Here is a 144,179-nt window from a genome sequence, read left to right as displayed (position 1 = left end):
TTGCCCCAGGCCCGGTTCCCCCGGGGACCGGTGCTCGGTGGCTTCACATGATATAGGGTCGACCCTACTTCATCACAGGCCGCCGCCGCTGCCAGCCGTGTGATGTCCCTGGGATATCACGCCGCGTGGCACTTTCCAAAGAGGATCGTGTTGATCTCCTGGGAGCCCCCGTGTTTACGGAAGGGCTCTTTGGATCGATCTCCTTGTAGTCGCAGCGTGGCTGCGTCTTGCCCATCCCCAGAGGAAGAAACACTGTCCTACACTCCCCGCCCCTGCTGTAAACCCCAGTATAGGGAGCCAGCAGGTGGGCGTGTGCACGTGAGTGGAATAAACTGAGTGCTGTCAAAGCACTGTGCGGGTTCAAGAGACGCTATTGCCAGCGTGCTGTTGTCAGAAAACACACCTTGCCTGGTATAATAGCTCCGATTAATGCATTTACCGTTTACCATTTACCGTTACCGTTGCAATGGGAAATACAGCGTTAATACGTGGGCGCGCGGCCCTCGTGAGAGTGGCCGCGGTGTGTTCAGGGACCCCCACAGGAGAACGGTGGTTTACATTTCTAAACTCTAGTTCTGGAGTGAGGTGTGTGTGTGGGAAAAATGCATTCAGTAAAGACTATTGCATTCATCCCAGAGTAAGAGTTATTTCTCTCCACAATTCCACTTTTCCCCATAATGTCCGTTTCAAAGAGACGGCATTGTGACGGCGCGCGCGGCCCCCTCCCCCGAGGGCCGGCCACGGTGCGTTCAAAGACCTCAGTAGAGAGGTGAGACGAAGGGAGCAACACACTCTCACTCCCTAAGCGTCCAATAGCGACGTTTGGTCAGTGTCCGTGGCGTCCAATTGTGACGCTCCTAGGCTCCTTCAGCGTCATAAAGGGACGCAAATAGCTTTCAACTGATTGCAATGTATTCCCATCTGCGTCGGGATTTGACGCTCATGGAAGCATGGCATTCGTTTGTGTCGGCTGCCATTAAAGGCAATGTGAGCGTCCATTCCCATTGGATAACGGAGAATTGTACACCCGGAAATAAGTATTCCTCTTACTGTCGATTGATTTTACAGTGATATCTGCACTACTCATCGACTAAAAAACACCAGATTATCCTTGTTAATTACACAACATTGATTGGTTTAAATTGTGTGCAATGCTTTTGTATTTTTCCCCTTCGATTTGGAGAAACAAATATTTTTTCGGAGTAAAGGATGGCAGAAGACACTACACTACACAGAATCCCCAGCTATCGTTTGGACTACACCATGTGCTCTGTTTGACAAACCCCGTTTTTTTTCACCATTCATTCCGATGGCTGGCGTCTGTCACATGATCTTCAAATTTCTCCCTGCAGAAAAAGAAAACATGGCCGAACTTCGTTTTATTCTCGGTGGAAAATGCCTATTTTAAAGTTAGTTTGGCCATTCAAATGCGTTTTGATGTCATTTGATGCGAGAAATATGAGTTGTTATGTCATAGTATGTGTGCAGTGGATGTACATGATCTTTAGTTTGCTAGTTATTATGAAGATTACTTCAGGAAATCGCAACGTTTTCATTGTTACCAAGGTGGTTGCTAGGGACGCTGCTATCGATATTATTTCTGTTATGTTGTGTAACTGTTTAATGGTGTTATCTTTATTGCTACCCCCTTCCCCGTCAATGTATAGTGTTGGTCCACAGCGCAAACATATTAGTTTAACAAAATCCGCATCTAAAGATAGCCTACGTTATTTTCCCCTGTGCAATTCCAGTCTCACATCTCACAGCACATCGTCATTAACAAATACCGGAAACAGACCGAAAACATTTTAATAAAAAAAAAAATAATACTTTATTCCGAGTGTGCTTGCTTTTCTCTTTGAAAGTCATCACATAACGGCATTGTAATACACGGTTCGGCTGCATTACATATTACATATCTGCCGTAGTTCTGTATTTATAGAGCCCTGATGAGAAGACCTCTAGACAAACATGAGGAACTGAAAACGTGACGTGGATCATAAATATATCAGCCATTAAACAACATCTTACATTTATTTTCACACAATACCTCTCCTTGCAGTATCAACACTAATTCGGCTCACTTTTATATTTGATCCAATTGGTAGATGGGCTGTATTTACACCATAAAGGTGCACAGCTGATATAAAGGGACACCTGGTGGTTAAAGCATGTTATTGAATTTAATTTTTTTTTTTTATTAGATATTAATACGATCCCTATAAAGTAAATTCATTACTCGTTATTCTCTACTAATAGTTAATTAAAGACTGTATATAATGACTATTTTGCTATCCCTTTCAAGATTTCAAGATTTTCTAAGGTTTATTGACATATCATAGGCCTACACAACTATGGTGTAGTTATGCACTGAATGAAAAACTTGGGTTGCAGGTTCCTCAATAGTGCATTACAAGACATCTATCAATATTTGTGCATACCTCCAGCAATGTTAACTATGTTGAAGCACTTATTTTAACTGATATTATACATAATGTATTATACTCTTATAAGATGTATGTAGATATTTCATCTCCGGCCTTGTCAGGTATTGAACAATCAATAAATAAAGAACACAGAATTGTTGAATATAAAACACAGAATTTGTGTGATTATACTAAATGATTTTCAAATAAACACAACTGCATATTTAACTGTTACACATGCTGATGTAACGCAAATGTTCCAACTTGGGATCAATAAAGTATATCTTATCTTAAGCTGATCGATGGCTACTGCCATATTTGCAAAATGTGCCTCTGAACCTTGACAAGTGCATGTTTCAGGCTTATCAATTAATGTAATGTAATGTTATCACAGGGGTCACAAACACAAGACCAGCTGTTAAAAAAAGCTCTTCTGACCTTAGCTGGCATGTGGGTATATATATTAATACTGCCCATAATGGGCACAAGCCATTTTCACCCATTTATTAATTATATGTGTTAAATGTGAGTATTTCCTGTCCCCTAAACCTCCAGGGATGTACACAGTTTAATACTGACAACTTCTTATTATGGGAAATACGAAAACGTCTTTTAAAACTACAACTCCCAGTAGAGACGTGCCATAGAGAACATGTTGCGAAACAGAATAGCCAGCATGTGTAGTTCTGGGGACGGGGTGGGTTAGGGGGGACGCGGTGGACCCGTTCAAATCCAGTTTTGGACAGTCTGCCGTGGTTCCATCCCATTTCAAGTGCTGTTCGAGAATCGGCTTAACCCTCGGAGCACACTCTCCAATCACAGAGCTTGAGGACTATCACGGGGTTTGTCAAACAGAGCACATGGTGTAGTCTTAAACGATAGCTGGGGATTCTGGGTAGTGTAGTGTCTTCTGCCATCCTTTACTCAGAACAAATATTTGTTTCTCTGAATCGAAGGGGAAAAATACAAAAGCATTGCACACAATTTAAACCAATCAATGTTGTGTAATTAACAAGGATAATCTGGTGTTTTTTAGTCGATGAGTAGTGCAGATATCACTGTAAAATCAATCGACAGTAAGAGGAATACTTACATCCGGGTGTACAATTCTCCGTTATCCAATGGGAATGGACGCTCACATTACCTTTAAGGGCAGCCGACACAAACGAATGCCGTGCTTCCATGAGCGTCAAATCCCGACGCAGATGGGAATACATTGCAATCAGTTGAAAGCTATTTGCGTCCCTTTATGAAGCTGAAGGAGCCTAGGAGCGTCACAATTGGACGCCACGGACAATGACCAAACGTCGCTATTGGACGCTTAGGGAGTGAGAGTGTGTTGAAGGGAGAGGTGCCGGCATGGAGATCCCGTGCCCGCGGCGCCCTCCACCTCTTCGGCCCACCCCGTGGAACTGGCGTGCCGGCACTCACGGGGACAGGCTTTCCGTCTTTACGGATCTGACTGGCGGGGGGAGAAAATATCTCCGCCCGGGACGAGAGGACGAATCCCGCCTCCTCCCTGTATAATGCACAGATCACTACGTTTTCTAATAAGAATGAGGTTGATCTGTAACCAAATCTAATGGCGCGTTTACACTTTCGCTTTAAGCGTGCCGAGCCGTGCGGGGCCCGTTTTTGGTTGCGTTTCCACTTGGCCTAGTTTTGGCCCGGGGCTACTTTATCACCTTTTTTCTGGCCCGACTAAATCGTGGTTCTAGGGCCAGGAACAACCAGGCTGAGTCAGGCTGAGTATGCTAAACTAGAGAGAGAATCGATGACAAGGGGGCTACAACTACAACAAGATGAACTTATTTGACCGTGATATAATTGTAATACACGTTTCAAAATGATGCCGAGGGTAACAACATACTGATACCGGTTAGTAAAAACCATGAATTAATGCTTTGACAAGTCTGTAGACAGACGGCAGGTGAAAAACCCTTTTTAAAATGCGTGTTTTCTAAATGGAGCTTGGCTAAGCTAACGTTATATATGCTCCGACCGTCCACACTCACAACTAGTGATGGCAGTTTGACACTGAAGCTTCGAACGGAGCTTCAACCCTGGACTTCCTATTCCATAGAAGCAGTGCTTCGAAGCTTGCTTCAAATCACGTGACATGTGACGTCCGAAGCAGCAACTGCTTCAAATCACGTGACATGTGATGTCCGAACCAGCAACTGCATTTCCTGAATGAATCAACTCACTGGTTCGCCGTCCAATCAGGTGATTCAATGCACTGCCTCGTCTCGATTCTGACTGGTTGAAACTGTTTGAATTTGAGCGTCACTTAGTAAGTGACACTTTATAACCGCTCAAAAAAATGCACAATTTGGCAATCTGTGGGATTGTCGTCGTAGTTTGCCTTGTTGTTGTTGATTTGTTAGTATTGCGTTTGGATCATTAGAGAGCCAGCCAGGAAGAGAGGTCGATGTGGGATCACTTCAATCTGATTGCGCATGATAAGGTAGGTCAACTACAGTATTATAGCTATGGTTTATCTCAAATCTATATTAAGTAGCATTAAAGTACAATTATGTATATGATCAATGTAGCCATTAGGCTATAGCTTTATAGACTGAAATTGCATTTGTATTTACAAATGCCTTTCTCTACAGTTCCAGTGCTTGGTGTGTTCAACTGAACTGAAGTATCATGGGAATACTTCCTCCATGATTAGGCACTTCACTGCCAAACATGGAGCTGCTGTGAACCAGGGGAACATACATGGTATGTATTATATTATTATTAACTAGTAACACTAAAACAATATGCTATGACTGTATTCCATGACTCACAAGTCTGCTTCCTTTGAGTGCAATTGCACATAAATCCTTATTTGCTTTTTTGGGTTTTGTTTTTATTCTTTGTCTTTATTTATTTGTCTTAGTGGACCGGAAGCGAGAGCTGGATGGGGCTCTTGTGAATATGGTGGTGAAAGACTCGCAGCCTTTTTCCATCGTGGATGACTGTGGCTTCAAGGAGCTTGTGGCCTTGCTTGATCCTAGATACACTCTTCCATCCAGACGGCTTCTAAAGGAGATGGTGGTCAAGCGCTATGAGGAGGAGAAGACGAAGGCCAAGGCTGTCATGCAGAGGGTAGAGGCTGTGAGCCTGACTGCTGATATGTGGACCTCCATTAATATGGACGCATATCTAGCCGTGACCTGCCATTATGTGGATGACTCTGCGTAGCTGGCCACAGTGCTTTTGGGAGTGCTGCCTTTCCCTGAAGCTCATACAGCGGTTAACATCACTGCTGCAATGAGGTCTCTCATGGAGGAATGGGGCACTGAAGGCAAAGTGGCCTCAATTGTGACGGATGCAGGAGCAAATATGGTTGCCTCTGTCAGAAGTTTAAATCTAAGACATGCACTTTGCTTTGCTCATTCACTAAATTTAGTGGAGAAGAAATCTCTGGATGCAACTCCTGGCCTACAAGACCTACGCACAAGGGCTAGAAAAGTAGTCACGTTCTTTAAAACCAGCACAACAGCAAAAGAGAAGCTCAGAGAAGTTCAGGAGCAGATGAATCGCCCTGTGCTGAAGCTTATTCAGGAAGTGGACACCCGCTGGAACAGCACCTACCTAATGCTACAACGCCTTTTCAAAGAGAGGCAATCAGTGAGACCTCTGTCCTCTGAAGACTATGAATTCAGCAGATGCATGCCTGCAATTGCTCTCCCCCTTTTTCCAGGCAACAGTGGAACTCTCCGAGGAGAAGAGAGTCTCAGGATCCAAGATCATCCCAATGACGAAAATGTTAATGCTATACTTGTACGACACAATTGGAAAAACAAGCCACGACACAGCAAAACTACTGGGACAGAACATGGTGTCAAATATGCAAAACAAGTTTGACACCACCGAAAGCCAAACTGCATTGACCCTGTCAACACTGTTGGATCCTAGATTCAAAACTATTGGATTATACAATCAAGTACAGGCAGTGGCATCAGTTAAATGACTGACAGCATTTTGCACACAACTGAGGAAAAACGCACAACCTGACACACCTACAGAAGAACAGCCCTCCCACTGGCATACTGGGTGGACCATCAAAATGTGTATCCCAATCTGTTCAAACTGGCGAAACAATTTTTATGCATGCCAGCATCATCGGTTCCATCTGAGCGAGTGTTTTCAAAATGCGGGGAAATTGTAAGTAAGAAAAGAAATCGGCTCAATCCAAAAACTGTTGAAAAAATAATGTTCCTGAATAAAAATCTTTGAGTGTTCCCCATCCCACATGAACACCCCCTGCCAAAGTTACACAAGCACACCATAATCTATGCCATATTTTCCCAGAACCCTCTCCTCAATAACACAATACACGCATTCATCCATCTTTATTTGTAAATGATATTCATGATACATACAGTTTATTTATATATTTATATTTATTTATAGTTCTATATATATATATTTATTTATAGTTCTATATATATATATACACATTTATTTATAGTTCTATATATATATATACATATTTATATTTATTTATACCTATTTCCGACACAATTGTCCAAGTGGTTCGACTGCTTCAAATCACGTGACATGTGACGATCGAAACAGCAACTGCTTAATTTCCTGAATGAATCACTTGACTGGTTCACGGTCCATTCACGCGATTCAATGCACTGCCTCGTCTCGATTCTGACAGGTGACAGGTTGAATTGGTGCATGGGACAGTAATTGCCCTAACCTGTTACTCTCAAGAATGCCATCAAAACACCCTAAGGATTATGTGTTACTTCAAAGAGCTAATAATCATATAACAGACCTTAAGAAGGACATCCGACGACTTTCTGACGAGTTGAAAGAAAAAGACTCTGTCGTGTCCAGTCTCATGGAGGTGGCATCGGTGCAGTCTAAACAGCTTGCCTCGTTCAGTTGCAACTATCCATGACACTGTTCTGTGGGATCCTTCCACCTGTCCACGGCCTTCCGACTCCTCGACACCTGGCCATCGGCAGTCGTGGTCTGAGGTGGTGCGCAGGAGCTTATTGAATGGGGAGACTTCACCGCCTCGCCTTCAGAACCGCTTCACGGCCCTGTCTGACGATCCGGTCCATCCAGCTGATGCTCCCGCGGCACTGACCCGTCCAGATGATCCGGTCCATCCAGCTGAAGCTCCCGCGGCACTGACCAGTCCAGATCTGCACCCTGCCGACACTGCAACTTCGGCACCAGCAGCCAACAGTGTTTGTGCTTCTTCCCAGACCACTGTGAAGTCAACTCGGCATCGCTCATCCCGTCCGGCGACCTCTTCACGTCGTAGACTCCTCAAAGAGGCCGTGCTGAGACACTCGGGAAGTTTTCCGGGCCCTGAGCCGGCGGGGAAATCCTCTCCCAGCCTAGCTGTTGCTGTCTCACCACAACACTCTCCTGCTCGGTCTCCACGTCCTCGATCGCCGGCACCACCTTGTCCCCTTTTCGCCCCAACAACATTGATAATCGGGGATTCCATAATTAGAAACATCAGATTCTTCAACGCGGCCACGCGCTGCTTCCCTGGAGCCTCAGTCCCGGATATCCTGGAGAAACTCCCGGGGCTGCTGCACTCACTCCCGTCCTCTGTCAATCGACTAATTGTCCACGTTGGGTCTAATGACACAGCCCGCCAACAGTCGGAGCTGACAAAAAAAGATTTTAAGAAACTTTTTATTCTTTTACGGGGCTGTGAAAAGTCGGTTTTTATCTCAGGTCCGATCCCAACACTCGCCCGTGGAGCAGGGCGGTTCAGTAGGATCCTCAGCCTCCACACTTGGCTCCAATCCGCCTGCAGAGCTCACAATTTAGGTTTTATTGACAATTTTAATCTATTCTGGGACCGACCCGCACTCTTCGGCACTGATGGAATCCAGCCCAGCAGGCTGGGTGGCCGCAGGCTGGGTGGCCGCATGCTAGCGGCTAACATGCAGCACGCTGTTCAGACGTCTCCCTGACTTTTCGCGCTCCATGTTCACACACCCCCCTTTCCAGCGGTGTCATCTCAAGCCCCTGTTTCCCCTACAAATCACACTAGCTCCCCCTTGTGGCTTGGTGGGTCCCCTACAACTATACCCCAACCTGTGCGTATTTCAGCTCCCACTTTAATGCCGAGCGACATCCCGGTCAGAATCACTGACCGGTGGTCACGCCCTTGCTGTAATAACAACTGTCGTGGTGCGAGAGTGATCAGTCCAGTTGTACAAATAGTCAAAGCTCCCTGTGCTGATGGTGATACAGTGGCTTCCTCAGCTAAAAATAGAGAGAATACAATTAATTTGGCCTTACTTAATGTTAGGTCCTTAGCGGGTAAGTCATTTTTAATCAATGATCTTATAATAGAACAGCAAGTAGATTTTATGTTTCTTACTGAAACTTGGCTAGATACAAACAATAGTGCTGCAGTTCTTATTGAAACAGCACCACCTAATTACAGCTTTATGAGTGAGGTCAGAGCTGAGAAGAAAGGTGGTGGAGTGGCTTCCTTGTATAAGGATGTTCTAAATTGCAAGCAAATATCGTTTGGAACATTCACCACTTTCGAATATCTTGCAATAATACTGAAATCTTCATCACGTGTTTTATTAATAACCATATACAGGCCCCCCCGATACTCAGCAAACTTTCTAGATGAGTTCACACAGCTGCTTTCTGTCATATGTATTGATTTTAAGTCATTAATTATTGCTGGAGATTTTAACATTCATGTGGATAACACCAATGATAAAAATGCTAGAGAATTGCTCCATACTGTGGAGAATTTTTAATCTGACTCAGCATGTCTCAGGGCCCACTCATTCTAAAGGCCATACACTGGATTTACTTATGTCCAAAGCTCTCGGTATCTGTAAAGTGTTTGTTTCTGATGTCGCTCTCTCTGACCATTACTGTATCTCCTTTGAGATGTCTGTCACTGATGTGATCCACACTAGGTCAGATGTAACTTTAAGAAGGTATATAAATGAAAATACCTGTACATCATTTATCCAAGCCTTTTTAGTCGCGCCGGCTCTCACACCAAACCCTGTTAGTAATCTGGTGGATACATTTAACGCAAAACTGACGAACATCATTGACGCATTGCCCCCAGTGAAAGTTAAAAAAATCTTTGGAAAAGAGAAAGCACCATGGAGAAATTCACCATCAGTGAAACTTCAAAAAACAGAATGCCGGAAAGCTGAACGCAGATGGCGGAAAACAAAACTCAAGATACATCATGATATTTACAAAGAAGAACTATTCACCTACGGTCTTGAACTGAAGAAAGCTAGACAATCATTTTTCTCTGATCTTATCAACAAAAATATTAATAACTCTCGTTTATTATTTTCCACTATTGATAGGTTAACTAACCTAAATAGCCCCTGAACTAATCTCCACTCAGAAATGCAATGAGTTTGCTTTATTCTTCACAGAAAATATCTTAAAGATCAGGCAAGATATCAATTCCTCAATTCCGAGTCTTGACCCGTTCCCATTGCAAGGACAAATAATTAATTAAGCAAACATGTCAGAATTTGTTCCAGTCAGCCATAAAACACTTGAAGACATTATATTCCATCTAAAAACAACTACATGTAGTCTTGATAGTCTTCCGACAAACTTCTTTAAAAATGTCTATTGCTATATTGCCTCAGATGTACTGCAGATTGTGAACATGTCGCTCCATTCAGGTGACTTCCCTAAGGGCTTGAAAACTGCAGTTATTAAGCCACTGCTAAAAAATAACACCCTCGATACACTGACAATCGGTAATTACAGGCCAATTTCAAATTTACCATTTTTAAGCTAAATAATTGAAAAGGTTGTCTACCTTCAACTTAACAGTTTTTTGACCTCCAATTACATTGTAGACACTTTCCAATCTGGTTTTAGGTCTCGTCATAGCACAGAGATGGTTTTATCAAAGATTTTAAATGACATTCTTTGTAATACCGATTGTGGGAAATCGACAGTTTTAGTTCTATTAGACCTCAGTGCGGCGTTTGACACCGTAGATCACAACATTTTAATAGAAAGACTAGAGAAATGGGTGGGTCTGTCTGGCACTGTCCTAAAATGGTTTACATCCTATGTTGAAAACCGAGAGTATTTTGTTTCAATTGGTAGCTGTACATCGGACAGAACCAAAATGACATGTGGAGTTCCCCAGGGGTCGATCCTCGGGCCCCTTCTAATCAATTTGTACATGCTGCCACTTGCTCAAATAATTAGAAATAACAACATTTCCTATCATAATTACGCGGATGACACCCAAATCTACATATCACTTTCCATAGATGAATACGGTCCTACTGATTTATTGATCACATGTCTAAAACAAATACATGACTGGATGTGCCGTAATTTCTTACAGCTCAACACAAAAGTAATTGTGTAATTCCAATTGTTTTTGGAACCAAAGAAGAAAGAATTAAAGTCTCTGCACACTAATCACTATTACTCGAACCAAAAAGTCAAGCAAGAAACTTAGGTATAATTTTAGACTCTGACCTCAATTTTAACAGCCACATCAGGGCAATCAACAGATCAGCCTACTACCATCTTAAAAATATCTCACGTATTAAAGACCTTATGTCGAAGCAAGACCTTGAAAAACTTGTCCATGCATTTGTTTTTAGCAAGCTTGACTACTGCAACAGCATCTTCACAGGCCTCACAAAAAAATCACTCCGTAAACTCCAACTAATTCAAAATGCTGCTGCCAGAATCTTAACCCGGACAAAGAAAACACTCCAGTGCTGAGATCACTGCATTGGCTTCCAGTTAGTGAGAGAATTGACTTTAAGATTTTAATGCACACATATAAAGCACTAAACGGGCTAGGACCCAAATATATCAAGGACCTCCTTCAGTGGTACGAAGCCAGCAGACCCCTTAGGTCTTCAGGCGCAGGCCAGCTCACTGTTCCATTTGTGAGATCAAAGCGTGGGAAAGCAGCCTTCTGCATCTATGCTCCTAATGCATGGAACAAACTCCCAGAACATCTGAGAATGGCTAGCACTTTAGAAACATTTAAATCAGGTCTAAAAACATTTGTTTTTAATATGGCTTTTCAAATTTAAATGTTCTAATTTTCGAACTGTTAAACATGGTTTTCTTTCTTTTAATTAATTATTTTGTGTGTTTTGTATTTCTTCTCAATGTATTGTGTTTTCTCTGTTTGATCCTGTAAAGCACTTTGAATTGCATTACTGTATGAATTGTGCTATACAAATAAATTGCCTTGCCTTGCCTTGAAACAGTTTCAAATTTGAGCGCTTCCACACTTTATAACCGCTCTAAACAATGCGCAATATGTGGGTTGTTGTCGTAGTTTGCGTTGTTGCTGTTGAGTTGTTGTTGTTGGCATTGCATTTGAATTGGATCATTATAGAGCAAGCCAGGAAGAAAGATAGGTCGTTATGGCTCGTGAAACACTTCGAAATCTGGAGAAGCTGTGAACAAAAAGAAAATGAGTAATATAAAAACACTTCAATGGTCTAAGGCAGGGGTGTCAAACTCAAGGCCCGGGGGCCAAATCCGGCCCGCGACTTTATTTGATGTGGCCCACAAGAGCTTGCAAAGAATATAATATACAATACAATTGTATTGTCATACATACACAGCTACAGTGTAGTTATGACAAAGAAATGCTTAGGTCACAGGCTCCTCCAACAGTGCAACACAATAAAACAGATACAATTGTGCAAGTAAATAAAATAAAATGTAATAGAAATAGTGCAGAATAGTCTATATACAAGTAATTGGCATGTTGATATATATAAGTTGCAAACAGATTCATGTTATGGATGTTCTTTCATTGTTGAATATTTGCTTTCAATGATGTGCCCTAGACTTCTGCTTTCAGACGTAGTTATTTATGAAGTTATTACCAGGACTGGTTATAATCCAATGCAGAGCCAATTATATATATAATACATTATTTAATATATAAAATGGACTTTTATTAATCCCTCGTGGGGAAATTGTTTCTCTGCGTTTGACCCATCCTAGTTTTGAACGGCGCCCGGGGAGCAGTGTGGGGAACAGTGCCTTGCTCAGGGACAACTCGGTAGCACTTGAACTTGTGACCTTCCAGTTGCCAAGCCAAGTCCCTATCGACTTCGCCACCACCGCCCCCATATATTCTATATTTATATATGTATATGTATATCGTCTTAAAGTTGCAACCGGCCCTTTGAGTGCAACCATAATGCTAATGTGGCCCGCGATGAAATAGAGTTTGACACCCCTGGTCTAAGGAATAGATAGCCCAGTGGATAGAGCCGGCGGCCAGGGTGCAGTGATGTCTTCCGAGCAGCTGGTTCAAAGCCCGGAATAGTTACACTTTTAATCATTGCTTTTCAACTTTAATACTTTAGTGACTGATAAAAGGCCCTCTCCACCCAAAAAAATTTCTAGCACTCCCTAGTCTCTTCTCAATAACCCAATACACACAATTATCAATCTTTAATTGCAAATAGAACATGATATTCAGTCTTAGTGTGTGTGTGCATCGAATATTTTTCAAGGCAAAAATACGTTAAACCCACTGCAGGCTTGCACTTCGCCAGGAGAGGTCCAAGTGGTTCGACTCTTCATTCAAAGCTTCATTTTGTCATCACTACTCACAACAACGGCCGATACAGACATAAATAAACCAGCGACTGTATTCGCCATGACACAGGCAGTCTGTGGTTTGTACTTTTGTCTAGTTTCTGAACAGATATGAGGAGCTGTGAGCTCTGAGTGCTAAGAGCTAACGGCTATGGGCTCAGAACAGTCTCATAATACACACATGCACACAGCAGGATTCAAACTTGTATTTCCGGATCCATACTTGTGTTTTTCAATACACACACAAATGTATTCCGTTTCATATACATGTAAATAAAATCCAAATACAGAAAAAAGTTTTACATATGTATTTTTGATCCTCACTTATTAGTTTCCCGTTTAAATCCCCTGAACCTGCAAACACAAACAGCGTTCTGTGCACGGATCGCTGTGCATTCGTGTGTGGGTTTTTTGAGACTCCCCTGACGGTCAGCCGATTCGTACTTGTAATTTTTTCTATCTATAGCCAATCAGATGTCTCCTTCATTCTAAACCAATCACACGAGCGCGCCCCCACGAGGGTAAGATTACTTCATACGCATTTTGCGCAGTCCGGTCAGCTCGTTAAACAGAGGAAGGAGCATCAGGTGATCATACAGAGCAGCGTGTCTCCATCAGACTCAGCAGCTGATCTGATCTCTCTCTCGCGTCCGGTTATACTTCACTCGCGTTTATGTCCATATCGATCAGATCCAGCTCTCCTGATCGGCCTTTATAGAGAGCACCGATCAAACTATTAAGAGTGAATATCGGCCGATAATGACCGGCGGGGCTCCCCCCGTTAACAGGTCTAGCACTGGCTTCGTAGTGCACTGATCGATTAGGCTAAGCCAGTGGTTCTCAAACTTTTTCTGTCATTCCCCACTTTGAACAGGTGGGCCTTTTCAAGCCCCACCTGTTCCTCGCCGCTCCAATAAAATGGTAGGCCAAGCTTAAAATGGTCAAATGTATCGTTCTATAACAGGGGTCTCCAACCTTTTTTAGGATGAGAGCTACTTTCCAAAAAATTAAACCAGTCGTGAGCTACTTTTACTCTTTTTCAGTTTTTTTGCAGTGTATATATTTAGCACATTTTGCTTACCTTTAACCTTTGTGTGCTGTTTGGGTCTGTGGGACCCGTTTGCAGTGAAAAGAACATTTATGATTTTTTTTTAAATGTTGAAGTTAAATGCATCAATCTGGTGCACTTTGAGCACAAAATAAATGTATGGATACATCTCACAACACTCTATGAAAGGGAGCTGGGTCATTTATTTTATAGGGTGCCATTTGGACTTCACAAGTTGGGTGAAATAAATAGTTGATTTACCTACTTTTTTATGTTCTATTCTATAAAGGACATATCTAATTTGCTAAAAAACATGTTGGTCAAGCTCAGGCACCTAAATCTTTATATATATATAGATATATTAACAACACATGACACCCGGGATATGTCCACCCTGTTAAGGACATACACATAACTGCTTAAATGAGTTTTCAGTGCATTCTTACAATTAAAGTGACTTTTTAACAAGAGTTGTATGTCCCTAACTCTAATTAGATATATATTTCATACCCAATTAGTTTTAAGTAGTATATATTGAGAAAAACAAGTGTAGATTATGACAACGTGGCATATTTTTCCACTGTTTTTCATGAGAAAACTTAAATACAATAAGAATTACTAAAAATGTCTAGAATATATAATCAACCTCTCTCATTTCTTTATAAAAGTACAAATATACACTTGATATTTGATATTTTCATTAAACTATGCTAGAAAAATACCAACATAACAGGGTGGACATACGTCTAACAGGGTGGACACCAGTGGAAGTCTGTCAGGGCCTTCAGGACCTTCTCTCCAGGCCCTATAATAAGTGTAATTTTTTAAAGTGTACATTTTTGTAACTCGTTGAGTAATTCTCGCTGAAATCGATGTGGATTAAGCACTCGTTGGCTTTCCCGTAGCTGTCTGTAAGCACTGTATTGCCACCTGATGTTAAAAAGGTGCTTACGGAATTTGAATAGATTCTCTTGAAATTTGCTGACCAGGTTTGATTCAGTGCTCTGGACCTCTTTTTTAAGCGTAATGGTCTTCCTCTCTTCCTCACCTGTCCTTTCAGTAGACCATTGTACAACTTGTACAATTTCCTCTGTGGCTGATTTCAGGGTTGGGTGAGTGGTGAGACGGCACTCTACACAATCACCATAGGCGCAAGCTTTCATTTCTGTGGCACAGACAGTGCGGTCAACCATCTCCTCAATATTCTTGGAGACGACAATCCCATGGCTGTAGAGGGTGTCAGCCATGAACTGGAGGTTTTCATGGGTTTTACACTGGCACGTGGCCCGATCAGCATCAGTAGGGGCCACAACCCAAAATGGCCGACATGCACAAAAAAGACAGTATGACACGTTGTCTGAGTTTTCGGATCCACATTTCTTGAGTGTGTCAGAAAGCAGTCGCTTCTGCATCTTCTTCTTCCTCACTGTCATGGTCTGCTTGCGCCCAGTTGTCATACGACTCACGTCATCACGAAGAAAGAAGGTATGGATAGGCTACTGGCTTTACTTTCTAGACTCCTTGAACTCTTCTTCCTCTGAAAAGTATTAAGGTCTGCATCCCTGTCGAACATCCCCCTCTTCTTGGAGAATCCAAGAGCCCTGAATGCAAATGACTGCAGTCTGTACTTTTTTAATAGCCTACCACATGCCACTTTGGCTATTGTTTGCTTCACCCTTTCTCTTCTTGAGGCTTTGTATGTTTGAGCTATGTTTGAGCTATGTCCGCAACTAGGGCAGACTGAATAAGGCTCTTACGAACATGTGGAGAAACCCTCTGATCATGTAGCATCCTATTCACCAATGCACGTGGGGATGAGGAGCTTTTCTTACACCGTAAAAATCTTTTTTTTTACTTTTCTTTCTTTCTTATCTCTCTATCCAGCTTGGCCTTTAAAAAGGCTAGCTCCTGTTGGAGTCTTCTCCTTCCATTTCTTGCCCTCTTTTCCCCTTGAAGGCGCTGCCTAAACACAAACACACACACAGCGAAAGCAAACATAATAAGTCCTTATAAACAGCTCAAAAAGTGTTAAAAACTGTGTATTGTGTTCCATATGCCGAGTACATTTCCTATAAACTTGCACTAACCTTGAAGGCCCTGGTTCTGGTTCTGACTGACTCTCGGGAGTTGCAGGGGGAGTGCTGAGGGAATCCCTGGCTCTGGAAACGTTGGCCCTCACGGCTTTCTTTGCCTCCCTCCATTTCTTCCTTTTTGCCCTTTTCTCCCTCTCACAGACCTCATTAATACCCATCTTTATGCCTTTCTCTCTGTCCCTCCTCCATTTCTCTCTCTCTTTTTCAAGGTATTGCTGTCTTCTCTCTGGGTCAGCATCACGGCGTGCTCTGTAGTACCGCTGTGATTCAGCTGAACTTATCAGGGGTGCCATTCCTATACAAATGCATGCCATTACTTTAAGTACTATACCTATAATCCTTGTGTACATTATATACTAGATAATATACCCATCAGTGTTTCCCTAGGATTTTTTGCAGCAGTTTGTGTTGTGCCTATAGATCTAATGGTGGTGATCATTTATTATATTATAAAAACATTATTATAATATTATAATAGTAATATAATAATATAACAATAAATAATATTAATATAATATTAACACATGTTGTAATAAGTAAACAATACTTAAATGTCCACCCTGTTAGGATGTTGTCCACCCTGTTAGTTGAATAAGCCTAACAGGGTGGACACTAACAGGGTGGACATTTTGAGCCAAAGTTAGCCTTTACCCTGCCTGTGTTAGCATATTTGCTAGCATGACCTTGGATACTTTATGAGGAATCAATCACTTTTTAAAGAAACTTTTTAAAATAATAGATTTCGATTAATATCCTTCATACTTAGGCCTAACAGGTTGGACATGTTATGTTCAAACACATCAAACAAAATTGACAGAAACATCCAAATCAGTTGTAAGAGCAGTAGAAACCCACACAGCTAACCTCAGTTGAATTTCCCACCTCTGGTGTCATCTAAATTCATAGGTGTGATGTCACTGATAAATATGTATTTTTTTTAAAGGGACAGATACACATCTCAACAGGGTGGACAGCGACCAGCGGGGACGAACATTAAACCTTATTTTTTTACTTTATTTTTTTACAATTTGAATAAAAACATCATTTGATTACATAGATTTTGACTAGTTAAATAAAATAATAATAACATATTTATAAATTAATTTGTTTTTAATAGCTATATTTTAGATCTAAGTTGAATGACCAGCAGTGGGGACATGGAAAAACTCCTCGATATCCCTTTAACCAAAGCTTTTAAAATAAAATAAAAAAACTTAGATGTGCATATCATTGTATTAATAATAAATTAACAATTGAACACACATTAAAAACTAAATGTAATTAGTATTTGTCCAGATTTAGACAAAAAACAACATATTTTGTACTGGGGACACCAAAGGCACCCTATAAAAAAAATGACCCAGCTGTACTTTTCAATAATCCAAACATCTTTAGAATATGATCACAACCAATAACAAATCATTTAAACTGGTTTATTCTTATCTTATGTTACCTAGTTAGCATTCTTTCTTTTTATTTATGCATATTTTACTAATCACTCCCCTTTTAAACTGTTTACTGTCTTATAGTACACATTGGAATGATTTCTTACTTTATTTTGTACAACTAGGCTATATTAAATAGATAAAGGTGTGTTTTCTCTCTCTCTTTTCGCTCTCTCTCTCTCTGTCTCTCGCTCGCTCACAGAGGCTGTGTGCTCCTCCGTGGCGATGATGGCTTGCGTTAAAAGATCATAATAAACATAGGCCTATTTGTAAAGCGGGGGGACACAAACGGGATTTCGAAAAGTGTCACGGTTAAACTCCTTATGAAGTGGTGAGGTGCCGCTCCACATTGCTTTTCTTCCCGACTGCAACGCTGTTGTGTGTGTGTGAGAGCGTTTCACATGTGTGTATGAGAGATGTTTGCATATGTCTGCAAATGACTTTGGTTTCAGTTGTGTGTGTGTGAGCAGCCTCGGACTGGCCATCAGGAGATTCGGGACTTTTCCCGTTGGGCCGCTGCCGTTGGTGGGCCGCTGCCCGCTGGCTCTGGTATAGGTGGGCCGTGGACTTTCACAGCGCCGCTGCGCCGGTACCGCATCCGCCGCCGCAAACACCCGCCATTGCGAGGCTCTGGCGGCTCCGGCAGGTCCGGTGCAGCAGTCCTGTGAAAGTCCACCGCCGTTGCGAGTCTCCGGCTGTAATAATCCACTACCGCCCGCGAGGACCCAGGTTCGATTCCGGCCTAAGGTCCAAAACATTTTTTTTTTTAAATAAAAAAAAAATAATCTCCCGTTCATCGCGTCCATTCGCGACCCACCTATCACATCTCTGCGCCCCACCAGTGGGGCGCGCCCCACACTTTGAGAAACGCTGGGCTAAGCTAACCTGTAGCTGCTCCCTCCACACTCACAACAACTTCATACAGACATAAATAAAGCAGCTGTATTCGCCATACAGGAAACACACATTTAAAACGGTTTTGCCTGCCGTTTTTGTGTACACAAGCATTCATCAATGGTTTGGAAAGTGGCGCTGTACCTTAATAATATAAAGGCTTGTATTTGCGTGCATTTCCTGTTCGGAAAGTGGCGCTGTACTGAGAGTGGAGGGTGTCCTGACATTAGCGCCTGCAGGCAGGCTCCATGGAGCTGTCAGCTCCGGACTGCGCAAAATGCGTACATGAAGCGCTACGTCATGAACGCAAGAAATCTACCCTCGTGGGGGCGCGCTCATGTGATTGGCTTAGAATTGAGGAGACATCTGATTGGCTATAGATAGAAATAATTACAAGTACGAATCGGCTGACCGTCAGGGGAGTCTCAAAAAACCCACACACGAATGCACAGCGATCCGTGCACAGAAAGCTGTTTGTGTTTGCAGGTTCAGGGGATTTAAACGGAAAACAAATATGTGAGGATCAAAAATACACATGTAAAACTTTGTTCTGTATTTGGATTTTATTTACATGCATATGAAACGGAATACATTTGTGTGTGCATTGAAAAACACAAGTGTGGATCCGGAAATACAAGTTTGAATCCTTTTGCGGATCATGAAATACAAGTGTGAATCCTTCTGTGCGCATGTGTGTATTATGAGACTGTACTGAGCCCATAAACGGCTGTGTTGTTTTTCTGGGGCTCTCCGCTCTCATTGAAGATGACGTCACGGCTCCGCCTACACTGCGTTACTATAGTAACTGCCCCAGTTCCTAAACTGTAATGGAAGCGCGGTATTAAAGTGAGTCGGGCCTAATAAGGCCTAACCAAACCGAGCGAGGCCGAGCGAGGCCTGCAGTAGAAACGCGCCATAAGTGTCTTTTGTTTCCACAAAGGCTACACTTAGGCCTACACACAATGTTAACCGTACAAATTCCCCATTCGCTGCCCCAGCTGTAGCTCCTGTAAAGGAGGTGGCTAGTGGGCATGCGCAGAGGGATGAACCGCAGGGAGTGTTATCTAAAGGAGAGCTCTATGCAGGTACAGGGACATTATGGCCGGCGTATTGCTGTCAGAGAACACACTACGCCTAGAGCAAAGACTCCAATGCAGTTTACCCGTAGTGGTAAAGGCTGCATTATGGCGGAGCCCGCACTCACACAAGAGCGCGTGGCGGTGCGTTCAGGGAGCTTAGTAAAACACACTACGCCTATAAAGACTCCGATTAATGCTGTTTACCGTAGTGGTGAGAACAGCATTAGGGTGAAGCGCGCGCTCACACAAGAGCCCGCGGCGGTGCGTTCAGGGTCCTCAGTAAATAATCGGCCCTTTCTGTGTCAACCCTCCATGGGCAAATCTTCCCTTCGCGGGGAGTTTTTGGGGCGTAACGGGTCACCAGAGAGTATCACAGCTTCATAGCTGCGGCCCCACGGCTGAGGGCCTGTCCATTAACACAATGTTCTGGGGAATGGAAACTCAGCTGTGTGCTAACAAGGTGGAGGGACAGGAGGACGCTGAAACGGGGCTATTCACTCCAGTTTTGCAGCGTCCCACTGTACCACATGTCTATACACTCTGTACCACTGTATCACATGGACCACTGTCTTGTGGGTGTCCCAAACCCACCTCTTTTTATGGGCATGCGAGAGGTAAATCTGTCCTCCCAGGAGGAGATGTGTTTCCTCTAAGCAGAGATTCAGGCTCTGGTGCAGAAACAGGCTGTGTCTGTTGTGCACCTTCAGCACAGAGAAAAGGGTCTTTATTCCATGTACTTCCTGGTTCTCAGGAGGACAGGGGAATTCAGACCTATTCTAGATCTCCGCGGCCTGAATCGCCACATTTCCTGCAGGAAATTCCGCATGTTAACTATGAAACAGTTACTGGGGCTTGTGCAGCCAGGCGATTGGTTCACCACCATCGACCTGAAAGACACGTACTTTCATGTAGAAATTGCTCCAGAGCACAGAACGTGTCTGCGTTTTGCCTTCCAGGGGATAGCCTACGAGTCAACAGGCTGCCGTTCGGCTATTCCGTATCCCCATGCACATTCAGCAAATGTGTGGCCACAGCGCTTCAACCGCTGCGCGCCACGGCATGAGAGTTTTCTTGTACTAGACGACCTCATAGTCATGGCTGGGTCCCGGGAACAGGCAATGTTTTGCACAGCACAATTGATCACATACCTAACCAAATTAGGCTTTGCGATCAATTGAAAAAAGAGCACCCCCATACCTCACCAACAGGCGTTGTAGTTGGGAGTGGTGCTCGATGCAGGAGTGGTGCTCGATGCAGGCGTGCTACGCGCCACCCTGTCAGAGAGCAGAAGTGCGTCCCTTCTCCGGGCGGTTCACAGGCTGCGACAGGGGGCGACAGTGACAGCTTTAACTGTCATGCAGACTTTGAGTCTCATGGCGGCTGCTCACATTGTGGTCCCGCTGGGGTTACTGCATATGCGCCGCCTGCAGAGGTGGTTCTTCAGCCTGCGTTTGGATCCCAAGAGGCACAAACGGCAGCTGGTGACCATCCCCCCCTCAGTGGAGGGCAACCTCCGGTTTTGGGGGTCCCCGGATCACCTCCGGAGGGGGTCTCCACTGGGACGGATGACCTCCTACATCACAGTGTTCACGGACGCATCCAGAATAGAATGGGGAGGGACCTGCCTGAAGAGGGCTATAGGTGGGCGCTGGGCTCTAACAGAGTTTCGACACAGCAACCTCCTAGAGCTACGGGCGGTAGTTTTAGTCCTCCAGCATTTCATGCCCCTAATTCAAGGGAGACATGTAATGGTCAGGAGCGACAACAGCACCACAGTGGCTTATATCAACAGGCAGGGCGGAGTCCGCTCCGCCGCCTTGTTGACCACAGCGGAGAGGCTGTGGTTATGGGCATCAGAGGCGGTGTTAGCCCTGAGAGCCCTCCATATCCCGGGACTGGAGAACAGGGGCGGCCCCCTGCCAGGCGAATGGACGCTTCACCCGGAGGTGGTGAAGCAGATCTGGGCCCAGTTCGGGAGAGCGGAAGTGGACCTGTTCGCCATGCCGGCGCAACAACCACTGTGCCCTGTGGTTCTCCATGGCCCTGAGCAACGACCCGCCCTTGGGGGTGGACGTGTTTGCGCACGAGCCATGGCCAAGGAAGCTGCTATACGCCTTTCCACCGCTGCGTCTCATTCTCCCTCTCCTGGGGAGAGTGAGGCGACACGTAAACTCTTCAAAAATCACCAGTGGGCTCACTGCTGATGTATCTACTGTCGTAGAACAAAACGTGATTTATCTCTTAAATTTGTGTCAACCACAGACCTTATTTCGAGCTATTTTCCAAAACCCTATGGAGAAAATACATTGCTTTTTTGACGAAGGAACCGGAAGTGCTAAAAATGCTAACTTACTTCCGGGTTTTAGGACGCGTCACTGCGGTTCTCTATGGAGAGAGAAAGGTTAGGCTTGTTTGAGACACATTGCAGCTCGCCTCGAAAGTAGACGAGAGTAGCCGATCGCAGCCGGGGGAGGTGTCAAAAAGCTCGTCTTAAGTCGGACAGCTCGGACTCGGAGTCGGCTTGACTGGCTGGGTTTGCAATGGCGGAAATTGCGTTGGCGTTTTTCGTTGCAGATGAAGTGGATGCAATAGAAATCCCACATGTATTGTATGGAGAATGACATGATGATCCGCACACATGAAGGTTCATGAGCATGAATTGAACAGACCTGCTGCTGTGTTAATTCTTTAGCTGCCACTTTAAGCTTTATGATGTGTACAAAATGGATGTAATTTGATTTAATCTTGCCATTTTAAATGATGTATTCAATAAATAAGGTTAAACCAAATCATTACATTACAATAGATTTTATTTTAATGATTTGGTTTAACTTTATTCTTATTGCACATATTACAGGTACTGAGACAACAAAATGCAGTTTAGCTGGTGCAACAAGCAGTGAAGTGGAAAGTAATGTACACAATCTACAGAATAACATATAGAATGAATTGAATGATGAATAAACAGTGGGGTATGAATACACTAGATATCAGCCTGTGAGCAGTATGAACAGTGTGTATGAATATGCTAAGATATATAAAGTATGAAAACGGTAAGCAGTATAGTATAAAATATATAGATATTAATTTCATGATGATAAACATTGTGGAACAATGATGAAAAATGGGAATGGATGTGGCGACGTAAAACTGACACAAAACAACAACAAACTTTTGCCAGCCAATTGGAGAGTTTAATCAGCAGCACGTGGTAATAACCACCAATGAGCGCTCAGCTCGAGATACCAGCGAGTCGTTTCCCATCAAGCATTTCGCTTCCGCAGCTCGTGGAGAGCAACTGCGCCAACTCGCCTTGCCTCGATCTCAAGACTGCGGGCGTCTTTGTCCCGCGAGATTTCAAAGTCTCATGTGGGCGAGCCTCCAGAGCAAGTCGGACAAAATGACTAACCATCATGCAACGCACTAGCAAGACGTTGATCGCAACTGCGCAGGTCTGCGCAGGTCTTGCTTGTCTCAAACAAGCCTACTATCTTTTGATCCCGTTTGAATTGTGCCACGATTGACACATATGATGTTTGTCAATTTAAAAGAATATTTTGCAAGTCAAAAAAATTAAAATGTGTCGTAAAACTGTGAAGTTACACATTTTTTTGTGTGAAACCGCTGAGTGAACTACAGGTCTCTTGGTCTCGCACAATACGCGTCACCATCACAAAGACGGCCGTCACGTTAGCAAATTTCACCTGTTTCTTTCAGAATGAGGCGAAAAGTATAAAATGAGGTGAAAATCACTACAAGTCTGGGCATGTTGAGAGCTGTACATACACGAAAGGGGAGTTAGTCGGTTCTGTAAGAGCAGCGGGACCGGTTTACAAGGTTTCGGTGAGTAATATGAGTGCAATGTGTAACGTTAATGTCAGCTAGCTAACATTAGCTAACAAGGTACACTAACGTGTTTTGTTTTAGTCACTAGTTTTCTCCTTAAGAACTTCGTGGTCTCTGTGTATGCTGTGGATAACATTAGTGTTCACAAGAACAAGGTACACTCCCGTGTTTTGTTTTAGTTGCTCTTCAGATTGAAGCGGCCAGTTTTATATCGACTATACAGTATATTCTATACTGTATGTGTGATCTCCTTTTACATCTCGTTGTGTCATTTGAGTTTATTTGCTGTGTGTAGATTCAAGGATTTTGGTGACATGAACATGACCATCGCGGAGGCAGTCCAGTTACCATCCTTCTGTCTCCGTGAGGAGGGTGGGTCATATATCACCCATACTGGCACCAGGTCCAAGGGCAGCTGCACATCACAGACCGGAGTATCTGCTACTTTGTTGTGTGGACCACGAAGGAGGCGATCATCATCCTCATCCCCAAAGACCCTGCATGGCATGGAAATCTCCTCCTCCTGGAACAATTCTACACCCAGCATATGCTCCCTGTGTTGGCCAGTAGAGAGGAGGACATTTAAATAAACATACTCTTAACACCCTCAGACTCTGCGTTGTGTTCCGTATGTGTGATGGGTGTTATGCAGAGGGGAGGAAAACAGGACACAGCAGATTGGGATTGTGGTGGAGACGCTGAGCAGTTATTTCATTGTTGCATGTAATTATTATTATACTGCGTGCTTCTTTGTTATTCCATCTTTTGCTTTAACATGGATCTGTATGTAACTCTATATTTACTTGTTATCTACCACACTTCCTTCTACATCATACACCATCATTATACATGATGGTGTATATAGGATATATATATTTGTATACATTACATATCTGTAAATTGTATAATTTAATTTTTCGTATTTGGGATTGTTGGAAACATCTTTTTGATCTCTGTCTATAAACACAAACTGAGTAAGATTGACAATAAAGTTGACTTTGAAAAATATATATATTCTTTATGAAAATAGTTGACTGTTGGCGAAATGAATCCAAATTAAATGTTGGACTGAACTACAACTACGCCTTTAAATCTCGACAGACTGTTTTTCAGTGGGATGGCAAGTTCCTATCTTTAAACATGTATTAGTTTTTTCTCAGAACAGATTTGATTTTCTGAAGTTAATTTAACTTTGCCGACCATGTAAGGTCATTATTAAAAAGGTACAATCAATTTGTTTAGGGTTGAATAAAATAATGAAAAACATTCATTTGGATAATTTACTGACAGAATAAGAAACTCAATGATGCTCTACTCACCTGTTCCTTTTTATAAAGTGAAACGATAGATTTTTAGTAAACTTAAAAACAACCTTCTCCAAAAGCTATCAAGGAATATACCGAATACTTATTTTAGAACTTTATTACATATTATTTGTATATAGTTTGAATGATCCATAATTGACAGAAGCTTGTGTTTACACTGACCTGTTACTCATATATTAATGTCTTTGTAACTTCAGTAAACCACTACATCACTAATTTCTTTCATTCATCACGGTTCAGTAAACTAAGTGATACATGAACCAGTTTAATCATTATAATAACGTAGGATTGCAACTCTTTGAAACTGTAGGTGGCTCTTAAAAGAGCCGTTGTGTTTGGGTGTGCTGGTCTCAGGTCAGTTTAAGCCCTCTCTCCGCGGATGCGGCGGGCCAGCTGGATGTCCTTGGGCATGATAGTGACCCTCTTTGCTTGGTTCATCTTACTGGGGGCAGCTACATGGATGTCGGTGCAGTCCACAGTCATTGTGCAGTTGAAGGCAGAATGGATGAAGGCAGAATGAATGTATTATTGACTCCGAATGAAGCACAACTTCATGTCATACAATACATTGACTTTATTTGTAATTGTGTAAAAACATATGAGCATAATGATTAGCAAGCAGGACCTGCAGGAACAGAGCACGGTGATGGATGGAGCTGGGAAGAGAGAAGAATAAAGAAAACATATCAACTTCATTTTCGGATATTAAAAATTCAATTTCAAAACAAGTTGCCGCTCCTACAGTTTTCTAGTGTGTAAAGATGATTTCACTTGACCTATGCACAATATCACACTCAATACATGTGTGTCTCTGGGGGGTGCATTGTGCCTTTGATGTATATAAATAATATACCATAACCAAATACTATTACGTACAGTGGAAATCAGGTTGCCAGAGCAGGTCAGTCCAGTGTGCATGTTCCTCAGGGTCTCAGCAGTTACAGGTGAGGGAAAGGAAATAAAAGAGAAAAAGGTCAGTAACAACACTTTAAAGTAACAACACTTTGAATAATTATCCCTTCTAATAATTTTCTCTCAGTAATCACTCAACTACTGTCTTTCCAACAAACAGATTGACTCACCCTTACTGTCATCACAATGAAACACGTCCAGAAGAATCTGTCATGCAAAGCTCCCTGCCTGCCTTCGACTCTCCCTGACTGCTTCCATAGCACCCGGTGGATGGCGCAGTAGGCTACTCTTCAAATGTTTCACGAAATACTTACCATCATGACTACTCTTACTCTTACTTCATGTAATAAAATAATAACTTCATGGTAAGGCTACTAAAAATGACAAGGCTAAGTAATGTAATGCTAACTAACGTGCTCGCTACTCGTCGCTACTAGCTAGGTAGCTAACTTGACTATATGTTCCATGCACAACATGTGTATTACCTGATATGTCTAATCCAGCGACTCCTGGTCCTTTCATCAGACGGCAATCGATAGAACGAGCAAGTGGTTTGATCACTTATGTGATTACAACCTGGTACAAAGCACACATGCATCTTGTAAAAGTGAATTTATTTTTAGAAATCTCTTATTTATTGGAGGGAATAAATCAGTTATGAGATCTTCTTCTTCTTCTTCTTCTTCTTCTTCTTCTTCTTCTTCTTCTTCTTCTTCTTCTTCTTCTTCTTCTTCTTCTTCTTCTTCTTCTTCTTCTTCTTCTTCTTCTTCTTCTTCTTCTTCTTCTTCTTCTTCTTCTTCTTCTTCTTCTTCTTCGCTTTAATTACGAGTCGCAACCACTTGGAGAATTATCCCCTGTGACATCACTTACGCGAGCCAGAATGGGATTTGGGATTTGTAGTCTTTGTAGTCGCGTATTTTCCATAGTCTTATATTTCAACAGTTTTACGACAAAATGTGACTTTTTTGACATGGAATTTAAGATTACTTTAAGATTGACAAACATCATATGTGTAGTTCGTGGCACAATTCAAACGGGATCAAAAGATACGTGTTCTCTCTCCATTGAATTCAATGTACATTTTTCGCTTCCGGGGTCCCATGGGCCGGAAGTAGATGGGCGTGACTTCGCCTCTCTATATAGAGGCTTCTCAATACTCAAATTTCCCCTCCTCGACTCCCCTCCTCGACTCCCCTCCTCGAGACTTAGTCCCGCCCACAGGAGATGCGAGCGGAGGACCGAGGAGGGGAACCGAGGAGAGAGGAGGGGAAGCAGCAGACGTTTAAAGAAATGAGAACTCCTCTCCTCTGAGCGGTCATATTAAAGCGACGTCCGTTCATTATTACGTGGCAACAGCTGCATCAGCTGTCGAGTGTTTTGTCATATTTTATAATCTCTGTTAGATCAGCTGAACATTGTTCCCCCACATATTTACCTTGAATTAATTGAGAGTGCGGTATAATGAGACAATAACAGGCTACAGATGCGGACACACACACACAAATATATTTATATAAATATATGCAATTTAAAGTATGAGAGCACTCTCATAATAACGTAACACAATCAGAGACTGGATATATCCCCCCCCTCTCTCTGGTCGCTGAAATGGGGAATTGAAATTACGGGCCAAAAGTTGTATTTGCAAGTATTAAAAGTAAGCAGAGGACACCAAACCAACTAAGACCTGTCTGTCCGCCGCATCTGCGCACACACTGTACCACACACACACCTACACACTGTACAGGACACACCTACACACTGTACCACACACACACACACACACACACACACACACACACACACACACACACACACACACACACACACACACACACACACACACACACACACACACACACACACACACACACACACACACACACACACACACACACACACACACACACATAGTGCTGCGTACCTGGACTCACATTCAGGTTCAGGTCCGGACTCAAGTCCAGAGGTTCAGGTTCAGGTCCGGACTTATAAGTCCGGACCTGAACCCATGTCTTGTGTCAAGTTGTGTGAGTAACTAAAGTGAACTTATTGTGAGCTAATTATCAATTTAAATTAACAATAATCAACAATAATCAACTCAAATTCAAACTCATCAGGTTTATTGCGCTCCCATCTAACTTGTATCTACATTTCTCTACAAAGTACAAATGTAAAAAAACACTTTTTGCCACTTAGTCTACAAATGACTTATGACAGCAACTACAGTGAACTACTACAAAGTTCAAACATGTATTTCATTTACCAAACTAAAGTAACCAAACAGTCCCTGAGCTGACTGAGCCTAAATCCCTAAAGCTTTGCTGAAAGGTAGAGTAGACTATACGCATTACACTGTTACACACCTACTATACAGTATAGGCTACACTGTAGTGACTGTACAGTCAGAGTGTACTGTACTGTCTTTACTACAACTCTACATGTGTACATTATACAGTACATACTACATACATAGTGATGTACATACTGTTAGAAATTAAAATCAATGTTGATATGGCGTAATTTTGAATTAAATACACTATTTAATTTAAATCAGTTTTATTCTGAAAAAACCGGAAGTTCACTAACTATTAACTTAATACTTTTATTCTGAAAATTATTCACTTCCGGTTAGCATTAGCATGTGGCGAAATGCTACGTTTTCAAACCGTGAATCGAAGGTGAAATGACATGTGATGTTGTACACTGAGCACACTGGGATTAGCACTCATTTGTTAACGCTGAATAACGTTTATCAGGGAATGTTTAAATAACCACAGACACCAGAATATACGTAAGTGCTAGTTTTTTTGCGAGTCCAAGTACCGGTTCCTGACGTTCCGGTTTTAACCGGACTTGAACCGAAACTTTTTACAAGTCCAGTACCGGTTCCGCTGGCCGGTACGCAGCACTACACACACACACACACACACACACACACACACACACACACACACACACACACACACACACTGTACCACACACACCTACAGCTCCTAAAGCATAATCAGGCTACAGCCGTTGTGTATTTTATTATGTGAAGCACTAAATGGTTTTAGAAAAATATCGACTCTTTGTTTGTATATATCTACTAAACTAAAGCAAATAAAGAGAGTAGGTCTGTTATACTGAGTGATATTTATTTTACACACTGCTCTGCTTTCTGCAGGGCCTCACAGCTGTTCTCACTGTAAACATCGCGTTGCGATGAGAGCAGTTTCTAAAATAATATCCAGGGGATGCATGCAGAGCTGTCATTGGCTGAGATAAGTCCGGCCGTGCGTCACGCCTCCACCGTTCCCGGAAATGCATCCGCGGAGGAGCCGTGGAGGAACCATCCGTGTATCCTCGGTTATAGCTCCTCCAGAGAGCCTCCTCGACGCTCGATCCTCGGTCCTCGGTGTGCATTTAGAGAAATGAGACGTCCTTCAAAATGGCGCGTTGAAATTCATTTCCGGGTCACTACCGGAGGACCGAGGAGTCGAGGAGTCGAGGAGGGGAAATTTGAGTATTGAGAAGCCTCTCATGTCTCGTCTGACAGGGGTGTAGTTCTGACGGAGAGCACCAGAACGTCACTCCGGCACTTCCAGAAATTGCAGTACCCATAAGGAGCCGTACACATGCCGCAGTTTTTGCGTGGCTGTGTCTTTAGTTGAAAGCCCAGTGGCGATCTGTTCATCTGTCATACTGATCATACAGTCAATAACTTTGTTGTTATTAGCATCTGGTTAGCTAGCTATGCTAACGAATATAAGAAGCTTTTTCTCCAACCAGTGAGGTAAAGGCATCTTTATATGATCATTATAGTTATAAAAAAATGAGAGAATAAAGTAAACAGGTATAAAATACTATATGACAGTAAAAGAAAGTTGTTATTAATAATCAAGAACACAGTTTGAAAGAGGAGTGATTTGTAAAATATCCATAAAGAAAAATAAATCTGCTTCAACTTTTAAAAAAAAATCTTCCCGGGGGAGCATGCCCCCCCTAGAGGAGGTTAGCTCCCCCCCCCACACTTAAATCATGTCCACATGGATAGGAAACTAAATACTTTTGCACACATCTTGTGTCCATATATTTCTGTTTTGGTGGTCATGCCACAACCGTGCACGTGCATGCATGCGTGCGCGAGTCATGGTAAAATATCTGGATTAAAAGGTTGTTTTTTCTTTGCACAGCATGAAAGAAAGGCGAAATGAATCTGTGATTTTAGTATTTTTAAGCAGAGGTCAATAACTTGTATATGGCCCTCGGAGGATATTGTAAAAATTGAAATGGCCCTTGAGAGGAAAAAGGTTCCCCACCCCTGCTTTAGGTGATAGTAGGCTGATTTAGTAACTGTTTTAATGTGACTGTTGAAACTCAGGTCAGAGTCCATGACTACACCTAGATTTCTGGCTTTATCTGTTGTTTTGAACATTGCATACGTTCTGACTTTGCTCCAAAAACCATTATCTCAGTTTTATCTTTGTTTAATTGGAGAAAGTTCTGACACATCCAGTCATTGATTTGTTCAATGCACTTACTCAGTGTTTGAATTTGAGCATAGTCTCCTGGTGAAATTGTTACGTAGATTTGTGTGTCATATGCATAGCTATGGTAACTTATGTTGTTGTTTTTCATTATCTGAGCCAGTGGTAGCATGTAGATGTAGAAGGAGAATGTGGGGCAGCAGCTGCTGACCAGAAAAGCCGGTCAGGGGCAGTAGGGTGGAATGTTGTTGTTGGACGACAGTGCACGTATATATCGGGGCTCCACCCACTGTACCCATAGAGTCCAGTAGAGGTCGGAGCCTGTGAGAGATATAACGTTGGGTTACGTATTGTAACCCTTGTTGTATTAGCACAGGCGGAGCCCTCTACTCAGGGCACTGTCTGTCCTATTCCGCTCGCTGAAGAGAGGTGTAGGATGATGTCAGGAGGCGAGGCCTCCTTTTATACGGTGTGATGCGCGCGCATTCAGGTAGGCCCGCCCAAGGCCGGCTACGTCTATAGAAGTCTCAGTGGGAGAATGCTCGCAGGGTAAGGTAGTACCCATAGAGTCCAGTAGAGGGCTCCGCCTGTGCTAATATACAAGGGTTACAATACGTATCCCAACGTTTTGTCAACTTCTTTGTAGTTTAGTTAGTGAGGGTTTTTTTGTTTGAGTTTTGGTTTCGAAGGGTAGATGTAGAGATAGGCCTGGTTTTGTTATGCTTGTTTATTTTGTTTGGCACAATCCTTTGACTCCTCCTCCTCCTCACCAACAGAGTGTTCCAGTTATATGTCTGTTCGGTTCTGGGTTTACACAAAATAAACCTTTTGTCAACTGTTACGCTGACTCCCTCATTTGTATTGGTTGTATGTTATTGTCTCCAGGTCCCCTAGACCTTAGTGGGGACGTAACACTCAGTCACAAATCTGACACACTAACATCTCAATCTCTTTGCATTGGCAACTTCCCCTCTCGCTGCTCCTGCTCCCCTCCCACCCACTATAGTATAAGTCATCACTGCTTCAGCGAATAAATCCTGGTCTTATCTGAACAGTCTTGTTGAATTCAAATGTTTACTCTTGATCTCTCTTCAGTCTGCAGCAGAGCTATGTACAACTTACCCAGTGTCGCTATCAGCACTGCAAGGAAAAAGGTGACACACAAAAAGGTGACACACGTGCGCACGCACACACAAAGACTGAAGACAATAACCACAATATATTCCTTTTCTTTTTATTCTTCTCTCTGTTTGGAAATTGCAGGGTCAATATTTTCATTAATCACATTACTTGACATGATGCACCAAAATTTACTCTATCTGTTTACAGGAATACACTGAATAGAACACAAGGTTTCACAATGGATACACGACTGACATTTTGCCCATTGCACTTACAACAGTGAATGACATTTTCCAGATTTTTTGTTTCATTTTTTTTCACTGCATCCCTTTACCCTCATCACCTTGCAGATCATATCCATTTAATCGAAGACCTCCTGATGCCTTTCAAAGGCATTCTGCTCTGCAAATGCTGAGGAGGGTCCTTTTTCTTGTTCTACAAACACAATATGTATAGAAACTATACACAGACTGAATATGTTTCTGAACACACGTTTTGTTCCACTGTTGTAAACAGTCAATACAAGTCAGCCACATACACTATGCTTATGCAATAATAATCATTATTATCATTAGTTTCATCATCATCCTCATTATTGTGGTAATAAATATTCTTTTTATACACAAAAGTTGGCAGCAAATACGGCATGGGGATGCACATGACAGCCGTACTCAGAACTCAAAAGCTGTACAGAAGAATGATTTTGTATTTACAGTAAGAATGTGTGTCAGTCAATCAGACGGCTGCACTAAAGGCTGTTTTGTCTCGTGCACCTAATATCTGCCAGATAGCATTTCCACCTCTTGCTTTGATTTAGATCTTACACTGTTCAGTTGGAGGCACTGTTATGTAACCTCCATATTTCTGCATTTCATTGAGCAACTAATGCTTCCAGTCAGGCTTGTGCTTTCAAAATGACATGCCCTGATTGGTGAGTGACTGGCTGAACATTTTACTCATCAATATTCTCTACGTTGGCCTGTGAAAGTCAAGGTTCGTTAGGCAAACCTTGGTGTAATCATGCCTTACCTTTTTTTAATTCAGGTACACTTCCAAGAATATAAGATCTAATCATGCACCTTTCCAATGGCTTGGCTGCTGAGTGATTTAATCAACAATGAAATATCCATTAGAAGCATTCCATTCACCCCACAGATTATACTGACACCCAATATGTACATTGACAATTATTAATGAGAAGTGCTGGCCATCTGTATCACAGTTTTATAGCAGCACAGACAGTCACTGCAAGCCAAACACTGAGGAGCCCATGTCAGCCAAAACACACAAAAACTGAATGAGGGCTTACAAACAGCCAGACAAAGCCAAGCAAACCCATGCTTCAAAGCAACATGATGGTGGACATTCAAAACCGACAGTCTACACAGTTTACCCTTTGGCAACAAGTCCCCTGTGTGGGGAATGAGGGGTCAAAACATGCCACGAAAATAAAAACAATTCTAGTTCAAAATTCAAATTCATACAGACAAGTTGTTAAGTAAAAACATTTTCATGACCATTTTTTCTTTCTTTTTTTTGACTATTTTTGTTCATACTTTTGTTGTTTTCTTGTGAATAGAGTAATGATAATAAACTGCTTTAGGCAGAATCACTTCCAGGTTCAAAATGAGTCATTGCATAGAACATTTGAATTGATAATTGCTTTCATCCTCTCTATTATCTGTATGCGTGTGCGTGTTTGTGTGTGTGTGTGTGTGTGTGTGTGTGTGTGTGTGTGTGTGTGTGTGTGTGTGTGTGTGTGTGTGTGTGTGTGTGTGTGTGTGTCATTCTGTGTGTCTGCTGTTTGTTTGCAGAAATAGAGGCAGTGGGCCCAGCTAGTTAGTGAGATCACCTTGTTGGTGAATTGGTAACCTCTTTATTAAGCAGGATATTAGCAGGTCTATTTGGTGGAGAACACAATTAACCTTGGCTCTTAAGTGTAACTATGGTGCAAAGTGTGTGATGTGCAAAGTGTCTGTGCATATATGTTTGCAAGAGATAGAGAGAGTGTCTGTGTGAGTGTGTTCGTACCTGCCTGCATGCTCTTATGCGTCTGCACCACATAACATGCACCTGTGGACATGGTACTGTGGTTGTAAACCCTTTGACAAATTGTATTACGGCTATTTATCGACAGAAGTGTTTGATATTTCCCATCACTAATTCAAACAACATTTACACAATTGTGCTATATACCATTTTCTGCATGCTATTGCTTTTAAAATCAACAAGCAAATTATTTGATGCAAGAAAACAGCTTAAAACCAACAAAAAGTGAAAAATATAAAGTTTTACCAAAGAAAAACACAGAACAAAAAATTCACTGGAGAGTGATTCCATAAATACACAAAAAAATTACATAATTAGAACTCTTATTTGTTTTATGTACATACAATAGTATACAGTTGTGTAAAAAGAAATGCATGATGACATGGACATTTTAAAACATATGAGGTATACAAGTAAAAAAATGTACTGAATAAGGCTCTTCCATTCAGTGAATATCAGGCAAATATTAAAAGAAACTAAAAGATGAGACAAATCAATAAAAAAGATAAAGTCCCATCTGGGGCTTTATCCTTTTCATAGTCAGCCCCGGATAATTATAGTTGGCTCTGGTGCTGACTATAAAGATGGCTTTGCGATGGCTAATTAAAAGCCGTGGCCACTCTCTCGTTTGGTCCTCTCATCTGTGTGAATCTCACACTTGTGGGCACACTGGTAGTACTTCCTTCCCTAAAAACCTACAGCTGATGACTAGTGGCATCTCTCAGGTGTTGAAAACGTATTGATATGGACTTCTTTTTTTCTTTTTTCAAATCTTTGTGTGTGCATTCTCATGTCCACATTTACACAATGCATTCTGTAGACATCAAAACAAGAGGAGGAGAAATAAAAACACATTCAAAGAAAGGGTCAAATTCCCTATACTGGAATGTACTGCAGAGATCCGAGAAACCAAGCATTCAAGAATTGTAGTGGAGTCATTAAGTTGGTTGTCATTGCCGTGATACACCTCGTCTACTCCAGGTATGTGGTGTCATTGTTGTGGGTTAAGATCGGTATCTTTGATACGAGGAAAACCTATGAAAATGTGTTTTTTTCACTTTGTTTTGCATGAAGAGGCTGTGAAGAAGTCAATAAAAAAATCATATATCCTTGCCAGATGTGTACTCCTCAGACATGAGTGGTGTTCCATCAACATTCCCGTGGAGGGCGCTGTGGGGCTTCCTTTATTGAACGTTTTTTTAGAGCCATGCACGACCAAATACGCTGAATCTCTCCCATGATATCCAGGTGCCTCAGTTAACGGGCCTTTCACTGTCACAGAAATCCCAGGAGACTTTCTCTAAGAGAAGAGAGGGGGAAGCAGACCACGAGTCCCCCTTCCCCCTCTCTTCTCCATATCCTCATTATTGACTGTTCTCGTCATCCTGAAATAAAAACAGTGAATATGCGAAGGTTAGCAAACATTAATTAATTTCACAATACAACATTCTTCAGACCTGATGGACACACACAATCATGCTGCAAAGTAGACTCAACCAATATAAATCAAAGAAATATAAATATATATATTAAAAAAATCTGCATGTTTTGGACTTGCTCACTACACAGTGTAACACAACTTTCATAGACCACCACAACCTTCTTTAATGTTTAGGTTACAGCTCTGCAGGCCTACTCTTGATTACTTCCTGTGACGTTCCAGCCAATCACAGCCTGGCTGGTATTGGCACTGGCAGTAATCCACAGGGCTGAGCAGGCTGGCCTCCTGCTCAAAGAAGCACTGAGTCGGGTTTATCTCCACACTACCCTACTAAATCCTGAGACTGGCCAAAAACAGATGAATTGATACAGCTACTGTGTGTCGACATAGCGGCTGATTGATAGACCTTCACAAGAATGAGCAAAACCTTCATCACATTGCGTGCTTGGACAGGCACTACATAAAGTGCATGGAAAACTGTTTTATTTTGCTGCTGTAGTTCTGCTTCATTGAGCAGAATTAGTCCGTAAGCTTATTCTACCATCTAAAGAGTGATGCTTACCATGAGTCAGTGAGTGTGTGTGTGTGTGTGTGTGTGTGTGTGTGTGTGTGTGTGTGTGTGTGTGTGTGTGTGTGTGTGTGTGTGTGTGTGTGTGTGTGTGTGTGTGTGTGTGTGTGTGTGTGTGTGTGTGTGTGTGTGTGTGTGTGTGTGTGTGTGTGTGTGTGTGTCATTCTGTGTGTCTGCATGTGTTCTTGTTCCTGTGAGTCTTTGCGTGTGTGACATGAAAGCAAAGCCACAGTTAGCCTTCTCAGGCTAATTAGCCTAGTGTGCTTGGCCCAGATTATTAGGTGTGTGTGGAGTCAGAAGGTAAACCATACTAGTGCCGACCTCTCTTTTTCTTGGCTTTGGCCTCTGACCTCTGTACCAGAAAGTTAAAGTGGACTGTTACTTTAGTAACCTGACCTGACAATAATAGAAAACGCTGAAACAAACAAAAGAAAAAAACAATAACACAACCAAATCCAATCAACCCATAATTCAGCAAGACAAACACAGATACATGAGCACACACACACGAACACACACAGATGAATGTGAACAGCTTTTAGTTACCATTGGTCCAATGAGGCATCAGACGTCTCCTCAATCATCGTTCTTTCAGCCCTCTTCAGCCCTCTGCTCATGTTTTGAAACACCGTGCTGACAAAGCGATCACCCTTATTTAATTCACTTCAATCGTGTGCCCATGTCTGGGGAATTCAGTGCTGACAAGGCATCTTTTGATTCCAGCTCTGTTCAGTCATTTGGGGTAAGGGAAAGGTACAGCGGATCAGTCAGAATATACACTTACAGAATTTAATCAGTCATCACTTTGTTTGAGTCTTCTCATTATGCAATTACACACTATGCTAATCTATGTAAAGATCCAGCTGATTAAACACTTAATCAATAAATCAAAGTGTGACAGTAATCTGTGTTTTTTTCGCAGTTTGGAGTCACTCTGTAATAAATGACTCGAAAACTAATGGGGTAAAACGCAAAATATCAGCAGTGATCAACAGTTTACCAAGTTCCCGCATTACTGCTTTTGTTTTACACAACAAAAGTGTCATAAAAGTGAATAAACACATCATTGCATTTTTAACTAGTTTTGTACAACGACACTTGTTTAGGGAAGCATGTGACACTATATTTATCATAAAAACATAGTTAAAAAGAAAAGGTACAATTTCAGAAGGATACACAGTTAATGAGTTACTCACTGATGCTGGATGTCTCTTTCTCTGTTGCCTCTGTATGGTGAAATGTATGTAATGCAGTTTCATAGGTTTTCAAGTACAAAGTTACCAATCCATCTCATCGTAACTCTGTAACTTGAAAAAAACACAGTTAATTCAAAATAAACAAGTGAATCAATAAACACATTTCCCAAACATCCAAATGTATTGCAAGGAAGCATTTAAAACATGTCTATTGATAATAGGAAGGCTGCTAACTATCTTGAAATCAATCCATGCTGCTAGATTGAAGGTTTAAAAAACTTAAAGAGTTTGAGATGCTGATGCATGTAACAAAAGAAAGTTCAGTTCACTTACCCTCCTCTCCTAAGTTCACCACAATGAAGTGAACTTTTTCCCAAAGCCAGACAAAGCTACAACAATGACAAAGAGGAGGCACATGTCAGAAGACAGTCTGACCCAAACAGTGATATATCAATTAAGGAATTCTGGTATTCTAACTTTTACTCTATTAATGAACTTATTTAAAACAACTGCAAAAACATTAACATTAACATACGCTGGACCCAAAGAAATACATGTACTTCAGTTTCTGAAATATTTATTTATTGATTACTGTACCATCTCCCAGTTTTCCAGCCTGCTCTGCTGCCCCTCCTTGCAGGATTTTAGTAAGAACGTTGTCCCCTTCAGCAGGAGCCGGTCCTGCTGCAGCATTGCCTATGACTACGGGTTTGCTTCCAATTCCAACAGGGGCTTTGGAGCCTACAAACAACAAGGAATAAAGCATCAGATAAGTCGGCATTTGCCTTTGGTCCTTGTTAGGTTTATAGTCATGGTGGATCTTAGACTAACCAATGCCTGTAAGAGGAGGTGTAGCAATTTTGGTAGGCTGAGGTGGTGGGCCTCCTGTTGTAGGTTTAATTCCTGTGGCTGCTGCTGCAGGTGTGGCATCAATCTTTGCCTGTGAACAGAATAGAGACAAATATGGAGTTATGGGCAAAGTTTCATTTGATATTATAGCATATCCCTACATTCTTAAAAAAGTTTTTCAATGCATACAAAGCAAACAAGGTCAACTCACCGCTGTGGTGGCCGGCTGCCCTGCTGCAGACCCTGTTCCTGGCTGTCGTCCCTGCGGTGGGGCTTGGCCGGGTTTGGGCTGCTGCTGTGCCGGTCCAGCCCCTGTGGTTACTGTTGTAGGCTGGCTGCTCTGAGGGGTCTGGCTGTGCTGCAGGGGTTGTTGCTGCTGCTGCTGCTGCTGCTGCTGCTGCTGCTGCTGCTGCTGCTGCTGCTGCTGCTGCTGCTGCTGCTGTTGCTGTTGCTGTTGCTGCTGTTGTTGAGCACTCTGCTGATGCTGCGGCTGGGCCTGCTGGTTTCCTTCGAGAGGTTCGGAGCCTGGATGTCTCCCAGACTGGCCTTGACCACCTGGTCGCTGCTGCCCAGCATGGCCCTGAGAGGGCTGCTGCTGCGGCTGCTGCGGTTGCTGCAGCTGCTGCTGCGGCTGCTGCGGCTGCTGAGGCTGCTGCTGAGGCAGCTGCTGCGGCTGCGGCTGCTGCTGCGGCTGCTGCTGCTGCTGCGGCTGCTGCGGCTGCTGCGGCTGCTGCGGCTGCTGCTGCTGCTGCTGTGTTTTAGGCCCTGCTGCAGAAGGCTCCTGCCTTCTGGAGGATGTGCGGTCTCCTGGGGGTCTTTGACTCCTTCCCCCAGTGCCATGGTGATGGCTGGAGGCTGGGTCACGTGAAAAGTCGCCTGAGTTTCGTGGGCTTCCCTGGGCAGAACGGGAGTCTGGGCCACTCCTTCTTTGTGCAGACGAAGAGCCTCTGCCATCGGGGCGGATGGATGGGTCTTTGGGGTGGGCCCTGGAAGAACGGGACGACCGGGGATCCTCTGAGGAGTGGCGAGAAGAACTGTGTCTGCCGGAACTGCCGCTGTGTTGGCGGTGATCCCGTGGTGTTGTGGAAGAGGGGTGGCGTTGTTGGTTGTACTCATCCTGGGGACAGTATTCCTCTGGAGGTTCATCATAATCATGATAGGTGTGTTTACCACGCCTGCCTGTGGATGAGTGACTTCCACCTCCATGATGTCTTGAGCGATCAGAACGGGCCTCCCGTGGCTTCTCAAACCAATCAGTCTCCTCTTGGCCCAAATGATAGGCTTTTAAAACCAAAACAAACATAATCAGTCAATTGTTTCACAGTTGAGAGGGGTTTTGAGAGAGATTTCATGCAGATGAAGCCATGCAAATATAACTGGGAAAACATGCTCAATATCCCAGAGCCATGCACAGTTTTCAAAGAGAAGGAATAAAAAAAAAAAAAAAAACATGTCAAACTTGACAAAAATGATGTGTGCAAAACAGAAACATAAAACAGGCATTTTTGGCTTAATTCATCAAAGGGAACATTCCGTAAAAAAATTACAAGACAAACAAAGTCACTCTTCTTATAAATCCACACTTGGCATGCAGTTCCTTTTCAGCAAACGTTAAAGGTGGATAGCACAAAAATTCAGCACCAGTTACCTTCACTGTCAGAAACAGCACAGTGCATGTCATCTACGAGGTAAGGGTCATCTGGTTTATAGACATGACTCCTAGGCAGGTCCTTCTTATGATGGTCCTGCACATCTGGAAGGGAATGGCTGGAGCCATACTGGTTCCTCACATCATGGGCTTCAGGGACGTCAGTGCCTCTTCCAATGCCCACAGGCTGACCAACAGGACTAAGTGGACTCTCCTCTTCTGAATTCTGGCTGCGCATGGGAGGCCTTCCGCTTCGGCTGGTTCGCTGAGACCGCTCCATGGCATCCCTCTCGTACGATTTACTTCTGTGGCCAGTGGCATCTCTGGAGGAAATCTTATCCATGCCATATCCAGTAGACCTGGACCTACCAGAGCTGTACATGCGGTCCTCCTCCTCAAGACCCTCACGACTGGTGCCGTAATATTTCTGCTGGTCGTATGCATTCTTCTTCATACCGTAGGTGACATCGTCCTGAGGCTTCTTGGATCTGGACACAACCGTACAGCTGCCTCCTGTTGACGTTGTCATTGTGTAAGAGGCAAGGTCTGATTCCACATCCCTTGCTTCCTCAATAGGGGAGAATTTTGAAATCTTCTGCTCCATTCCCTGCTTCCTGTGCTTACTACGTTTAGAAGATACAACTGCAGGGGCGAGATTCTTGGGTGTGACTTTGTGGCTACTAGAGCTGCTCCGTGATGGGTGTTTATAATCATCATAGTAATTGGAAGAGCCACCACTTACTGTGGTGCTTGGGCGACTGTCCACTGTACTCTGGTACCCTGCTGTTCCTGTAGGCCTACCATAAGCGTCCACAGGCTCATCCTCTGGTCTACCATAGGCACTCCCACGTGCAGGGCCATTCTCACTGCGATACCGCACACCGGCATTATGGCCTAGAGCATCAGTAGGTTGGCCAGTGCCGTCTTTTGTCAACTCACTGATGTCATCGATCATAACATAGTTCCTGGGAATGTTCTGCTCCAGGTTAGAGGTGTAGACTCCATCTGAAGCATAAGCAGAGGTGGGGCTGTCCACAGAGTGTGTCAGCCCAGGCTCCGGGGGGCGGTACTGTCCATATGCATTGCTGTAGACTGAGCCATAGTTAGTATCTGGAGCTGATGTGGCCACTGACACTGATGGGTTGCTGATGACTTCATAGTTGGTCGGAAGTTTTTGCTCAAGGTCAGCCAAAGAGGTTTGCCGAGGTCTTTGATGGACTGTAAGGATATCTGCCTGAGGTTGGTAGGAGAGTATGGGTTGGTAGGAACTATGGCTGGGGTAAGGAAGGCTCTGGTTGGGGTAAGGAAGGCTCTGGCTGGGTATAGGCTGACCGGGAGGGTGGAAGCCCTGGTGACCATGCTGCTGCATGCCAAGGTCTGCCGGGTAGGAGGTCTGAGCATACATGCGATTGGAGTAGGTTCCCTGGTTCTGGTAGCCTGGGCCTGGTGGGGGATGGGGCTGGAACGTTCCTGGCTGAGGTGCAGAGGATGAAGGGTACTGAGGAGGCTGGAAACCTATCTGTTGGTAAGCAGAGCTTGGCTGCTGTATTGATGGTTGACTTTGAGGGTATGGATAAGATGAGGTTGAGGGATACTGGGAGGTTGGATTGAGGTCATTGGTAAACTGGCTCAATGGTGCAGTGCTGGGCCTTGTCAACAGACCATTACCATCAAAGGTTCCTGTTGCAGCTACCATCCTGAGGTTATTGAGCTCACTGTCCGACATGTAGTCCCGCGCATCACCCATACACCTCAAGTAAGCCAGCTCCCTCCTCTCCCTGTCCTTCACCATGGTCTCCTTCCGCTGGTGGATCCCTAGTTCCAAGTAACGTAGCTTGGCGTCAATCTCTTTCTCTTCTTCCTCCAGTTCAGCCTGCTGCTTACGAAGCTTTGATGACTCTTGTTCCACAGCTTTCAGTTCACTCAGCAGGCCAGCCTTGGTGACTCCCTGGGCAGGTCTCGGTAGGACCCTCTGGGGCATGCCAGGGGAGCTGTACATTTGTGCTGGAGTAACAATGGGGAGCGGAGACTCATCTGGAGGGGGGCTGGGGAGAGTCCTCTTTATTTTCCTCATCAGAGAGTTCTGCTGCTGCTGCAGGGAGGCCATCTGCTTGGAGAAGCAGAGACACATCAGCAAACACTGAGCTATAAACAGAATGTGTTTATGTAGATTAGACTAATTACTGTACACTGGGTACTCAGAAAGGGTCTGCACATTTCCTATTCCTTAAGAAGATCTATCCAGCCTTATATTTTGTCAGATCACTCGATTAATTCATCAATCTTAGCTCCTCCAGTAATTCAACTCACATCATTTGATGATAAAAAATGGATTAAAATGTTGTTACAAATAAAGCCAAAGTGACATTGTAATATAATTCCTAATTAACATTTTTAAGTAAAATGTGTTTTGGAAGAGATCAATGTCGTCAAGAAATCATTATTACTATTATTATGATTATGATTATTACATTATATAATAATTTGTGGGATAATTTAAGCATGTTACTTCTGATGAATTTTACATAAAAAGATATTTATGTAGAATTTGTGAATATAAGAATGATTCTTAATCAAAATGAAACAAAAAAATAAATAAAAGCAATGTCAACATAATGGCATGAAACAATAAGGTATAATGAAGCCATTGCATTTGATTCGATGGATTTAATTGTAATGTAATTCGCCAAAAATCCTCTTTTGATCAAATAACAACAGTATCTGGTCTTTTTCACATTGCACAGTGCCCGCGTGTAAGAACAGTCAAACATATAAACTACAATTGAATACACATCTGTGCAAGTCTAATACTTACAAAGTAGTTGTGTTGGGTAGATCCATGGTGATTTATCCACAAGAGTACCGTTTGTGAAAAATAACACTAAAGATTAGACACAGTGAAACTGTGTAAAATGCCTGAAATCTGATTTCTATGTTGGCTTCTCTGACTAGTTTTGGTCTAAGTGCAGAGCAATGTCAATTTACTTTGACCAGCTGCTAACAATCAGGAAGACAGCAAAGCAGCACCAGGATTCCTCCACAATGTATGTCCCCCTGGCAACTCTTAAGGGTTTGCCAGATATAGAAGACATGATGGAAAGAGAGTGTGTGTGTGAGAGAGAGAGGCAGAAAGAGAGCAAGAGGAATAAGACTGAGAGAAAGAGAGTAAAGAGAAAGAGAGGAAGAGAGAGAAAATAGACTAAAATAGTAGAATGAGGGAAAATAAGGGTGGAGATACAGCAGAAAGGGAAGATAGGAAGAGCTTTTCTGCCACGGCCAGCTGCTCTCATGAGAACATTCTGTCACCTTCTTGATGCCAGATCCTGTGTGATCATCTATGTCCACACACATCTCATTTTTAGCAAGCAATACCTTAAACTTTAGTAAACCTTTAGGACTGTAGATAAAGAATACAATTAATTATATTTAAAGAAAAAGAGATGTTTTCGTACCTGACTGTTGGAAACAGCTTGCTGATGATATGGGGAGAACCTGTTCTTGGCAGGGTCCTCTGATGTTGGGCTGAGAGGCTTTGGATCCGACATGGAGCGCTGAACACTCTTTATGGGTCTTGGTAGGCTTTGGTGACGCTGGGGTGATTCAGCAGTAAAGGCCTTCTGCTGTGGTGTAACATGGGCCTTGTTTAGTTTCTCCTGGGAGGCAAATGTTGTCTCCAGCATGCGATGAGGAGACAATGGAGATACAGGGGAGTATAGCACCTGGGGAGATTTAGGGGGCTGGCGAGATGGAGAATCATTTTGTTGATACCCAATTTCCAGTGGGTCTGGTTTCCTCCTCTCGAATTTAGCAACTCCTTGGAGCCTAGGAGACGTAGGGTCAGATGTGTTTGCACCTACTATGTGCAGACTTGTGGAGTACGGACTAATAGTTGTAGGGACACTCAACTGAGGGGCAACCACACCCTGTGACTGAGACTCTGGTTCTGTCTGGCAAGCCAGACTCTCTCCTTTGTGGGTCCTTTCAGGGGCCGCAATGTAATGTAATAGGTCAACCTTTGAGGTCTCTGCCATTGTTATGTGGATTGCAGGCGAATTCCTTCCTAATTGGTCAGGCTCTGTTTGGCATGATGAATCATTTGTGGTCTGACTAGCTATACTTGCAGAAGCCACTTTAGATGATGCTTCTGATTTAGCCTCACCACTAGACTCTGAGTGCTTGGATACACGTGATCGCCTGCGCCTCACTGGCTGCTGGTCCCATTCTCCCTGGTCCTCCTCGTCAGTCTGCACACTGCTGTCTGCAATACGCCTTGTTCTCCTACGTCTGTTCATGAATCGGTCCTCTCCATCTTCATCATCTGTTTGCACACAGCTGTCTGTAATCTTTTTCCCAGAGTCCTCCTCTGAGCCATCTCTCAGCCGAGGCATGGAATTCTGCTTTTTCATTGTCTTGGAATCAGCTTGTTTGTCACTGATTCTCAAAGACATCTCAGAGGCAGAACTGTGAATAGGTCGAGCAGCCACCACAGCTTGGACCACTTGTCCATCCTGCCAAAATTGAACACTCTGTGCATCTTGTTGAATAACCCTACCACTCTGGTCACAAATAATGAAACCTTGAGGGGCCCCTCCTCCAACAACTACCCCTTGTATAGCACCCTTAGCAGTTGATGCTGCTGCGGCCACCACCGCTGATGCGGCGGCTACCTCTGCTGCTGCCACAGCTGCTGCCTCTGCTGCTGCTGCCACAGCTGCTGCCTCTGCTGCTGCTGTCTTTTGTCTTTTCTGCTCCTCCAACTGCTGCTGGAGCTGATGTTGCAGAGATTGAATTTGTTCTAGCTGCATTCTCTGCTGGGCCAGTTGTTCTCTTTGCATGATCAGTTGTGTTTCCCGTTCTGCCTGCTGTTGGTGTAGTACTTGCTGTTTGATTGTCTGCAGTTCTTGAATCTCACGCTGAACAATTTGTTGTTCTTTTTCTCTGTGTCGCTGAAGCTCAACGCGATCCCTTTCAAGCTCCTCGTGAAGGCGTAGCTGCCGTAATTTCTCTAGTTCAACCCGCTCTCGCTCGAGCTGCAGCGCATGCTCTTGTTGTTGGCTCAATCTTTCATTTTCCTTACCTGACTGAGCATCCGTGGGGGCAGAAAGTTTAGAACTCAGTGCCAGGGCAGCGCCATGTGATGTCTCTGGTTGAACCTGTGGCAGTGGTTGAGATTGACTGATGGGTTGTCCTTGAGGTTGAGTTTGAGTCAAAGATAGAGGTTCAGTTTGAGTGGGTAGGTGGGTTTGAGTGGGTAGGTGGTGTAGCTGTATTTGAGCCTGCACTGGCTGGACAGTTGGAAGTTGGACTTGAGCTTGAGAAAGGGACGCAACATTCTGTGAGGTAAAGCGAGTCCGATCTGTCTGTTGATCTGCCATAGACTGCATACTAGATGCTGGTAATTGTTGTGCTCCCAAGTGTGCCACAGCTTGGGTGGGTGGAATGGTTGCAGCTGTTTGTGCAGCGACTGTTGTTAAAGGCTTTCCAAGGTACACAGGAGTTTCCTGTTGTGAGCTGTTTGTATCAGGCACACTTCCTGATGGTGTAGCTGAAGTAGGATACTGATTTGGGGGAGGGTAGGAATACATTCCCTGTGTAGACAGAGGCATTCTGGGAGTCACTTGAGGCAACCTGGTAAGGCTAGCCAATGGTACAGCAGTCACACCGGTTGGGTATGGTCTGCAAACTCCTCTAGGCATAGGACGCATGACAGAAGAAGGCTGGGTAGTAATTGGCAAGGTGGAGGCTATGGGAGTGTTAATGGTGGAATATATCATGCCATCACCTCCTCTCATAGCAGCAGGGTACAAAGCACGTATACTTGCTTGTCTAGCATTTATTAGATTTGTTAATGTTTGGCCATTTGCTGTTGGTCTTCCATCTTGGCCATACAGAAGGTTTGCTCTTATAGAAGCTAAGCTTTGCTGGAGATTTAGCCTAGCTAAAGGTCCACCCCCACCAGCCCCATATGCCAACAATTCAGGGTTATTTCCATACCGGCTTGCATACTGGTCGGCAGAGTTAAGAGCTGCACACATGCGACTGATTTCTCTGGCAGTGGTTGCACTGTACTGGGCCAGATTTGAGTCCGGTGGTCCTGATTGATCACGTGAACTGTAGGCATAGTCGGAATTTATATTTGACATGGAGCCATATCGGCGAAGGGGTAACGAAGGGCCTGAAACATCTCCTTGGTGGCGCAAGTCTGTGTAAGATCCATACTGTGCTCCAATTCCAAGGTATCCACCATCATAACCTTGATTCATGCTGCTAAGATCTACTGCCATACCCCCCTGGACATTAATCTGATAGTGTCCACCTTCAGTCATGGAGGGCAGATTGGTATCAGACATTGAAGGTTGAAGGTTGGGTGGTTGATATGGCTTATGTTCCTCTGTCACTGCTTGTGTGGCGTGAGGCTTTTGTTGTTGTTGTTGTTGTTGTTGTTGTTGTTGTTGTTGTTGTTGTTGTTGTGGTTGTTGTTGTTGGCTGACATTGTATTGCGGTGGGTAGGGAGGGTGGTTTGCTTGGGGGGTTTCATTGGTGGGGGTTTTATCGGAGGATATATTTGTAGGCTTCTGAGTGAATGACCCTGAACATGAACCAGCAAAGGGCAATTTGTAAACAACATCACAACACGCTACCTGGTTTTCTGGTTTAATCTGACCAGTGAGATCCAAAACCTGAGGAGGGGGAGGAGGTTCCTCTCTCTTCACCAGTTGAGTCACTGTGCCCACCTGTGATGTGTTGCTTTCATCAAGTTGCACCATCAAAACATGGGGCTTACCTGTGGACAAGTTCATTATTGTTGGTTTGTTTTTAAGCTCCAAGGCATCTCCACTATAGACTTCATGGGGAGCATTAGAAGCAAGAACCCCAGACAATGACTGTGGAGCCAGCGGGGATACTCTAGGAATGGTACTAGCAGTCACTGCAGGCTGGGCACTGCTTGTCTGGCTTACTATAAGGTCTTTTTTCATCAGCAGTGGCTGGACCTGATTAGCTAAATTGTAACGAGCAAAAGAAGATTGCTGGTGGTGCTGCTGGAGCTGCTGCTCAAGAAGCTGCTGCTGTTGCAGGAGCTTCTGCTGCTGTAACTGCAGTTGTTGCTGTTGTATACCCAGGTTTTCCAGGCATGCATCAATTTTGGGAATGGATGGGTCAGTAATTGGCGGCTTGCTCTGGGTTAAACACACAGCCGATCCAACACCCTGGCCCAAATCCATACGGTTTTGCAAAGGATCTCCATACACAATTTGATGCTTAGGTCGGGACATGAACATAGAACTTGCAACTGTGACGCTAACTGTGGTCGGTGTTGATACAGATATGTGTGGTTGCTCTTGTGCATTCAGGTTCATAATAAGAGGTTGCACTGCTGTGTGTCGACCAGATGGCTGCTCTCCTCCTATAGAGTATCTCCTTGTATCAGAGGCAATGGATGTTAGGTCCATCCCTTTGTCTGTCATTATAATTGGCGCTGGCCTCATTGGGGCTCTCAGATCCACCACGTTAATATTTTGATGAGTTTGACCCTGAGACTCAATTATTGAAGAGCCTTGAATATTTGAGATTTGGCCTAGATATATGTTCTCCATAGATCCACGACTGTGTGCATTTACAGTGCTCATACCAACATTAACCTTTTCAACATTTTGAGCCATCTGTGAAGAATGTTTAGGGGACCTTTTTGATGGATGCATTTGTGGTGATGTTGGGGAACTTGTTGAAGGGGGATGGGAGCTATACAAGGTTTTACAACTAATTTGTGTTGGAGATGACAAAGGGGAAGTGGAAGAATTTACAGTGATTGGCTTGGAAGGACTAGTTGTATTAGAGCCTAGGGTTATCACCATCACTGGTGAATCTTGAGAGGACTGTTGTCGTGCAAGACGAGGGGAATTTGCCCTTTGAGGTGCCTGTGCTCCATGGGTTGCTGCAGCCGATGTACGACCTCCAGGCAAAGATGGCAACTGCCTGCCACTACTAGTAGTGGGTCTTACTGATGGCGTATGTGTTGGGCTTTGTGCTGGAGAAGCACTGGGGGAGACCGGGGGGCTGGGACCTTTGAAAAGGGAGAAGACTTTGGAGGCTAGGGACGATGCTCCAGGGTCAGGTGATGCCTGTGTTGGCCTCTGGGGCCCTGCTCTGTTGCTAGCAGGCCCTGTGCTACCTGCCTGTCGAGCTGTGGCAGTCTGATTGACTTGGGCTTTGGTTGTGGCAACACCAACAACACCTTCAATTTTGGCACTCTGTGTCATCATCCTATTTTGTGTTTCTTTTGAGAGATGCTGTGCTGCATGAATTCCTGGAATTCTTGGATCACTCCCTGTTGTGGAAAAGGACATGGGTGCAGTAACCTGTGTTGGGCTTGACCCGGGGGTTAATACAGTTCCTGCTTCAAGATTATGTTTACTGTCAGGCTGAGAAGGCCCTTTCTGCTGATTAACTGTATTCCCTTGCCTCTGCATTAGCTGTGCTTTCTTCATCATCTCCTCATAGACCTCCTCCGCACTTTTTAATGTTTTATCAGATGGTGAGGTTGCTGATGTTTTCTCTGTAGGCGAGTAAAGTGATGTGAAGGTTGGAAGGTTATATTCATTTCCTGATTTGTAAAGCTTTCCACCAATCATTTCATAGCCCTCTGCCTCTGAGTCCATAGATGGCGAGTATTCAGAACATGATGATCTGTGAAGTTCTTCCATCTCTGCAGCCTGCCTCAGTTCTTCTGTTGGTGATGCATCCTCAATAGGTGAGAGATTACTAGGGGGAGTTTTGGATCTTTCCCTGCGTCTCTGTGCCCGTAGTTCCTCTTTATCCCTCTTGGTTTTTCGAGCAGTACTTCGGATTCTCTGTTGCTCTAGATCTCTCATCTGCTCCTGTTCTCTTAGTAGTTCTTCCTCTTCTCTGAGCTCATCCTCTTCAGATGAGTCCTCGATGGTTGGCAGCAGTGGCCCATGTGACCGATGTCGAGCCTTCCTCTGCTGCTTTGCCTCCTCTAGTCTTGCCCTACGACTAGGACTGCTGTCACTGTCATCCTCCATGGAGGACACAGATGTAGGGGAAGTTCCAGAGGTGTAGCTGGGAGTGGTTGCAGGTAGGGTCGATGAATATTCTCCCTTAGACCGCTCCTCAGGAGAACCTGTCAGACTCTCCATCTCTAGCTCTGGTTCTCGTAGGTCATGCTCTGTACTGAGCTCCATGTCTCGGTTGTAGCTGTTGGTGTTATTTAGCTCAATGGTCTTAAAACGGCGCAGGCCTCCGGCCATTACAACATCTTCTTCTTCATTTGACGCTGATGCCTTGGTGTCATCCTCAAAACTGTTAGATTGTTGAGAGAGTCGTCGTCTTTCTTTGCTTAAATCTCCACTTGCTTTATGTCCCCTTTTTGGCTTTTGGTTCTCATGTTCTTCCATCTCCTCTTCATCTGCACTCATCTCCATAATTTGCCTCCTCATGAACTCCTCATCTGTTAACTCTTTGTGGGACTTCTTCTGTCTTACTGGCAATGGTGAGAGACCACTTTCGCTGCTGTCTTCTACATAATCATGACGAAGCTTACAACTTAGGTCATCCTCTGATTCATCCCTTGCTGCATCATCATCATCATCAGGATTGTAGTCCCGACCGTGTCCTACAGACAGCGAGTGTGGCCTGTTTGATGTTGACTTTGACTCCAGTAGAGGCTTCATGGAGCTCTCTAGCTTTTTGATTTCTGAGGGGATGGAAGAACCACTGAGCTTGATTCCTTCTTCCACGATCTGTCCTGTAATCTCCCCATGAGAGCTATAGATCCCATCTGAGGAGTATCCAGTGTCACTTAGACTCTGTGTACTTGATTTGTTGTAATCCTGAAGAACGAGAGAAGACAAAAAGAAAGGTCAGAACAAAAAAATGATTTACCAACCTTGTATCCCACTTATTCATCAAACTCATAAGAAGTGACATTTTAATGAAACATTTGTAGATAATAAGAAGTTAAATAAATGCACTGGACCAAATACAACTGAAACAGCCTCTTATTTTGACATTAGAGAATAAATAAATTGCAAAGAAAAAACAAATATCAAACCACCAAATATTGGACAACATTAGGCTAAAATCAACCCAAATGTAACTTTGCTTTGTGGTTGTACAAGACAAGGTAATATGAACTTTCATACAGTTTACCACCAAGCAACCTTTTTCCCTATGCTAAACTTTTAGACTTGTTTTTGAGTATAATGTTATTTTGTAGATTTGATAAGTTATTAATCATATTAAACTAATTTGGGTTGAGTTTGCCCTTCAACTATGTACACACAGATGGATCAATTCACTGCAGACAGAGTGAATACAACAGACAGTTAAACATACAAACATCTACAGACAAATGTCTTTCAATGACATGCTTGATTGACTTCTTTGACACATTCTCTGTTTCATTCTTTGAACCATTGAAGAATAACGAACATGCGTAGAATGCTTCGAATATCATCACGAAGCGTCACAGTAAACAACAAGGCTTGCGTTTGACACAAATAAAATAAAAGTGTACAGAACCAGTGTGAGGAATGAGTGAACAGGCTGAAAATGAGGAATTGACTGAGAGCACGGTGATGATGATGATGAAGATGAAGATGATGAGGACGATGACGATGACAATGATGAAAGTTATACTAATAGGAAATGATATAGATAAAGGGCGTAATTTGTGGGCGTCATGATTCAAAAGGTAAATTATTAAGTAGTGATAATAGTAAGAGTTATGACAACTTCTACTTACTAACCTAAGGTTACATAGTAACGGCCCGTCTACACTACAGCGTCGACAGCGTCGAAAGCTCCAATCTGCTCATTCACTTTCAATGGGGTGACGTCACGTAGCCGCGCTTTTTCGCCGAACTGAATTGTGGGTAGCAGAGCGGTCCGTCTCAGGCGTCTCACGGCCCGTCTACACTACAGCGTCGACAGCGTCGAAAGCTCCAATCTGCTCCAATCTGCCCATTCACTTTCAATGGGGTGACGTCACGTAGCCTCGCTTTTTCGCCGAACTGAATTGTGGGTAGCAGAGCGAGGCGTCTCAGGCGACAGAAGTTGAACAATGTTCAACTTCTGTCGCCTGAGACGCCGGAGTAGCCAGCGCCAGCCAATCAAATCCCGTTTCCCAAAATCTGACAGCTGAAGCGCTAGCCAATCAAACCGCGTCTAAGCTGGGAGAGATATCCAGCCGTTCATTTCTATATTTAAAAAAAAGTCGGAGGAGAAACTAACTATCGCCGTAGCGAATCACCCGGTTTTGTATGACCTGATCCTCTTCACCTACCGGGATACAAACCGGAGGAGCCAGGCATGGAGGGAGGTGGCAGAGACAGTGGGTGAAACTGGTAGGTTTTCGCCTGTTTGGGGAGTTTATATATATATATATATTGCTCCCATAAAATCCCCGGGGGTTTTTGCTTTGTATGTCGGGGGCGGGAGATTCATGTGATTGGTTGTTGGCCGTGTTGCTTGAATAAAATCCCCAAGCTCCAGACACGCCCAGCTCCAAGCTATTTTTGGAGCTGTAGTGTGGACGCTCCGTAATGGTGGACCGATGAATCTGATGGTTATAAAGAAAGAGAAGACCGATAAAAAGTAGAAAACAAATGTGTTACCTAAAAAAAACTAAAGAGAGATAATGATATGATGACGGCGATAAACAGTGGTGTGGAATAAATAATGAAATGTTCATGATTTGATGAAGACAAGGATGATCATGAGAAATGGTTACAGTAACTCAAATGGAGCAAAAAATATAAAAATAAAAATGATGAATCGAGAGTAACAAATGAAGGCGAAGAAGTTGCAGGTAGCTCACTTCATGGTGTCTTGACTTCTGAGTATCGTCGACTATCTTCGTGTCTTTTGGTGAAGTGACAGTCTCTGACAAGGCCTTCTTTGGTGGTGCCTTGACGTCTTCTTTTAGAGATTTAGATGTGACTTTAGTCTTCTCCTGGCTCTGCATCTGTTTGCGTGCTTGGTTGTTACCTGTGGGTTTAGACTGAGTAGGTGTTGTTTTTGATGGGGTGGGAGAGGCCTTAGCATGGTTAGGGGTAGTCTTACCGGGGGGGGCCTTGGCACCAGGAGGATGAGAAGGGCCCTTGGTCTGAGCAGAGGGCTGAGCAGACCCCTTTGTCTGAGTCGGCCCTTTAGCCTGGCTTTGGCCCTTCGTCTGGTTAGCAGACTGAACAGGGCCCTTACTCGGAGCATTTGATTGATTAGGACCTTTATTTTGAGGACCCTTACTCTGAGGTGAGGGTTGTGCTGGACCCTTAGTTTGGGAAGGTGGCTGACTTGAACCCTTAGGTTGGGCAGAGCTCTTGGTTTGAGGGGAAGCTTGGCTTGGCCCCTTGATATGAGGGGCAGGCCCAGCTTGTTTCACAGGAGAGACAGGGCCACTTACTTGGGGACCCGGTGGTTTCTGTTGTTGAGGACCTGTGGGCCTAGGCCCCAAAAGTTGATTTGGCCCTTTCTGCTGAGGTGACTGTTGATTGGCTGTAGCAGGTGACCGGGGGGATCCCATGGGCTGTGCAGTAGGAGCTGGAGTATCTCCCAGGCTTCCTGACAGAGCCCTCTGCGTCTGGCAGTTCAAGCACAGCCATTCTTTCTTCTGGAAAAACAAGAACAAAGAAAACAACAATGAACAAAAGTTGTAAGTGAAACAAAAGCAGAACAAATGATGATTATTGAACAATTTCAATTTGAATGTTATCAAATATGTGTCAATATCCATCCTAAAATGATATAGCAGGCTGTATGGAGTCTATCAGTCATGTGTTTTACAGAACTTGATGTTCAGTGTCTCTCAAGTAAAGTAGACGGTGGGGGGGAGGGGGGCTGACTCAGTTCAGTTACCAATGCAATGAAAAAAGGAATGAAGAGAGACATGAAAAGTATAAATTACTTATATATATGATTCTTTAATGGCACAACAAAAAATACTATGATAAAGTGACACAACCCACTAATGGACAACAAACACAAAGTATGCTCATAATTGATGTTTACCTTATTGACTCTTAATGTACTTTCAACACATTATTTGATTATTATTTAATTATGATTAATGGGTACAAAAATGTGCCTGATAGTTTTTTTGTTTAGAAAAAATGAAATCAGAAAGTGATTGCATTATAAACGGTCATGAGTGCCAAGTGCCAAGGACTCAGTATAGCGAGTCTGAACAACTGTTAGCTTTCAACCATTTGAAAGCCTGTCCAAACACGGCCTTTCTCATTTGACAACATTAAGCACTCTCAAACAGGGTACACAGAGGAAGAGTGCTGCGTGAATACAAATTAACACATCTGATATCAGATTGGAGCAGTTCAACTGTCCATAGACATTTTATTGCACATGTTAAAACACATATAAATGCAACACCAGAGAATCATAAAAGCAGCGAGAGATATAAGTCACAATATAAATATCCATAACTCATTCCACCTGAGTCAAGGAATATGTAAATCAGCTGCACATCTCCTTCAAGGCCGTTTGTAAGAGACAAAGACACGATATAAACATAAAGAGATTCAATGTCAGGTCAATGCAGCAGATCGATGGAGCTGCTCCATGGAAAGAAATGGTTACGTTACATGTTATGAAAGCTAAAAGAGGAGGCGGCACCATGTTTGTAACGCGTCCTCTGCTTCTATGATAATCATCTGTGCTCAAGGCCTGAAGAGGAGGCGCTGTTATGCCACAGACTCACTTAACAAAACAAATAACCTAATAAATGCCGCTATTGCCTGTTGCCATCTGCCCAATAAATCATTACTTTCATTGTTGTCATGCTTCAAAAACTGAATAGAGAAGTGAGAACTCAACAACATGCCTAGAAACAGCTAATTAAAGGGGAAACACGTAGGTGTTCAATGACTGTAACAAAGGACATCTTCAGTGCAGTCCAAACAGTCAAGATGCGAGAGAAGGCGGACACAGACCATCACAGGCCACTTCTACTCTTTGTCCTGTTAAACTGCTTTGTGAAAGCAAATGAATCTACAACTAATATTTAACCACTGGTTAAATATTAATTTAATATATATAATTTATAATATAATACTGGTGGTTGGAGACAAAGCTTAAGCCAACATTTTACAGAAGAGGAAAAAAGGAAGTGGAGGAGGGTTGAATAAACAGGAAGAAGAAAGTGGTGGGGAATCATCCTCATGACAGGAAGAACGAAGGTGGTGATGAAGATAAAGTTGTTATTTTTAACTATATGTGACGCTACTTCTTTTTACTGTATTGATTAAATGAATGCCTATCAATCAAATACATGATATTTATGTAAGGCTAGTGCAGAAAGCATGAGAACTTCATTGACCAAGTGTAATGTTTATTTAAAATAGGGCTGCAACTGATTGATTTATCTACCAATGATATTTCTTGTTTAATCTAAAAAGGTTTGCTTTCAAATGTCGGGGGGAAATAACAAATGTCCATCACAAGATACCAAAGTCAAAGGAAATGTCTTTAAATGTCTTGTATGGTCTGAATGACAGCCGAGAATCAAAAGATATCCAGCTAAAAGTCAAAGAAGTCTACGTGTGGAGCAAATATTACATTTGCCAAGCTTGAACGTGGATATTTCTATTTGACAAAAAAAAGAAGCAAATATGTCCAAGTTGATGTCTTTTAATGTCTTATTTTGTCTGAAAAGTCTAAAACTCCACAAAACTAACAGAAGAATGTGCAGAAACTCTCAAAAATAATATGAAAATTGTGATTAATTCAGACTTTCTTCTGTTGGTATTAAGTAAATTAGAGCCTTTATGCAACATGAGTGTTAAATTATGCAACTGCCTCATTTAGAAATGATGCCATTTGAATCATGAATACTGTGAAAATATGCAGGTCAGTAAGGATAGTGCTGCAGCACACTAACGAATAGTGTTGGCATTTTTCAGCATAAAAGGACATAAGAGCCTGCAAATAAGAGCCTGCAAACACGTGGCTCGTTAAAACAACATTTCAAGTAAACACCAGGGACTATCATAACTGTCATCCTTCAACTTTACTTTAATAGTTTAACAAAGTAACCTTTCTAAAATACCATAACTGCCTAAAACAAAAGTAATGAAAAAAAAAGACAGAAACGGTGGCTTCATTTAAAATCGGTTTGTCACATGCTATTTTTACTCATGCTATTTTTCCGTTCAAGATAAAACCTTTCTTAATGTTCCCGAATCCTACATGAATCTACATGAAGCATGGAGGAAGCCATTGGCATGCTAAACAGACAGACTTGCTTTGTTTTCATCTCTCTCAAGTACTACTGAGGAGCTATATATAAACAGGTGCAGTACGCTCAGAACTAGCCATCTGTGCCGGTTTGTTTCACATACTACAACAAAAGAATTTTGTGGAAATGTCAGAAACGAACGTCTGCAATGTCCTCAAAACACCATTAAATCAGCTTTTAGCATTTTGAAGTGTCATGAAGCAGAATCTTATTATATACCTTAATTACATACTATATTATCCTTTTTCCGTCACCAAGAAGCTTTCTTCCTGCCATGTTGGCACTGCCACACTCCCATCTTGGCTCCTGAATCAGCATAACAACACTGCGTGGGTAAACGGGAGAGAGGACAAACTGGAGCTGGGAGTAGCAAATTATTCACGTAGAGTGCTTTAGCTTGTACAGCAGTGAAGCATGTGGGCTGTGCTTCCCACCTCGGCCCACACTGTGTGGAGGAAACCAGGCCCGTATAGCAGACTGAGCCTCTGCGCCTCAGAGACAGGCTTTTATTGCACCCTGAAAACAGAGCAACACTGTGGAAATCCACTTTTACTTTTTAACTGCTATCTGAGTGAGCGCACTTACAGTTCAGTACACAGAGATGAAACTACAGCTGAACAACAACAAGACAGATCATGGAAGTTTTGGCAACAGAGTTTTTGTTTTGTTTAACTTCTTACTTTTCGTCTTTTGTGGGATTTGTTCTGTGAGGGTGTGTCTTCGTGGGAGGCTTTATGTGTGTTAGTGTGTGTGAGGAAGTTGGCTCAGTTTGTTATGGAGATCATCTTGTTAGTGAACTATTAACCTCATTACATGGTTGGAGGTTAACTTGTGCTTAGTTGAGGGTGTATTACACGTTTGCTCTGAACTCTAACTCAGATGCTACTGACAAGACTACACACTGAATGTAATCAATTACATCTGAAGCATAAGGTGTTTGCTCTTATCCACTGCAACGTGCAATGAGTCAATTACAGAAGTGGCTTTCAGCATCTGGTTAACAGATAGTAAGACAAAACACATGGTCAAAAAGAAAGTGTGTGTGTGTGTGTGTGTGTGTGTGTGTGTGTGTGTGTGTGTGTGTGTGTGTGTGTGTGTGTGTGTGTGTGTGTGTGTGTGTGTGTGTGTGTGTGTGTGTGTGTGTGTGTGTGTGTGTGTGTGTGTGTGTGTGTGTGTGTATGTGTGTTTGTTTACAGAAATAGAGGCAGTGGGCCCAGCTAGTTAGTGAGATCACCTTGTTGGTGAATTGGTAACCTCATTAATCAGCAGGACATTAGCAGGTCTATTTGGTGGACTGTGCACTGAACTCAACTTCATTGCTTCCACTTCAGTCCTGTGTACTTTTGTTGTCCTTACTGTACAGCGTTTCCCACATCATTTGATTCTATTTGTAGGGGCACCGCACCACCCCCCTTTTATGAGATCCATTTGTGGCGGATGATATTTTATTGTGGTTGCCCGCCACAAATAAATCAATGTGGGAAATACTGCTGTATATCAATTAGTTATTGCTCCTGTTCATATATTCCATGTCTGAATAATGATATGGTGTCCCTGATCTCAATTCACCTGAAACAAAACAATTAAGAAACATCTATACCATATAAAGCATACAAATACACTGCAAACACAGCCAATACAGAAATGCACTGAAGTTGACTACCAATACATGGCATTGAATAATGAGCCGACAGCTTAATTTGTATTTAAGTTTAAATGTGCTGATCGTATGATTATGATATTGCTGCAGACATCTGCATGCCTGGGTGTGTTTGTCGGTTTTTCAGCGTTCCCAATTTGTCATCTTTGGCTGTTTTCTATATCTGTTACGCTGAATGTGTATTGAAAAAAGTAAAGGATTCTGCATATGTGAGATTTTTAAATAAATGTAATATCAGAACACACATAAAGATAGAGATGCAGTGCAGTTCTGTACTGTCCAGTACTGTAATTCACTAGAACATTTTAAATATACAAATATAGCTGGTGCATTGTGGAGTGGCTCCTTTACTTTACAGTTGTACATCTCTGCATTTTACACCATTTACCAAGAAAACTATTTTAAGCTTGTGATGTCCACAATGTTTGAGATGTAAAGTATACATATTGGGAGGCGTGTGGTGCAGTGGATAGTGCCTTGGTGTTGGGATCAGGGGTCACAGGTTCAAACCCCACTGCAGTCAGCATGTCGTTGTGTCCCTGAGACACTTCACCTCAAATTGCTCCTGTGGGGATTGCCCACAGTATTGAGTATGTAAGTCACTTTGGATAAAAGCGTCTAACAAGCAACATGTAATGTAATATATACCAACTGAAGTAACGCGAATGTGAATTCTGTTTCATTTTTTTAATTGAATTTTGACAAGATACCAAGACTGGAGTGGAGAGAGCAGTTATTGAGTGAAGCTGAATCTGCCATAAGAAGCAAAGGTGGATAGTGTTAACACCGGCAGTGAAGTGATGCTCCATCCAATCATCTCACAGCTGGAATAGCTGCCCTTTCACTGTCAAAATAATGAGAGATTGAACACTGCAGGTTACCACAAGGAAAAGGTCAGAGAGATTGATCCCATTCTCATAGATTGATCCCGCTCTCAGAGAAGCTTGCTGAGACATTACACCCATGATCACTCGTGTGTGTGTGCGTGTGTGTGTGTGGTGTGTGTGTGTGTGTGTGTGTGTGTGTGTGTGTGTGTGTGTGTGTGTGTGTGTGTGTGTGTGTGTGTGTGTGTGTGGTGTGTGTGTGTGTAAAGTGAACTGAAAGTGTGCATGCAAGTATGTGTGGGACTATATTTGCATTTGTCGATGTCTATGCTAATGTGGTTAGGTATTAATTAACTAAATTATATAACAGGGCAAATAGATGAATTATCCAGACTGCTATCCCCTAATGACAAGCAAAGCTATGCACAGGTGTGTGAATTACAACTTAAAGCGCTCAAATGGGGCATCATTTGATTAACGCGTGTACCATCTTGAATTAAAACTAACTATGTTTACCGTCTAACTCAATTTAGAATGATCCAATAAAGGCAACAATGACTTGAATGTGTTGGTGCAAGAAGACCAAGCTCTTATAAGTACCAGACAAACTACAGGCTATTTGGTAAAATGTGTTTTAAAATGTGTTAACAAAACAACTATACAGTACAAAAGTTTGCTTACTTCAGGTAAACGTGCACAACCCCTGCAGGATGGTATCGGAGTTTGTCCACTGTGTCGCTAAATGTGTCATTGCATGCATACTGTCACATACTGTAGTAGTGAAGTGTCTTTTTTTTCTTCCATAGATGTTGTTGGAACTGAAGTGAGAAAATATGACATGTAGGACAGTACATTGTGTTTTGTTGCAGTTAATTCATGTGTGTCCCTTTTTATCTCATTTGTCTTCATTTATATCTTTTGAATGATACTGTAGTAGTGATCATTATATTGCCTAATCCCAGTGGAATAGTGACTCCACCCTCGAGCTGAAATGCAGCCCTGCAGTCTTTCTTTTTATGCTGGGAACTTTTCTACATGAGAAGAGGTGGCTACTGAAAAGCATTTTCCTTATGAAGACATATCTGCTAAAGTAAAAATGACCCCAGTGGAAATGTTGATCTACCCTAAAATAACTAAACTACACGATTCCCTTTCCTCCACAATGGCTAAAATAAAAAGGTCACATTGTTCAACAGCTTAACTCAAAATCCTTTTCATTAATTGTCTTTTTTTACCGGCAAAAATGAAACTAATGGCCCAAGTCCCCAAAATTAACATTTCAAAGAAAAGTACACAGATAACAGACCTACAGAGCCAAACTGCTGGTATGATATGGAGAAGAGCTGTAACACTTTCTACCCATGGAGGGAGCCAGAGAGCACAGCATTTCATCGAGAGATACTGTATGGAGCCTGTGGGAGCACACACACCCACACAACAACATGCTCTCACAGAGTCAGACTCAAGCACACTGATAAATACTGGACGTGCGCTGGGCTGCATAATTAACAACAACCTTTTTAAATGAATCTTATTTCCTGCAATATTGGCAGTGACAGTCACACCCCCTTCCACTTGACTTCTGACACACACACATCCGTTTATTTAGATTTCCTGATCAGCAGAGTGTATGTATGCCCACACATGTGTAGGCAGACATACTGTGTGTAGCCTGCACAACCTCAGTATCCCACCCCTCACTGTCAGTCAACTCACAGCAAGAGACTGTCCCCTGCATGGTGTCTCTGCCAGGGGTGAGACCACAAGCTGGGCAAAGAAATGTCATTAAGTAATGTCATTAAACACAGTCACAAACCTTACCGAGATATAACAGTTTAAACAGAAAAGAAAGAGATAATTTCCTACAGTAATTGTTTTTATGCCACAATGAAGATCACAAATGAAAAACAGAACTGAGTCAATGTCAGAAAGATAGCCAACAACTTCTGCGAGGAGCAAATGGAAGCATGACAGCAACGCAAGGCAACATAAATCCTTTGTCATGCATCATGTGTAATCCTCTCTGCCAAAGTTTGACTTGTAAATGTCAAACGTTGTCAACCCTCCATCGTTCAAAAGTTATCCTAATCGTAGCCTTCGCGTCTTTACCATCAAAACGACTTCCGTCATTATCTAAATGTAAAAACTATTTCACAGTGTACACAAGTGCTGACCACGTCAACCTTCAAAGTAAGAACTGAACAGAGGAAAACCGTGTCAAAACAAAGGCAGAAATCATCATAATAATCCTTCGAGTTCTGTCTCACAGAGATTAATGAGGCGTACAACAGAGGAGGTCATAATTAATCTGTAACAAGTGAAGGTCAGGGGAGCAGAGGGTCAGTGTGAATTATTAACTACACCATGCAGGGGCGCGCTGCCAAGCAGGTGGGAATGGGGTGAGATTAAGGTGAGTGGGGAAATATGTCTCGCACTGTATGGTGCCCAGACCCATACACACACACATTTCATACAAAGAGCAAAAGAGCAGAGAAACACCCGAGTATGGACATCAACAAATGCAGCAGTAGCATTCAAAGGCTACATTTAATCAGATGTAATTCCCTACAAATCACCATACTCACTTTATTCAATCTTGATACAACGTCATAATATTCACATACAAATCAAAGATCAGCAGAGCAGGTTACTCTATTAAAGCCCTATCAGAGCCATTAAAACCTCTGTATCCATTTCTATTATGCACAGTCTGAATGAGCAGTAGTTTGAAACTACCAAGTGCGCAGCGCTAGGCGTGAGCGAGCACATGTCACAGCAGAGTGCCAGGCTGTGCCACACCACGCCGGGCTCTGACAGGTCAGGCAGAGTCAGCAGGTATATAGGTTAATCCCCTGGGACTCCTTCAATGGGGACACGTGGTCAGGCCTGTGGATTAGTGAGGAAATGAAGGATCATCCACTGAGGAAGCAGGACTCAGCTGCAGTCACAGTCACTCATACTATACGGATCCACACTGTGCATTCAGAGGAAATATATAAATATATAGAAAATTGAGAAGCATGTTCAATAGGCCATCCTGCAGGTAGACCATTTCTGAGAAGTCGCTGTTTTAAACTTTTATTCCTATTTAAAAATAAGACAATTATTTAAAAAACAAAAGTAGTTATAGTAGTAAAGCTGTAAAAAAAGACTAAAAAGCTATTTGTACTCAGTTCTACTGAAAATCTAAACATGCTTTATGCTCAAAACTCAGCAAGCAAGCCTCTACACATCCTGCCACTGACTGTGTCCATACACTTTGGACTTACAATCAAACACAGCTAGCTGCTATATATGTCCTCAAGACTAGGAGTATACAGCCAACGGCTGTGTAACACTGTCCTCAGTTAAAGAGGTGCTCTGAGCTTAATTATATTGCAAGCATGCTAACATGCTCACAAAATGCCTTGGCTATCCATTCATTTATAAAATAGGTCTGGACTAAAGCAGTAGATCAATTTGTCGACTGACGGCTGAACATCATTCTGATTTAAAGTGTAATTCTGCTTGCATTGATTAAAAGAGACATATTTAAGTCAAAAATGTGCATGGTTTATTCTTATTCAGTTTATACTATGCCTAACTTTATGTACATAAAGAAGTACATTAACAACATTTTAAAAGTAGAAGACTTATCCAAAACATTGGAAAGCTACATATTAAATGACTTTTTATAGTGTCTTGCTCCAGGAGAACAGCATGTCATTTGCCATTAAGTGTGTGTGTGCATCTCCTGTCCTGAAGGGGCTGCGTAGCATAGGGTGAGGTCATGTTTCTGCGCTTTATTAATCTGACTGTTTGTATTTGTTTTAACGAGGCAACAGGTTTCCTCTTCTGGCCCAGCACTCAGGAAGATGTCAGAGACACTGTCCTGCCTCAGAAGGGGCTCACAATACATACATGAGACACAGTCAAAAGCAGCAAGACATCCCATTGATCCCAACAGATAATTCTGTCTTAAAGCATGTTTATACATATCTTCATTTTAAACCGAAACAGAGTGGTAGATATATTTTCTGCTTTAGAATATCCTGGCAGGTTTACATTTAGAGAACACTTATCAAGCACATTGTTATAGTATTGGTTCTGTAAAGTTATCAAGCCATTTCAATAGCAACAACCTTTATTTTAATGTCTCTTTTAGTTTAAAAATGTCGTAATTAGGAGTGTTTGGGCATTAAGTAAAAGGTTTAATCTTAGAAACGACCTAAAAGGGACCTTAGAAAGTGGCTGCAGCAGCTTTTTAACTAAGCTACTAATATGGCATATAATAACCCTAATCCATCGCCTCCATAATGTCTAAATATAACTAAATATTTAAGAGAGATTGTGGATCCCCCTCTTTCATCCCTGAAATAAGTGAAATCTTTCCTAGAGGACAAGAACAATCCAATATCCCAGTTCACACACTTCAGGACAGCAGTCAGGGGACGACTGCAGCTGTTCTGAAGGCACAGGATGGTTCAGTGTTTTCTCCGTTGTTTTGATTTAGTGAGCCTTTTAACTCAGCTCTGCTCATTTGCCCTGAGAATATTAAATACGTCTTGCTGTGTTTATCCTTCTGCAATATTGAAAAAGCACCCAGAGCTGCAGCACACAGCTCAGATTAGTTTAATGAATGCACCTCTCTCTGTGGTCAAACTGTCTGAGCTGTGCAGTCACTAAGAAGTCATTGATGCAGTTTATGTTCACCTTCCTACACTACCGACCTTATATGTCTCATTCGCTGTTCTACGCCTTTTGATGCTTTATGTCAGCAAGGTAACAAGACAGATGATCGGCATTGTGGCTCGATAAGATTACGCCAGTAATGTATGTAATGTACATACAACAGTATAGTTTTTGTCATGGAGAGGATAGGGGATACCATGGATAATTAGCTCACTGCTTTGGACACACAGGAAGATGTGACTTGCATTTTGCTAAACGCCTCCTAGGCTGAAACAGAATTAAGGCAGTGGCAAAATAACATTCAAACCTCCAAACATAAATCTGTTTTCTAAAATGTTAATCAAGCAGCAAAACAAACCTCATTTTACACTGTGGTTGGCAGCCAAGCCCAAACAAGTCATGTGTCTTATCGCATATGTCTGTCCCCAGGACAAGTTAATCAGGCTGTCTCCTCGGCCTGTTTCATTTTAGATGAGATTCTAATACTCCTGCCAGGCGAATTTACAGCTATCAGCCAAGCAAATACAATTCATGTATCGCACATCTATCTTTTAGACAAGTTACTCAAGCTTTAACATATCACCAGCAGTGAGCACAAGTCAGGTGATTACTTTACTAAAATGAGTCCAGCAAACATATATGTGTGTTTACTCTACACTAGTCTTTCAGACAGGTTGTTCCTTGTTCATGTGACTCGATGTACAAATAACACGTTTAGCAAGTCTGTAGGGCAGAGCGGGCATCAGCATCCTTTGAGTAAGAATGGGACTTGTACATACTGTATATAGTAGTAAATACATACCTCAAATAAAAAGACATAATTCACTTCACAATATGTGTTAATTACAACAGCAGAAATGGCAAATGCAAGCCTTCGAGAACACTTCAAATGAACTGAAACATAATGTGAGAAAGGTTTATGTCAATTGGCTATATCCAGAAAATAAAAATAGCTTAAAGCACCTGAATTAATTGTAATCTATAATCAAAAATATGACTGCATGCAAAGCCAAAGCTCAATTCTGATTGGTGTACAGAAATGGCTAATGTCAATTCTCCAATTCAGTCCCGCCCACTTTCAAAACCACTTAAAAGCACAGTTAAATAAATGAAATATGCATATATTAATCTGTAAAGTAAAAAATTCAACCTATTGTTATTAGATACAGCTTTTTACACTGACTGGTATAAAAAGCGTATGCATGAATAGTCCTGTTTTCAAATATAAAAAAACAATACATTTGAGACCAAACCCCCTATATTTGTGAAGTGAGATGTTTATTGGAAAACGACAGTGACCAAGTGAACCCATTCAGCACTATTATCCTCCCTTGTGTTGTGTGTCATGCCCTCAGCAGTAAACTGTAATGGCAGTGGAGCCACAGTGTCTTTGCTCATGGAGGCAGTGGGAGGACCGTCTCTTTGGCTGAGGGTAATGATCCTCATGCTGCTTTTGCGATTGTTAATACTGCTCTCAGGCCAGACCCCCACAACTGATGTGGTCATCTTCACTGCTGCCCGACAGCTGCAGCACTGAGAAGATTAGAAAGGGGTTAAATGTAATATCTGAGCGATCAGTGAGCTTTATCTCTTTCAATTTGTCTCTCAATCTCCTGCTCTCTTTCATTATAGTTCTCCCTCTGTCTGGCTGTGTTTTTTTTGTTCCCCTGAAATACAACTACACGTCTCTGTTCCATAATCTCACATTTGTGTCGCCAGCCTTTTAGTATTTGCCGACTATAAGCATAGCGCACACTCAACTAACCCCATCCTTCTTTCTTAATGCCAGCATTAGGGAGTAGTATCATGCCTGAGGTGCTGCCGGGAAGAGAGAGCGGTACCGATGAGGCGGGTGAAGTGATGTGTGGAGACAAGAGGGCCCAAAAGCAGGGGTGGGAGGACTGCTCCGGCCCACCTCTGTGGCTCTGACAGTGAGGATAGGCCCGGCACTGCCAGCGGCCCCTGGAGCAGAGCTAAAGCTTGTTAGCATAGCCACCGGGCCTTGAGGATGATGAGTTCTGAAGAGGTGATTAAGCCATTGCTGAGGTCCCTATAGGCTTCAAAGCTCATACACTGAGTAGGCAGGAAAGGAAGGGCATTTGAAGATAGATGCACGGAAAAAGGACTGGAGGGGTTATTCAAGTTCAATATGGTCACTGGGCTCTTACATAGACTTTCATCAAGAGAGCTGATATCTCTGCGGGTAGAGGCACGGCGTGGGCGGGTCGAGGGGGACCTCAGAAAAAGGCAGAATAAGGTACGTGAGATGCAATCCTGCCTGTTATGAGGGGCTGATCCTTTTAGATGTTCCTCTCCTTTCAGTCTCAGGTTTGGATTCAGGAAATATAGTTTGACAGTTCAAAAATCTTATGAAGCACGAGCCGGATAAGACTAGAATGTACAAGCAGTTGTGGGAGCACTGGATCTCTCAGCAGGTCTGTGATGTACAGAACTAAGCAAAGTGTGTACATCTCCAGCTCAGACTGAGCACAGAGCCTGCCGTCAAACACAAAGGTCCCAGAGAGGAGAGTGAGTGGCATTTAAGCCTCAGACCAGCGAGCCATCTGTGCTGGTGCCACATAATCTCAACAGGAAGCTGGCGCCGTTGTACATCACATCATCTTCCTGTCTTCTAATCTAACGCAGCACAGTCACACAAACTGAATGTTGTCAGTGAGCACATTGTGGCGTAAGAATTTGGGATGAACATGCCTCGTGAAATTTCAATTGAACACGGACCGCATATTTAGAAAAACAGGGTTTACGTGAAAAAACCTTTGTTTCACCATTATATTTGTTTCAGCGCTAACATATTAATCAGACAAAGTCAAAATGGTCTCAGTTTAATCATCCAACAAGGCTTACTATGCTCAGATGGCACTCATTCGTGTGGGTGGATCTTTACAATGTGTGTTGGGGTTAAGCATCATACTCGAGGGGATCACTACACTCCCTCAACACGGATTACACACTCAATTATTATCTCCTTCTAAAAGACCCCCCCCCCCCCCCCCCCCCAGAACACACACACATGCAGAAACACACCCATCCCTGTCTCTTTTGGTTTGTGTCTGTATCACCTCTCATAGACACTCTGTCTTATTCTGTGCAGGGTTTTAAAATGCTCACCCTGATGTTGCTGCTAAATCAACAGAGCGTGGACAGAATCAAGAGGGCTGAGTACCCGTGTTGCAATGTCAACTGCAAGCCATTCAACCAGAAGTAATTGCCAATTCAATCAATGTGTCAACAGCAAGCAGTAGACAGGAGGAAGAGAATGCAAACGGAGGGAGAGGAGCACTGAAACATGGACAGAGAAGGAGAGAGCTTGTGTATATCCAACAACCTGACAACAACTGAAACAAGAGAACCGGGTGGTCCCATTAAAGGGGAACATGTCATGCATCAGACACGTCACTTACATCGGTTTTATCTTAAAAAGATAAAGCATTAGATAAAGAGCTGACATACAAACCGACCATTTATTATTTCTTCTGGATTACCGGCAGTTTTACAGCGAGGTGAGTCAGGAACACGCAGTTCACACATTTTAAATAATTTGAAATAACAGGAGGGTGACATGCAATGATGTGTGAGGGTCTCAATATTGTAGATGTGTGTACGTGTGTGTTTGCAGAGCTGGAAAATGTTTAAAGGACCAGATGCTACCATTAGCATTTTAAAATAGGAGTCAGTGGCATAATGGAACATAGGGATGGTTGAAATCTCACCGAGATGTAGTTATGGGTAATCATATTTTCTTAGTTGTTATTTGTATCTAAGTAAAGCACAATAAAATAAGACTGCTTTTCTGTAGTCTTTAATAATTACTTCATCAACATCTATGGTTTAACAGTAAACAAATATAGCATATTTGCATAATACTACCGAAGCTCTACTGTGTCTAATCTGAAGGTTCTAAGTACTGTGTTTCTGTGGGCGTGAAGACATGCATCCTGACATGTACTGTACAGCATGTGAATGACGCATGTGGGCGTGTGACTCTGAAACACAGTGCTATATATGCACTGGCCTTTTACGAGAACACGGCACATACAGGGCAAAGGAATATGGAAGTATTACAAGGTGGAAAGCAGCTGATTGAGGCTGGGTGGGTGTTTGAGACTGTGATGGTGTACCATCATCAGTTTGGGAGCAGCCAGACTGAGCATGGCAGGATTGGATGCATGATGCTGGCAGCCATCTGGCTTTGGATTGGACTCCTGAGGGAGACACAGGCTGGTGCCAACCTTCAGAACACACTTCCAGCCTGTTTGAGAAAGAATGACATGTTCATCTATTCTGAGGGTCCGTGTGGGAGAGGCAACTGTGCTCCTGCAGAGTTGTGGCACATGAACAAATACTACACGTTCTACGTATGTTCACTGTATGCCGGTGGAGTCTTCAAGGTCACTGCATTTGAAAGCAAATTGTAGCCCTGCATTGAAAAGTAGCAATAACATCCCTTCAAGAATTTTATTAATCGGGTATTTGTATAGCTCTCAGAAGCTGTTTGATAGAAGTGTTTCTTCAACTGAGTCACAGTACGCTACATTTCATTAAGACATGTTTGAAAAATCAAAGATTAAACATTTCTAATTTCACATTTTAAGGATACATTTCATGCTATCTGTATTTTCTCATTATCAAAATGGCATTGTGTGCTAACTAAACATCCTGTGTTCTCAGCACAGAAAACTGAGCCAATATAAAGATACTGCAGACGGTGTTGCGCACTGAGAGTCTCTCTTTGCACAGCCTCTGACTGTAATGTCTTTGTCACAGCTGAGTATATCACAGAATAAAACTGTGTGTGCGTGCGCGCGTGCGTGTGTGTGTGTGTGTGTGTGTGTGTGTGTGTGTGTGGGTGGGTGATTATGTAAGCTTGTCACGATAATTACGTTACTGGTGAATGAACACCTTGACCATCCCTGCTGGCCTCATTAAAGCTCATTGTCTTATCACGTTTGTTCACGTCAGAATGTCACACACGTTTAGCCAACACGTTGCCAGAATAAACGGAAGATTTTTCCCAACCATTGAAATGCTGTCTCGCAGCGACAGTGATCCAGGTGAAGTTGAGACAACTACGAGGTGTTTGAACAGCTACCATCCAAAACGTTTGGATTTGCTTTGCCTGTGTATTTGTGTTTTATCATAAACAATGAAAACATTCTGGGAACAGTGATCAGTGATAAGTAGCAGACAGAATGTAAAATAATAACAGTAAATATATGTATGTAAGCTCTGTATCGTTTCTGGTTGACTAGGCCACAGTTTGCAGTGCTTTAATCATTTAGAGGATGAGAGATAGTCTTATTAAGAAGTTTAAAAAAGCCTTTTTAACTGAAGAGGCAAGTGTAAATGTTGGAATAAAACTGCTCTGAGTTTCCAAAGGAGTTCAATTGTTTGACATGACAACCACATTTATATTCTTAAAGGGTAAATTGGCTTTTTGTGAGTTTAAGTACAGTTGTTTTCCTCCCTGGTAAATCATATAAGATTCTAACATCTCAAATACAACCTGCCCCTGATACCAAGCTGCAAACAGACAGATAACTGCAGTAAAACTAACACCTGCACGTACACATTTCTTACATGCATGCAACACACACAGGCATTAATGCACACTCACCTTATGTGACATGTGAAATCAAACACAGCACTCTCCCTGCTCAACAATGCATGAAGTATTTATAATGTTCTCTCTCGTTGAATTATTGATGAACTATGTTTTCGGTTGCTCTACACTTTTTCTACAGTTATATTAGAAATCCAGTTATTTTCTCTAACAGTCCATCAGGGCCTTCGTCCTGTTATACACAAAGCCACTTCTATATCATAATAATAGACATACAGTGATAGATCAGTATGCCCGCCTAACCGTGAAAGCTATTATGTTATCCATGTGAAAATAAAATAGTGAGACTCCTGGGAACTGAAACCCAATGTCAAACACACGTCCACCTGCACTTAGTTTCAAGAGGCATGACATGTTCTGCCTCTAAAGGCTGGATAGTCTGTAATACTATAAGCATTTCAGTGACGAGGAGTGACATGCAGCGTATTGTCTATTAAATTAAGGAGCAGACACTCCAGCGAAAACATATTAAGTCTGTTTGCAACCATACTCTGGGGAGACGACAATGACACAAGGTTGTTTTTAATCTCCTTGAGAAGCGTAATGGGGGAGGAAACAGTCCCAAAACAAGGACATCTTATTTACTCAGTCACACAAGACTTTAAGCACTAATTGATGTGAAATATCGTGCAACGTTACAAACAGTTGGATTCCTCACGCTCATTATCTGTGATTCCTCCTACTTCTCAATCTATCACCTCTTTCCTTTCTCTCCTCTTCCGTTCTGCCACTCTTTCTCACACAGACACTGGCATCCTTGGTCTCATCATAGATTCAAAAGGAGCCGACTTTGTTTAAAAAAAAGATGATACAGCTCAGCCTAATTTACTCTGAATTAATTACTCCCTCATGTGGTGACAGAATATGTATTTTCATGAATATTTCTAGCAACTTTCTGATTTACACAAGCTACAGATCGTTATTTGAAATCCTCCCATAATACTGTTCCACACATACATTACAGGTTACAAGTCATGTTTTACGTGTGATAAAGTAAAGGCAATAACTATGACTATACAGTATAGCAGAACTGTATAATGTTTAAATAATTTAAGCCAATTTATATACATTTTTTTCACCTTTGTTCATGTTTTCGCCTCTTCCTCAGTGAGGCGAAACCTGTTTTTTCTGTTTTACAGTACAGAAAAACCCTGACTTTGCCTACCGCTATTTAAAAAAATACGTAGTCAAATGTGGGCGATGTATTTGTATTACTACCACGTAGTTTAAAAATGTTTTGTTCTTCTTAAAAATAGCGTTAATTGCCATGGCACAAACTGAGCAGCTCATTTGCATTTCATCCACTTTGTCACTTTTCATTAGCTGAGCATTTCCTGAGCTGTCACCAGTGCAGGAGGACTTTGTTTACTGTAAATGCTTCATCTTATAGGAAAAATGACAAGCTTTTGAAAGATGTGGTAATCCAAGTGCAAATCAGTTTCTACCGTGCTGATAACAAGTATTGTCTATGTAGCCGAAGCCTGATAAAGCCTGTTTCTGTTTTCCCTGAATCCCTTCATTGCAACGGTATCACATATGGACGGGCAGACGGACATTTTGCCATGATGACACACAGATGTACAAGGTGAAAACCATACCTGCATCTGGTCAATATGGTATATCCTTTTCATTGTTCTCTACTATTTCAAGTCAATTGTCACAAACCAGTTGTTCAACTTGGCACAGTTTTAACTTTTAAGTCTATCATCTATAAGACCAGACCAGTGACACATGAAGGAATAAAGTACCTAAAGGCTTTCCACCACACATGATGAAAACAGGAAGAAGTGATTACAATTCAGCTTGCAACAGGCAAACAACAAGTTTGAGAAAAAGCAGGGACAGCAAAACAGTAACAGTTTGGAGTGATTAGGAGAAGATGAGGAGAAATAATGTGCCAAACAGGCTGTGTGGAAATCAAGCTGAGAAACCCAGATTCAAAGGACAAAGCCTCACACCATGTCCAAATGGTTCTCACCCACTCTCGAGCGACCAGCCTGCCAGCTCACATGGAATAACAACAAATACGGTTCACAGGTTTGAAAAGAAAGCACCTGGTGCTGGATTGAGGCCGTAGCCATCAGCGCAGAAACACATCTAATAACAGATCCTCTCATAAAAACAAAGCAACATCAGTCTTAAAGTTTTATCAGACTCAGCATCTTAGCAGCCGAGCATGAAAGGGACGCCTGACAAACAAATTATCCCTGTTTCCATAGTGATCTATGAATGGCCTGTGCTAGTGCCTGTGACAACCAGATGCCTGGGAAGACAAGGCTATCCCATAAAAAGCCAGTGCTCTGCAGAAAGCCTGTTATTACTGCTATCATTCAATTGGACTTGATTTGCATAATTAAACTCTGTTATTGCCTGGCTCTGGGAGCTACTGCAAGACTCTGCTCTGCCGCCCTTCCTCATAATAGAGGACCAGGGGCACTTCAGAGAGGAATATACTCTCAGCTGACTACTAGATGTCATTAATCAATACTAATATTATCCATTAAATTGAACTTGATAAGGCTGTGTTTTTGTGGTCCGTTTCATATATTTCTGTGCAGCTCCGGGGTAGAGTGCAAACTGATGATGTGAGTCACAGCCTGGACTTCACTCTGCTACATACAGAGGGCCTGACAGAGCAGAACATAGCAGGTCCTGAGCGAGAAACATAGAGAAGTAGCTCACAGGCTTACATAAAGCAATGTGTGTACATGCTGCATAGTACAGAACCTGCAGCTCGGAAATACAAATATCAACCCTTCTTGTGCAGAAATGTTGTTTTGTACAAATTCTTTGCATGAAATATTTTGAAACAATTGGTCCATCCCTCTGTGTTAAAGAACAAATCTAATGGAATAAAAGAAATACTAAATACTAAGAATCAATAAGAACCATCACAGATATACAGAAGGGCATCTTGAAGAACCTCAGAGACAGAGCAAACTGACAGCACCCGAAGCCAAATACTTGAATCATGACCACAATAATCCTTTTAAATTGCAGCTATTCACTCAAAGACCATGCGACCGCAAAAGGATAACAACACAACCCATTCAACTGTACTATGACACAGCACTTCCACATGAACTGGTCAATAAATCATTTCATACAGCAAATCCCTTGCAATGTCCAGCTGTCACTTTGTTACGAGCAGCTGAAAGCCAAACAAATTGAGAGTCTTACCTCGACGAGGTGTGGAGTTGGATTGAATCCACACAGGTTGCACACTTGCTGGTGGCACTGTGTGCAGGTGTTGTAGTTGGGTTGCTCTGCTGTGTTGCCGATGTTGAGGCCTGTCTTGCAGAGAGGACAAGAAGCTTTAGGTTTAGAGGCTTCCGGGGAAGCGTGCTGTTGTTGCTGCTGAGCAGGGCCTCGAGGCCCTTGGTGTGCGGGCTGGGGTCCTGAGGGTTTACTCGCCGCAGGCCCTGGTTTGGGCGCCGTTTTGGGTGGCGGTTGTTGGGGTTGAGTAGTCTCAGATATGAGAGTGCTGGCTTGGTTAAGAAGAGAAGCACCAAAACCAAACAACTTCCCAAAAGTCTGCTCTGGAGGCGGCGGCTGCCGCGAAGGGGAGCTCCCTGCACTGCGAGTCTGATCCTGGCGGGGGTGCTGGGGATGGTGGGCGGGAGAGTTGTGGGACAGATCAGGCTGAGATGGGGCCTTGGCCATGCCGGGGAGAGCCACTGCCCCTGGAGGGAGTCTCACTTGTTGCTGACCCGGGCCACCAGGACCTGTCTGTCTGGTAGGACCAGAAGCTGGAGGGTGGGCGTGTCCTGGAGGATGGGCCTGAGGATGAGCCTGCGCTGGATGATGGGCCTGCGCTGGATGATGGGCCTGCGCTGGAGGATGGGCCTGCGCTGGAGGATGGGCCTGCGCTGGATGATGGGCCTGCGCTGGAGGGTGGGCCTGTGCTGGAGGGTGGGCCTGCGCTGGATGATGGGCCTGCGCTGGAGGGTGGGCCTGTGCTGGATGATGGGCCTGCGCTGGAGGGTGGGCCTGCGCTGGAGGGTGGGCCTGCGCTGGAGGGTGGGTCTGCACTGGAGGGTGGGCCTGCACTGGAGGGTGGGCCTGCGCTGGAGGGTGGGCCTGCGCTGGATGCTGCGTCTGAGGGGTGGGCTGTGTTTGGGGTGTAGGCTGAGTTGAAGGATCAGGCTTGAGTTCTGGTTTGGCTGCATGAGAAGGAGAGTGTATCTGTTGCTGACTCTTGGAGCGTGGTGTGGTCATGTCCATCCCCAACGCTCTCTGCATCTGACAGTTCAGACACAGCCACTCCTGTACCTGTGAATGACAAAGATGAAAAACAATAACAATTAGTTCAAATCTTAATATTTTAGTCAATAAATGACTTTGGGTTTTAAAGAAACAGTCAAACATATTCGGAAAGATTTTTTTTATTTGCTTTCAAAAAAGTGTTGGATAGAAAAACGTATTACACACTTTACATCTGAAACTCATAAAAGGAATTGTGTTAGCAGTGAGTTACAGGTGTGATAAAAGGCAGATTATGAGAGAGCCAGCTGTTTTCATCCTTTCTTTAGTTTAGTACAAAGCTAACCACCTGCTGATGGCAGCTTTATATTTATTGTGCAAACATTCTAATTCTATCCAAATAAGAATGTTACTCTCTGCAAGAAAGCAAATACTTTTCAAAAAAACAAGCTAAAAACAGTTAAACTGACAGGGCTATTGTAAATGATAAGAATTGTAAATAATGAATTAAAAAATATATATATATACAAAATATATATATACAAAAAATATATATAAAAAAGTTTATCTCATATTCTCCCATTGGCTCAGTTAATGCCCCACTTCCTGTTCACTGTCCAAAGATATTAAAGTAACATGAACTAAAATCTCTAAACTGCCTCTCGGTGTGAATGTGAACACGAGTGTGTTGATCTGTTTATGTGACGGACTGGCCCCCCCACTTCCCCTCATCCAATACAAGCTGGGATGGCCTCCAGCCTGCTCTGCATAGGAAACATTGTGTATAGAAAATGATTGAATGCAGGAATAATTATGAGTGATGTATAATATCTCATTGAGGAAGGATTTAAGCTCCCCGTGCCTTGACATGGAAATGTATGGGTAAACATAATTTACCCATAGAAAATTTTTTTAGGAAATGTACGTGACAGATGGGGTGAACTCTGGACTTCCTCAATAAATCATGGACGCCCTGATTTGGTATCTTCTCTGGCATCTTCTGTGTGTATCTTGCCTTTTTGCTTTCTCTTACATCCCCACTCATTATACACCATGTTCCCTTTCTCATTAAAATCCTCCCCTGTTTCTCCTCGTGTTCCACCTGCTGTTGTCATTTCATTTATGTCTTTACCTCTCCTATCTTTTGCTCCCTATAGGAGTGCAAGAAGGTAAAAGTCAGAAAGAGGGATAGCACATATGCGTGATAATTGGCATCCTGGTGCTTTGACAGCTGCCACACTATTGTAGCTGTCTTGGATTCATGGTCATTACATAATGCCCTAAGCATTATAAATGCACTGAGAGAAAGGTTGTGAACAGGTTGGTGGTCCAGGGCACAATAGGCGTGGTAGGAGGTCCAGCCGTCGGCTTTTTTCCTTATACCTTTGGGGGGAAATTCCCTCTTACTCCAGTGGATACAAAAAGATTTTGGTTCAGCTTCAGCAGGTGCCGAGCCAAGGACTGGAAATGCAGGAAGATCTCTTCACTTCTGCTCGCTGAGGAATCAAATGTCTCTGCAAGCCTGTGGCCACGGGAGACTGAGTCATAAACAAGCTCACAAACAACTCACACTCAAACACACAAGCACACACACACACACACCAATCTATGAGGTGCTATGCATATATGATCCAAACTTTAGAAATGACTTTATACTCATACTCAAACCATTACTTACGTAAACAATAAAACATAAATACTAAAAGGTCCTCTAAATATGTTTGGCTTTAGTATTCTTCATTGTAAACTGATTACAATCTGAAATCTGCCCCTTGTTACATATGCATGCAAGCTAGTGTGGTCGTTTCACAGTTTAGCTACAGTGGTGTGAGTCACTAAACCTAAAGTGTAGTATTCCTTCACAAAATGCCAAACGCTGACTCACTGCTGCGATATGACTTCTGGTTGAGCGAGAAACTCTGCTAAAGCAGTTACTTAACCCAAGCTGATAACACCTAATTCTGCTGTCAGCTGATAATCTGCCACTCCGTGTATCTTCATTAGTCATTAGCGATTATTTGCCATTTGAAATAGAAGAAAAATTGAAATGTGGGAAATCATTTAGAGGGCTGGAACCAGACTCATTTTGTATAAAAACTGGTTTTGCATTAACAGGCCATTACTGGAGAACTATGAAGCATGGAAACGTGTCTACTATCGCCTGATGTCTTGATACCAAAGAGGATTCATTTGTTTTTGTGGGATCTAATTGTTTCATTTATCTATTAGTAAATCATCAGATCCTGTTCATTAAATGATCATATCATCAGGATTTTACAAATCAAATGTTTAAGGCTGGCAGAAATTGTTGTTGTATTTAGTGAAATTAGAATTAGAATACCTCATTTGAATATGTTCATTCAAATAAATAAGAAACCCTATTTGAGATTGGTGGTGTCTCTGCCATCATGCTGCAGGGATTCTCTTGCTTATTCCCAGTGTGTGTGTGTGTGTGTGTGTGTGTGTGTGTGTGTGTGTGTGTGTGTGTGTGTGTGTGTGTGTGTGTGTGTGTGTGTGTGTGTGTGTGTGTGTGTGTGTGTGTGTGTGTGTGTGTGTGTGTGTGTGTGTGTGTGTGTTCTCCTACTGGTGAGCGTGATACATTTTACGCCCCAACAGATGTGTGACTTTACCATAAGAATCGACAAAAACGATTTCCTTTCTTTAAATGATACGACCACGCCAAACAGTTTAATGTCTGTGCTGCTCTCATCCTATATCTTTGCTCAGGCCACATTGGTATAATGAGAGGAACAGGGACATTTTCAATGGCAGTCTCCTTGCAGACAATCCAGAAAGAGACCCCTCCTTAGACGCAGCCTCTAACAGAGGCCAATCATGTACAAGGAACCTGTGGCAGCTTTTTATTCAAAAATGCCCTGTTCACTGCTTAAAAATGTTAGTAACCACTTTGCTTGCCTTTTAATATTTCTCACTCAAGTCATTCAGTCAGTCAGTCAGTCAGTCAGTCAGTCAGTCAGTCAGTCACAGGCTCAGCAGCAGCTCAGCCTCTCGTTAAACCTCATTATAAGGAGTGACAAGGCTATGGTTTTAACTGTCGATCAGGAAAGTTGAGAAGCTGGGAGCAGGTTTCAACCCCGGGGACAATCAGCGTAACGTGGACAGTGAAAACAACCCTTGAGAAACACAACAACATCCAACACTGGACATCTAATCAGTGATTCTCAAGTAGGAACTCCTCTTTCCGTAATAGTAATTGTCCTTGATTTATTTTCCTTCCGAATTACAGTCAGGCTAATCATATAGGCCCATTTAGTGAGAAAACAAACCCGAAAAAAAACAAAAAAAAAGCAACTGCAGGGAAGGCAAGCAGCTATTTATCAATGTCATTGTGTCTCTGCTTGCCTCTGCCTCATCTCTCCATCTCATCCCTCTCTGCATCCCCCTTGTTATGAGGCAATCATGTGGATCTTTATGAAATCTGATCTGTATCAGCAAAAAACAGACGCACTGCACACTCCGTCTCCTGCCCTCCTTCTCGCACAGCTCTCTGTTGCAACCCTCCATCTTGTTCTCCTTCACCAATCATTATTTTCCTTCTTATCTTTATCTCTCGAATCACACCCCTCCCTCTAACGCTCTTCTTCCATCTCCATCTCAAGAATACATTTTTGATGGCTCGCATCCGGCCTTGCTTTCATACATGGATCCAATGCCTGCCTTAGCTTGTTAAATGTGTCTGTGCGCGTGCGTGCGTGCGTGCGTGCGTGCGTGTGTGTGTGTACCATGATACACGACAAAGGTCATAAGCAGGGACCGGAGCCCACTGTTCTGCGAGAACTCGCCGTTTTCCAACAGGATGCTCGAGCAACGTGGCTTCATGAAGAACAACAACATGCTGCCAGAAATAGAACCTTTTAGCAGCAAGGGCCCACCGAGACTTGGATATGGATCAAATAATGAGAGCAAAGCATCCTTGGCAACAAACACAAGCACACATATATTTACATGATGAATTTTATGCTGATTTATGTACCATCTGATACTCTTCATTGTATCAACTTGGACTACCGCCTAAGATTATTTTAAATGAGCGGTGAATTTCGAGGGTATTTTTTAGTGTATATAAGTAAAAAAAAGGTTTCACAATCACAATTTCCTAAAGCCCAACCTGATGTTTTTTTAAATTGTATTTAATTTGTTTAACCCTTAGATGCACGAGTGACTGGACCCTACACTCGTCCATAAGTGGGTCAAAAAGAACCCGTATTAGAATAATATGTGTTTTTATGCCATTTTGTGTGGTGTTCGGGTCAAAGTGACCCGATTTCCATTTTCAATGAATAAAAAAAAATATAAGGATATTTTCGTTCAACCTGAAACTCAATGGCCGGGGCTTATTTATTGTGAAGGACATGTGGAATTGTTTTTATTTTTTTCCACTTATGAAAAATTGCCCACCCGCATTTATGTCCTTCATAAGAGGTTCGGGTCAATCTGACCCGGATACAATACCAGGACAGACAGACAGAGAAAAACACACAGAAACACACACACACACACGCACGCACGCACGCGTGCACGCGTGCACGCACGCACACACACACACACACACACACACACACACACACACACAAACTAAAGACACACACACACAATCATATGCACAGAGAAGCTGTTTGATCCTGTTTTCCCTTGATCTTTACCCTTTGTGTGTACACAAAACTATCCTAGAACATTCTAAACATTTTAGATCTTCCAGAAATCTATAAACATTTTAAATGTTCTCGCACTGTCCCCCTCGCACCTGCACGCTGGAGGAGGGACTAAACAGAGACATAACCTCACATTACAGTGTAGTGCAGAACTACAATTATCTACCAGCAAAATGGCCAAAAGATATTCTGCTCAGAGCCTTGGAGCTAATAATGGATGAGAGTGAGTGGAATGCATTAGAAGAACACGGTGAAGTGGAACAGGAAGACATTTCTGAAGATGAGGATAATGTGGAGGTAAACTCAGAATTTGACAGCAAATTGGAAGATGAACTTGACTCAGAGCCAGCTGCTGGAAGACCCCCACAGCCAGCCGCTGAAGGACCCCCACAGCCAGCCGCAAGAAGACCCCCACAGTCAGCTTCTGAAAGACCCCCTGTGGACCCTCAAAGGACTCAAAGACACAGACTACATGCAGCAACTGCAACAAGTACAGCTATACACACGAAGAAGTTCTGCACATCATGTGTTTCCTAAACGACTTGACATTGACTCACATGATGTTCTGCAGCGTCACTTCATCAATATAGTTTTCGGATATACTGTATTTTATGAATAGTGACTGTTAATTGTTTTTATTTGCTTTGTGTTTATATCTGTTCTATGTAATTTATATGGAAGTTTCATTCCCTCTATTTCACAGCCAAATACTTTTGGATGTGTGGTTCTTGTGTTCCAATTGCTGATAAATTGCTTTATTTCCTTCAGGGCTTTGATTATTATGACAGATTAAAAATAATAAACATTAATGAAAAAAAATTTCATTTACATGTGTCCTAGAAAAGCATGAGCAAAATGTAAACCTAGTTTTTATTACAGTGTATTTTTTTTAACATAAATTAAATTTTTAATCACAAAAAACGATGGACACTTCCATTGTTAAATTTGATCTAGCAAAGAGTATATTAAAAAAACTAATCATATATTTCATTTATATTGTTGGGGAATGAGTTAAAGACAATATATATAAGGAATTGTGCACGTTGAATTTGGTTCTATATTTTTTTTAAACCCTGAAATATGACCCGAACATTACCAAAGGGTGCGAAATGTGAACATAACACAAGGGTTAAGAAAAATCACTTGTATAATATTTAGTATTATATTTTGGTTCACACTAGAAATATTTTATGTTTTTTTTTTTACATTTTGAAAAAATACGTTTTCCCATAGGATTCCATAGAAATGCATGCGGGTAATTTTTTAAGCTTGCCGGCGGGCGTGTCTGAAACTCGACCAACAACCAATCACATGAATCTCCCGCCCCTGACACACAAGCAGCGGTTTGATTGGCTAGAGCTTGTACTGGCCATAGACTGTATATATAAAGGTACTGGCATATGATTCGATTGGCTGACGCTTCTGCCGAGGCTTCAAAAGTTGAACATTGCTCAACTTTTGCAGCAAGCCACGCCAGCAAAGCTCCGCTTCGCTTCCCACAATGCAGTTCGGTGAAAAGTGACGTCACCCCATTCAAAGTGAATAGTGAAGCTTTCAACGCACGCCGCTGTGTGGACGGGCCGTTATGGAAGCTTGGTGTAGTAATACAAAAACTACAATTTCTTAAAATGTAAATAAAAAATTTGAATGGCATGATATCCAAAACATGTTTTTTGAGCTGGAATATGAAATGATAAAAAAAATTGAATTACAAAGATACTTCAAGAAAACCACCTCACCGGGTCAAAAAAGACCCACTTATGCATCTAAGGGTTTTAACAAAAGTTTGGTTTCCAAAAAAAAAAAAGCTTTTGGAAACTGTGTTGGGATTTTAGATGGAGGTGCAGAGTTACCCATGTGTTGCTGCCCAGTTTGTTGACTGGAGTGAGACATCATGCATTCCATCATTCCCTAGGAAATCTGAGTACAGAACACCTCAAGACAAAATCAAACTTTCACCGAACAAGAACGCAGGCAAAAGAGGAAGCTCGGTCTGTAAGATCACAATGCATCATCACCGTGCGCACAGCAGCTGAGCACTGCAGTTTGAGGATGCTTAGAATGCAGCGGTTTATCAATGCCTATAGTCAAATGGGCCGGAAGACATTGATATTCCTTACAATGCCTCTCCTTCCCTCTTCCTGTCAATGTGTCTCTTTCTGATCTACAGGTCAGTGCTACAAATAACTACACAAGCACAATCCCAATAAAACACATCTGATTTTCTCCTAAACATTGTCAAGCAGCGTGAAAAGACAAGTAGAAATGATACATTTTCCATTCATGCTGTTTGTTGTGCTGTCGCAGCATCAGGCACCGCAGGGAGCCACAGTGTTCCTGAGGATGCTGGAAAGTAGTGCAGAGTGGAAGTGTGGAACATTATATCTTGGTATATGGTACAGGAGATGTACACAATGCAATGAACACCTACGCAGTGTAATGCAAATCAATTATTTATTGTTTAATTTACTGCAAAGTAAATGCTGCTACCTAGGGCTGCCTTCTTTTTCACGATTGGTCGACTTATTAGTCATTTGTATTTATTGTGTTAATGCTAAATGTTATATTTTCAAGAAACCTAGGATTTCAAGTGGTGCTTTTGCAGGTTTACTGGTGGAGAAAATCAGTTTTACAGATCTGTCAATTAAATCAACTTATCAGGCATTGTTTATATTCTAATATACATTTTTTTAACCACCATATTTTCACCATGTTGCAGAAAGTAAGCTCTCCATGAGTTTATTCAGTGTTATTGTGTTTAACTAAGTAAACAAAATAAAACATAAAAAGACACAGGTGGACCATCTGAATCCAATCAGACTGAAAGGGGTAATGGTTGCTGTTATTTGCTGCTGAAAAGCAGAGCACAATGGACTATAGCACACCGGGATATTAAATGCAAAGGGTTACAGGAGAATAATCAAACCTGCCTCCTAGATTTACTCTCTGGCAGTTCTCTTTCCAAAATATTTTGGTATATGCAAAATTGAGCTAGATTCCTGACCCAGTTCACACTGTTTGTCCACTGAACGCCCCAGTCTGCCATCACAAAGGGGTGCACTGTGCATAACGCTGTCACAAAAACCCTGACATCTTTCTATATTTTGATTTAATATATTTAACTTACAGTTTGAGTGAGAAGTTCGTCGTCTCACATTTATATTCAATGTTTTAAAGCTAATTGGATTCAAATAAAAATAAATGTAAACACAGTGAGTACTCTAATGTAAATCTAGCATACTTGTAAGGAAAAATAGGAGTCATGTAAGAAGTCCAAATGTTCAGGTTTTCATAATATGTGCATGCTTTCAGAGTAAAAATAATCAAACCTTTTTAACATAAATATATACGTAAAATCCATGTGAATATAGGATCGAATAGGTAATATATATATATTTGAAATACTGGATCATGTGTTTCATCGAGGGATTTATTTGTATTCCTATGTGCCACGGCCTCAGTTTCTAACTAATTACAAATGACGCACACAGGCAGGCTGACTCTTGTTGGTGGGAAACCAAGAATGAAAATACGGCTCACTTTGTCCTCACAAATAATTAAACGGCTAATTTTTCTGCAAAACCTTTGATGAATAGCAGTTGGCCTCAAAAAGAAAAGGATTAAACTTCCATTCAGAATATATATTTTGTTTACAGGCAGATTCAAGGCAGAAGACAGACAGTAACCTCCCCCCAACACATCAGAGACTGCACTGACCCCCCCACTTTCAAAACACTGACCAAGACACACCTCTTCAGACTGGCTTTTAATCTGTGAATTATGCTGTGTTGCTGTTTTAATAACTTTTAAATGTTATTTTATCATGTTCTTATAAATTTTTTAATTCTATTTTATCATGTTTTATCACCACTGTAAAGCGTCTTTGAGCACCTGGAAAAGCGCTTCGAAATGAAATGTATTATTATTATTATTATTATTAACCTCAACCCTAAAGAAACATACCATTTTACCAAAGCCTTCTTCCTCAAGGACCCATGCTTTTTCCCAAATTTGAAACATTTCAACCTTTCTGTGAGAGGAAAATCACCAGATATCCCATCCTGATTGTCTTCATGCATCACATACTGTATATATCAGCCATTCTGTCCTTTGCTAAAATGTAACTTCACACAAGTAAAGCCCATGAAAGTATTGGTGAGCGATCGATACAACAACCTAGGGTCTTCAACTTTGCTAGATCTGAATGTCGTGGAATCTGCGGTGCCAGAAGACGCAGAGTTAGAGGTGGATTAGAAATGTCTGATACTAAACATTGAATACATTTGAGGGGATTAGGAACCAGGCTCTTGCTCCCTTGAGGCGTAATGGATTTATCCTTCAATGATATGACAACATTCTTTTTGTTAATATTTATTTCTATTTTTTTTCATATATTATTTGATAACCCTCTAAAGATATTAGACAACTCATAATTTTGTGTTAATGTGGTCACATAAAGAATATGCATGCAATAAAACTCAAGGAACTCTCACTTTGTAGCAAGCACTAAAGTCTTGAAGAGTTTAAGTTCAACCATAGATCAATAATGTACCTCAGACACTTACAACCTTGACTATCAAGTTGCTTTCAAAAACCCTTTGAAATAATGACGGTTCACTTCTGATGCTATGGACAGCTCGTTCTCCCAGGTTGGTGTTAGCAGCTTGAGAAAATTAACTTTGGGCAACGTTAACATCCAAGTCAGCTAAAGCACCAGCGTCTCTATCGGAGATACTAAGTAGTGTCGTACGTGAAGCCTGCATCCCACAGCTGGGCATTTGCAGGAAGGAGAGGGCTGAAGCGTTGATTAACTGGCTGACAGAATGACTCACAGTAGATTCTAGTCACGGCTAAATACATACTGTACTTTTACAAAAAGAGTGCAAGTGGAAAATTATTTATGGACTACACTCAATTCAATGTATACAACCTTAAAGCTGCACCTTGGGAGCACAACTGTAAACACATAGTTTGGCATCATATCACCTAATTATACCTTAAGTTGTTGTGGCAAACATTTAAAGGTGGAGTAGGTAAGTTTGAGAAACCGGCTCGATATACACTTTTTGTTATATTCCATGGAATGCTCTTAACATCCCGATAGCAATGAATATCAAGTTAAGTGCTTTGACAACAAATCCATTAAAAAACGTCATCTGTGGAAGCAGTAGTACTGTAAAAAGCACGACCAATCATTTTAGCCGGGCCGGCTAAAATAACTGGATGGCCTACCTGCCTGTCAGCCTCGTGCCCTCATTGGTCATGTGCGCGTTCGTGTGTGTTGGAGGAGGGGCTCTGTAAGGAAGTGGCAGATTTGTTCTGGCTGTGTATTTTCAAATCGTAGCGCACTCGAGCTGATTTATCCAAAATTACCTACCCCACCTTTAAGCAAACTGATGCCGAAGAACACGTCGAGTAGACACAGAACAACATTTGCATTATGTCGAATAGCATGTCTGGCCACATGTCAAATGTAGGTCTAACGTGCACTCTACCTCTTTAGCTGCTAAACGCTCCACTATGTTCACCAGCTAGACATTATTAAAGTTGCGGACCATTCAAGCAAAACCAATTAGCTGAAAGACGCTAAAATGCTCTGCACATCTGAGGAGAACGGCTGAGTCGGCTGAGAACTATTACAATATTTAAAAAAAAAGATAAATAAATAAAGCTTGAACAACAACATACGAATTTGTTTTTGGACTGAAGTTTATAATGTTTGAATGTAAAATAGTGTATGTTGGAGTAAAAAAAACAGTGACCACATAACTGATATAAATGTATTTTGATCGGGGAGGCAGATATATAAAAAGAGTATTTTGTGTGGGAGCATTTGCTGAAAACTAGTCTTGTTTAGTGTGTGGGATTTCTGGATAAAAGAAGCAGTTCGAAGGCACTTTTCAAAGAAAACTAATAAGAAGTTCAACTCGTTTTTTAATCCATCTGCAGTGTGCTTTTGCAATGCATATGCCTTCATCATGGAGAAGCAAATCAAACTGCAAAGAGAAACACTTTCTTCTCAAAATTGCCCCAGAATATTTCTTTGATTTATTTTTGTATTGGGGCTGAATCATTTAGTGTTGCAACGCGTGAATACTCTTATAGTTCATTTATGATGATGCCTTTGCTCTTTTATTCTGTATCCCTCTGTTTCTGTCTTCTACGTCATCCGCACCGAACGCACAAGATGACATGTTTGATTGCTTGCACGTTCAGAGCCAACATGTCTAAATAAATCTCGTCAACTCAGGTTTACTGACAGCCCTTTAACATACTGTGGCACAACACCCATTGCTCATTGTTTACATCTCTATAAATTGCATTCCCTTATTCAAGTAGTTTAACACGGCATCAACTTGTATTTCAACATCTGTTGTCATTGCTCACACAATGTTACATGATTCTGTTACATGACAAATCCCGCTGTGAATCGCCTTCTTGCTAAATGTAAAAAAGGGGGAAATTCTTTTTATCGAATTTATACTTTTGATGCAAAGCTGGAGATTCATTTGGGACTTTGTGGTGAATAAGCATAATGTAAAATATCCAAAAATGGAAATCGCCCTCGGTTATGAACATTTTAATCAGCACTGCCATCGTTCTGTCATTTGAAGGGAAATCCTCTTCAGTAACAGATTTTGCTCATTTTATCTCTGTAATCCGGCACAGTTCAATCAGTGTCTGTAAACTATTTGTAATGCAGCTGACAAAGGGAACTGAGCCCTTGTTTTAATCAGGAGACAATCATTCAACTGATTTCAATAGGATACTGTCGTTATTAAAAAATGCAACAGGTGATTTTTCACAAAAAACAAGTGTAATCCTTAAAAATCCTGAAAGTCTGTCTCCACGCAAAACAACATCTGATCCTGCTTAGAACAGACACTTTCACTTCAACTTTCTTAGCTTGCTTCTCTCTTCTTGTCCTCACCATCAGAGTGACTTTAATTATCGTCACCTTGATCAGCAACAATGTGGCCATCATCAGTTTCACTGCTGAGTGATAAGGCTGTGTTTGATCTGCTGCAGTGAGGCAAGAGCCCAATCCATGCTAAGTAGGTTATGGGGGTAAATCTTCAGGTCTCCAGAGGCTGAACGCTTTCCCTCAGAGTCTCTCTCCCTGCCAGCATCTGACAAAAAGGCTGAGCTGAAAAAAAAAAGATAAAATCCACCTCCGCCGTTCCCTGTACTGCCATGCTCCCTTTCACTCCCTGCCACGATCTATCCTCTGCAGTCTGTCTCCGCTTTGGTCCGCGCTATTCTTTCTAGTCCTTACATCTACTGCAACCTTGCAAAGTCTCCACTCTTATACACAGCCTGCATACAAACACACACTTACATACAAATGCATGCATCCACAACACATTTTTTAACATGTGCTCCCTAAATCCTGGTATTAACTCAGTCTACAGTTGCTCTGATAGCCTGGAGGCCAGCTTAACTGACATTGCATCGTGGCTACAATTTGCAACATGACTCACTGGAGTTGATGTGAAACTTTGTGACACAGCCGCACTTGAGTCACAGTAACTGAAGCATAGACTAATTCAAATTAGAGAAGTCATTTATTTTAGGATGAAGGCAAGAGCTACATATTAATGGTGATGACTGTTTAGGTGCATGTGAATGATTGTGAACGATGGGAGGATGTGGTGCGTTTGGCTGCGTTATAAAAAGCTTTGTTTTGGAGAGGCTCTGGGCATGATTTGGACGCTCACTAGTGCCTGACAGGAAGGAAGGATGGATAGAGCTTTGTTTAAGGGTTGTGTGCATTGACTATGAACATCAGCGAGAGAAGAACATAACCCTTGCTTTAAGATGAGGTCCTACAATTCATTACAGCTATTATGAATTGTCCAATATGTTACTGGGCACAACACTGTGTGATAATCATTCATTCTGGGTTTAAAGATCATGAGCTAACCACATCATGAAACACTTCATCAATCAAGGTAAACAATGGCTCGAGTTAAAGGTTCACAGCTCTCAATCAACGTGAGACTAACTTACATCCAGCTCAGTTCCAGTTGGCGCGAGCCAGCCTGCGAGCCAGTCACAGCCGACAATAGTCATCAACGACATTACTCACAAATGTCAATAAGAAAATAATTACCACTGAACAAGTGAAACCAAACTGAAGCACCTGAATCCCCCACAATAAACAACATCCTTTTAAATGTACACTTGCTTTGAGAGACCTTCCTGTTCATATGAAGATGCTTTATAATATATAAGGTAGGCTCTGACGTCATTTTTTCTCATACAGCCTCCCTGAACACCATCCGCTATGCTATGAATGGGCATCCTATCCTACCGTAGGGAGGGAGCACATCAACAATTAAAAACGGCAAGCCTTAAAACAGATCTGTATAATGTGCGGTACAGTCAATATACATGTTTTTTATATACTGTACAAGAGTGTTGCTCCACATTGGGGAAATAAGGTTGGAGTAAATAATCCTGACATAAAAACGCCTGCTCCTATTCTAAAGCAGGATTCGTCTGCCTGATCACAATCACAAGGACTTATAATATCCCGGTTGTCTGTGAACAGGTTTGTAAAATATTTAGATTTTATAACGTTTCATTCAGAAAACCATTTGTTGGTAAATCATCGTCATAGAGCCTCCAGGCAGTCCTTAATACAGTCGGTCCACCGAGCAGTATTAGTCAAATAGCTACTCCTGCTGATTTTATATCTAGATCTGGGCTAGGTTTAATTCATTTAAATGTGCGTAGTCTGTTACCTAAATTAGATTTTGTCCGTATTTGGGCGAGTTCGACTGATGCTGATGTCATTGTCTTATCAGAAACGTGGCTAGATAAATCCATTTTGGCCTCTGACATTTACATAAATGGTTACAGTGTATATCGTACTGACCGGCCTAAAAAAGGTGGTGGCGTTGCCATTTATGTGAAAAATAAGTTTTGTGTAACTAATATGGTTTCCAAATCTGTTAGTAAACAGCTAGAATTTTTAGCCGTGAATATTGAGGTAACAAAGGGTCAACAGCTCATGGTGGTGGGCTGCTACAGGGCCCCTTCGGCTGTCAAGGACTCTTTATCGTCTTTGGCAAAACTGTTATCACAACTTTCCTACAAGGAAATAGTGCTGCTTGGTGATTTTAATTGGGACTGGTTAACTTCTGTGTCAGAGGATTTTAAAAACCTGTGTACCTCATTGAATTTTACCCAGATTATAGACAGTCCTACTCGCCCAAATATTAAGTCCCCAAATAAATCCTCCTTAATTGATCTAATTTTAACAAATGTTCGACATAAATACTCCTCTGTGGGAGTATTTGCTAATGATGTGAGTGACCACTGTGTTGTAGCCACAATTAGGGACACTAAGGTCCAAAAGCTTAAACCACGTATCATCACAAAGAGAGACAAAAAACACTTTGTGGAGCAGGGTTTTTTACATGATCTGTTTGATTTTGATTGGGGTAGAATCAATTTGTGTGCTGATGTAGAAACTGCATGGTCTTATTTTTATCTTGGTTTTATGAAAATTATAGATAGACATGCACCTCTGCGTAAATTTAGAGTGAAGGGACGAAACAATCCCTGGTTTTCTGCTGAGCTGTCCAGTCTACTTCATGAGAGAAATAATGCTTGGGCGAAGGCTAGGAAATCAGGCTCAGAGGTAGAATGGCTACGTTTTAGGCAGCTAAGAAATAGCTTCACATCTCAAATAAAAAGTGCTAAATCAAAGTACTATTTGTCGGTTACCACAGAAAACCTGAATAATCCTAGGAAATTTTGGAAAGCCATAAAATCGATTTCCACTGGTGATATCCCAAATGAGCTACCTCCGTGCCTTACCACAGCATCTGGCACTATATCAGACAGGGCTACTATGCTAAATTGCTTTAATGAGCATTTTGTGTCTTGTGGCTCTCTGTTTGGCTGTGTGGCTCCTGTGAACGCTCCAATCCTTGACTGTGAACAATGTGGTCTGGAAAACCCTTTCAGTTGTACTCCTTTAACTATTGGTATTGTTCATGAAGCATTATCCAAGTTAGATCCTAGGAAACCGGCTGGCCCGGACAACGTAGAACCTTTCTTTTTAAAGATAGCTGCAGATTTTATTGCTCCACCTCTCACTACTCTTTTTAACCTCTCCCTCAGCACGAACACAATTCCAAAAGTATGGAAGTCTGCTTATGTCTTGCCTTTACTGAAAGGAGTGGAGGCAACTATTTTAAATAACTATAGGCCAATCTCTAAATTGTCAGTTCTGGCTAAGGTGCTCGAACGCTTAGTGAGTGAACAAGTAAAGGAGTTTTTATGTATATTTATACATAAAAACTCCTTTACTTGTTCACTCACTAAGCGTATCCTGTCTAAACATCAGTCAGGATTCAGAAAGAAACACAGCACCATCACTGCGACAATGAAAGTGGTAAATGACATTACTACTATTTTAGATAATAAGCAGAGTTGTGCAGCTCTGTTTATTGACCTTTCCAAAGCATTTGACACCGTTGATCATCGCATTTTAAAGCAGAGGCTACTCAGTATTGGCATGTCCAGCCATACAGTGGGGTGGTTTGTGAACTACCTCTCTGAAAGGTCCCAATGTGTTCATTTTGATGGACTGTCTTCTGAGTGGTTAAACATTTCTAATGGTGTACCACAAGGTTCTGTTTTAGGACCACTTTTATTCTCCATATATATTAACAGCGTAGGTGATAATGTGGATGAAGCTACTTTAAATTTTTATGCGGATGATACCGTGATGGACTGTGCAGGTCCCTCCATTAAGGAGGCTGTTGTTAAATTACAAGCTGTTTTTAACACTATTCAGACTCAGTTCTCTGAATTAAAGCTTCTTTTAAATGTGGATAAAACCAAGGTAATGCTCTTTTCAAAAGCTAAAAAGACACCAGAGCCTGTTTTAGATATTGTAACTACGCAAGGAACAACACTTGAAGTTGTTGCCTGTTACAAATACCTTGGTATCTGGCTTGATGATTGTCTCTCTTTTAAACTTCATGTCAATAACCTGCTAAAAAAACTGAGGGTTAGGCTAGGGTTCTTTTTCAGAAACAAGTCCTGTTTCTCGCTTGAGGCCAGGAAAAGGCTAGTCACTGTGACCTTTTTACCTGTGCTGGACTATGGGGATCTGGTCTATATGAATGCACCTGCCCATTGCCTGGTCAAGTTAGATGCTGCGTATCACAGTGCACTGAGATTTGTCACAAATTGTAAAGCGCTTACACATTACTGTACACTGTATACCAAGGCAGGTTTACCATCACTCTCTGTACGGAGGCTCAGTCATTGGTACACTTTTATCTATAAAGCTTTGTTGGGTAAACTCCCATATTATATCTGCTCTCTCATAACACAGAGAGTTGCAAGCAGCTATTGTCTGAGGTCACATGATGTAGTCTTGTTAGATGTGCCAAGAGCAAGGACTGTCTTAGGTAAGACAGCTTTTATGTGCGCAGCTCCACTTGCTTGGAACAATCTTCAGCAAGAATTGAAACTGAGCAATCTCATTCCTCTGCATGTTTTTAAAGCTAGGCCAAATGAAATGCTTGCTGATACAATGGGCACTTGTAAATGTCTATAACTATGTATCCTGTAAATATAATGTATAATGTCCTTTATTGTTTTATGTTTCATGTGGAACCTATATGCTGCAGGTCTCCCTTGAAAAAGAGATCTATGATCTCAATGGGACCAATCTGGTTAAATAAAGGTTTGAAATTAAATGAATACGGTATGGCTGAATTCATTCTGAATCTGTTTGTGCACTCAATTGTACAGCAGCTTTGTTTTAGTGTTTTTGCCATTTGGTGGTATTGTTTTAGATGTTTTTGTTTTCCACATGAATGCACAATGGCAGATGCTGGCTGTGTCTGTAATTCAGGGCAGAGTGATACTGATGACCTGTCCCACATAATATGTATATCATATTTATGTATTAGGTTGTTTGTGGCGAAAGCTACTATGAAACTAGGCAGGGTATGAAATTAGCACCTGCTACCTGCCAAGTACTGGGGGCTGGCTGTGGCAAGATCACACTGTTGAAGATCCTTACATGTAGACATTGTTTTTATAAAGCAAAAGGTTTAAAATACTCAGTGATTAAGCTAACATGATATATTCCATAAGTCTGACACCATTGATGAAGTGTTTACAATCTAAAGAGCTCTACATAGATTTCAGAAGAGGCATACAAAACACTATAACGCTAGCAGAAATGTGCAGTGACCTGACAAGGACAAATACAACTAATAAAAGTAACTTGGGAAAATGTGAAGAATGTCCCTACAATTGTATCATCTTGTGAACGCACTACTTACCTCTGTGAGGTGCGGGTTGGGGTTGAAGCCGCACTGGTTGCACACCATGGAGCAGCACTGAGTGCAGGTGTTGTAGGTCGGCTTGTCGTCCCCGCTGCCCGTCAGGTCGGTGGTTTTGCAGACCGGGCACAGCTTGCTGCTAGGCATAGGTGCAATTTGTGGCACAGAGTAAGGGGATGTGGGCACGCTGCCTCTGTCCGGGGACACACAGGGGGACCGCCCCGTCCTGCTGCTCCCCACATCCACATGCAGACTCTTCCGCGCCACATGACCCTGGCCCTGCTCTCCTTGAGGGGCGGCATGCTGATGAGTGTCGTGGGAGGCCAACCGGTCCCCTGTCCCATGACCACTCTGGACTCCTGCTTTAGGGCCTGGGTCTGACGGGGGTGGTCTGGAAGGAATGATAAGGAGAGTGACAATGGATTCAATCCTCAAATCAATACACAAATCCTCATTCTGTGGCAGACACTGCCTAGTCCTAGTTTATAGGGCGCAAATGTCCAAGGTTTCATGTTTTAGCTTCTACCTGATATCACCCCTACCTAGGACACATGTTAAGTGCCCTCACTTACAAAAGTGAAGGAGGCTTTCTTACCCTTTCAAAACACCTTACAGTAGGATGCAGCTCCAGAGCCTCTGATAGCTCTGTTTGTCATTACTAAGGGAGACATCTGCAGAGCGCCACATGGTTGCTTTAGCCTCACTCTTGGCGAGACATGCAGTTTGCTCAGATGGAAAGAAGCTGCCCCGCCCACACTTAGTCCGTGGCTCCGAGACATAATGTCCTGCCTTCATTTGGAGATAATGCATTTCTCGGTTAGTGGCTCTGAGAAGAAATGTTATAATGCATGACGTGACTCCTGACTTTATGGTCACTTTACTGGGGGGTACTTTTCCCATTTTTTTGCTAGTGTTATTTTTGTCATTGTTTTATTTTTATATCACATAACACTTTTATTTATAACAATGTGGAATTTATTTACCCAACTTTCAGGATTTTAGCTGAAAAGCTGAATAGAAGGAGATTTAACAAGTGGAAACACAAATATGTGTCCTTTACGAGTTCACACATTGCAAAACCCTTTAGACAATTCTCTCCAAACAGCACAACAGTTCATCCGACATCCTAAACGCAATTAAAACACTTCATGCACAATGTAGGTTACACTCCTGTGAGAGGTGGGAGCAAGTCATTGTTTTACAAATGACGAGTAAATCTAAAGTCTTTGCACTCATGTCCGAACTTGCATACTGAAATTTGTTTTTTTGACCACCACTTACAGAATGTTTGAGTCTACACCTCTGACTTTGTCCCAGAACGCTGAGAACACTTTGTCACAACTATAATTGTCCATGTTTTTCATACCAGTGATCTCAAAGTACATTCAACAACGAGCAGTACTTCTACTTGACGAGTATATTTTGGAAGCCTTCAGCTGTGGGATGCACATGGTCCACATGCCATTACAACATGTTATAGTTGTTCATAGGGTGATATCAGACTACTCAAAACCTTGGCCAACTGTGAGGCATATGTTGAATATTTTATATAGCCTCTATCAGTTTATTTGAAGTGCTCTTTGGCTTGCTTTCAGCAACATGTTTACGGTGGAACAAATGAGTGCATCAGAAACAGCACTGTAAACTTTTGGTTTTCTTGCTCATTTTAGCCCTCGGGCATCAGTACCAATAATGAAATAGGAATGGAGGATTTCCACTGTCATAACAACTCAGACCTTTTGTCATGCTCGTCATCCTCCAGACAGTCTCAACAGCAGCCCTGCATTTACAGTGAAAAGATTGTTGGAAATAAATGGAGGAGTAAAGGAATTATATTAGAGTTTGTTAGCAATTATGAGTCACAGCCGATAGAGGCTGCACAACTCCGACATTATTCCACTCTCCACAGAGTCCCGTGTTCACAGTCGTGAGCCCATCAGGAAAACCTGCACTCTTCATACCATCACTGGACTGTTCAACACAGGCGCAACTGGGTTTTATACACTGACACTGTGCTGACCGGCGCTTTCCTGCTGTGAGAGGATACTGTTAAAGCTACTGACCTCTGATCAACGTGTGGCATTGTTTCTAGAGAAATAGTTTCCTGGATAGAAGTGGATAGCAAAGGGTTTCTACGTTGGCAAAGTCTTGTAATGGGAGCTCCAGGTGTAAGTGACAATTAAAGGTCAACATTTTGAGAAATGATGCATAAAGTGTATAAACTCTTGTTGTGTTAATAGGCACACACTGGACATCATAATTTGAACATATGTTTTGGCATTGTCAGACTGGACAGGTGGGACCAAGCAGGTACGGAAAAGTCAATAAACATTTCTCATTGGGATAGTTTGGAGAGTGGTTCCAAATACAGTAAAAGCTTTAGAGTCACATCTCACAGATGGATATACTAAAAATGTGAATTTATGAGTAGCAGATTTTATAAAGCTGAAAGAGAAGGTAACTATTTCCTATTTGGCAAGATACCCAACATTTTACAGGCCAGCATCTGAGCCTCTCCTGTTCCTGACATAAAAACGTTGATCAAAAAGTAATTGTAAAATCCATTTCAATTTGAACAAGGAAAGATTAAACCAAAGTTATGTTCATTAAAATCTCAGCAGACATGTGGGCCCATTACTCTAGTATCCTCCGGCAGCACTGCACCAATACCAGGTTGTTACTGACAATAGCAACTCTGAGGGCGTAAATCAAAGTACTGGCTGGTACAAGGTGCCGAAGGGGTTAACTTAACTATCAACAACTGGTTACTTAAAAAAACGATTTGTACAGATCCCTTATTCTTTAAAAAACATTGGCGGAGGCGTGTGGCACAGTGGGTTAGTGCGTTGGTGTTCGGATCAGGGGAGCACAGGTTCAAACCCCACTGCAGTCAGCATGTCGTTGTGTCCCTGGGCAAGACACTTCACCCCAAATTGCTCCTGTGGGGATTGCCCACAGTATTGAATGTATGTAAGTCACTTTGGATAAAAGCGTCTAACAAGTGACATGTAATGTAATGCATGTGACTTGTCAAATATGTCAGGGAAATATAAAAGGAAAATATTAGACAGTACTGACACAGTTTATCAGTATCCCTACAATGGAGATTCTATACGTTTCTTATTGATTTGTATCTCTGGCTTCTGAGTGAAACGTATATCCAGTCATCCATTTAATAATATGGGAAGGTCAAACCACAGATGTAGTGGATGCATAAGAACATGTTTGAATGCATCGTTTGTTTGTGAGGGCCATGTGCGCATTAAAGGCATCACGTAGAGAATACATCCACATGAAATGCTCATCGATTTAGGTGTGAAGAATGTCAGTGACTATAATCTTTTTGGAAGTAAAATGGAAAGAGGTAATGATTAGCCCCTGAGGGAAATACACCTGGCTTTATAATATTCAGTGGGTTGAATTATATTGTTGACATGCTGTGGCTGATGGACACATTACTTGTTAGACAAAGGATTTAATGTTTTACGGTGTTTCGTTATTAGCTCCTGTTACCCGACTGAAAGTAAGAAAGTAAAACATATCTATGTGATTTCTGTCAAACATGATGAAAAAAGCATTATTTTTAAAGAACTGGTTTTTAGTTGATGTTGTTAGCAGCAAACACCTTGTTGGTGCTGCATTCAAACTAAATGGAAAGGAATCAGAAACAAAGCTAATGTGTTTTATTTTCTTCGTATAGCCAAACCTTGGACAGAGGCTATGAAAAATAGACCCAAGTCAATGCTGTTCCAATATTCATTAAACTAATTATTGCATTCTCTGACAGAGGTGAACATGGGTGTTGAAAGCCAATGCACTTCTAATTTGTACTTATTTGCTGCTAATTTATCATTTCAAATTGGACAGGTTTGGCAAACTCTTGAAAAAGTATTGATGAGCAGTCGAACATGGCTGAGGGAGAGACCATGTTGGTCAAATGCAAATGCAGGAGCTGTGCTGAAACTTTGAATCTCCCACCTGCAGTGCGACACATTAAGAAAAGGCTCGTCACTTAAAGCAGGCTACATACAATCACAATAAGGATCCCAAAAGATAGCAGACACGCTGTGTGTTACAGCTATGTTTTGTTTGATGGTGTGTGTCATTTAGATAAGGTTTGTGCCTCTTATTTATTGTACATTAAAGTCAAAGTTTTAATTTCTAAAAAACATTTAAAAAGCTGGTAAACTTTTATAGACATTTTAGAAGAATTACTGCTGTTCTGAAGACATTTTCAGAAACTTTAGAGTCTTCTAACCATCTGGAAAAACATGTATCCCACCCACAGCACCATACAAATATGTCTTCTTTTGTTTCCCGAGTTGCAATTATTATTCCTAATCAGATAGTAGCCAGAATGTCTTTGCTGAATGTGGATATCATGAAACAAAGACAGATTTATATTGGTATGTTGATGTGTCTAACATACACAATAATAGATGAACATTATGGTTGTATTGAGTAAAGACTCATGACATGTACGAAATGTTAGGAAAAGTAGTTGCAAATTGAGTTGAGGATCTTTTTATGGTGCATCAGATAACATATTTTCTTTCCATCCAGATGGTCACAGAGTCTTCGAGGATTCTGGAGACACATTCAGAACAGCGTTGTTAAACAACCATCTGGGTTTCTCAAAGACTGTTGGGTAGGTTTTTATCTCGTGGAATCGTATTCTTAGCTCTGTCTCTAATGTAATGAACAGCACCCACTTGGGTTGGGTGCACCTCTAACTACACAAATCACTGTTTCCATTCGGCCAACATACACAGAGCGGCACAAGGGAGAGGAGCAGAGTTCATACTTAGCCATGGTTTAGTACTGGTATGGACCATCTACGGTCTGAGATGATAACACACACGGTGGAAGTATGTCGCACTGGTTCAGCTTACATCAAATACACACATTCAATAAAAGCAGAACAAGTTGAAGCATTTGTCGTCACTGTGACACAAAACTCCACTGAAATCCCAACATGTAACATGCATTGAAAGAATAATTAAGCTTTAACAGGCGTTTTCCTATTAAATTAAAGTGTCAATCTGTAGACACCTTGACAGTAATGCTACACTGCCAATGACTCATATAGTCATTTCTTTTTCTGTATCCTAGGGCTGTCATAACCTCATAAATAATAAGATCCGGTTCTGCATTATTTGTTGTGATAACCATTTGCTATGTGTTGGCTACCTAGTGCTCAATGCTCTCATTGCTGAAGGTAAATTAATCATGAGGGCATACTGTTCGCTCACTCTGTCTCAGAGCATGACTGTATCATCATTTTCATGGGTTGAATGAACTACAGATTTCTTCAGGTTTGTAATGGACTTTTGATTTATATCGATTTTCATTACTTGATTATTTAAATTGTTTGGAAAGACTGCATGAAGTAGCTTTTAGCACTTTGTAATATAAAGTACATGATGGTGGATGTACCGCGCTTCACTAATTTGGTTGTTAGACAGGAAACAATGAGACAATAATGTACAAGTGGCTCCTTTTTTAGCTTGTTGAAAACATAGGAAATGTTTGGAGCTGCGTTCAACACAATTCATTATTTCTTACAATTCTGAATGTTCGTCAGTTCTGGTCATCAGTTCGGGATGTTGTCAAAGCTATTATGGTTAGATAATAAATAAACATTGTATTGCTTTGTGGAGCAGAAGGCTATGACTTTGACTTTCTTTGCTTGATCGAGTCCCTATGGGCTCAGATAAAGCTCTTTGACTGCCATGAATAAAATATCATATAGAACTGCCTGTATGCAAACCACTTCTGAGTATGGATATATATAGCACATTATGTCCCCATTCATATTAATAGGCACATTCATAAAATGCAGCAACTCATTTTAATTAAGATGAAAGTCTCATATCTACAGTCTCAGCACTGCCGCCGTCTCATTGTTTCTCACTCTCGCAAGTTCTTTGTAGGGAAAGATTCAGACGGTGTGTGGGGGCCCTGATCTTAGGAAACCTATTTCCATCAGCCACATGATTACTGTCTCTCTCTCACTTCCTAACCATCTTAATCAAGAAATCAAGATATGACAGAGAAATTAAACCTGCTTCTCAGTGGATAAACGGAGTGCTTTTTTACATATACAAAGCTAAACATTATTATTGGTTTACAATTTTACAGTAGCTGAACATCCGAACAGCTCCACATTGTATGTTACAATCACTATGTAATTTAATGACATATCAGGCAGGATAGATTTTCCCCAAAAATGGTTTGAATGTTAGCCTTGGATGTAGCGTGAAGAAATGTACCCATGCACCTTGGATGGAAGGTTCAAAATGGTAAGTAGTGAGAGACTGTGTGCAGGTGTGGCAAATCCCAGACGCAGCTGTGTGTCTGACTGTGTATAGGTCTACAGCTGTTGAACTGTAAGGCAATATCAAATCCCCCCCCCACCCCCCCCCACTACACACACAGGCTACTATGTGTGATTAAACTGATGATATGGGCTGGATTTGCGTTGAAGTTATTCTGATTGTCTTGTAATAGGAAAATTGAGGAGTTTTTACATTTAACTGCAAAAATAATGGACATATTGTCACTCAAGTCACTCATAAATGTTAATATGTCTGGGCTCAGTGTCTGGATTCCTCAGAGGGATGCAACGGCACTGTTTTAGCAGAAATCTCCCTCTTTCTGTCCTGTATAGTGGTGAGAAACAATTTCCACTAGCTGCTGCATATTGATTTGATTTCAGTGCTGATGAATGAATGAGGCAGCTATGCGTTACAGTCCTGTAATGACGCTGTCTGATGGTAGCACTGTCACCCTACAACACGTCAGAAAGGTAATTTCCTAGGATGACTCTGTATTTACTGGTTTTCATGTCGAGGCATGTTCAGGAAATGAACATGTGGCGAGTGAGGCATTCAACGTGAGAGATCAAGAGCACTTTGAATCATTTACATTTCTAATGTATCACGTGAAACTATGGGGGGCATATCTTTTCAGATCCATTCCGAAATACTCATATTTAGGCTACTTGATCGCTATGAGGAGAAAAATGTCGCTCATTCAGTAATGATACTTAGCCACTGTTGCCTGAGGACAGACACCGTGAAAACGGGCGTAAAAATCCCTATTGAACGCTATATTTACGAATGATTGATTCTACATCGAAAGCGTTGCATATTAAATTTGACTTCGACCCAAATTAACGTTGAGTAATAGGGTGGTGCAGCTGCCAAAAAGCAGAAACTGGTCTTCAAAGGGGGTTGGTGAATTGTGTTGACAAGGATATAGAAATAAATAATTAAGCACCCATTCACGTCTATCTGAACGCAGTCGGCTGATCCTATAGCCTATGTACACTCCACACCGTACACTGCACAGTAGCCTCACTGATTTCTCTCCACAGTTTGCCGGAGAACAGTCCTAGCTATCGCGGCTACCTGTTAATCCCCGGCCCGGGTGCAGCCCCACTTCCTCCGGCTGGCGCTCCATTGCTCGGCTTGATGAGCTGTCCAGAGTCCGGTGGTGCTGAAATGGAAGCCGGAGCCCCTGCTGCAGGCACGGCGGGGCCGGGCTGTCCCGCCTGTCCCTCCCCTTCCATACTGGCCTCGTTCCCCATCGCCTCGGGATAGGTCTCGACGGAGAGAAACGATGTTGTAGACGGTTCTACAGCTGTGGTGGAAACTCAGATGAAACTCAGCGCTGCTCCCCTTCCGCCATCATCACCTACAATTCAGCATCCCACACGGAGCACGCGCACTGACGGAGAGAGCGAGGGAGCGCGCTGACGCAATGGTGGGAACTTGAGAGGCTCGTACGTGCGCGTTCACGACGCTCAGTTATCTCAAGTCACCACGCAAATACATCTGAGCCGCTCTATGGCACATGACTGGGAGAGACCACTGGGACCTCCCGCGATTTTACCCGGGTCTTTCCCTCATATGGACGCATTTGTTTTGTAACCTAAGCGACAGAAACATCATACATCGTCACTGCGTGTTTTGAAATGGGATAATCCTTTATCTCGTTTGTATATATTTAGCATTTTCAGTAAAGAAAAAGGTCCACAGCATAGCCTACATTATTTGCACACTACTGATCGTTTTTTTTTTAAATCGATAAATGTAATCGATAAGTCAACTGACAGACAATGCATAAACAATTATTTTGATAATCAATTACAAATAATCGTTTGTCATTTAAGCAAAAAGGCCAATAGGCTGAACCATGGCAATGTAATAGGCCTATGGTTTTCTTAATCTTATACGATACCAAACTAAAAATACTACTTAAATGCAAAACATTATTCCAAAAACACTTAGAATACTACAATATTTATATCAAAATACACATGTACATTACAGCCATGGTGCCAAATGACAAGACCTTTTTAGAAAAAGTCAATTTTATTGTGAAAGGCTCTTTAGGTAATGATGGTCACTGAATGACTGCTCTCCCTAGTGTACACCAACTGTCACTACAATACAACATTTTACTCAGGTTTAATAAAGCTATAGTCTAGCTAAACTCCTAGATACATTTAGTAATATCTTTGTACAGGGACATGTTTTACTATTAGGTGGAATCCTACAATACATTCACTCCAAATATACAATTATTTTCAACCATTGCAGTCATATCACTTCAAAAAAAGAAATCTGGATTATAGCAAGATATTTTCGTTGACTTTATTGTAGTATGAACTCGCAAGCACAAAGAACAACTGACCTCAGTGTACAGGTGAGCCAATTAACAGATACATATGTACAAAAACACACAAGTGCACACATTCAACTTCTATTCACTCACTTTGAGTTCCCATTTCTGGTACAAAAATAACAATAGCTTCTTTTTCATTCACAGGACCTCTAGAGATGCTCATACACAGCTAGAAAGCCTCAGTTTAAAGGACATTCCGATGAAAAGAATAAACCTTAATGCATCATGACGTCTTCTTCAGTTTAAAAATTGTCCATGAAACAAGTGATAAAAAATATGCTTTTTATGTTGTATAGTAAATTACCAACAGTGGGGATATTATAACTGAAATGCTAGGGATGGATAACACATGGCCTTTTTCTTTCAAAACATTCAGGACATTATTGGCACCATAAATAAATCTAGTATGGCATAAAGTTTAGGAAATATCGTCTTATTTTTACCAAATTGTAGTTACATGATAAGTTGTGCGGATTTGAGGACTTTGGAGATCATCTTCCAATAACAATGGATAAAAAAAGCATTCAGATGCACCATTGGGAACATGACTTTTATCATATTTACAAGTGTCAAAAGAAGTGGCAACACAAGAAGAAGAACATTTACATTGAGATTAAATGGTAGTACATACCGTATATACATAAATTATAAAATAACTCAACCGCGGTAACATGGTCGATTTGATGAAGAAGATGAGGGTCTGGCTAAAATACACACTAGACGGCCTTTATGAGAGTTTCAGGAGTGCAACATTTTCATTTTCTCTGGGGTGATTGCTCACAGAGAAACTCTCGCTATAGAAGTTATGATTGTTTGTAGTTATTGGCGCTTGGCTTTGTACGGTTCGGGAGCGTTTCCTGCGATCAGCTTCCTCTGTTTGTGCAAGCGGCCAATACTCACTCCCTGCCGTCGACGCACAGAAATGTTTTGCTCCACAAGGCTGGCCAACATGCCTGAAGAAGATACCCAGTCAGAATGAATGAATCAGCCAAGAAATGATAAAAATGCAAACACAACAACAGATTTTAGCATTTAACATTTTGCATACGTATGGTGGTTACAAATGTGACTTATTTGTAGTCGTCTCTATTTTCTATTTGGAAGGGACATCAATGTTTTCCTTTTAAGCAGAACAACATATATACATGTCTTTGTATTTGTAAATGTGTCCCTGTATGTATTTCAGGTGGATAAATGCATTTTAACACTCAGAACCATAAAGTTGCAATAGACGTCTTTTTTCTTTAACTTATTAATATTATGAAGTGCATGTTGATTGGACAATGTGGCAATAGACAGCACCACCATTTGCGTTTAGATTGGTTCACTGTAAGCCTCACTTTCACACTTAAATGATGTCTCTACGGTAACAAAGCCTTGTGGCAAAACAACATGGAAAACAGCTCGTTTACAGTAAAGGTAGTTATTAATCGCACCGCAATTTGCTGAAATTCGCCAGATGACGTTGTACATTCATTAGCATATCGGCACTGTCCCCTGCGCTAACAGTCATTGTTGTGAAGTGGGCGATGCGGCAGGACGGTAATTTTTTCTTCAAGTTTGATGTTCTGTTCAGTTTCATACCTTTGATCCACTGCTTACACTCCACTGAAAACTTACTAGCCATTTAAATGTGCCATTCATAGCATTAACAGGAAGGTTAGACTTCCATTGGACAGTTTTGTACCGTTCGTTTTGTAAATACTGCTAAGGATGCATGCAGTTTCCCGAAAGGGTTGTTTAGGTTTCCAGTGAATTCCTGTGTACATTTTCCCACTATACAAGGATAGTTTTTAGTTTGATCCCAGTTGTTAGCTTGTGTGTTGTAGCCAAGCTGAAGAAAATAAGAACAATGAGACTTACCTTCTTGGGCCAGCATTGAAATAAAGGTGCAGATGAACTCATCGTAATTATGGGTCCTCCTTTGATCATCAATCTGATCAATGAAAACAAAACATTTGAATTAAAAGCCAATTAAAATAACATCTCACCAAATACCGAATATATTGGATTTGTTTCAGGTAATCAAAACCTACTTTGTATTTCTTTCTCTTTTCTACTTCCTCCTTTAGATACACCTCATAATTGGCAATGTCAGCCTCCACACACTTGAGCAGTGCAAGCAACTCCTGCAAGAGACAGAATAAGATCAACTACAATGTTTGTGTGTTAAATACTTCCAGTATACCGCCTTAGAAACAGCTGCCTAATTGGCAGTAGAAGCAAATATGTGAGAGTGTGCCAGGTACATACTACAGTGCATCATAACAGTACAGGACTTACTTTAGGAGAGTACTTATCCCAGGGGCTGGCTGTCTGCGGCTATCTCCGCAGCGTTGAGCTTCTGCCCTTGCTAGGCTTTACATCTGCTCCATCTTTGCTCCCCTCTTCCTTCACCACCACAGACGATCCCCATCTCCTTCCTTGTCTCCTCCTGGAGAGCTCTGCTTTTACTTTGTCTTTTATCTTCTCAGGGGTGCAATGCGCTTGTTCCATCAGAAGCCAGATCTTGGCTGTACAGACAGCAATGCAAGTCAAGTAGCCGGACGTCTTTCTGAATAAGAAAGGTAAGGTATGTTAGACCGATAAAAAGGGATCAATGTATCGATTTCGTGACTAATCGTTATTGATAATAAATCAGTTGATCAAAGCAATACATTTGCTCGATGGTGTGAGGAGAAAGTAGAAGTTTGGCAGGCTTCCAACACTTTTTAGTTGCATTCAGAGTCAGCATTGACGAGACAGTGACATAGTTGAATGCAAAGAAGAATGGCAAGCTATTTCATCATGTTTTTCTCATGTATTCCACAAAAACTGATGAGCCGTTAACATTGATGGGTTTCATCATCGATTCGTAGGCCGGTAGCATCCCAGAATATGAGTTCAGAGGAGGAAATGATCAACGATGTTTAGCTTGCCTAAGATATTCAATGTTTTCATTTGAGAACAGAGTAAATGAATGGCGGTAGAAATAAAAGTGGAGCGTTACAGAAGCTGCTTGACAGTATCTGTGCGAGAGGACAAGGCTGACAGGGAAGCTCATGGCATCTGAATCTCGAGGACAATGTCAAAGAACTATCATACTACCAGCTGCTGCCCGCCATCTCGGCCTCCTCGGACAGGAAGAGGTAATATCCCTCAGGACAATTAGGCGGGAAATAGTGCAGGTGAAAGGAGCTACTGTGTCATTCAAAGTGTCAGCCATGACGAAGAAAGGTGAAGCACAACATCAGTCAGGCCTTTACAGCTGCCGAGCTGAATCTGGCAGAGCAGTCGCGTGCAGCCGAGTCCCTGAAGCTAAAATACAAACATCTTAGGGACATCCCACTGCCGTCCTTTAATAAGGTCAAGCCCGTGCTGCTCATCGGGTCAGATAACACACATCTGATCATCCCCAAACAGGCTGCCCAGTGGCTGTATGCAGGCACTCGGATGGACGACACGGGGACCAGCCAGCTTCCATCAGCAGGTGAGAGCAACGGTCTCCATTCATCCTTCCTCTCCCCTTCAGAGGAGCTGCATCAGAACGTGGGGACACTTTGGCAGCTCGACACACTCCCCTTCAGGAGCATCAATGAAGTGACCCGCTCTGGTGAGGATAGAGCAGCCATTGCACTACTGGAGGACAAGACTGTACGTGTCACAGTTGACGATGTGTCTCGCTACGCCACTCCACCACTGCGTAAGCAAAGTGCCCCCTCTCTGCATGCACCTCCTGCTGCAACAATGGCTCTCCTAAGAGCTACAGAACGTCGTCTGTCTAACAACCCTAAGCTATCCGCAGTCTACAATGAGGAGATCCATAAGCTGGAAAAGGCTGGTTATGCAGTGAAGATTATTTCTGAAGAGGTGAGCAACTCCAAGGAGTCATGGCTTATTCCCCACCATCTTGCACAACACAATGGTAAACACAGAGTCGTCTTCAACTGCTCCTTTATCTACCAACAAGCCTCTCAATGACAATCTACTTGGTGGACCCTTCCTGGGCTCAGCGCTGCTTGGCGTGCTGCTGAGGTTTAGAGAGTATTCTGTGGCCATCAAGTGCTTCATCAAGTGCGTCTCCTCCCTGAAGACCAACCACTGCTCCGCTTCCTGTGGCGAGACGGGGAGACAGATCGGAGTCCAGATGTCTACGAGTGGCGTGTGCTGCCCTTCGGGACCACCATACGCCCTGCAGCGCCACGTGAACGACCACAGCAAAGACAATGAAGAGGTAGTTAAATCTGTGATGCACTCATTCTATGTGGATAACTGTCTCCAGTCTCTGCAGTCCAGGACCAGGCCAGAAACCTCATTGACAAGCTGAGATCAGTCCTTGCCAGCGGAGGCTTCGAAATAAGACAGTGGGCCAGCAACATGCCAGACGTTATCTCACACATCCCTACAGAAGCCAAACCAGCCGAGTGTGAGCTATGGCTAAACGCTAATCAGACCGACCCCCAACAGTCTGCGCTCGGTCTCCTGTGGTGCTGTAGTACCGACACACTGGGATACAAGCACCGTGCTATTCCTTCAGCTTGAGGTACGTGTACCGAGTACTGGCCAGCCAATATGACCCTCTCGGCTACATCATCCCCTTTACCACACGAGCCAAGGTCATAGTTCAAGCCCTCTGGAAGAAGGAAAGTGGATGGGATGCACCACTGCCAGACGAACTTCTCCCTGTGTGGCAAGCCTGGGAAAGAGAGCTGCCAAATCTCCAGAAAATCAGCCTGCCACGGTGCTACACTTCTGATGTTCCCGACATTACCCCCGTCGACCTACACATCTTCTCTGACGCCTCTGAGAGCATACGGCTCCGTCGCCTACCTGAGGTTTGAAGACGACAGAGGTAGAGTGCAGGTGTCATTCGTGATGGCAAGGTCACGTGTAGCCCCGAAGAAACAGCTCTCAATACCCCGCTTAGAGCTGACTGGAGCACAGTTGGCCAAGCTGCTGCATACCGAGCTGACACTGTCAGTACACAACACAACCCTGTGGTCAGAGTCCACTACAGTCCTCCACTGGATTCAGTCTGACTCCCAGCAATACAAAGTGTTTGTAGGGACAAGGATAGCGGAAAGCCAGGAGCTCGTCGGAACCGACAGCTGGAGATACGTCCCCTCTGAAGAGAACCCCGCTGACGACATTACAAGGAGAAAGCATCTACTGGACTTAGCTAAGCCCAATCGCTGGACATCTGGCCCGACTACTTTCCTTCAACTGCCTCCAGCCGACTGGCCAGCTAACCCCGCGGTTAGTTCTGCGCACACAGAGGAGACGCGCAACACCACTTTCTGCGGCAACATTGCAACAGCCGAGCCTGCGGCTCCAGATCTAACACTCTTCAAATCATGGTCTGAACTACTTGAAGTCACCTACCAATCCATGCACGGGGCGGCTGCTCCACGCATGACTAGAAAGCCGACTAGAGACAGAGGTTGTCCTGCTTAAAAGAGCACAGCAAGAATCCTTCCCTGCTGAAACGACCGCACTACAATCTAGTAGTCGCTTGCTGCCACTCTCTCCTGTACACGACCAGGCTGCAGGACTTATGGGAGGCCGTCTCCGGAAGGCAGAGAAATACCTGATAGAGGACACCATACATCCTATAATCCTGGCTCCAGACCACCAAGCTGATTATACAGGACTACGACAAACGTTTGCTGCACGCAGGTCCCGATCGTGTATTCGCAGAGCTAAGGAGAACCTACTGGATACTTCGCGGACGGCAAGCAGTCAAGAAACATCAACATGCCTGCGTTGAGTGTCGCAAGTGGCGGAACAAACCTGTCATTCCTAAGATGGCAGACTTACCCGCTGCACGGCTACGCATAAACAAACCACCATACTGGTCCACTGGTGTCGACTGCTTTGGCCCACACACCATAAAGACAAGCCTACCCCACATTCTAGCAGGGACATTTGTGCCATTACAACTTCATCTAGTGAATTTGGGGCCGGCTGTGCTTTGGGACGCCCCCCAGACAGTCCAGAGATAGTTACCGGGCGCACCCCTCACACTGTAACGTCATTAGTCACGCGCAGCGCGCGACCGGTCATAAACAGAGTCAGACTTTCAGCGAGTGAACGGGTCATTGTGTGTTCCGCGTTGTGCGTGTATGAAACTGTAAGTGTTGTTACTGTGGCATAAGCACCTGTTTGTATCTATATGTTTGCGTTTCGTATGTAAATAACAGTTTACAGACAATAATCGGCGTAGTATATATACTGTATTGTTTACAGTACTTGTTTGCCATAAGTGTGACTGTTGATATAACTATATTTGGTATGTACGATCGCCATATATGTCCAGTCTCGTGCTATTGCGGTGAGCTGTGTATAACTTTATGTCAGCCGCCATTACCGCATGTACAACTTTACCCCCCTGTAAGCCGCCATCATCACGTGTTAAAACACTCGCACTTGTTGCGGTCAAATAGCCCTCTTGCAGGCATTTCTGGTATTGTTTACCATGAAGCTGACTGTTCCAGCATGTATGTGTATGTACTGTTCCTAGCAGGAAATCGTAATGTAACTATTAGGATTAATATAGTCATTCACTAATTCGATCTACTCTGTTTGTCCTAGATAACCACAACATAACAAACGAACATCCCGTAACACCATAACTCCTGTGAATAATTAAAGTTTGGATATCTACACCCCCTGGATTGCTGCAATCTTTCTGACCGAAGATTTAGGCCAGACTTTTATACACCAGCATTCTTTATTCATAATTTCACACAATGCATCCTGGTACATGGAGGCTGTGCATGTACCGGCTGCTCCGCGAGCTGGAGAACTCAGCTTCCTCTGTCAAAACTCACTGAGGAATGAATTGCTTCAATTGACAACATTACCCATTAACTCCGACTGGACATCCACAAAATAAATGGCACATTCTCCCTTTAAGGTCACCCCAAACTGTTCACTTCTATTGTCTTAAATGATTCATATGCTCCGACTGTACCATAAATATCAAGTGATAGACTAAAACGCTGACTTCAGCAGAGGCTGTTGGAGCACCTTTGTAAATAACACGGGCGACAGTAACGACCTGTTGTACTCACCAGATGAAGGGAGAGCGAAGATGACTCCGTCCTCCTGCAGCTGTAGCAGAGCAGCGCTGACAGAGGGACCCAGCTCTCTCACAGCGCGGTTGTGTCTGGAGTCTAGCCTCAGCATCTCATCTTCTCCGAACAGCACACGAGACAGATGGGATGCGACTGGACTTGATGGGCGCGTGGCAGCCTGGGAGCGAGCGGGTGAGCGCAGCGGGGAGTTGAAGGCGCTGCCAATCTCAGAGGCCGTGTCAGTGCTTTCGTTGCTGGGTGTGGGGGACGGCTGTGAAGCAGATGTGATGCAAATGCCCCCTGTGCGCCCTTCTGTGCGGACAGACAGGGGTGTGTTAAGGGCATCCTTCCTTTGGACCTCCTTCTTCAGTTTCTCAGCTAATACAGTGAGGGCAATCTGGCTCTCCATCCCAGTGACTACCCGTACTGGTCGTGATCGCAGACTTGCCTTCCGTCTAAACCTAAAAGAGAGCAGATTTAAAGGGCACCTATTAAGCAAAATCCACTTGTTCATGTCTTTTATACATAAACATGTCATTGTGTCCCCTCTGTGGAAAGAGATTCTGAAAGTGTCAGAGTCTCTCTCTTTCTCTCCTGATCCATTTCTATAAAAACCTGTCTGAAAATGAGCTGATCAGATTTGGGCCACTTTATGATGTCATAACGTTTTTTTGGCTTGTGTAACCATTAGCCAATCAGCAACCAAGGTAACCCCCCCCCCCCGTATCACCTGAATCTCCTCCTAGAGCACCATTGAGTTCTTTTTAACCAAATATCTCTCAGAGGGGCGTGGGGAGGGGCTCCTTATTTTCATCTAAAGTAACAGTCAGAGAATCAGCTCTTTTGAAACAGGGCTGAAACAGAGGGGATTATGGGTAATGCTGCAATGGTCCGTTTGGTATTTGGAGCCAAACACTTCAGAGACATGTTTTGTATATATGTGAGACCTGTGATATATTGAGGGAAAACAGTATAACAGGGGACCTTTAAAACAAAAAGCAGAAACATTTATTCAAAGAAATGTTGCTTCTTTCGGTGGGGTCATAACCACAAACACAGAAAGTAAGTATACCTATATACACATTACAATGCTAACCTGGTTGTGCCTGCAGAACCAGTTACTTCCTCCTCTTCATCCGCATCGTCGTCTTCGTCGTCTGTGTAAGGGGGTTTGGGGGGAACTGCCACTCGAGAGCGACCAACTACAGCAGCAAGATCCTCTTCTTCCTGTTAATTCGAACATTCTCATTAAAGCTCAACATGATTCGAAATGTGAGCTGCAACAACAGAAATGAGGAAGATATGACAATCTGAGCATTTGAGTTCAAAGTATAGCAGTTTGCATGATCTGAAAACGCCCCGTGACTGAAGACCCTCGTGTGTGCACACTGGGACAGGGTTGCACTCTGAATCTCGTTGTATCTTTTGCACAATGACAATAAAAGGCTTTAACTTAACTTGTAACTCTAATGAGCAATGGAGAGTGATTGAGCCTCAGAGCCCCCGGGCGCCGTTCAAAATGGCAGCACACTGCTCCTAACACTAGGATGGGTCAAATGCAGAGAAATAATTTCCCCATGAGGGATTAATAAAAGTTCATCTTAATCTTAGAAAGCTGGATAGGGAGAATCATTCTTTATTTATACAGAAGTGAGAGAAGCAACACATGCAGTGACTGTCCCTAGGTCCGATCTGAGAGACAGAAAGAAATGTGTGACCTCCGGAGCTGCTAGGTGTGGAATAGTAATCTTCTCACATAACAATGTAACACCTGCCTGTTATAGCGAGCGGAGTGTCATATGCTGTGAACATTAAAGCCTCGATACATTCAATTGAGTTGTCTTGACAAGACTAGACTAGAAAGATCACAGGAGTGTGTGGCTCAGTGGATTAGTGCACTGGTCTTCAGATCAAGGGGGTTACTGGTTCAATCCCCATGTCGTTGTGTGCTTGGGAAAGACACTTCACTCCTGTAGGGATTGCCCACTGTATTAAGTGCATGTGTGTCGCTTTGGGTAAAAGCGTCTAACAAGTGACAATGTAATAAAATGCATTTACATCAAATATTTAAATCATATATTTTTCTTTAGAAATTATACAGGGCAATGTGAAATACATATTTCTAAAAAAACTGCTGTTGGTCCAGCACTCAACAAGAGATAAAATATTTAGTAAATTGGGGAAATCAAAAGATAAATAATAAAACTATTCCAAAATCTAATTATTTTCGAAGCAAAACCGAATGAATACTCTGGGGACTCATGATGAACATTTGTCTCCCCTATTTTCCGGATCTTGTGAAGCAGCAATAATGAGAAAGATAATTGGTATTATAACTGATGATGAAAATAATCATTAGTTGCAGCTCTGAACACAACCCTAAGGGCACATCACGACCAAAGCGTCTGAAAAAGATCTTTAGAGGCTTATATTGGTGGAGAAAGTGATCAATACCCGTTACAAACCTGCTCAAAGATTGTTGGTTAACCCGTCAGAGACTTTATGACTCAGCCTATCACAACAACCTAATAAGGCTGTCCAACAACATCATCTCTGACCCAAACCATGTTCTGAACAGCGAATATGAACTGCTACCAACCGGAGATACAGGGTCCCGCCATACAATAGTCAGACTGAAGCATCCTTTGTGCATCAGTCAATCCTCACAGTAAATACAGAGCTCAATCCCAGAGCAAACGCACGCCAAAGGGTCTTTGAGCATGTTTTCTCTCAGTGATTGTGCTGTTATGTTAAAAAAAAATTCATGTATTGTGTCTTGATATTTGTCCATGTTCAATCAATCAATCAATGTTTATTTATACAGCCCAATATCACAAATGTTACATTTGTCTCAGTGGTCTTCACAGTGTGTACAGAATATCAGTATGACAATACGACACCCTCTGTCCTTAGACCCTCTGTCCTTAGACCCTCTGTCCTTAGACCCTCACATCGTACAAGGAAAAACTTCCGGAGAAAACCCACAGTTTAAGGGGAAAATGGGAGAAACCTCCGGGAGAGCAACAGAGGAGGGATCCCTCTCCCAGGACGGACAGACGTGCAATAGATGCCGTGTGTAATCATGTTGAGGTTACACATGGAGCTGCTGTGATGCAAGTCACATTTCAGACTTTATCTGACCATTAAAGTATTATCGTATCGTATACGCTGTTCCCGTCCTCTCACCTGCATTGGAGACTTGGCATAGTTGTGGTTGTCCAGGAAGGCCGGCAGCCGCTGAGCGACGGGGCTGAGACTGGTGACCCCTCCTCCTGAGGGGGCTGCAGGTTTACCCATGACCTTAGCGTTTCCTGAAGGGTTAGCAGCATCTTTAGACCGAGCTCCGGACTCATTAACTGAATCGAAAATTAGGGTAATTGTATTTCAGTTGAATGTTTATAATGAGCCCCTACACCATTTACAAGATGTGTTTTAACAAATACTCGGAGAATAAAGCGGATATAAGTACCCGGATCAGCCCCCTGGGATGTTACTGGCTCTGCATCTGACTCTTTCTTGATCGCAGCGGTGCCATCGTCCTCCTGCTGCTTCTTGTCTTGTGCAAGATCGGGCTGATTGAGCCGGATCATCTGAAGACAACATACAAAATACATTTTAAACATATTCAACAAGGTCAGTCGACATGACAGAGGAGCTAGCCCAAATACCGCCTTTACAGAATATCACTTGGACAAAGACAAAGATTATTAGGAACATTAAATTAGGACTTTAAAACAAGTGTCAAATATGACATGCTACAGCAGAGGTTATAACAATACATCCAAGTTTATTCATTTTGACATTTGAGACTTGCAGCAGTCCCTGACCTTCTGCAGACCCTCCAGAACAGTCTGTCGATTCCTCTTAAGAATTTCAAGTTTGGACTCGTACTTCATCCTGCGGTCAGGCACCACTGCCATCAGGTTGAAGCGAATGTCATGGTACGGCTCACTGAGAAAGAGCAGAGCCGCAGCGTGAGAATGAAGCCCTGGAGGTGTGTGTAGAAGGTGAATAATCACTGCTCGGCTAACGGGCTCTGGACTCACCCGGCAGTGGCCAGTCCAATCCTCTCCATGATGACCCGCCGAGCTTTATCGGTCCATTCCTCCTCCTCTCCCCAGGGCCCTACAATAGAGAGAAATATTATACTAACTTTAGGAAGCAAAATCCCAAACATTAAATGTATTAACACATTTTATAGCAGATTTGTCATAACGCTGTTTTATCCAGTGAGGAATTAGACCTTATTTTTGGATACTGACGTGGTTTAAATGATGATAAAACATGACAAATAAAAATAAGTGAAGTAAATACTTTAAAAAGGAGAAGAAATCAGACAAATTATTCTAGGAAATTCTGTTTAAACCATATGCATTCCTTTTAATACAACATTCAGTGGTTCCACTGCAGCTAAACTGCTTTAAATCAGTGTGAAAAGAACAGGACTTCGGTATTTCTGTCAGTGTTTACTCTCACCGTGATCAATGGGGTAAGCTTTTAGTCCATCGAGCTCAAAGAGGCGGTCTTTGATGGGCACATAGCTAACGAAATGGAAGGCCTCCATGGTCCGCACTGCACTGATCCCATTCTGTTTCTCCGGTAAGTGCCTGGGTTCCGGTCTCCATAGAAACACAGAAAGAGAGCTTAAGAAACTGACACATCTTCCACGGTATGGTAGACCAATCACAGGCCATTTTTCTCTCTCACAGAATCAGCGACAGCTGAACATTTCAAAAGGAACCTCTGACTGAGACCTGACCTACCTGGCATGGCTGTTATGTGCTCTGGCAAGCTCTGGGGCATTTCCAATTGCGTAGCCTTTACTCTGCAACAAGAAATACAAAGTTAAACATGACAGTAGGAGAGGAGGAAGAAGAGGTGGAGAGAGCAAAAGTTGAAAAACGGTCATGCCAGTCAAGACCTTTGAAATTGAGAAAGAAGGAATATTTTAAAGTGATTTAAATTGTTGAGAGATTCAGAAACTAGGTAAATGTATTGAACAAGCTATGTTTGGTCATAGAATTGACTCTGTTCCTATAATACTGTATAGTAAGTTGTCGTTTGTCAACTTACTTTTAGGAATAACAGTAAAATCCAAAACAAATCCGAGAGCTGATTATCAAATGAAAACTCTAAATAGAAAAGCACCACATGAAATGACACTGAACATAACAGATACTGTGTATGAGTGAGCGTGAGAAACATCTTACCTCTGGACTAAAGCCTTTGGTGAAAGCCTTCATGCGACTAATGGTGGTGCCGAGCTCAACGCCACTGCAGTTCAGAAGCACACTCAACAAAGCGTGGGTGGCACATGAATTTGGTATCAGCTAGACAAAAAAAGACAAGAATAAACAAGAGTCAAATTAAGAATATGCATGTAATTAACAATGAGACAGGGCATTTCTACAATCAATTACTTTATAGGTTAGGGTTGCGAATTCCTGGAAGAAGGAAATATCTTATGATGTCTTAGCAGTACTTTGGATGTTTGGATCCCACTGTGCATTCATTACATTTGATTTACTTATTACATGTAATAATATACGTTACATAACAATTGTCTCCACATTTGCTGAAAGAACCACGATCAACCGGCTACAAAAATTGAAGAAAAATCTTCATACGATTTATTAAAATAATACTTGCATTTACTTAATTGGCAGAACTAATACTGAAGATGTTAGGACTTCAAATACAGGCCAGTGGCTCACTAATAAGAAGACTTCATATACCAGGAAAAACAACATTAACTACCAACATGTATGATCTCAGAAACACTTACCTGGTGAGCAAAGAACATATCATTCACAATGTCCTCGTCAATGACAGAGGTCTCATCCACCAAAGTGTTAACTTTCCTCCTGGAACGACGTTCCTCGATCCACTTGAACAAGAAGATGAAGCCATAGACAGGACTGCAAGAAGTAAAAAACGTTTCACATGGTGTTGCTACAGTCAGAAGATAAACTCTTTTAAATCAAGACATGAAACTTGGAATAGCCACATGTCTACATGTCAGATTTTTATATTTGCGTCTCTCTTTCTGTCTGTGGACAGTTTTTGTCAATCATAGCTCTTCACCAAACCTATTTGAATAGAACGGATTGTTAACAGAAAAGATACCTTGGACACTTGCTTTGAAGATCATAGATTTCCTCTACTTGGACACCCTTGACCCCTGGGACACACAAACAACCACACAAAGGGAAACCTTTTAATTGGATTGAATAGCCCCTTGAATGGAACTAGTTCTGGTAAACATGACTATTCACATGAAAGCGACATAAGATATCCGGCTACTGTAAATGAGCTACTCACCAAAATCTTCAACCAGCAAAGTGAAGAGTCCTGAAATAAAAAAAACATTGTATTGTTTATTTTAGAGTAAAAAAAATGTAAAGTATTTTTTTTAATGCATTTTCTTTGACTATCCGTCTTACATAAAACATATAGGTAATCGTGTAGTCTTAGTCTAAGCTAAGGCACTTTCCTCCTTTTTCTGTGTTTAATAGACATTTCTAAAGACACTGGGTAACGAGCCCTAAAATATGAATCTCCATCTGATTGGAACAACCTGCCCAGTTCAATAACTCTAGATCCATTATCGTCTTTATCTTGTTGTGGATTTGTCTTACTTATCTTCAAAACAATATATATATTCATATAATGAATATGGCTTCGTTCATGACAGTGCACGCACATTTACTGTATATATTGAGGCTTTTGTCTGCGTATGTGCAGTTGTTTTATTTTAAGATAAGATAAGATGGACTTTTATTAATCCCCGTGGGGAAATTCAGTAGTTTAACAGCAACAGGGTAAGATTGAAAAACAGGAAAGCACAGATTCACACAGATTAATAAAATTAAGGATAAAATTCAAAATGGTAAATAACTATAAAATAAGAAATGAATTAAAATGAACATACATATTTAGTCATGTGTACATAATATTATATACTGTATTATCTGGAAATTAATGTTAAGGATCCCTTTGTAAACCAAAATGGCTCATCACATCCTTCATATAGCAAGTTAAACATTTCTAATAACAAGTCGAAAATAATTTGGATTGAGTCACATTCAAAAACTTATAAAAGGTCAAGTTTAATATTTTTGCTCATAACGTTAACTTACTCCTCATATTTCTCCTTTGGAAAGTCAATAAAGTGAATCAACATGCACAACACAATACACAAATATCTTTTATTTTACTATGTTTTAAGCTTGTAATGCATTTAAGTTGTTCTCTAATGTTAGTGAAGCTGTTGAAGAAGCTGAAGTGTCTGTCCTCTGGTTTAGTGTTGAAGCTAACGACAGCTAGCTGTGTTTCGAGCTGTCTCACCTGGATCACTCTCCAGCTCCAGCCAGCCTTTGTTCATCTTCCTCTTTGTGCACAGCAGACTATTATTCACGATGTTTTCCAGTCCATGTCCGAGAGAAGGGTAATAACAACCTTAAACGATAATCCGGTATCCATTCACGAGACAACTGTGGGGCTCAAGATAAACACAATAGACAGAATTGGCCGCTTACAATCTACGTCATCAAGAAACGACGGGAGTCACACACAACACAGCCCCCCTGCAACTTCCTGTAGTCAGAACTACAAAACTGATAACATCGGAACATTATTTTTAACAATGAATGGTGTACACAAATATTAAAAGTAGGTTAAACGATGAGATATGTTTTTAGTTATTCATCAAATCACGACTTAGTGTCGGGGATTGGTGTCAGGCCATACATAATAACAAAGAAACACGCTGTTTTATTAGAAAATAGTAAAAAAAAAAAAAAAACATATGAACCAACACAAGAGGTTTACAAAATCAGGTTATTTTGTAAAAAAAAAATGTTTTCAGATGTTCAGAATGTTTTATTTTAAATATACAGTTTGTGCTGTTTTTTAAATTTAATATACGAAAGTATTCTATCAATGTAAAATGTGGCTAAAATAGTGAGACAGTTAGTCAAATATGTTTGCAATGATGGATCATTTAGGAATGTTAAATATTAATAGCACACCGTGTTCTTCGTCGGGCTTTTTAACTCCCGGAACCTTAGTTGGAGCTACCTCTACGGGAACAGTATTGTTGGTTACACTGGAACCAATTGGAAATTAGCAACGTTTATCAGTTGATTTCATTTAAATAGGTTCTGTGGGAATAAATCGGTCTGTGGTTGTCTGCACAGCGAGGTTTCTGGAGGAGCGCAGCGCAGCCGCATGCACGGTAAGTTCCTCAGCGGACCGATGTTTGTGTTCAGCTGGCGCTTCCTACCTAGCCGACAGGGAAAGCCTTGTTGTATTTCAGGCTAGCATTAGCACCGCTACCGTTATCCCTACACAATACGATTGTTATCTTTCTAAGACAGCCCACAAAACAGTCGTTTTTGCAAGGAAAGCTGTTTTTTTCCCCTGCCCAAGTTACAACCAGCCTCCCTGTTTTGCTGCCACTGTTATTGGTGAACAGTTCACTGTTCACCAATAACGTGTTTATTAGCGTTTGAATTAGCCTGTATTGTTATGCAATTAGCTAGCATATTGTTGTGCTCACTGTGTCTGAGTATCATTAATATTTATATGCATTGGGTTGGTTAGCTCCTCACGCCAATCCGCGATAAATGCTTGGAGTAAATGTCAATTCACAATCAACATGATACAATGGATATGCTGCAGAGGTAGCTTCGTGCTAGCTGCATTCATCCTCAGCTCAAAACCCTTTGGGTGAAATCTCTTGTATAGGTCACTTAAACATTGCACGTTATTCATAAGATCACATACGCAATTATTCCTGTATTGTGGATTCAGATGTCTGACATTCAGTGTTTGACATATGCTAATGTCAACATACTATATGAGGACTCTATGAGCCTTATTAAAGTAGCCTTATTTTTAAATACCACACAAAGGATTTACTTTAATACCATGTGAACATTTTTATGATGTATTTTGCTGACGGATATTATGTCTCACCATGTCTATCCATCTATGATATTTAGAGTCTCAATTCCTTATGACCTACTCCTAGAGATAATAATATGTTTTTAACTATGTCTTTATGTATCTTGCTTGATTACAAGTTCAGATGGAACACATTCTGTACATGCATATCATCCGTGTACATATTTATTGCATATGTACTATACTTTGTTTTACTCCATATATACAAATGTGTTATGTTTATTTTTGGCTTTGTTTCATCATGAACTGGCAATAGTAACTGATATTTCACTCTGCCACATTTGTATGACTCTATGGTGCTTTCCTTCCCGTATACAAACAATAAGTAAGCTAGTGTTTACCATAAAGCATACATTGCATATCTGACCATTTCTAAATATTGGGACCTTTTTTGTAGTCTTGTTGCTAAAGAATTATTGTTAATCGATTAGTGGATTGACTGAAATTAGCATTGGCAAATTGAATTGTTGATTGACAATGAAACTACATGAATCCTACGTTATGATGAGATGGTTTTTTTCTTTTTCTTAGGGCACCTAATGAAGGTGTGCAAGTAATATTTTGAGAGCCTAGTAAGACACCATGTCTGAAGAGGCAGTTTCAGAAAGTGACCTGGAGCCCAGCCTTAACAGCGAATTGGAGTATTTGGACAACGAGGAAGAGGAGGACAATGAAGACCTGGAGGACGATGAGGATGACAATGATGGAGACGATGAAGATGATGATGGTGTCGGTGAGTGACCAATAAAACATTTTAAAAGCGGCAATGCTAGTCTATCACACACATGACGTTTAAAGTGTGTATATGTTGTCAAGATATTGTTGTCATAGAAAACCAATCCAACGAGCAGAGAGAAAACTTTTTGGATAAAACGATTTCACCCCTCTTTTCTGCCAAAGAAAAACCCTGTATAAACACACAACCTAATGCATTCACACACAGGAAAGAAAATACACTTGTGCTTGTTAGTCTTTGAAGACATCAACTGAAATACTGTCTATTTTCTGTCTCTAGAACGGCCTGGGAGTGCACAGAGTAGGACGGAAGCCACTCAGGATGGCAGGGATTCCCCTTCAGCTACCTCCGGAGAGCCGTCCCCCGAGCCTTCGTCCCAGCCCGCGTCCCCAACCTCCCCCAGACCCTCCTCCAGACCTGCCTCTAGGTCTCCGCCTCTGACAGGCCCAGAAAACCCAAGCAAGAGCAAGCCAGCTTCTAGCAAAACAAAGAAACATAAATCCTCAAAATCATCCAAATCTTCCAAGTCCTCAAAAGGCTCCAAACTTTCCAAGCTATCGAAGCCCGTACACATGAGGAAGAATATCAGGTACGTTGATCTGTTGGGGTTTTTCCCTCGGGTATATTACATTATGTAGCTATTTATACTGAAAATGTTCCTTATGCTAACAGAAAGATGCTGAATGAGGATCAGTTGGAGGCTGGGACCAAGGCTGCCCAACAGGAGGAGATGGACCGGCGGAAACGTCTGGAGCAGCAGAGAAAGGACTTCCCTACAGCAGCTGTCCCAGAAGCTCAGCTAGGTGACTATCCCTCTTTAGTGAAGCTACACATTCTCAGATTTAAGTTCTGTGTTTTCTATCCTGAAGTTTCCTATTATCTTCTGATCTTTCCAATAGTGGACGCTGCTTCAATTTTAGACGAAGTATCTCACTTGGTCCCTGCTCTGCTCAGCAAGCAGGATGTGATCTGTCTGGACAGCAGTGGTGATGAGGATGACATAAAGGACCCCATGCTGCCTGCACTTGACATTAGAGATGGTAAAATATATGATACTTCTGTCAAACAATGATGTTTATTTTCTCAAAGTAAATCATGACAAAGAGAATTGAGCATGCTCTCACACAGTGTTCACATCTCCTTTGATGATGTAGATATAATCGAGCTTAGTTCTGGCGATGAAGACGCCCTGCAGATAAGCAGCGAGTCGGCCGATGAGGATGCTGATGGCACCTCAGAGGAAAGCAGCGGGGCGCACATCAATGACGTTTTGAATCTGCCTGATGCCCAGGGTCAAGTGCTGGTAAACATCAGTCACCCTGCAGAGGAGAAAGACATTTACCTCGCTCCACAGCTGGCCAAGGCGGTCAAACCTCACCAGGTATGCCCACCATCTCGTCGTTTCTCAAACTCTCAAAGCAATAACGCCCAGTAAGGCAAGGCAAGTTCATTTATATAGCACCTTTGAACACAAGGCCATTCAAAGTGCTTTACAAAAATGAAAGACATTAAGAGCATTACAAAAATAGTGCAGCAGAAACATATTATAAAATGGCATTTAAAAGCAAAGATAATAAAACATGAATAACACAGGTACTTGAATAAAAGTTACAGTGCAGTGTGAGATATGAATACATCAATTAAAAGCAGTGACAAAAAGAAAAGTCTTCAGCCTGGATTTAAAAGTAGTAAGAGTTGCAGCAGACCTGCAGGTTTCTGGGAGTTTGTTCCAGATATTTGGAGCATAATAACTGAACGCTGCTTTACCATGTTTAGTTCTGACTCTGGAGACAGAAAGCTGACCAGTCCCTGAAGACCTGAGGGTTCTGGATGGTTCATAATTTAGCAGGAGGTCAGAAATGTATTTTGGGCCTAAACCATTCAAAGCTTTATAAACCAGCAGCAGTATTTTGAAATCAATTATTTGACAGACAGAAAGCCAGTGTAAAGACTTCAGAACAGGAGTGATGTGATCCACTTTCTTAGTGTTAGTGAGGACTCGAGCAGCGGCGTTCTCAATGAGCTGCATCTTTCTGGATTAGGGGTTTCTAGTAACAGAAACCCCTAATCCAGACGGTTTTCGCTCAAACATGTGTCTTCTCCTTTTTAAGGTTGGGGGAATCCGGTTTCTCTATGACAACCTCATTGAGTCTCTGGAGCGGTATAAAACGAGCAGTGGCTTTGGCTGCATCCTCGCTCACAGCATGGGGTTGGGCAAGACACTGCAGGTCATTTCCTTCACTGACATCCTGCTGAGGAATACTGAGGCTCACACTGTGCTGTGCATTGTTCCTGTGAGTAATCAAAGTGTATACTGTCTTAAGATAAATACTGTTGATCACACATTCACATTTCCTGGACTCACTGTGTTATTATGATTTAAAATAACCTCTAAGCCATCTTTTTTTCCTTGGTAAAAGGTGAACACACTTCAGAACTGGCTGACAGAGTTTAACCTCTGGCTCCCACCACAAGAAGCTCTTTACCCGGACACTGACCCTGCAGTCATCACAGGCCGCACCTTCAGAGTTCACATTCTCAACGATGAGCACAAGTATGTAGCATGCAATGTTCTTTGTAAGGTTAAGCGTTAATTGCCAAACAATGGAGATATTAATCACGCTAACTGTGTTACCTGCAGAACCACGATGGCCCGAGCCAAAGTTGTGGAGGACTGGTCTAGAGAGGGAGGGGTGTTGCTGATGGGTTATGAGATGTACCGCCTGCTATCTATGAAGAAGAGTTTTGTGACGGGTAAGAAGAGGAAATCAAAGAAGCCAGCGGGACCAATCATCATCGACCTAGATGAAGAAGATAGACAGCAGGAACTCATGAAAGGTCAGCAGAAATCATTGGATAAAGGGAAGCAGTGGCCCGAACAAAGTAGTCTGTGTATGCCATTAAAAACCCTGTCTTTCCAGGTATTGAAAGGGCCATAGCGCGGCCTGGCCCAGACGTGGTCATATGTGACGAGGGTCATCGAATTAAAAACTACCATGCCAGCACATCCCAGGCCCTGAAGAACATCCGCTCCCGGCGCAGAGTAGTCCTGACTGGTTACCCATTGCAGAACAACCTCACTGAATACTGGTGCATGGTGGACTTTGTTAGGCCCGACTTTTTGGGAACACGTCAGGAGTTCAGCAACATGTTTGAGCGGCCCATTCTTAACGGGCAGTGCATGGACAGCACACCTCAAGATGTACGCTTGATGCGCTACCGCAGCCACGTGCTGCACAGCCTGCTGGAGGGTTTTGTCCAAAGGTAAGAAATGGAACCTTATTTATACAAAAGTATAGTGGCCTGTTTGATGCTCACCTGTTAATGTTCTATGTGGCGCTTTTCTTGGTTACAGACGAGGTCATGATGTGCTGCGAGACCAGCTCCCCTCCAAGGAGGAGCATGTGATGTTGGTGCGGCTCTCTCCCATTCAGAGGGCGCTGTATAACGAGTTCATGAAACGCTTCCGAGAAGCAGGGAACAGCGGCTGGCTCGGCCTGAACCCCCTCAAAGCCTTCTGTGTGTGCTGCAAGGTGAGACTGTTATCCTTGCTGTTAGGTAGAAACCTCTGCTTGGAAGAGCCAGCCCAATGAGGGATAATGTTCAAAAAAAGTCTTTACACTTAAAATGCTATACCTTGAATTGTCTTCTATATCCATAAATACACTAAATTGCCAATCCAGTTCCTCGTGAACGCCATATCTCAGTGATTCCTTGAGGAAATGTCTTCAAATTCTGCAGAACCACCAATTGAACTCAAGGATGAACTGATTAGATTTTGGTTGTCAAAGGTCAAGGTCACCGTGGCCTTACATTTTGCATAGGAATACATGAGAAAGTATTACATTTTAGACGGACATCGACGTAAACTGTAACTTGCTTGGTTGTCATACAAACACGGTGCTAATGGTTCATCAAGTAAGCCTTCCTCTTTTTCTTGGATTCCTCCAGATCTGGAATCACCCAGACGTCCTCTATGAAGCCCTGCAGAAGGAGAATCAGGCCAACGAGCAGGACCTGGACCTGGACGACATCACTTCGGCGAGTAACGCCCGCTGCAATGCATCCGGTGCTGGCCTCAAAACCAAAGTAGCCGACTCAAGCAACAGCAAAGTCAACAACACCCTGCCACTAGTCAATCACTCTCAGGAAAGAGCCAACCAAGTCATCACATATGAATGGGTATGTCATGGCAGACCATGTAAAGATTAGCTAAATGATTACTGCGGCTAAAAGATTCCTCTTGTTTTGACATCTCTGTTTGAAAGCTCCAGCACATAGAAAACTGTTGCTTTTCGTTGCAGACTGGTCCTGATATGTCTGCAGTGTTGTATTCTTTGTTGGCTTTGCAGAGTTTCATCCCTCCAACCCTGAAATCTCTTTTAATTTAACAGCCTTTTCCCCCCATGTTGTATGTGTCAGGCAAAGGGCATAATGTCAAACTACTGCACAGGACTTCTGGAGAATTCTGCCAAGATGACGCTGCTCTTCCATTTGATTGAGGAGAGCGTACAAAAGAGAGACAAGATCCTAGTCTTCAGGTAAGACCAGCGCACATAGCGTTACACACAGATCCAGCAGTAAGCAGCTTAGAGGAGAGGTTGACTGTCTTTTCATTTCAGCTCCTTAATCAGATTTATTTGTAACTTTCAGAGCTTTATGCTAACTGTAAGAAATACATTTTTGAATCCTCCTACGTCTTATACGATTGTCTGTTATTTTTCTTGTAACAGAAATGTCACAGTTAAACCAAATTGTTAAACGAAAAGTTGTTTTGTAGCCGTATGTTAAAAACATCTGACTGACGGATGAATTGTTATTTCATGACTTTAACTTATTTCATAATACAGTGCCCTTTATTTTCTTACCACCTATGTGTTTTTGCTTTGTACTCTAGTCAAAGTTTGTCCACCCTGACGGTCATTGAGGAGTTCTTAGCAAAGAGACCCATGCCAGCAGGCGTCACCCCCCCTGACACCCAGAGGCAAACCTGGGTTCGCAACCTCAATTACTACAGTGAGTCATCCAATCCCTGCCCTCTCTCCTCTCTCTCTTCCAAACCAGCGACCCTGCAGGAGTGTGGTCATCTCCACTGAAGATTCAAATGCGTCGTTGTCTTTATTAATTTAGTGACACTGGCTGCAATTCCTCAAATTCACCCATTTCACCGTTTTTCTAGGCATACTGTGCTCTGGAAACAAGTTTAGGATTAATATGTTTGCAATTTTACATAACTGTTTGGAATTTGTCTTTTTTTGGATGTACTTTAATTCCCAAGGGATAGTGGTAAATTCCCTTTTTTATGTTTTTGTTTTATTATTTTGCCAAGCTGAATCTGTACCTCTCTAATAGGAATACAATATAAAAGATGATTCAAAGTCTCCCAGCCTTATGTTAAGTTTGCAATGTAAAGAATCCCATGATACACTGCAAGTGAAAGTGTGCTTTAGTGCTGAGAGATGATGTGTGTCTGTCTACAGGGCTGGATGGGAGTACATCTGCCTCAGAAAGAGAGCGCCTTATAAATCAATTCAATGACCCAGAGAACACCGCAGCATGGGTCTTCCTACTTTCTACAAGGTATATGTCCCTGCTTTCTATTTTCTAAAGATTTGTACCTTTCCTTTGTGCACTGGCAGAAATGGTCAACCAATAATTTGGTGTGTTCCTTGCAGGGCGGGATGCTTGGGGGTAAATCTGATCGGGGCCAACCGTGTCGTTGTGTTTGATGCCTCCTGGAACCCGTGTCACGATGCTCAGGCGGTGTGTCGGGTGTACCGCTACGGTCAGAGGAAACCTTGCTTCATTTACCGCCTCGTCTGTGATTTCACCTTGGAGAAAAAGATCTATGACAGACAAGTCTCCAAACAGGGCATGTCCGGTAAGAGAACTTTACATATGTGATTCATTTGTTTGTTAGAAATTGGGATTAATTATCATTTTCACAAATGCACAGGCTCATGCGGAAGGGGAATAAAATAGTAAGCTGAAAACACAGAACAACTATAAATGCCAGCTATAACATGTTGGAGTGCAGTCAATAAGATGGACATTGTTCAAATGGACATAGGAAAGCTTCACTTTTACCTATTGGTATTTTATTTGAAGGCTTCTTTTCACTAGTAACTATTAAACAAATATTGATATTTATTGTGTTATTGTTCCTTGTGCAAGCACTATTAAGACATACTCAAGCAGATCTGATGTGTGCCGTATTTAACATCTACATAAATATGATCAAGTCTTAAGAAGCTGTTTTTCTGCGTTTGTTTAAAGACCGTGTGGTTGACGACCTGAACCCAGTGCTGAACTTCACCCGTAAAGAAGTGGAGTCGCTGCTGCATTTTGTGGAAGAAGAACCTGATCAAAGCCCTCATCACATGGGGGATGAGTTTGAAGCTGTGATGCAAAACGCTTGTCAGCTTTACCCACACCTCATTTCCAAGGTACAGCTGCATGATGGTCTTACCTTTGAGTCCAAACTCTGCAAGAGAGGCCGTTTTTTAGGTTTGGTGTTTAAATCACAGTGTGAGAAAAAGTTTTTAGAGAGTACTTGTCCATAGACAAGTGAGTTTGGCAATTTACTTGTCCGAATACATTTTTCACTTGTCCAGAATGGAAAAAAATTGGGGCCACTGGAATCTTCTTCTTCGTCATCGTATTTTACATTTTCCCACGGTTTTTACGACACCGCTAACGTAAGTGAGCGGTAAGATTTTACTGCATCACACATACGGTTGGATATCGTTTGGATTTTAACGATTCCGGTTCTGCTTTTCGATTCCGGTTATTTTCAGTTCTGGATTCCGGTTCTTTGAGAGGGTAAAAATAACTGGGAGAAAATATATTTATGAAAACATTAAGTCAAATCTGTATTCCTATTTACAAATCACTTCATACTGTTTAATTTCTTACAGTTATTGAATACAATTATATAAAAATAATCTCTGCATTGTTTAGTTGGTTCTAAGTGGTGCATTTTGCTTCCCAACCCGGCCACTGTGCTACACTTCCCGCCCCCGTCTAACTGTACAGAAAGCGGCGAGATGCATTTCCTTAGGAATCGACAAGCAGAACCGAAACTAACATTTCTAAACGAACAATGGCGGACGCGTACAATTTGCGAATGAGTTCTGCCTTTTGTAAACTGAATGTATCAATAATGTGTCAATAAACATTACTTTTCCGCCGGACAAGTCAATTGACAGATCTACTTGTCCGATATTGTAAATAACACGTCCCGGACGGTGGGACGTGTACTTTTTCGCACACTGAATCAAGGTATGAGATAACTGAGCTCAAACTCACTCAAGTATTGTCCTTGCGTGGGACTTGTTTGTATATGTTGACTTTATGCCCAGTGGTCTTGGGCTGCGCAGTACATCAACATTTTATGTAGAATCAGATCTGACAGATGATCGGTAATTGAATTTCCCTATTTCCATGCATCTCCTTAGCAACCTTTTCATCACGAATCTCTGCTGGTGGACCGGAAAGAGTCGAAACTGACCAAAGCAGAGAAGAGAGCCGCCAAGAAGAGCTATGAGGATGAGAAACGAGCGTCGGTGCCCTACTCTCGCCCCTCATACGCCCCTTATTACCCAACGAGTGATCAGACACTCACAAACATACCGGCATTTAACCAACGCGGCTGGTGAGTTTTGGATAATTGTTCATTTACATTTTCCTCCACCAAAATATATGAGCAGTTCCATCCAGCTCAAATCTGAAAATGAGTGTCTGCCATCCTTACTGGCAAAAACACGACCAAAAATAAAACCGCCATTACATTTATATGTTTGAGGTTGTAGCTCTTTGTGAGTTCATCGTCTTTCTCTAATGAATTTCCATTAGACGGGACACAATTGTTTGTGAGCATCTCATGAATTCAGCCCTCATATTTTCAGGCGTGCCATGGTGCGGCCGGATGACAAGCCTGTGGCAAGTGTTAGACCCATCCAGTCAACCCCAATTCCCATGATGCCCCGCCAGGCCGGCATGGGCATGTCCGGCTCCAGCTCTGTGGGCAGCCTGCCTGTCAACTTCTTGCAGAAAGCTGGAGTTTATGTGCAGAGGATTACCACCACAACTGGTATGTATAATCTCAGTTAACGAGTAAATCGTACAACAACTCCCAAATGTTATACCCTTTTAGTATTTAAAGATTAAAAAAACATTAATTATGTGTTGTGACTGTAGACTTTGTGACTAATGTAGGCCATTTTGTCCAAATCTACAGATATTGTAATCCCAGGATCCAACAGCACAACAGACGTTCAAGCTAGAATTTCTGCAGGAGAGAGCATCCATGTGATCAGAGGATCAAAAGGTAGTTGCAACAAAGAATAAATGTTCTCCTTTATAAAAAATATTTTGAGTGATTTACTCCATCTCTTGATATGTTCTAAAACACAGGTACCTACATTAGGACAAATGATGGAAGGATTTTTGCTATTCGATCTGGAAAAATCACTAGGCAAGCTGTTGGGGGCTCTGCTGCCTCAAGAGGTACAAACACATATTTATTATTCTTGGTTCTCACACAATTTAATTTGTCATGAGAAATACTATACAACCAGAGTTGTATACTGTCTTCTGTGGCTCTATACATGGCCTTATACAAATCAATTAAACGGTAGCTGCCTATTTGTTCTTGTTACTATCAGCAGATGGATGTGTTAGTTGTTGAGCTTTTAAATTATGCTAAAAAAAAAAGTCACTTTCCATCATTGTTTGTTTTAACCCCACAAACAGACCATGCAAACGGAGCAAATGTTTAAATCCTAAGTATGACAAATAAGACATTTTAGAGGAAAATAAATAAAAGGAATCACAGTTTATACTTGTTCCCATGATTTGGCTATTACTTTCTATTAACTGTGCAAATAAATATATAATTGGGCAACACCATCTTATTTCCACGACCCTGTAGGACACTGTACATCTATCCTGACATTTCATGGCTGCATTGCTCTCCCCCTCCCCCTCCCCCCCCCACAGACATCCAGGGCTCCCATATCCATGCGCTCAGTAACGGCTGTTTGTCGCCTGCGGATCATCAGCAGGGCTCCCCCAGCGAGGATGGGCGGCCGTCCTCTCCCTTGAGCTCGGAGATCCTCAGAGAGCTCAGCCGCTTCACTTCATCCACAGGAGATGCCAACGCCGGCAGTGGGAATGAGTTGCCGTCAGAAATGTTGGCATTACCAGCGGGTGATGAAGGAAGTTTGCAATACAACCAGAGCGGTGATCTGAGCAGGCAACTCGGTGAGGACCTCTTGAGCTCCGCTTTAGAGATGCGTGGCAGCAAGCGCAGAAGCACTGAGAGCCAGGGCAACACACCGATAGGAGGCAAACGCTCTTCTTCTGCTGCATCACGTTACCCCGGACTGTCCATGGGCTCCAGCGGGCTCAGTTTCCCCCCCGGTGGTCTGAACTCCTCCTCCCTGCTGGGGAACATGGGTCAAATGAGTCACCCTCTTCTAATGGGTGGTAGTGGAGGGTCTTCATTCCTTCAGGCTCCAGGACAAACCCTGGCTGACCTACAGACCATGTTCACCTCTGCAGGCTCGGACCTACTGAGACAGCCGTCCACAGGGAACGGACACCTCCCCACCCCCTCCTCCTCGTCCTCCTCTATGTCTCCCGTTTACTCCTCTGCTTCGGCCACCATCCCTATGTCATCTACATCCTCGACAGCGACTTCCTCCTCCCTGGCTTCAGGTTCTCTGCCTCCCTACCTGATGAATCCCAACATGGCCGACCTGCTCTCGTCAGGCTTCCCCCTCAACTACAGTCAGTCGCTGCTCTCTGAGTCCAGGATGTTCTCCAGCCCTCTCCTTTCAGGGGGATTTCAAACGCCCAACTCCAGCTCTAACACATCCAGTTTCCTCTCCCATTTCAACAACCCAACTTCCAGCCTTTTGGGGGCAGCTCTCACCCAACCGGACATACATCAGAGTACGGAGAACGGCGGCAGTAGTTCTGATGACGATGTTATTGAGGTGACAGGACAGTAGAGACTTAAGAAGCCCTGGAGATGCAGTTTCACACATAAAACAGTTTAATCAATCACGGCTAACACAAAATACATTAGGAGTGGGAATTATTACATGTTTAATAAATTAACTAGATTGACTCTGTTACAGTATCTACCCGATTTGTATGAACTGATGATTGATAGACAGGCGTATTGGCATACTCTGAATATGTAATTACATCATAAAGAAGACAGAAAGGGAAATTCCACAATGATGACTTAACTGGTCATCTAGATTTATGCACAAATAAATACAACTTTTCAGGAACTAAAAAGATCATTGTTAATCCAAAACATTAACAACAACTTTTAATTTGGAAAAGCTTGTGATAAGTTAAATGTGTTTCAAGCCCTTTAAATTAGTTTTACATAATCACCAGTGAAGTGAACTCTAATACCATTCCTAATGGTCTCATGAAACTACACACACACACACACACACACACAGATTCTCACCTGCAAGGAGAACTTGTACCTCAATGACTTTTCGAAGTCAGAGTAACACATCCTTATGCTGAATATCTGGGACTTGTTCAGCTGAAGCATCAGAGCAGTGGGATCAGAACTTTGTCGTTCGGGGACCAGCTGAATCTTTCCGAGGCTTTCTAGCCTCGCCTGCTACACTTTAAAGCGAGGCCTCGTCTTAACTTTATTTTTATTTCCCCTGAGTTCAGAAGAAGTCATGTGATGAAAACAGCTTCATGTCCGATTTCCTCATGATATATTGCTGTGAAACAGTCTAGTACAAACCAAAATTTGACTTACTGTTCCACATGTCAGCAGTACTCAGCTGCTGAACACGTATAATAACACAATCATTTTCTTTCAGCACAGTTTCCTTTCTAGTAAACAATACTAGAAAGTTCAAAAGTACAAATAACTCACAATGGCCACAGAACGTGGGCTTAATGTTTTTAAAAATCCTACTAAGCTTACCTTTAACTCAGAAATCTTAGGCTCTCTGAGAATACTTTACTCTTTAGCAATTTGATAGGCGTTGTAGCATCCTCTGTTGTAAGGATATTATGTGTGATACTATAACTGAATATGTTGATACTTTGTATATAGCAGTCATTATCATTGTTTATATTGCAAGTCAATAATGTGCAGTGTGTAGATTTTGGTTGTCGGGAGAGGTTTTATTATTACAATCATGATGATAAACATGCTCTTCCATTTATGCTGAGGAAACACATTTACGTTCAACGTTATAATTTACCTTTTTTACCCCCTTAAAACTAAAATGAATGTATTTACTGTTAGCCTTTGATAACGCATGGATTCGGACTGTGTGTGTTCTTTCATATTTAGCCTTAAATAACACAAAGGGGTCTTGAGTCTTAGCATTTTTTAGAATCTTAGTGCATTCTTTTACAAATCTGTTAGAGATAGTGAGTATTTAGACCGTTGGTGTCAAACAAAAAAAAGAAAAGTGTTGGTCAGATTCAGGATTGTGATATAGAGAAGTGTGAAAGCCAAAAGGAACACAAAAGGAGTTTAATGTTGCTTACTCGGTCGCCTCTTTTGTTGCAGTTTTTACAGATCAGTTAGCCTTGACTATACATGTAGATTTTACCCCTTTGTTCACCCCCTTGCTAAAAAACAAACGCAACCAAACCGTAGAACACATTGCATTCATGCAGCCTGAGTCAATGTCCATCAAAAGGGGTATCAAGCATTTCACTACGACCACCTCTGACTGGCAGAACCAGGTCCGGTGTTATGGTGGCCTTACCAAAATGACACTGTCATAACGTGGTAACTTTTTACAGAGGTGCGTCTTTTAAAGCGGTGCTGTGTAAGTAGCTTCTGTCAGTCGTGTCAGTCAGTGTAGGTCAGCGGTGCTTTAGGGAGTTTAGGTCTTTGCTGTTCTCTGTAACCTTGTGTTTCTGTGTTTTGAAGACACCTCAAGGTATGTAGATTTAGACAAGTCTTTCTCCTCTGTTGGTCAAATAGGCCAGATGCAGTGGTTGTTAGCATTTTATAGAAACACTGGATAACCTGAGACAACAGATCATTCCCTTTTTTGAAGTATTTTTTTGTAGATTGTCTTTCCTTGCGGGGACCTTTTTCTCCCAGACTACGTACTGTTCACTTTCTGTTACTAATGGCTGCTTCCAGTGGTTGTTCTGGATGTTTACTTTTTTTTCATCAAGGATATATCCAGTTTTTTTTTCCCATGTCTTGGAATCTTGGATTGGTTTGTGTTTGACCTGGCACTTTGAAAAAGTATCATATCTGTTGGTTAACTGTATGAGGTAAATCATACTGACGCCATGTCTTTATGCGCCGTCTTCTCGAAAAACGCTTTGCATTTGAGTCTTTGAAATTATCAGTTTATAAAACATAACCTGTCTGCCATTTCTTGTCAAATATGTGGAATTTCTGTTTAATTAAATATTTCTTCTTTTTAAATGTTTTTTATAACTTCCTATTGGTGTTCACTCACCAGTTTCCGTTTTTTCAACGTCTGAAAGTTATTTATTTATGATGGAAAATACATTCTTTTTTTGTAATCATGTTTTTTAACTTTGTGTTCACCTTGACCCATTGATGACTGATCCAGTAAGAATTTCATAAATGCAGCCTAGAGCGAGCAGAATATGACTGTGTTATCAATGTTATTTTAACAATAAAAACACTCTTCTATTGCATTGCGAATCATTTGAAAATGCTTTTAAATGTACAACATATATTCAGTATGATATATTGTTTTAATTCAAAATGTGACAAAATAAATAGTCAATGGCAGCAAAAAAAGTCAGAAGGCAGGATGAGCAACACCAGTTGTAATAGTTCAACAATAACTCAAGGCCGTTTTCACGATAGCATAAATACTGTTCATGCAATTTGAGCGATGCCAGAAGTTCTGCTGCACAGCGATTCTTTGCAAAATTCGAACGCAAGCATGCTCGCACACTGATTCTTAACAGGTGTAGAGTTTGTGATGTTCACCAGTTTAATTAAGCATGTTAGCATTCTAATATCAGTTATTTTACCTGTTAATAACGTAGAGCTGAGGCTGATTGGAATATCAATCATTTTGGAAGTATTCAGTCAAACTGAAGCTCAACATGTGTACCATTTCATATGAAAACTCAAACAATTAAAGATGACCCAAATCCCAACAAAAGAAATGCAGATGAAATGACCTCAATGGACCTGTGTATAGCATGTAAAAAAACTAAATGATTGCATCAACATTTGGCACTGGTGCTTCATGATATAGCAAACAGGCACGTAGCTGCAGACATTAGTTCCTTTTTGACTTTCATGCAAATCAAGCTGATTCAATGTGCCTGAAAAATGAAATCGTTGAGGCCAACCTTGCTTTAGTATTCAGTGAGTGTTATATTAAATTGTCAATTATGTGTCTTCTTTCAGGACTGCAACCGTTTTTTTGCCGTGTACGCCCTGCTGACTTGGTTCATTATGACGAGGGCATTGAGAGCAGTGCAGAGTGCTGACAGGTACCAGGTGTATTCCCCGACAGACGCAGTGAACCATGCAGAGCTGAGGCCCAGGAGCAGGCTGCCACTGCCCAGCAGGTACGTGACGAGCCCGGATGCTGCATGGTAGCGTTTGAGTTTGGCCAGGGACCAGCCTTTGGCCAGAGAGTGGTAGATGAGAGGCAGTGCTGCCACAGACTGCAGCCCCACCACACACACTGTGAGCAGGCCCAGCAGACCATGCCACGAGGTGAAGTGGGGTTTACCATTCAGGTGTTTGTTGTAAACGATGGCTGCCAGACCCAGGACTGCACAGGTAACACAGAGGCACTGCAGGATCCAGTGAGCACGACCTTTTGTCTTGTGTGGAAACTTTTGGGCGAGGGAGCCGTGGGGGGAGAACAGGAGTATGGCTTCTGTCATGAAGAAGGAAAACTAGTGGGAGAGGGGAAACAAATTAATGGGGCTGCAATAAGCCAAAATGTCATTGTTGATTCAAATGTTGGTCTATAAAATATAACATATCCATTACATTTTCAAATTGCAGGTGTTGAAGCTGGGTTTCTAGAAAATGAATTAGTTAGCAAAGTAGTTGTCTGATATGTTTCAATTACCTACAAAAAATTATTAACTGATTAACAGCTCAAACAAGTGTAATTCAAACGTTTGAATGAACTTATTTCATGTGTTAACAGCTGGAAAGATTTAATAGGAAACTTAAACGTTCAACTTACAGCCAGTGTCATGAAGAAGGGATGCCAAGAAAACAAACCTATAACAAAAAAAACAGATAGTCAAATGAATACCTGGCATGCCAAAAGTAGGCTACTTCTATTATGAATATGTTTGAAAAATAAGAATAAGACTCACTTGTACCCGGTCGAGACAGAACTGCAATGAACACAGTGAAGGAGATGCACATAAAGTGTGTGAGCACTGTGGTAGCTGTTCTGGTATAACCGTAGATTCGAGGCTCAGATTCAGGCTCTTTATTGTAAGCCATGATAAAGACAATTTATGTGAATTTGGGCAGCACCCCTGCTCCCGACTACCCCACAGGTTTACGTCTACAGTGTATGTTTGTCACCTGAAGTGAACTCGCAGCTTCAGAATAACAGAAGCGGAAGAGATGGTGGATCAAAAGTAACCGTTGCCTCTTCAAGTCGTGTTAAAACCAGAAGACGGGACTTTTCGACCTTACCAGATAAGTGTTGCAAAGCGGTAAGATAACTTTACCAATAATAGATGTATGGATAAAGTCCAACACGTTGTTATCATGGATGTATAATAAGAAGTTTGTTATGCATGTCTACCGGCTAGGAAAATATAACTTCCGGTTGTTTAATTTCAGAATAAAGCTCTCTATAAACCACTTCACCTCAAAATACAATCACACGTTTGTTATGGTCATATACATATATACCAATAGTTTTATTATTGATTTGACCGTCCCTCAATCAATTGAACGATTATAATTCAGCTTTGTATTGTAGGTGAAGAAGAGTTTTAGCAGTGGGTCAATGTCTATTTGAATGAAAATAAATAGCTTTCCTAAAGCTTTTATTGTGAAATCGGAATAATCAGAAATACAGTTTGAAGCTCCTCAGCTGACGTGGATGCCTCTCTTCAAAGATTTCCCACACACATTTAGCAAAAACACATTTTTTTCTAGTTTCATCAAACCCGGAGCTGAAGGCACATAGTTGTATTTAAAGTTGTGAACATAAATTGGGTTGTCATGTACATGTCTAAACAAAGTCTGTAAATCAGAGTAGGATGTGATGCCTGGGACTAATGGTCTAAACAGCATGCACCCACTCCACATTACCTAACAGTTCAGTGGACCCTCACTGGTCAACTGTTCACAGGTTATTGTGCTCCAATTACTCTCCGATAAGCTTGTGACTCTGCACTGCCTCCACACTGGGCACACAGAGCAAAAAAACAACAACATGTTTATTCAGGACATCCCTTTCTTTGTTTTCTGTCTGTTTTACACACAGATTATATTATTGGCACAGCACCAACCATAGGGACAGATGTTCTATTCAACATATCAAAAGTCAAAGGATAGATTGTTACTGTGTTTATGTAAGCCTACATTGGGTGTTGCTTTGTTTGTTTCAATGTTTTCCAGTAAAGCCAGACTTGTGGTTTCCTATTATGACCCATACTCATAACTCATGCGCTTTCTCCAGATGGTGGCAGTAAGATGTACCATCAAAATAATAGTTTATAAAAAGATCTACCTCCCATGTGTCAAGTCGATATGAGAATCAGAATTATAATGCATCCAATCTTTATGCCTACTTGACTTCTAAACAGTGAAAGAAGTATTGTAATCATCTTCTTAAGTCACTGAAACTATAGCATTGTCGTTTAGTTAATAAGAAAATGCCAAGTAAATCGTCCATTCAAAATGTCCATTGAATAAAAGTACACAAGTATTAGCACAAACTATCCTTTAGGTTTTTTATCAAAGAAAAAAAACTCATAATGCAAGTTGCCACCATCAATGTAATTGGTCAATTCATTACATTTTTAAGTATATCAATGACTGAACACAATTTATTTTGAAATGCCAGTGATAAACAAGAGTCATTAGACAATTATTGTTTCATTACTGGGTGAAACAAATTATCATTTTAATGTTTGGCCAATAAAATGAAGCCACACATGTATTACTCAAATTAACGTTGTTCCTAATGTTAATCATTATGGTTGAAACATTATTGTTGATAGTGGTTACTGTATTTACATACTTGCTACATGGACTGAAAAATAACTGTGAAGAAAATAAGAGAGTGGTAGTCTAAAGCTCATTGTATTCCAAAATGTCTGGTTTGAAAGAGATAACAAGAGCCCTTCATCATCCTCCCCCATATTTAAGCCTGGAGGCTTTTTCCCCATTGAGTGATTTCCAAATGGTCTATAATTAAACATTAAAGAGTCTATTTTTTCCAAAATGAGATTGACCGTCATTTGAAAAAAAGTGAATCCGTATGTATGTGTCTGGTTGTATTAAAGCACATTACATACTAAATCCCTTTTCGACAAAAGTCTAACATTTCCTGTGATTTTTTTGTGCAATTGATTTGTATGGATCGCATAGGTTTTAACTGCAATTTACCTTCTCACGTATACCATACCAGGTACCTTTTGCATGTTTGTCTTACATTAAGATAAAATGTAGAATAAACGGACCTAAACGCAGAATATACAAAATGTGCCAAAATACTTATTTCATTTATATGTATTTTTAATATAGGTGTACACATTGTAAGACTTTATTAATGGCCAAGAAATAATGTAGGCTACTAATGATTTACATACAGTATTATAAGAGCAACAGTATAACGATATATTTAATATGCTTATCATTTCTATTGTGTAATGTTTTTATTTAATTAGTTATAAAAATACATATATAAATGTACTATAAATGTTAATAACGTCGTTTTTTAAAAATAACTATAAAGAATTGATTAGCACAGTATATATAGGCTTGTTTAAAAAAATAAAATAAGTATTATTTCAAAACCTACAATTGATGGACTACAAGACAAATGTATTATGATATTTATTATGATACATCGCTGTACACATATTGTAGTTAATCAGTGCTGCGTGACGACAGAGGGGTCTCTTCCCGTGGAGCCTCCCCTCAAAATACTTTATTCACATACCGGATTAGACTGTAATCCCACGGTCACATTGTGCATGCGCAAATTGAAGTGCGCGCGAGGGGCGAGCGGACGAGGGACCGTCGGTGTTAGTAGGCTACAAAAGACAAAACTGCAGCCTATCTCAAATCTACTCTACAATGAGTGGCGAGGATGAATTAAACGAGGTAAGGTTATTTTAACTCCTCTTCTGTCAGGAAATCAGAACACTTGCTCGGGTGTGACTGTCAATGTAGTTGTTTGTCCCATTCTCGGAGAGGATTACCGGTTTGACCCGTTATTGAGCTGCACTTTGCAACCATGACAAATGCAGAATTAAAGGAAGAATATAAACTTTAATGATCTAGCCATGTAGGCCAGTTTCAATCTATTGACTAAAGTAGCAGGCTTTGCTCGGATGATCCCGGTTACAATATGTTCTTGTTGCCCTGCGAGGATAATTGCACCGTGTGGTGAGTGACCCACTTGGCAGATAGAGCCCCGGGTTGTTCGTATTCAAATCACAATGCTGCCCTGGGAAACTAATGAAACTGAGTTTCTGATGCACCCAAGAACAGTTTACACGCATTCATCCTACTGACAATCTGGAGGATGTATTCATTTCCTTCCATGCAGGGTTGGGGTCACTTTAAAAGTGTATTTCGGTACAAAGTATCTGTAAAACTAAATGTAATCAGTAACCTAATCTGAGTCAAATATTTTCTGTAATTTACAATAACATAGTGGAGGAGATGTGTAGAAAACAAACATAAATAAAGTTAAGTATTTTACATTACAACAGGCTATATTCCACCACTGTGATATACACATTTAGCATTTAGTTGTTATGCATGAGAGTCTCTGATCATAGACTAAAAAACATGCATGGCTGTAGAAATACATTTACAAATACAAGATAGTTCTCTGGTTTCTGAATTGTTGGATACAATTGTACTGGCCAGGGGTGTTAAGTAACTAAGTACATGTACTCAAGTAATGTACTTAAGTACAATTTTGAAGTACTTGTACTTTACTTCAGTGTTTCCATTTTGTTTGACTTTGTAGGTAAATATTGTACTTTTACTCCACTACATTTATTTAATACCTTTAGTTACTTTGCAGATTTGGATTAATGATAAATCATATGATCAACACTTAAATCAGACTTTAGTTACACCTGGAATTAATTCACAAGCTACCCAGCAGCAAATTAAGTAATGAAAACTAGCTGCACCTTTACCAGCTTTAATAAACACATGAATGCATCAATAATGCTAAACATAATAATCAAAACATATAATATATATACGATTCTGTAATGGACCAATCTGTAAGTACTTTTGGTACTTTAAGTATATTTTGATGGCAATACTTTTGTAACAGTTTGAATGCAGGACCTTTACTTGTAACAGAGTATTCATACACTGTACTTCTATTACATTACATGTTGCTTGTTAGACGCTTTTATCCAAAGCAATTTACATACTCAATACTGTGGGCAATCCCCCAGGAGCAATTTGGGGTGAAGTGTCTTGCCCAGGGACACAACGACATGCTGGGTGCAGTGGGGTTTCAACCTGTGACCCCCTGATCCGAACACCAACTCACATCCCACTGCACCACACACCTTCTACTTTTACTTAAGTACAAGATATGGGTACTTCTCGCACCTCTGGTACTGGCATACTTCAGCATGGACAGACAAACAGTTTGAGTTGCCCTGGGATTGCAGAGGATTATATCAGTAATCTTGTCCCACATTTTATCATAATCATATAAATCCTCGCATCAGATAAATAAGGTTAATCTCTTGTTTTTTTCAATTTTTTGAGCTCATACTGTTATACATCATACATTGATTTTGTATGTATGGTATGTTTTGCCTAAATGGAATCTGATGTATGTGAATCTTACCCATACATTTACTAATTGTATTGTGTATGATTTAAAACTTTTTTGCAGCTTCTCTGGATTTAGAAACCATAATTTCTCTGCACAACACACTGATCTGGACTAAATTGAAAAAACTGAACTGCAGACTGAGCAGAGCTCGACATTCACAACATCCGCATTAAGGATGCACCATACTAATGCTGTCTCCTCCCAGAGCTGGATTAATACCCACAGCTAATGGACTGCAAGTGATTACTTGAAATGTCAGAGTCTGCATCAGGGACAGGATGTCTAAATGTGAGTTGATTGAACTGAAGGACCTCAGTGCAAATGATACCATTGAGCTGGCTGCTCCTGCGGCCCCCCCGGCCCCGCCCTCTGTAAACCCAGGTCAGCCGAGCCATGTGGTCCGTCTGGTCGGAGACAGCGTTAGCATCGAGGCCCCCCGGGGTCAGATGGGACGAGCTGGATTGGGTCATGACTTCCATCCATACAGCCACACCCATCTCACCTGGTGTGACCAGTGTGGAGAATTCATCTGGGGCATCTATAAGCAAAGTTTACGCTGTGCCAGTGAGTACATTCTTCATCTGAATTTGTTTGGTAATATTCTTTATTTTTCGTCTGTGCCATAGACATCTGTTATGTGACTGTGTGAAATGTATCATCAACTAAGCACTGTAGTTTAGTTTAGTTTAGTTTAAGTCAAGCTCACATTCATGGTCCAGTAGTATGTGTTTAAATCCACGGTCGAAAAGAGTCCCCAACAAACTCAGTATTTACTCCTGTTTGTAACGTTTGCTAAAGAATTGGCTTGGGGCTGAGAACAACAAACAGATTGAAACAACTGTGGGACAGATTAACAGATATTTGATTATATAAATAATAAATATAAAGTATAGCACCAACCTTTTCCTTTATGTTTAGTGTACATACATGATGAGAATACTTTTCTGCAACCATAGAGAGATGTAACCAGCCTCTTAATCTTTTTTTGCATGAGATAATGGGAAGTCCTGTATATTAAGCTGGTATCATCATTCTTGCATTTGTGCTTAATAATAGGAATTGTGAACCATCGCTTTCTCTTACTCAAGATGTGTAAAGAACACTAGTATGGAGTTAAAATCTTCAACCTTATTAGAAATGTCTTAAGATGTTCTCGAACCATGGCCCACATCAGCTCAATAACCACATAATATGTAAGTCCTCTCATTCTAACGCATTCAGAGATGTGACATTGTCTTCATCTTCTATATCACCAGGCCTCAGGATGCTCATGTTATTTTTCCATTCATGAGATACTTTCACAGAGTTTTTCCTAATCTTAAGGAAGTTCTGGCAAGCTTCATGTAGGTATAGTTCCTGGGAATGCATTTGTGTGTGTACATAATTTGACGTTGTCCCAGTTCAACAGAGAAATTCAATGCTATAGCAACCTTTAGAAACATTGCAATTTGCATCAAATATCAAACATGAGCATTTTTTATTCTGTACATACGATTATATTGGCATGTTCGAGATTATAGAGTAGTGTGTTTTAGGGCAATGTTTTTACCACAGGGGCAGATTACTGAACACAACAGAGAGCTATTCACAACAAGTGTTGTCCACGAACCAAAGCATAACTCAGACATTTCCTTCTTTCTCTTTTTTCTCAGACTGCAGTTACACTTGTCACCACCGCTGCCGACTATTTATCCAGCTGGACTGCAGCACAGATGGAAGTTTGTTACCAGATGAGGAAGATTTCTCTGTGGACTCCCTCGAAACAGATACGAATGTGGTGAGGATCAGACCTACAATCTTACATTTTCTAAATTTGTATAGAAAGTCTTCATCGGATGGTTTTTGGTGGGTAGGTCAAAGTAGATGGAGTATCCCCATGCCATATGTCCTCTAAGATACTGGTTTTATTGCCTTCACATTGTCATGCATCTGAGTAGGAGAGAGCAGAGGGGAGGGGACAACTTCACAATAAAACAGCTGCCTTTATTTTAGAAACACAGGTTCAAAACGGACCAGCATCAAGTTATCAGATAATTAAAGGATTCATCGACATTTTCATTTTTCAGCCCATCCAAAACATAAAGTACACCATACATTCCAAAGGGACATTCAGCAAAAAACGGACAAAAATGTGACATCATTTTTGAAGCCCTAAATAATGCCCCAAAAAAAACCCCCGAAAACCAGTCAGTATCTGGTGTGAGGGTTAGGGTAATGTTGTGAATCGAGTGGCCCATGGTGGTGGTGGGGTTATGGTATGGGCAGGCGTCTGTTATGGACGACGAACACAGGCAAATCGATTCAAAACATTACCCTAACCTTAACCCTAACCCTCACACCAGATACTGACTGGTTTTCGGACCCCCCCAGACCCCCCCAATAAAGCAAAAATGCACGTTTCAGAGTGGCCTTTTATTATGGCCAGCCTAAGGCACACCTGTGCAATAATCATGCTGTCTAATCAGCATCTTGATATGCCACACCTGTGAGGTGGGATGGATTATCTCGGCAAAGGAGAAGTGCTCACTATCACAGATTTTTTCAGATTTGTGAACAATATTTGAGAGAAATGGTTATTTTGTGTATATAGAAAATGTTTTCGATCTTTGAGTTCATCTCATCAAAAATGGGAGCAAAAACAAAAGTGTTGCGTTTATATTTTTGTTCAGTGTATTAGGAAACTACAATACATCTTAATGTTAATATGTACCAACACATCAACAATAACATTCGATGAAAGTGTTGCTTCCAGGAGAGTTTTAGCACATCTCCTCTGGGTATTGGCTGGCCTTTTTAAACATCATTGTGAGGTTTTATTGTCAGGGAGGAGCAAATGTAAATGCTGAGGTCAAAAGAGCGGAACCAGATCTCGACAGCAGGAGAGAGACAGAGAAAAACTCATTCTGACATACAATCAGTATGAGATACTAAGATGTTGACAAGGACAAAGATCTAAGTCCTTCAGAGATGACCCGGGGTAGCGCAGCAGCAAGTGACATGTTTATCAGTCAGGAGGACACTAGCTCAGGCCTGGAAGTGTATTTTACTGCCCATACATCTTTCTTTCAGAAGGTCAGAAGATCATCGGTGAGGCTATGGCATCATTTATAATTTTTCAAACACAAAGCTATTTTGACTTACTTTTACCTTTACAGAATTGCATATTTCTTGTTTAACTCGTGACAAAATGCTTGAATGTATTTTACTTTCATTTCAATGCTTCTGTTCTCTTTCACTTTCTCTTCCTCACCTTTGAGGACAAGCTCTCTGCTGACATTAGGTGGCTTCTTTTCTGTATGTACCTGCTGTTTTCTTTTTAGGATGAGCTGATCGATTCGGGTAAACAGGAGCTGACGCCCAGTGAGATTCAACATAAGATTAAAGAGTATAATGCACAGATCAGCAGCAATCTCTACATGGTGGCCGTGAGTGACTAATACATCTATTTTCTCTCAATATTCATTTATGCACAAATGTGTACTTGAATTGTATTTGGAAATAACAATTTGCAGACCATTCAACTCCCATTCTGACAATATATATCTCTACTTTGCAGAATAAAGATGGGTCCTACACTGGATTCATCAAGGTCCACTTTCAGTTAGTCCGTCCTATCTCCCTCCCTCCTGCTGAGAACTCATGCTCAACACAGGAGGAAGATCAGCAGGGCCAACGGATGAAACGGCGGACATCTTTCTACCTCCCTAAAGACGCTGCCAAGCACCTGCATATAAGCTCCCAAACACAAGTGCGAGAAGTCATCGAGGCACTACTCAACAAGTTTACTGTGGTGGACAACCCGGCCAAGTTTGCCCTCTTTGAACGCTCAGAGAGACATAGTCAAGGTAGAAAACTCAAAATACGTAGTTACTACAAAACAAAACAGAATAAGGCATTAAGTTCTATGCTGCTGTGTTTTATTCCCTGCAGTGTACATGCGTAAACTGCCTGATGATGAGCGCCCCCTCCACCTGCGCCTGTGTGCTGGCCCCAGTGAAAAGGTCTTGACCCTTATTTTGAAGGAGAACGAGACAGGGGAAGTAAATGTAAGTTTTAATTTGTCTCTGATCATTTCTATACATATGAAAGACCATATTGTATTCTTCGATTTCATTCCATTTCAATGTAAATACTGTTATATTTTACTATATATTTTAAATTATTTTAAATGTTTTTTTAGTTCTCTACCTGTATTTTTAATTCTTGTTTTTATGCACCACGACACCAAGTCAAATTCCTCTTACGTGTAAACCTACCTGGTGGTAATAAACCTGTTTCTGATTCTGATAAGCTGAAAACGCCAGTTAATGTATACATATATCGATTATAATGTGGCATTTCTCTCCTCCACAGTGGGATGCATTTAGTTTACCTGAGTTGTGCAACTTTCTGCGAATCCTGAAGCGTGAGGAGGAAGAGCATGTGCGGCAGATTGAGAGGCGCTACACTCGCACTAGGGAAACTACGAAGCAGGCGATGGCAAGGATTACGACTCCTGGTTGACTGTGAAGGATTAAACTAATCTCCATATCTTAACATGAAGAAGAACACTCTCCCACTTTAAATAATATTGTGGATTATGAGGGTTAAAGGGAAAGCAAGAGCTCAGACAATGACATTGTTTTCATTAAATGCTGTTCATGAAGGAGGGATGCTGCTATGTGTACGCATTGAGCCACTCTTGTGAACTGAATGGGTGTATAATAGATGATCTTTGGTTGAATGCAGCTCTTTCTTGAAGAACCATGCTACTTGTTTGGGTTATTTATAGTGGTATTAAAACACACTTATAGTATATTGTTCATTTATCATGTGATCTTTAGTTATTTTCTGTGAAGCTGTTTTAAAATGTTGGCACTTTAATTAACCTGGGAAATTAATTTGGGCAAGATATAATGTGAAACAATTTGTTTACATTCTAACTTTCTAATAAAAAGATCATAATAAATAATTGGTGCTTATGATATCCTTGTTGAAACTGTGCATGAAGTAATCAGTTTGATAGACTGTATAGACTAGCCGTTCACATTCTAGCGTGGTAAGCCAAAGCTGAAGTACACTAGATGAAAGAATGTGACTATAAGTTACACTGATATTTTACAGTTGAATATCTCATTTGAAACCACAGCCTAATATTAATATGCTGTTGTAACAACCTCCACTCTTTTGTCAAAGGTTTGATAAATAGAGGGAAGGATTTTCTCTTAAACAGCCACACAATTAATGCTTGGCAAAAACTCCCAGCATGTAGGTGCTGTTCAAATGTATGATACATTTGAACAGCACACATAAATAAATTATATTATATTATGTATACATAATATTATATTATAAATGGGTCATACAGAAACCATGAAAAGTACACAAAAGTATTACACATACTACATGTACTTTTGGTTTGGTATGTTTTTTTGACAGACCTGGTCAAATGTGGTCTCGGTATGGGTTAAAAAGGCAGTGAAATATTGCTTTCAGAACAAAAGGAGCAAAAAGAGAAAGGGTGGTAGCAAAACAAAGTTACATTTCCCTTAACTGTGGGTTTAAGACTAACAAAAATAATGTTCTATTTTAAAGCCTAGTTAAAGGGACAGGCAAAACCTTTAATAAGCAGGTTTTCCTCATAGACTGTTCACTAGACCAGGCTCAACAACTTCATTTAAAAAGTGCAAAAACCAGGGACCTTCACCAGGACCAGGACAGTTTGGACGTGAGAGCGAGATTGAGAGCAGCTGGTGGGATGGCGTCTTTGAGTCCTGGAGAGGAGGGTATGGAAAGTGCATCTGAAGGAGAAGGAGGATGGAATGAAGCAAGGAAAAAGACTTCAAGAAAGAGGATAGACATGTCAAGTGACAGTCTTAGTGAATCTGATTCACAGAATGAGTTGAAGAGAGTAAAGAAAAAGATTGAGAATGAAGAGTGGAAAGTGATTGTGGAGTTTGGTGAGCAATCCGCAGCTAAGCTACATCCAGTGGCCCTGACTAAAGCAATTCACAAAGAAATTGGATCGATAAAGCAAGCAAGATTTCTGAGCAAAGGACGGATGTTGATTGAATTGATGAATGCAAAACAACAGGAAAAGTTACTGAAAATGAAGACCCTGAATGAAGTTCGAATTAAATGCCATGTTCCTGGAGCAAATCGGAAAATACTTGGAGTTATCAGTGGAGTTCCCATAGAAATCGGCATAGAAGAGCTCAAGAAAGAAATTAAAGGGGGGAAAGTGTCTGTAGTTAAGCGTCTTCCTACTAGGTATCAGGGTAAGATAGTGGATAGTTTGTCTGTTCTTCTTCAGTTTGAAGAAACAATTCAACAGAAGATAATGATCGGTTGCATGAGCTTTCCAGTAAGAGAATTCATCCCTAAACCTCTGCGGTGCTTTAAATGCCAACGGTTTGGGCATGTGGCAGACAAGTGCAAAGCAACTAAGCCCAGGTGTCCAACATGTGCGGGGGAACATGAATATGGTAGTTGTGCTGCAGGTGCTAAGATAAAATGTTGTAACTGTGGTGGGGAACATAGTGCTGCGTATCAGGGCTGCGAAGTGCAGAAAAAGGCCAAGGAGGTGCAGAGATACAAAGTGCAAAATAAAGTCTCATATGCTGTGTGCCCTGATGAACCTGGGGGCTGTGTTGTCTGGAACCTTGTGTTCCTGGTAGGGTCTCCCATGGCAAATTGGTCTCAGGCAAGGGGCCAGACTAAGATTGGTTCAAAAGACCTCATGAAATACGACACAAGAAGTGAGGATACCCGGCCCGGAGGAAGCCCGGGGTCCCTTTCTGGAGCCAGGCCCAGAAGGAGGACTCGTCGGCGAGCGTCTGGTGGCCGGGCTTGCCACGGAGCCCGGCCGGGCCCAGCCCGAAAAGGCAACGTGGGCAACACTTCCGCTTCTCCGTCCCGCGGGCCCACCACCTACGGGAAACAGCGATGGGGTCAGGTGCGCTGCCAGAAGGGTGGCAGTGAAAGCGGAGGGTCTCAACTGACCAGACCCGGGCAACAGAAGCTGGCTTTGGGGACGTGGAACGTCACCTCTCTGGGGGGGAAGGAGCCGGAGCTTGTGCGGGAGGTGGAGCGTTACCAGTTGGATCTGGTTGGGCTCACCTCTACGTACAGCATCGGCTCTGGAACCTTACTTCTGGATAGGGGTTGGACTCAAGGTGTGAGGCGCCGGGCGGGTGTGGGGATACTCACAAGTCCCCGGTTAGGTGCTTCGTTGTTGGAGTTTACCCCAGTGGACGAGAGGGTCGCCTCCCTACGCCTGCGGGTTATGGGGGGGAAAACTCTGACTGTTGTGTGTGCTTATGCACCCAACAGCAGTTGAGTATACGGCCTTCTTGGAGACCCTGGAAAGAGTCCTGTATGGGGCTCCTGAAGGGGACTCTTTAATCTTGCTGGGAGACTTCAACGCACATGTGGGCAATGATGGAGACACTTGGAGGGGCGTGATTGGGAGGAACGGCCCCCCTGATCTGAACCGGAGTGGTGGTTTGTTACTGGACTTCTGTGCTAGTCATGGATTGGCCATAACAAACACCATGTTCGAACATAAGGATGCTCATAAGTGTACGTGGTACCAGAGCACCCTAGGCAGAAGGTCCATGATCGATTTCGTTATCGTATCATCGGACCTGAGGCCGTATGTTTTGGACACTCGGGTAAAGAGAGGGGCGGAGTTGTCAACTGATCACCATCTGGTGGTGAGTTGGGTCGAGTGACGGGGGAAGCCTCTGGATAGACCTGGTAAGCCCAAACGTGTAGTTCGGGTGAACTGGGAACATCTGGAGGAGGCCCAAGTTCAGGAGGCCTTCAACTCACACCTCCGGTGGAGCTTTTCGGGCATTCCTGTGGAGGTTGGGGACATTGAACCAGAGTGGTTGGTGTTCAAAGCCTCTATTGCCGAAGCCGCTGCGGGGAGCTGTGGTCTCAAGGTCCTAGGTGCCTCAAGGGGCGGTAACCCTCGAACCTCCTGGTGGACACCGGTGGTCAGGGAAGCCGTCCGACTGAAGAAGGAGGCCTTCAGGGATTTGTTATCCCGGGGGACTCCCGAGGCAGTTGCAAGGTACCGACAGGCCCGAAGGGCAGCAGCCTCATCCGTGGCCGAGGCAAAGCAGCGGGTGTGGGAGAAGTTTGGAGAAGACATGGAGAAGGACTTTCGGGCGGCACCAAAGTTGTTCTGGAAAACTGTCCGACACCTCAGGAGGGGGAAGCAGGGAACCATCCAAGCTGTGTACAGTAAGGATGGGACGTTGTTGACCTCAACTGATGGAGTGTTGGGGCGTTGGAAGGAACACTTTGAAGAACTCCTGAACCCGACAACTCCGCCCTCTATGTTAGAGGCAGAGCTGGAGTATGACGGGGGATCAACACCAATCTCCCGGGGGGAGGTCACTGAGGTCGTCAAACAACTCCACAGTGGCAAAGCCCCGGGGGTGGATGAGATCCGCCCGGAAATGCTGAAGGCTCTGGGTGTTGAGGGACTGTCATGGTTGACACGTCTCATCAACGTTGCGTGGAAGTCGGAAACAGTACCGAAGGAGTGGCAGACCGGGGTGGTGGTTCCCCTTTTTAAAAAGGGGGATCAGAGGGTGTGTGCCAATTACTGAGGCATCACACTACTCAGCCTCCCCGGGAAAGTTTACTCTAAGGTACTTGAGAGGAGGGTCAGGCCGATTGTCGAACCTCAGATTGAGGAGGAACAATGCGGATTCCGTCCTGGTCGTGGAACGACGGATCGGCTTTTTACTCTCGCAAGGATCCTGGAGGGGGCCTGGGAGTACGCTTATCCGGTCTACATGTGTTTTGTAGACTTGGAGAAGGCGTATGACCGAGTTCCCAGGGAGTTACTGTGGGAGGTGCTGTGGGAGGTGCTGCGGGAGTATGCAGTGGGGGGGTCTCTACTCAGGGCCATCCGATCTCTGTACTCCCAAAGCGAGAGCTGTGTCCGGGTCCTCGGGAGTAAGTCGGACCCATTTCCGGTGAGGGTTGGCCTCCGCCAGGGCTGCGCTTTGTCACCAATCCTGTTTGTAATATACATGGATCGGATTTTGAGGCGTAGTCGTGGGGGAGGGGGTCTGCAGTTCGGTGGACTAAGGATTGCACCACTGCTTTTTGCAGATGATGTGGTTCTAATGGCTTCATCGGTCTGCAACCTTCAGCACTCACTGGATCGGTTCGCAACCGAGTGTGAAGCGGCTGGGATGAGGATCAGCACCTCCAAATCTGAGATTGATGGATGCTGAAGCAACAGAAAAGGTTTCACTAAACATAGATAGGAAATCCCAAGTAGCAGCAAGTATATTCTTTTCAAAAGATTTTCCCAAACTCCCACAGGCAAAGGAAAGCTCCACAAAGTGTTCACATAAATGTGTGATAGGAGAGGATGCATTGATTGTGAATAAGTACAAATGTGTGGCCTTTATTGGAAAAGTGGTGAATGTTGCTTTGCAACAAACAAAAAAGAGGTCAAGACTGAAAACAATAGTGGAAGCAGCAGATGCATTTTTGGGGATAAAGGATATAACCGTTGAAATGATGCATGATATGCTAGCCCCCAATAATGATGATTCACAGATTAGTGAATAAATGAATGGTTTTTCTCATTCTGCAGTGGAATGCTAGAAGCCTTATTGCAAATGGACAAGAATTCAAGACCTATATATATCAGTTAAAAGAAAAACCAGACGTTATTTGTATTCAAGAAACATGGCTGAAGACTCATTTGGACTTCATAATTGGGGGATATACTGCTATAAGACAAGATAGAAATGATGGCCAGGGAGGGGGATGTGCAATCTTTATCAGAGAAGTAATGTCTTATAGTAGGCTAACATTTAAGAACAGTCATGATTTAGAAATAGTGGGTGTAGAAGTTTGGATTAATAAAAGGAAAATTAGTGTCCTGAATTTTTATAATCCGTGTAATAAACTCAAAATAGAGGAATTAGACAGTCTTTGCCAAGGAAATGAAATAATATGGTGTGGGGATTTTAATTCACATAATACAATGTGGGGAGGGAGATCAACAGATTACAACGGACAGGTGGTGGAGGACTTAATGGAGGCAAAGGAATTTGTTTGTTTAAATAATGGGCAAGGTACAAGACTCAATTTTAGAGATGGAACAGAGTCTGCGATCGACCTAACTCTTGTAACAAGTGAATTAGCTTCGGGTAGCAGTTGGGAAGTATTGGCAAATAACAGTATTGGGAGTGATCATCTTCCGATTATAATCAAGTTTGATATAAGTAATGTGGTTGAGCTAGATGGTATCATGAGATGGACCTTTTCTAGAGCAAATTGGGAGATGTTTGCTAAATTGTGTGATAATGAATTTGATCAGATTGATATGGCAGGAAGTATGGATGAAATAAATGAGCAATTTACTTCAAATATAATTAAAAGTGCTAATCAAACTATTGGGAATAAAACTGGTAAACTTGGTAAATGTGTTAAGATGGTACCGTGGTGGAACAAAGAATGTAATTATGCAATTCGAAACAAAATCAGGCTGTTTGGAAAGCTAAGAAAGACACATTCATTACACAATTTATTAGAATATAAAAAGGCACAGGCTCAGGTAAGGAACATTGTTAAAAGAGCAAAAAGGGAGTGTTGGAGAGGATTCTGTTCAAGTATTGGGAGAACTACACCATTAGATAAAGTATGGGGAATGGTTAAGAAGATGAGGGGAATAAGACAGCAGAGTAACCTGCCAGTGTTAGAGAATGGAGGGGAAATTGCCACTTGTGCTATGGAGAAGGCAGAAATTCTAGCTAAGAATTTTGTCAAAGTTCATTCTTCGGAAAATTTGACAGAAGAAGGTAAGATCAGGAGGCAGGAAGTGTTAGATGAACATCCTAATGTATATGAAGAAAGACATGCGTCGCAGAGTGTTGTAAATATACCTTTTTCTATTCAAGAGTTGAGAAGAACATTAAGTAAGTGTAAAATGACTGCTCCTAGGAAAGATAATGTATGCTATATAATGTTGACCAAATTAAGTGATTTTGCATTAGGAAAGCTGCTGGAGATGTACAATAAGATTTGGGAGAAAGGGAAGCTGCCAATAATATGGAAAGAGTCTGTCATTATTCCTATTAGAAAACCTGGGAAAGATCCAACCAGTCCAGGCAGTTATTGACCTATAGCTCTGACATCGCACTTGTGTAAAGTTATGGAAAGAATGATAACAGAAAGGCTGACATACTACATTGAGAAAAATGAACTAATGACTCCTTATCAGAGTGGGTTTAGAAGAGGGTGGAGTACTTTAGATCCACTGCTGTGCCTGGAGTCTGAAGTCAGGAAAGCACAAGCGAATAAGGAGTGTGTTGTAGCTGTATTCTTTGATGTGGAAAAAGCTTACGATATGCTGTGGAAGGAAGGATTATTAATACAACTGGACATTATGGGTCTGGGAGGTAATGT

General features: G+C 42.1%; 5 protein-coding genes and 1 long non-coding RNA gene across 10 annotated transcripts; 2 read left to right on the top strand and 4 right to left on the bottom strand.

The window, feature by feature from the left end:
• Positions 1-25,140: 25,140 nt before the first annotated feature.
• On the bottom strand, positions 25,141-26,120 carry LOC139433861 (uncharacterized). The gene is made up of 3 exons (XR_011643266.1): positions 25,623-26,120; positions 25,372-25,402; positions 25,141-25,198 (listed from the first exon to the last, which is right to left on the bottom strand). It is a non-coding gene; the product is annotated as an uncharacterized lncRNA (long non-coding RNA).
• Positions 26,121-31,355: 5,235 nt separating this feature from the next.
• On the bottom strand, positions 31,356-95,960 carry bsnb (bassoon (presynaptic cytomatrix protein) b). 4 transcript variants are annotated; one of them, XM_034083045.1, is made up of 13 exons: positions 95,670-95,960; positions 88,258-88,648; positions 70,242-71,333; positions 50,837-51,628; positions 42,453-48,848; positions 39,001-41,107; positions 37,564-38,633; positions 37,335-37,443; positions 37,101-37,244; positions 36,837-36,892; positions 36,504-36,614; positions 35,854-36,032; positions 31,356-34,683 (listed from the first exon to the last, which is right to left on the bottom strand). In XM_034083045.1, the coding sequence occupies exons 1-10, from the start codon at positions 95,846-95,848 to the stop codon at positions 36,852-36,854; spliced, it is 12,321 nt and encodes a 4,106-aa protein (XP_033938936.1). In that variant the 5' UTR covers positions 95,849-95,960; the 3' UTR covers positions 31,356-34,683; positions 35,854-36,032; positions 36,504-36,614; positions 36,837-36,851. The 4 variants fall into 4 exon arrangements, with proteins under 4 accessions (XP_033938936.1, XP_033938934.1, XP_033938938.1 ...); XM_034083043.1 differs by having other exon boundaries at positions 36,504-36,608; XM_034083047.2 differs by lacking the exons at positions 88,258-88,648; positions 95,670-95,960 and having other exon boundaries at positions 36,504-36,608; positions 51,422-51,628; positions 70,242-70,820.
• Positions 95,961-96,903: 943 nt separating this feature from the next.
• bap1 (BRCA1 associated deubiquitinase 1) lies at positions 96,904-111,568 on the bottom strand. Its single transcript, XM_034083430.2, is given in 18 exon segments — positions 96,904-97,901; positions 98,812-98,884; positions 98,985-99,077; positions 99,232-99,430; positions 99,432-99,456; positions 104,001-104,464; positions 105,100-105,230; positions 107,190-107,359; positions 107,473-107,593; positions 107,831-107,954; positions 108,050-108,128; positions 108,480-108,622; positions 108,767-108,828; positions 109,214-109,333; positions 109,789-109,921; positions 110,130-110,184; positions 110,325-110,354; positions 111,351-111,568. Coding segments are annotated over 18 exon segments (2,193 nt in total). The 5' UTR covers positions 111,388-111,568; the 3' UTR covers positions 96,904-97,767.
• Positions 111,569-112,099: 531 nt separating this feature from the next.
• On the top strand, positions 112,100-126,393 carry rad54l2 (RAD54 like 2). The gene is made up of 22 exons (XM_034082594.1): positions 112,100-112,239; positions 113,502-113,703; positions 113,986-114,295; positions 114,379-114,509; positions 114,606-114,746; positions 114,861-115,087; positions 115,818-116,000; positions 116,127-116,260; positions 116,348-116,544; positions 116,628-116,970; positions 117,062-117,239; positions 117,658-117,888; positions 118,129-118,247; positions 118,604-118,722; positions 119,187-119,286; positions 119,382-119,587; positions 119,983-120,152; positions 121,164-121,360; positions 121,614-121,798; positions 121,946-122,035; positions 122,122-122,214; positions 122,707-126,393. Exons 2-22 carry the CDS (start codon positions 113,553-113,555, stop codon positions 123,720-123,722), a joined length of 4,521 nt encoding a protein of 1,506 aa, XP_033938485.1. The 5' UTR covers positions 112,100-112,239; positions 113,502-113,552; the 3' UTR covers positions 123,723-126,393.
• Positions 126,394-126,442: 49 nt separating this feature from the next.
• cyb561d2 (cytochrome b561 family, member D2) lies at positions 126,443-128,511 on the bottom strand. Its single transcript, XM_034082595.2, has 3 exons — positions 128,062-128,511; positions 127,926-127,963; positions 126,443-127,626 (listed from the first exon to the last, which is right to left on the bottom strand). Exons 1-3 carry the CDS (start codon positions 128,192-128,194, stop codon positions 127,123-127,125), a joined length of 675 nt encoding a protein of 224 aa, XP_033938486.1. The 5' UTR covers positions 128,195-128,511; the 3' UTR covers positions 126,443-127,122.
• A 2,413-nt stretch (positions 128,512-130,924) lies between these two features.
• On the top strand, positions 130,925-137,687 carry rassf1 (Ras association domain family member 1). 2 transcript variants are annotated; one of them, XM_034083343.2, is made up of 7 exons: positions 130,925-131,041; positions 132,816-133,319; positions 134,408-134,532; positions 136,076-136,180; positions 136,312-136,600; positions 136,686-136,801; positions 137,109-137,687. In XM_034083343.2, the coding sequence occupies exons 2-7, from the start codon at positions 133,034-133,036 to the stop codon at positions 137,256-137,258; spliced, it is 1,071 nt and encodes a 356-aa protein (XP_033939234.1). In that variant the 5' UTR covers positions 130,925-131,041; positions 132,816-133,033; the 3' UTR covers positions 137,259-137,687. The 2 variants fall into 2 exon arrangements, with proteins under 2 accessions (XP_033939234.1, XP_033939235.1); XM_034083344.2 differs by lacking the exons at positions 130,925-131,041; positions 132,816-133,319; positions 134,408-134,532 and adding an exon at positions 135,500-135,842.
• The last annotated feature ends 6,492 nt before the right edge of the window (positions 137,688-144,179 follow it).

Source organism: Pseudochaenichthys georgianus, chromosome 5 (genome assembly GCF_902827115.2).
Source record: "Pseudochaenichthys georgianus chromosome 5, fPseGeo1.2, whole genome shotgun sequence".
NCBI classification, from domain to species: Eukaryota; Metazoa; Chordata; class Actinopteri; order Perciformes; family Channichthyidae; genus Pseudochaenichthys; species Pseudochaenichthys georgianus.
The sequence above is the reverse complement of the archived record's forward strand: the minus strand, read 5'-3'. Positions and strand labels throughout refer to the sequence as shown.

Coding starts and splice junctions, on each gene's coding strand:
- bsnb (XM_034083045.1), bottom strand. CDS start 95,848: ATGGGGAACGAGGCCAGTATGGAAGGGGAGGGACAGGCGGGACAGCCC. Junction 51,629..70,241: donor CAACTCCACACCTCGTCGAG/GTAAGACTCTCA, acceptor TTGTTTTTCCAG/AAGAAAGAATGGCTGTGCTT. Junction 48,849..50,836: donor AGAAGTCAAGACACCATGAA/GTGAGCTACCTG, acceptor CTCGTTCTTCAG/GATTACAACAAATCAAGTAC.
- rassf1 (XM_034083343.2), top strand. CDS start 133,034: ATGTCTAAATGTGAGTTGATTGAACTGAAGGACCTCAGTGCAAATGAT. Junction 133,320..134,407: donor GCAAAGTTTACGCTGTGCCA/GTGAGTACATTC, acceptor CTTTTTTCTCAG/ACTGCAGTTACACTTGTCAC. Junction 136,181..136,311: donor GCAATCTCTACATGGTGGCC/GTGAGTGACTAA, acceptor TCTACTTTGCAG/AATAAAGATGGGTCCTACAC.
- cyb561d2 (XM_034082595.2), bottom strand. CDS start 128,194: ATGGCTTACAATAAAGAGCCTGAATCTGAGCCTCGAATCTACGGTTAT. Junction 127,964..128,061: donor TCTGTCTCGACCGGGTACAA/GTGAGTCTTATT, acceptor TTTTTGTTATAG/GTTTGTTTTCTTGGCATCCC. Junction 127,627..127,925: donor CCTTCTTCATGACACTGGCT/GTAAGTTGAACG, acceptor CTCTCCCACTAG/TTTTCCTTCTTCATGACAGA.
- rad54l2 (XM_034082594.1), top strand. CDS start 113,553: ATGTCTGAAGAGGCAGTTTCAGAAAGTGACCTGGAGCCCAGCCTTAAC. Junction 119,588..119,982: donor CTCCAAACAGGGCATGTCCG/GTAAGAGAACTT, acceptor GTTTGTTTAAAG/ACCGTGTGGTTGACGACCTG. Junction 122,036..122,121: donor TGTGATCAGAGGATCAAAAG/GTAGTTGCAACA, acceptor TCTAAAACACAG/GTACCTACATTAGGACAAAT.